At 45.9% G+C, this 142340-nt stretch overlaps 4 protein-coding genes and 2 long non-coding RNA genes across 25 annotated transcripts; 1 reads left to right on the top strand and 5 right to left on the bottom strand.

Moving 5' to 3' along the window:
* Nucleotides 1-58339: 58339 nt before the first annotated feature.
* ZNF621 (zinc finger protein 621) lies at nucleotides 58340-73478 on the bottom strand. 12 transcript variants are annotated; one of them, XM_058729511.1, is made up of 5 exons: nucleotides 73376-73478; nucleotides 71734-71819; nucleotides 62530-62683; nucleotides 61848-61952; nucleotides 58340-60129 (listed from the first exon to the last, which is right to left on the bottom strand). In XM_058729511.1, the coding sequence occupies exons 1-5, from the start codon at nucleotides 73386-73388 to the stop codon at nucleotides 59069-59071; spliced, it is 1419 nt and encodes a 472-aa protein (XP_058585494.1). In that variant the 5' UTR covers nucleotides 73389-73478; the 3' UTR covers nucleotides 58340-59068. The 12 variants fall into 12 exon arrangements, with proteins under 12 accessions (XP_058585494.1, XP_058585498.1, XP_058585496.1 ...); XM_058729515.1 differs by having other exon boundaries at nucleotides 73274-73389; XM_058729513.1 differs by lacking the exon at nucleotides 73376-73478 and adding an exon at nucleotides 72527-72640.
* A 4740-nt stretch (nucleotides 73479-78218) lies between these two features.
* On the bottom strand, nucleotides 78219-90167 carry ZNF620 (zinc finger protein 620). 3 transcript variants are annotated; one of them, XM_058729507.1, is made up of 5 exons: nucleotides 89785-90163; nucleotides 84120-84257; nucleotides 83775-83948; nucleotides 83182-83295; nucleotides 78219-81054 (listed from the first exon to the last, which is right to left on the bottom strand). In XM_058729507.1, exons 3-5 carry the CDS (start codon nucleotides 83806-83808, stop codon nucleotides 80048-80050), a joined length of 1155 nt encoding a protein of 384 aa, XP_058585490.1. In that variant the 5' UTR covers nucleotides 83809-83948; nucleotides 84120-84257; nucleotides 89785-90163; the 3' UTR covers nucleotides 78219-80047. The 3 variants fall into 3 exon arrangements, with proteins under 3 accessions (XP_058585490.1, XP_058585489.1, XP_058585491.1); XM_058729506.1 differs by lacking the exon at nucleotides 84120-84257 and having other exon boundaries at nucleotides 83775-83928; nucleotides 89785-90167; XM_058729508.1 differs by lacking the exon at nucleotides 84120-84257.
* Nucleotides 90168-94194: 4027 nt separating this feature from the next.
* On the bottom strand, nucleotides 94195-107639 carry LOC131511643 (uncharacterized). The gene is made up of 2 exons (XR_009261636.1): nucleotides 106429-107639; nucleotides 94195-98218 (listed from the first exon to the last, which is right to left on the bottom strand). It is a non-coding gene; the product is annotated as an uncharacterized LOC131511643 (long non-coding RNA).
* Nucleotides 107640-107674: 35 nt separating this feature from the next.
* On the bottom strand, nucleotides 107675-119299 carry LOC131511641 (zinc finger protein 619-like). 6 transcript variants are annotated; one of them, XM_058729503.1, is made up of 6 exons: nucleotides 119000-119299; nucleotides 118577-118667; nucleotides 118370-118447; nucleotides 113421-113547; nucleotides 112728-112844; nucleotides 107675-109508 (listed from the first exon to the last, which is right to left on the bottom strand). In XM_058729503.1, the coding sequence occupies exons 3-6, from the start codon at nucleotides 118391-118393 to the stop codon at nucleotides 108133-108135; spliced, it is 1644 nt and encodes a 547-aa protein (XP_058585486.1). In that variant the 5' UTR covers nucleotides 118394-118447; nucleotides 118577-118667; nucleotides 119000-119299; the 3' UTR covers nucleotides 107675-108132. The 6 variants fall into 6 exon arrangements, with proteins under 6 accessions (XP_058585486.1, XP_058585484.1, XP_058585485.1 ...); XM_058729501.1 differs by having other exon boundaries at nucleotides 118370-118455; nucleotides 119000-119298; XM_058729502.1 differs by having other exon boundaries at nucleotides 118577-119298.
* A 3778-nt stretch (nucleotides 119300-123077) lies between these two features.
* RPL14 (ribosomal protein L14) lies at nucleotides 123078-128435 on the bottom strand. Of its 2 annotated transcripts, XM_058729498.1 has the most exons (7): nucleotides 128414-128435; nucleotides 126447-126700; nucleotides 125830-125931; nucleotides 125300-125394; nucleotides 123965-124064; nucleotides 123817-123870; nucleotides 123078-123393 (listed from the first exon to the last, which is right to left on the bottom strand). In XM_058729498.1, the coding sequence occupies exons 1-7, from the start codon at nucleotides 128418-128420 to the stop codon at nucleotides 123130-123132; spliced, it is 876 nt and encodes a 291-aa protein (XP_058585481.1). In that variant the 5' UTR covers nucleotides 128421-128435; the 3' UTR covers nucleotides 123078-123129. The 2 variants fall into 2 exon arrangements, with proteins under 2 accessions (XP_058585481.1, XP_058585480.1); XM_058729497.1 differs by lacking the exon at nucleotides 128414-128435 and having other exon boundaries at nucleotides 126447-126773.
* LOC131511640 (uncharacterized) lies at nucleotides 126594-130412 on the top strand. Its single transcript, XR_009261635.1, has 3 exons — nucleotides 126594-126658; nucleotides 128922-128963; nucleotides 129837-130412. It is a non-coding gene; the product is annotated as an uncharacterized LOC131511640 (long non-coding RNA).
* Nucleotides 130413-142340: the final 11928 nt, after the last annotated feature.

Raw genomic sequence — 142340 nt, 5'->3', positions numbered from 1 at the left:
CTCGGACGCCTAACTGACTGAGCCACCTAGGCACCCCAAGAAGGCTTTTAATACGCCACCTGGAATCCAAGATCCTCTGCTTTTTTTTTTTCTTCTCTGAATTTAGCTTCATCACACATGCTGAGTTCTATGGGGAAACTCGGACTCTTTGAGGGTCACTGGCATTCACCAAACTCAGAATTCTCATCCAGTACATTTTGCCATAGATTCAACCCAAGCCCTTCAGAGTTCATGTCCAGCACCCTTTCATTCTCAGTAACAGCCCATCCAATAGGGTCTTAATGCAGAAGTGGTCATTGGGAGACACCATCCAACAGGGAATGCTGTGAAACTCTCTCCGTCGCCCCACAATCCTACCGCCCAACACAGGACTTCTCCAACAGCAGGCTCTCCCCAGCCTCAGGTCACCTCTGGTACAGGGACGGCGGCCTGGTTGGATGACACTTTAGCTCTCAGCAGACTGATCCTAGGTACCTGGCCATCAGTAGCCCCCACTGTTGCTCTTTTTTTAAAGTTTCATTTATTTAGGTAATCTCTATATGCCACATGGGGCTTGAACTCACACCCCCTAGATCAAGAGCCAACCAGGCTCCCCCCAGTGTTGCCCTTTTTGAGCAGGGCAAACATAGAGAGCAGGTCTCGGTCAGATGGGTATTTCGGGGACTGTCAGGAATGACCTATTGCCATGCTGTATGCTCCCCATAGCATGGGATCTTTATCCTTTCAATGCTCTGATTCTTGATACCAAAGGTAAGGAACATTCATTTATCTTTCCTTATCTAAAATCTTCAGTTCTTCTCAATCTTGCCCAATATAAAACCTTATGAGATTTTGGCCTTTTTCTTAACACCCCGACATGACCCAGAACGTTCCAAGGCACAGTTATAAATAATCACCTAACATTTCAATGTGGATGGTCAGTTCTTACTCACCTTCAAAATATATCACAATTCTGGGGTACCTGGGTGGCTCAATCAGTTAAGCGTCCAACCTCAGCTCAGGTCATGATCTTGCAGTTCTTGGGTTCAAGTCCCACATTGGGCTCTGTACTGACAGCTGCCTGGAGCTTGCTTAGATTCTGTGTCTCCCTCTCTCTCTCTCTCTGTCCCTCCCCCGCTCTCTCTCTCTCAGAAATAAACATTAAAAAAAACTTTGAAAACATATCACAATTCTAATTTCAACCAGAACACAAATATTACAATAAACTGAGGCATATACAAAAAGTAAGAAAACCAAGATCACCTAACTCATATGAGGAAACTAAGGCTCAGAGCAGGTAAGTAATTTAGTCCAGATCCCAGGCCCAGGACACAAACTCAGGCCACCTGTACCCAAATATGTTAGCTTTGCTGGTATGCCAGGTTGCTGTCTCACATTGGGTAGCTCACTTCTTGGACATAACTCCACCTTATGAGGAAAGATGGCCCTGATATAAACCTCACAGATAGTATGGAAAGGCCAAGATTTTCCATGATGCCATAGCTGGAATCAGCACCAAGTTTATCAAAACAACAGAGAGATTAAAGAGAAAGAGACAGAGACAGAGAAGAGACTCTTTGTGAAGTGATTACTGTCTTTGATTCGTTTTTTACTTTTCAGACCTCCTATTAATCTGATTTAGGGAACACACACACACACACACACACACACACACACACACTTGAATAACCTAAGAGAAATGTGACGTAAGAAGGCCGGAGAAGTCTCTCTAAACGGAGACGCAGCGTCTCCAGGGGTGCGGTGCTCTGTCCTGAAGGGAGTGCAGGAGAGACACAAGACAGAAGACAGCCAGGTGAGGACTCTGTCCAGATAAACCCATGGCCCAGATAAGCAGAGGTCAGATAAACAAGCCTGTCCTGCGATCAGCTGCCTCTCCTGAGCAAGGTGGCCAGGGGTCAAAGAAGAAAATACATACCTGTCCCCAGGGCAGGTTTGGTTTCTCCAATCATTCAGGCAATGGTTTATCAAGAATCTGGCCCTTTATTATTTTTTTAAAGTTTATTTATTTATTTTGAGAGATTTATTATTTAAATTTATTTATTTATTTTGTGGGGTAGGGGTGGAGAGAGGGAGAGGGAGAGGGAGAGAGAGAGGGAGAGGGAGAGGGAGAGGGAGAGAGAGAGAGAGAGAGAGAGAGAGAGAGAGAGAATTCCAAGCAAGCTCTGCACTCAGAGCCTGATGCGGGACTTGAACTGACAAACTGGGGGATCATGACCTGAGCTGAAGTCAGACACTTAACCGACTAAGCGACCCAGGTGCCTCAAGAAGCTGACCCTTTAGTTAGACTGAACCATGGACCAATTCAGCTCTCAGCCCCACCCTGCCACTGACTCAGGGACCCTCATGGAAGGCAGAAGTGGCTGCCCGTCAGCTTTCCTTGGTGTCGCAACCATACGTACGGTAAAAACAAAAGCAACGACAGCTAGCATTTATGAAGACTTAGTATGTGCCATATTCTTCATATACACGATCTTGACCTGCCCACAACTCTGAGGTAGTTATTGCTGTCATCGTACACTATGGAAACTAAGGGTCAAGGCATGAGATGACCTACCTCTAGTCACGTGGCTCGGACTCGAACCAAGGAGGGGCCGGCTCAGACGCCTCCGTGTCACGGCGGCTCACTTTGGCTGTCACCTTCCTTGTGCCGGCTTCTTTTCCCAAAGAAGAGCAGTGGCTCCACTGGGAGACTGGCATTACCACTTTCTTCTTCCTTCTCTCTCCTGCCGCCATTCACCCCCCTGCACACTTGGCTTTTGCCGGTGGAATCCAGGGAGTGAGACCCAAATGTGGAGAGTCAAGCCCATCAGTCTCTCATTCACCCATTGTGGGTTTAGGATACCAGGTGATTATTTACTTTTCAGATGATGCCCCTGTTCTCTGCGGAAGCACAGACTGAAAAGGGTTCCTAAGAAGATTCTCAGAGTGTGTGTTTGTTATGCATTTTGTTGTTTCCACAGCATGCAGAATTTATGAGCATTGAAGAAATCAGCCCCCCGCTGCAGGGTTCCTTCAGTTCTTCCATCCGCCAGTTCCTCATGATGCAGAGGTGTCTCTGCCAAATCAAAGGATATTTAGAACAAACACTCCATGGAATATTTGTAAAATAATGTGATAGGAAGACGAAAATCCCAGCCTCAACTGCTGTGAAAACACCAGAGTTTAGATTGCCTGACACACCAGCAGGCTGATATCCCCTCTCACTTCCTCTCCTTTTCCAAGTCTGGCTACTGAGATCTTTCTTCCATGCTCTCAGGGATCCTCAAGGGCGAGTCAAGATCTATATGTCAGTGATGCCATTTGTACAAAACTTGGCATCTCTAGGACACACAGAATCTTCCACTTCTGAGTCCCAAATTGAGTGTAAATTCTGCTAGATTAAATGAGACAAAATGGCTCAAAATATTCTTGTGTCTACATCATCCCCATTCCTAGGTTTGGCCTGAAACAAACCAGTCTCAGAGCCCAGAACAGTTTCCCAGAATACATGGTGCTTAGGGAAGGTCTAAATCTTTGGGGGGGGGGGGGGGGGGGAGAGGGGGGTTGCATAACCACAAACACTCTCTAAAGGTTGTGGCAGGTAAGCAGACTTCTTTTCACCCTGGTCCTTCTACCCCTTCACCACCCCTATAACCCACCATTGCAGGAGAAAAACCTAGAGCTTACAGAACACTTATCTGGAGCTGGGACCGTTCAATGTCAATTAATACCAGAAATCTTTATGGTGCAACTTAGAATCAGAAGGGAATTGAACCCTGAGAATAAAGTTATGATCAACAAGGAGTAAAGTCAGAATTTTGTGTATGTAGGGAATAGTCATCTTTTTTTATAACATTGAAGGAAATAAATTCTCACAGTGGTGAGATATATTTAATTTTGTTACTTTAGAAGAAAACAAGCAACAACCCAGGTTGGAAACCCTTCCCCTGCCAACATTCTGTATCAGGGTTCTCCATAGAAACAGAACCAACAGAGTGTGTGTGTGTGTGTGTGTGTGTGTGTGTGTGTGTGTCACAGGTATGTATGTAAACAGAGAGAGAGAGAGAGAGAGAGAGAGAGAGAGAGAGAGAGAGGAGAGAGAGAGAGAGAGAGACTTTAAGGAATTGGTTCACACAATTGTGGAGGCTTGGCAAGTCCAAAATCTGCAGGGTTAGGCCAGCAGGCTGGGGACCCAGGGAAGAGTTGCAATTCGAGTCTATATGTGACTTCCCAGAATTCCCCCTTCTCCTGGGAAGCTCAGTCTTTTCTCTATTAAGGCCAACATTGCTACTTACATTTCTCACTTCCACCACATCGTTCAGGAAGAACCAGAGTACATTCTCATCTTTGACAGAGCTGAAGGACCTACCCTTACTGATACTGAGCCTATGCCCAAAACTAGAGTGCAGGAAACGTGGTAAAGGGAAGGGGGAAGAAATCGGCATTAGAAAGGTCTTATTAGAGGAACAATAGGATGTATGGGTGTCAGTAGGACACAGGCCCCAACCCTGAACCTGTTGTTCAGGTGAGGGCTTATGCCATGAGCTAGACATGCTGGACAAGAAGCATGCAATCCAATGCATACTAAGTTGTATGTATATCAGATCACATTTTCCAATGGCTCTGTAACTGTATCTAGATCAGCTGATAGCTAACTAAACCCCAGACACGTGAATGAGCCCAGCTAACATTGTAGAGCCTACTTGCCAACCACCGCACAATAGCAATCGCAATAAATGCTCAGCGTCATATGTCACCGCCATTTTGTGATTGTTACGCAGCATTTCTGTGGCAATAGCTAACTGATACACTGACTCTCCAAGTCAAAGAATGGGCTGACAAATTCAAATGTTGACAGGGAAAGGCAGGTAATATAGTCCTGCAAAGAGGCAAAGTGGAATCTCTATTAAACTGGAACATAAATGCCCATTCGAAGAGGACAGCTGGTACTCAGTTCAATCAGTCATGCCACGCGGGAATGTCTATTCAGTGCTATTGCATTAATGTTTCAAGAGAGATGGAGACTCAGGTGTTTGTATGAAATGTATTATCTTATATGTTTTCAATACATTTTCTTTTCCTCAAAAAACCGGGCAAGAGTAACAAAAATGCAAATTAAACCTCAACTGAGATGCAATTTCTCTTTCTATCCAAAAGATTAGCAAAAATCTGGAAGTTCAACAATATACTCTGTTGGGGAAGCTTTGGGAAAACAGGCACTTTCATATATTGCTAGAAGGAAAGCAAAGCGCTCTAACCCCTATGGAGGAGAATTTGGAGATATTTAATAAAATTACATATCCATTTACCCTTTGATCCAATAATCATACTTCTCCGGAATTTATCCCAAACATATACTGCCAAAACTACAAAAGAGATGTATGCATGAGGCCGCTAATTGTGGCACCACATATAATAGCTAAGGCAGAAAACAACCAAATGCCACAATCAGGGACTGGTTGAATAAATCATGATACATCCATATGACAGAATAGTCTATAACTATAATAAGGAATGAGAAATATCTCCATCTTCTACTAAGGAGTAAGTTCCAAGTTACACTGCTAAAATGATTTAAAAAAAAAAAAACAAGGTGTGGAAAAATGCGCATCTTATTCTATTTCTTTTTTTAATGTTTACTTATTTATTCTGAGAGAGAGAGAATCCCAAGCAGGCTCTGAGCTGTCAGCACAAAGACTGACATAGGGATCGATGTCACAAACCGTGAGATCATGACCTGAGCTGAGATCAAGAGTCGGATGCTTACTTGACTGAGCCACCTACGTGCCCCCATATTCTATTTCTGTAAAAAAGGAGGAGATATATACAAAAATATATATACATATTGATTCAATTTTTCAATGGAAGAGTAAGCCATACAAACATTTTAAACGGGTTTTTATAGAGGAAAGGAAAGTATAGGGTAGGTGAGGCAGAAATAGAAGCTAGACTTATTTGAATATATTTTGGTTCTTAGATATATCTTTAATGCTATGTATTTTTATAAATAATTTTAAGACACAATTACATTTTAAAATATTAATCCCCAAATATGAAAAAAATAAAATGAAATAAGTGAACCTAACAGTGCATCCATTGTGGTGGCAAAGCAACACAGAAGTGGGGCACCTGGGTGGCTCAGTCAGTCAAGCATCCAACTTCAGCTCAGGTCATGATCTCACTGTTCACGGGGTTGAGCCCCGCATCGGGCTCTGTGCTGTCAGCTCGGAGCCTGGAGCCTGCTTTGGATTTTGTGTCTCCCTCTCTCTGCCCCTCCCCTGCCGGTTCTCTCCCAAAAACAAATAAATATTTAAAAATAAACACGGAAGCTACAGCAGTTTGTACACTCTGAGTGGAATATTTACTAAGCACAAACAGAACTGTAAAAACAACAACTACAAAAAGTAACTGTTCAATAATATTGGTGGTGGAAGAAAGAAAAGGTAGATGATATTAAGGATAGATAGATAGATAGATAGATAGATAGATAGATAGATAGACAGACACTACCCATACTTCCTAGTTCCATTGCCAAGGCCAATAGCAATGAGTTCTCTTAGAGCTCATATTGCAATTTCTAGATAGCATTTCTCACTAAAAGGGACCAAATCTGCTTAGAGAAATAGCTAATCTCAGGTCTGCTCAGGAAATAAATGAAGAGCCTGAAACAACCAACTGTATCAGAAAACAAGAAAATTATCAAAGACTGATGGTGTTATCTCAACTTGCCAAAGTTCCCGCTGGCCAAAGATGGGGCAATCTGAGCATCAATAATAATAATGATAATCTTGGGGTGCCTGGGTGGCTCAGTCGGTTAAGCACCCAACCTTGGCCCAGGTCATGATTTCATGGTTCGTGGGTTCGAGCCTTGTGTCAGGCTCTGTGCTGACAGCTCAGAGCCTGGAACCTTGCTTTGAATTCCATATCTCCCTCTCTCCCTGTCCCTCCCCTGCTTGCATTCTGTCTCTCTCTCTCAAAAATAAATAAACATTTTTTAAAAATTGAAAATAATAATCTTTAAAAATAATAATAAAATTAATGCTAGTAATTATTGCGGTAAATTAAAACATGAAATATGTTTAAATTCATGGGTTCATATTTTTTTAAATAAGACAATTGGAAGAATGCAAACATTGACTAGATGTTCAATAATATTCAAGAACTTATGGGTAATAATGGTAATGGACGATATGTTTTTAAGAGTCCTTATGTTTTAGAGGTATATACTGTCAGTCCTAGTGATCCACTGTTTCTATATTTGTGGATTCCCCTCCTCACTAAAATTTATGTGTAACCCCCAGACCAACACTCTCAGCTTTTTTGCGGTCACTCACGGGCATGGACAGAGCGGCAAAAAATTTGAGCCACCCTGACGTGCACCTTCCCGGCTCAGGTTGGACAAGGGTGTGTTCTGCCTTCTTGTTTCAGTTCTCCTACTGTAAGCACATATTCTTTCTGTGGTCTATTTAATGTCACATTTTTGTGATTTTGCTGTTGTTGTTGTTAATCTCACCATTTAAAATGGTTAAGTGCTGAAAAACAATCCAGTGTTCCCAAGGGCAAAAAGGCTGTGATGTGCCTCATAGAGAAAATACAACTGTTAGAACAGCCTCATCCAGGCTTGAGGTATAGTGCTATGGGCCGTGAGTTCAATGTCAGTGAATCAACAATGCATATTAAATAAAGTGTCTTTAAACAAAAACACATGTAAAACGAGGTTATGTATCTATTGGTTGATGACATGTGGCCAGAGGCTCGCAGGAACCTCTTTTCACTGTGAGTAATAGTTCAGTATTTGCTAATTCAGTGTTCACAGACACTTTATAGAACATAAAGACACAATGTTGATGATGTCGAACATGAAGAAACAACAAATAACAAGAACCAACCTACTGAAATAGTTGGAGATTATCTAAGACAAAAATACTGTGCAAAGAGAATGAGATATACCTGCCGGACTGAAGTGGATTTACCGGGCCGTTTTAGCCTCTTGTCTATTTCATTCTCCTTTACTGCCGCACAGAACAGAATCTTTTCCATTTCAATCATTGCCCTATTGACAGACGTTTGAGTTGATTCCAGGTTTTCACTGCCAGGATCAGTGCTGCAGTAAACATCTGCACAGGTGTAAAAGTTTTTCTCGAGGAGACGTGGAGAAGTGTAATTGCTGAATCACCCGGGAGGCCCATTTTACATTTTAATAGGTGCCGCCTACTTGCCTTCAAAGTGGCTGTACCAACTGATACTCCCACCAACAGTGTGCACAAGTCTGGGTTTCCCACACTCTTGCCAACACTTAATTCCACAAGTATTTTTGGAATCTGGATCCTGTGTGAGGCACTAATGAGGTTATGGGGGGTGCAGAGGAAGCCACATGGAATATTCGCTACAGGAGACACGGTATCACAGCCCCAAAGACAAAATGCTTATCCTCTCCAGAGACTCACAGAACAGGGTGATGGAAATAGAAAGCAAGGAAAGGATGTTCAAATCTCATCCAGTGGCTCACAAAAATTACTTAATTAGCTTTGGAGTGCTAATTTGGGCCAAGATATGACAGATCGGTCTGGCCCAAGACTGTATCGAGGGCAAATCCCGTTTGCTTAATTTTACAAATAAATTGCTTTTTTCCTTATTACAGATGGATATATGTTTGGCTTCATGCATCCAAAAAATAAATAAGTAGACAACCCTTAAAATGTGCATGCTATTTAACCAAGCAATTATTTTTTGCATATATCTTAGGGAAATTAACCTGAAAAATTTACAAAAATGCAAATGCAAGAATATTCATTCACAGCATTAATATCCCCAGAAAATGGAAAACTACCCGACCATTCAAAAATAAGGAATTAAATAACAACGATTTTGAACAGTCAATTCAATAGAATGTTAAATAAATTAAATGATCAGGAAGTATTATGCAACCATCAGAAATGATTTATCTGTCATCATGGAAAGCCATTTGGAAAGTAGCGGGTAGAGTGTTAAAAAAAAAAAAAAAAGCAGGGCGCCTGAGTGGCTCAGTTGGTTAAGCGAACGACTCTTGATTTGGGCTCAGGTCATGATCTCACAGTTTATGAGATCAAACCCCACATCAGGCTCTGTGCTGACAGTGCGGACCCTGCTTGGGATTCTCTCTCTCCCTCTCCCTCTCTCTGCCCCTCCCCTGCTTGCACGCGAGCGAGCTCGCTTGCTCTCTCTCTCTCTCTCTCTCTCTCTCTCAAAATAAATAAACAAACTTAAAAGAAAAAAAAAGACCACCACCAAACATGTGCCGCGCACCCACTGTGCGCCAGTCACTGTGCAGAGAAAGTCCTAACAGCTGCAGGCAGTTTCCTTGCTTTCCGAGCTGAGCTGTTTTCAGCTTCTCTTGCCTGTCTTGTGGACGACATAGACAGGTTTCTCCAGCCTGGATCGGAGCAAACCACTCACTGTTTGCTACCAAGCTCCCTATGACTTCACAAGCACTGCTGGATTGCTTCTAATTCTTACACCGTGTACGACCATGCCCCACTTGGTTAAAGTTTCTGCTTTCCAACATCATAGGACGTTGTAGACCAGTGCAAAGAGAGTCCATCTTACCCACAGAACCAGCAGAGCTCTCTCTCCCAAAACCATTCTCTGAGGGAAGGCTTCTAGAACGCGGCCCAGGAATGTAAGGGGGCTGACTCAGCGTCCTTGTTTTGCTTTTTCCGCACCTGACTTAACATCATCTGGCTTCAGTGCACCCACCGGCAAGATGAACACCACAGCTTTGATGTGAAGTGAATCACAGCCATGCAGATGATGCCTGGTGCATAGTAACCACCTCCAGATATTAGTTCCTTTCCCCTCTTCTATTTTCGTGTCAAAGATCAGTTTCCTGGGGCGTCTGGATAGCTCAGTCGGTTAAACGTCCAACTTCGGCTCAGGTCACGATCTCTCAGTTCGTGAGTTCGAGCCCCGCATCAGGCTCTGTGCTGACAGCTCAGAGCCTGGAGCCTGCTTTGGATTCTGTGTCTCCCTCGCTCTCTGCCCCTCCACCGTTCATACTCTGCCTCTCTCTCTCTCTCTCTCTCTCTCTGTCTCTCTCCCTCCCTCCCTCTCTCTCAAAAATAAACAAACATTAAAAAAAAATCCGTTTCTTTGCAGAAGTCATTAGTATCAAAAGTAGACATGTGGTACTTTAGCTGGGGTGTTCATTTTCTTTTTATCTCCTAACTTTGAGGAAGAGTGGTCTGGCCTATCCAGAGATTCTCTGAAAATGTTCACCAATACGATCTGATGGTTAGCAGGTGATCAGATTCTAGAAGTACAGATAAATCAAGGCTCCTTGCTTCTTACAAATAAACAGACACCAGCACATGCACAAGGGCAAGGGTCTGCCTTACCTACTGCTGAAACTCAAAGCCCTTGTCTCTGCTCCTGGTCTCTCCAGCGTAGGCAGTGGAGTGGGTGGGAGACATAGGAAGGGGGGCACAGAAGAGAACCTGAAGGAAACCACAGGCATGTGACTCAGGATTGGTCAATCAGACCCTTCCACCCACCTGGCCTCAGTGATGACTCAGAGAGTAGGCAAGTCAGGCCAGTGGTTTGCCATTCTATGAATTTCTTGGAACGATTCACAAAAATAAGTTCTCTTCTTTCTGCTCAGGTAGTTCAGGTGGGAGAATATTAGCCTACATGTGTTGAGAGCCACTGTGTTGAGAAATTCTGCCTGGGGAGAAAGTCTAGCCGAGTGATGGGAAGAGAGAGACCACGTCCTAATGATATTGTATGAGTCTACTGGGTCTAACTTTACCCGAAGCCAAATCCATGTCTGGACTCCAGTTCTATGAGGCTAAATGAATATCTACAGTGCCCCCCTCTTCCTCTTTCAGTGGAGGCTCCCCCTAAAGAAGACCCTGAAATAAGCATTCATCTGCAATAAAAATTTATCTGAGAAGCAAGCCCAGAAAACACCAGCAGGGGAATGGGGAAAGAAGACAGGGGAGAGAAGGCACGTTATTGAGCAGATAGCAGCTAAAGGCCAACCTGGGCGGGGCGCCTGGGTGGCGCAGTCAGTTAAGCGTCCGACTTCAGCCAGGTCACGATCTCGCGGTCTGTGAGTTCGAGCCCCGAGTCAGGCTCTGGGCTGATGGCTCGGAGCCCGGAGCCTGTTTCCGATTCTGTGTCTCCCTCTCTCTCTGCCCCTCCCCCGCTCATGCTCTGTCTCTCTCTGTCCCAAAAATAAATAAAAAACGTTGAAAAAAAAAATAAAAAATAAAAAAACAAAGGCCAACCTGGGCTCAGTCCGACTCAGGAACTCCCAGACACTTTGTGGAGCACACGTTTCAGAGTCATCCTGCCCAAGGGGCAAGGGGGCTGGGGTATTGACCCACCTGTCCTGCCTAGGGCCATGTCAGGCTATTCCCTTGAGGAGTTGATAACCTTTCCCTTCCAATCTGTCCTGAGGATAAACAAAGCAGCCCCCACCCCGGAGGCAGCCACAGGGGGCTGGCAGTCTGCAAACCTGTGCACTGCACCAAGGGGCAACAAATGGGATACAGTTCTCTTGTATGTTTTCATTTTCTTTTTTTGCTGGGGTTACCAGGGTCGGGGGGGGGGGGGGAGGTTAAGCGAGGCTTCCTGCCGTTTGCAAAGGAAAAACATCCTGACTAATATATGTGTTACTTCCACCCAAGACAGAAGGTTATCCTAGAAAGTTCCTGGGATGGAGTAGTCCTGGATTCCGTCCTTGACCTAACCCCATCCCAGACGTGACGCCATCCTTGGTTACGGGAGGAACTCTCACCAGCGATAACGTTTACGACCTGCACCCACACTGACACGGCCACTGAGACACCGCGGAGTGGCAGACGTGGTCAGCCCTGAAGGTTTCCAGAGTCAGCAGGCGCAGCGGCCCCTTGGCAGCTGCCCAGAGCAGCCGTCATGAGCTTATGTCTTCAGTGTGCCTCCCACCCAGAGAGTCGGGGAAACTCCGGCCCCCAGCCCTCCCATGGCAGAGTCTGAAGGGTGGGGGCCCGGAATCCAAGCTACAGTCATCACAAGTCCCCCCCACCCCAACCCAGAGGGATGCCTGGGACGGAGAGGGGAGAGGGCAGCCCATATGTCTTCTATCAGTTTGCTTCAAGGTGATAAATACCTTTTGTTTCTATTGTGAACGAGATCTTTCTTTTCCATTATTTTTTCTAAGCGGTTACTGTTGGAAATAGGAAAGCTATTGATTTTTGTACATTTATTTTGTGACTGGCTGCCTTACTGAACCCTCATTATTTCTAATAGTTTCTCAGTTCAATTCTCCCAAAGGGCGGTTGGGGGGGTGGAAAAAGCAGGCGATGTGACAAAACTGACAAAAACATGTGAAATCGGCCACCATTCTATTTGTTCTGAGACGTGTGAAAAATCAAGACAGAAGCAAAATCCCACTCGTGCTGCATGAGTCCTGTGTTTCCAACCCACCCTCCCCCACCATTTCAGCGCCCTCTACCTCAACACCCCTGGGGAACGGCCACCCCCCATGTGGTGAAGATGGTCTTTGAAACTCAGACTCAGAAAAGTCCTTCGTTGGGGCAAACGGTCAGACCCCAAGCCTGCCTGGACTGTCGGCCAAGGGCAGATGTCCTGGTTGCCGGGAGAGGCCCGGGACAGGGCTGGCTCTCTTCAAAGCCTGACCCCAGGTTGTTGCCACTCACTCTGGCCCCTTGCCCGGCTCCCACTCAGCCCCCTGCGAGTGGCCCTCAAAACTAACTGAGCGACTACTGGGGTGCCCTGTCTGGGAATGTCAGCACACATGAGGTTCGGTCACCTTTTCAGTTCTTCCAAGCATAGAACGTTCTGGCAGATGTGCCAATTTTGTTTTACCAGATCGTTCGCGGGTACTCTTGGATATACATTTTGTTATTGACTCAGATTTGCCCTTCTGGGATGAGGCCACACAGCCAATGCCTGGCCAAGGTGCCCTGTGATCGCTTTTACGCTTGCTGTGCGGCCCTCCCTGGCTTCTGTGTGATCTGGCTTCTGGAGGACTGCCTTCAGGCGACCAGAGCTGCTTTGCCCACACCTGCAGAGACTGGAAATGCCTGGGACTTGACATTGCCTGTCAGCATAGCCAGTGCTGACAGGTGCGGTGTCTCAGGCTCCCAGCTGCCCTCTGGGGCCAGGAGGAAGCCGCCCCTGGGGGGCTGCACCTGAGCTCTGCCCTGCCCCTCGTGGACTCCCTGATGCCCTGACCACTGTGCCCCGCGGGGCTCGTCTTCAGAGCATCCCTTGCACACAGTCGTCCTCCCCGGTTTGTCCTGGGGGACCTGACCTAAGACACAGAATGAGCATCTAACCTCCCCGTGGCCTTAGTCTCCTCATCTGTCAGGCTGGCATAATTAGAAAGTCCCCTGAGAAGATGATTGGAATCTTGTCTTGGACCGAATTGTGCCCCCCCCCCCACCCCTGCCACCAAGGGGTCACGTGGGTGACTCAGTCGGTCAAGCACCCAACTCTTGGTTTCAGCTCAGGTCACGATCTATCTCATGGTTCGGTGGGTTCGGGCCCCACATCGGGCTCTGTGCTGACAGTGCAGAGCCTGCTTGGGATTCTCTCTCTCTCTCCTTCTCTCTCTGCCCCTCCCGCGCTCATGCTTTCTCTCTCCCTCTCATAATAAATAAAAATAAATTTTAAAAAAATGTTTAAAAATTCTTATGTTGAATCCCAACCCCAATGTATTTGAGACAGAGCCTCTGAAGAGGTAATCAGCCTTAAGCGAGGTCATATGAGTGGAGCCCTGATCCAATGGGATTAGTGTCCTTATTAAAAGAGACACCAGAGAGCTCACCCGCTCTCTGTCCGTCCTCCGTGCACTGAGGAAAGGCCATGTGAGGACACAGCAAGGTAGCAGCAAGCCAGGTGAGGAGGCCTCAGAATAAAACTGAATTTGCCAGCATCTTGATCATGGACTTTCAGCCTCCAGACCCGTGAGAAAATAAATACCTGCTGTTTACCTGTTGTTTAAATCAGCCAATCTATGGCATTTTGTTATGGTATCCCAGGCTGACTAATACAGGTTCCCTCACCTGCTGTCTGGCTGGGGTGCGGAACGGTCGCCTCTGCCTCATTCAAGTGACCTGTCACCGTGAAATACAATCACGATGGCTCTGGAAACGGCGCTGCCTCACTCCAGGGAAAATGAAATCATATTGAAGCCGCAGACCAGAGGCCGGCACATTTTTCCTGCAAAGGGCTAGATAGTAAATACCTTCGGCTTCACAAGCGATGCGATCCCACAACTACTCACTTCTGCTGTGTCAGTGCAAAAGCAGCCACAGACAGGACGTAAATAATAGGTGTGGCTGTGTGCCAATAAAACTTTATTTAGAAAACAGACCACTGAGGGGCTGGTTGCTGCCACCGGCTCTGTGAGCTGGGAGTTTAGCAAACCTCAGATCCAAGCCCGGTTTGCAAAGATGAGGACAGGAGTGCGTGGGTGGCTCCGTCAGTTAAGCATCTGACTTCCGCTCAGGTCATGATCTCACGGTTCGTGGGTTCGAGCCCCGTGTCGGGCTCTGTGCTGACAGCTCGGAGGCTGGAGCCTGCTTCGGATTCTGTGTCTCCCTCACTCTCTGCCCCTCCCCCACTTATGGTCTGTCTCTGTCTCTCAAAAACAAACGTTAAAAAATTAAAAAAAAAAAAAAAAAAAAAAGATGCGGACAAACACAGAGGGCTGTCCAAGGACTTGCCCCAATCCCACAAGAAGTTAGTGGCAGAGATGCCCCACTCCTCATTTCCTTTCCATTGTTCAGAATTGAGGCTCGCATGGCCGGGCTGAATCCCAAAGGTTTCTGTGAATGTTGGGAATAGAGGGTAACATGACCCCCAGGAGGAGAAGGGAAGGGCATATGCCGGCAGAAAGCCAGGAGCAGAGGCAGGCGACAGCATTCCCGCCTGTAGATCAGCCTCTGCGCCAGCCCCGTGAGGCACGGGGTCCCTGGACCAGTCTCTGGACCACTACAAGGCCACGACGGTGATGCTGAGCCACGGGCTCCCTTTGTTCTTCAAAGGAAGAAGAAAGCCAGGCCCTCTCATTGCCAAGACTAGGTCCCACTGGCCGAGCACTGAACAGCAAGGGGTGAAGAGAAACTCTGGATTCACACCACCCTGACTGGAATGCTCACCTGCCCCCATGTCCCTGGCTTCCCCCTCTCCCAGGCCTTTGCGTTAGGCAGGAAGCCACGGACCTATTTTGAGGCACCAGCTGCACCAACTCTGACCCATCACTTTACATTTCACAGGGACAGGGTAGGGTTGGAGCCTCACGAATTCCGGGGGAAGGTAATAGAGACTTGGCAGTTACCAGGATCTGTGGTCTCTTCTCTCTCTTCCTCCCTGTCTCCTCCTCTGTCTCACCTTCATTGCCACAGACCACTGAGCTCAGATGAGAGCATCTCAGCAGATGCAGGGACGGGAGCGGCTGGATCACAGCAATGACCTTCCCAGAGCCGCGAGATTCCCTGCAGACCCCCAGGGGTTCCTCAGGGCCCACTCAGCAGCCTCCTACCTTAACATCTCCAAGTCAAAGCTTCAAGTTTTAAAGAAAGAAAATTTCAGATTTGGAAACAGGAGGAAAAGGGGAGCATTTGGAGTCTCGCAGAGAACTGATCCTATTTGGGATTCTGTTCGCCCATCTCAACACCAAGGAAAAGTGAACCAAACATACCACTGGCACCCTAGAAACAAGATTTTTTAGCATCTTCCTATCAACAAGATTTTGGTCTTCAATCATCTCAAATTAAATAAAACCTAAGCAGTAGGAGTTATTGTAGATACACAGGGTAAAGAAAGAAGGGAAAGGGGGAAAAAAAAAAAGAGCCTTGTATCACGTGACTTTTATGCAGCAGAAACTTAATGAGAAACACACCACATTTCCAGAACCCTCTTTCTAGTCAGGGCTCCCGCTGAGATAAAAGGTCACAAGAAGAGAAGGAGGGAGAGAGGGCGGCTCAAAGCCTTGGAGCAGGGAGGCACTTTTACTGGAAAGATGGGCCCAAATTTCATACAAGCTCCTATCAGGCCGGAGAGTCTAGACTGATGATTTTCTTTGAATGCCAGATGTGAAGCGCTTTCATAAAGGAATCTCAGACATCACCCATTTAAAAACAAATCGACCCAAGCTGCATTCACTGATGCAAAGGAGAACTTTCTATCCCAGACTGCAGGGAAAGCCAGCTGGTCCGCCAGGGAGAGGCCTGGCCTCCCCTTCGCGTCCCGCTGCTGCCCCCTGCAGGCCGTGAGCTGAAGCGCTCCCGGGACGCCAGCCAAGGCTGGGTCCATGGGCTCAGCTGGGCCTCTGCCAGCCAGCCGGTGGGTGGAGGCTTTCTGTCCCTCTGGCCCAGGGTGGCAGGAGAACGGTCCACTGCGACGTGCCAGATCACAGCTGGAAAGACTGAGCTGGCCAGGGCCTCAGAGTTACACACAACTGTCTCATTCAATCTTTAACCCTGCAAGGTGGAGACTTTGACCCTTGCTACACATGAAAAATCACAGGTCCCAAGAGGCAGAGTGCTTTGCCCAGTGAATGCACCTGCTTTCTTCAGTATCAGTGTTAGATACCCAGTGCCCCTTCCGTGGCCCTGTGTGCTGTGGCCACCATTGCCACAATTCCTGTCTCGGGGAAGATGGAATAGTATTTCCAGACCAGACCAGCAAGAAGGAAGGGCCTGTGAGCCCGCAGGACCAAACTGGGGGTCTTCACATCCTGTGACCTCAGGCTGGGAGTGACCAGGATGGTACAACTGCCAAGAGGCTGGAGGGAGGCTCCCTAATTCCCACACCCCAGGCAGGGCTCAGGGCGGGTTTGCAGAGCAAGGAGTGTCCTGACGGCCCTGCATTTCGTCCCCTGTTGTAGCCGTCTTGGGCTGTGACCCCCTTAAACGGGGACTGAGTGTGTAAAATCACTCTGAGATGACCCCTAACCAGAGATGTCTTGCTTGGCTGCCAGTACAAATCGTAATGCCAGACGCTTGGGATCGGCGACCTTTAGAAGAGGCCAGGCGCGGCAAGGAGCCCCCAAGTGATTCATGTTTAATCTAGTGTGACAGGACCTCTGCCCCCACGGCTCAGGACAGCCCAGCCCCCTGGCCTGCCTGCTCCCTGCTGTCACAGGGAGCAGCCCGGTGCTCTGGGGAGCATTTGGTTCTCTGCACTTACGACCCTGTGGTGCACCCTTGGGCATTCCTTCCTTTTCTGGACTCTTCTAAAGGGGCCCACACACCTCTCTGACCCGATCTCTCCTCAGGGCCCCTGCTGGACCCAGAGAACAGAGCACCCCCATCCTGCTTCTCCAGTTTTCCCCTCAGCCCTCCTCCCCTCTTCCAGTACATCCCAGGAGGGAGGAATAGATGGGGGGTGAAGGACAGCCAAGCCCAAAGAGGAGCCCCAAGGCTGCAGGTGTGTCTAACAGAGGTGAGAACCACAGGGAAAGCACTTTTAAGCCTCCAGCTGGTAATAAATGAAAATATGGAAAATAACGCACATGGTTTTCCATTGCAGCAACGTGTCTTTGATCAAGACAGGCCACCTGGGGCCGTGGTGAGGGGGTAAGTTTTGAAGCCATAGCCTGGGTTTGAAGTTCCCCTCTGCCACTGACTAGCCTGGTGGGGATACAGAAGCACTGCCTTACGGGGCACAGGGAGATGTTTGAATGATGAAGCACTTTGAGCCTTGCCTGGCACATGACAAATGCTAGCCAGGAGCAGGAAGAGGAGAAAATAGCAAACAAAAATACGGTGCTAGGAGCAGAGAACTACAGTAAGCATATAGAGCACTTTACAGTTTGCAAAGCTCTCTTGGTTCTTTCATATGATGCTCATAGCGGCCCTAGGAGCTACAAGCCGTGATTATCCCCACATCACACGTGAGAAAACTGGGGTCTCAAAGTGTTCAAGAGGCTCGCTTGTCATCCACACAGATTTCCCAATGGATAACAAGACAGAACGCCACGGAATGGGTCTGATTGGGGCCGTTTGGAATTTCGCCATCAGAAAATCCGGAAGGATAGTCCTTGCTGATTTGCACCCAAGCTCGTGTCGTACACACGTGGGGGAGTCCAGCTGTTCGCGGTTCCCATCGGTGAGCCCAGACAGGGCAAGGATGAGAGTCCACTGCGCCTACTGCCGGCCCCCCGCCGGTTTCAGGGCATACAGACCTCGTGAGGTCTACAGGGACATTCAGCCCGGGGTTTGCGAATGAACTAAGGCAGATTTTGGCAAGCCAGCAAGGGGACGTTGTCACCCTGTGTGTGTGTCCGTCTCCCTGTCTCCTTCTGGTTTCTGTTACAGACACCCGCACATTCACCTACCCTAAGCTGCAAAACCCTCCAGTTTACGCCTGCATCCGAGCGCCACCTAGTGGCCGGTGTTGGGCATGGCGTCCAAGTGAGCATTTCCTTCCAAAGCCACCTTCTCACGTTTGGCCATTTAGCGTAAAAGGGGCACTATGCACTCAGCGCACTTGTGGCCCTCGTCCTCTGTGACCCTGTCCGTACAACCTGCTGTGTGCCAGTCCCTTCGATTTAACTATGCCAGGCAGCCAGAAGGCACGGATTGCCTAATTATAAACCTGACCCAAGACAGCTTGGAGCATCTTTCCTCTTGTTCTCAAAACCTACAAGGCTCTCTGCCGTCCCAAAGGCTTGGCCTAGCGGAAAGAATACAGGACTAGGCGTCCAAAGACCTGAGTTCTAATTCCTCCAGCCTCGCTGGAGCTCTAGGTGGCGTCTCGGGGAGCACTAGACTTGAACAAGCGACCCGAGGGCGCCAGGTCCACCTGTTCCCCATCTGTACAGCTACGATCGGACCCATCGTGGATGTTGCATCGCGTCATGGTGAATGTGCCAAACAAACAAGTGATATTTCTCTGCAAGAATCCGGCAAATAAGCCGAGAGAATTTCTCCGCACTTCGAAGAAATGGATAGCAATCCTCGTGCCATACAGTTCCCTGCCTCTGTAGATGCTGGTTTCTCTGCATGGGGTGCTCTTCCCCCCACCCCCGCCCCCCTGGCGACCTCCTCCTTCACACACCCCCTCCCCTACTCCAGACAGCTCGCTCTCCTCCCACCCTGGGCTGACCTGGGGCCCCCAGCTCTGGGCTCCCTCTGCTACGGCTCTCGTCACACTTTGTCATTGTGCCTTTTCTCCTCCCCCTGACTAAACTGTGTTCTTTGAGGGCAGGGACTCCGTCTTTTCACTCTCGCATCCCTGCTGCCCAGCAGAGTCCAGTATACAGTGTGCTCCCAATCCTGCTTTGTGTTGCATGACTAAGAACAAATGAACTAAATAAACAAATGCAACTCTAGGTCACAAGGGTGTTCTCCTCTGTATTCTCTCAGAGACCTTCTGAAAGCCACCTGGATTGTTGTGTACGTGTGAGGTAGAGGTAAAGAGAGACGTTTTTCCCCCCAGATTCATATGTAGTTGACCCAACAGTTTTATTAAAAAGACTGTCCCTGGGGCATGGGGGTGACTCACAGTTGAGCTGCCAACTCTTGATTTCAGCTCAGGTCATGATGTCACAGTTCGTGGGTTCGAGCCCTACATCAGGCTCTGTGCTGACAGTATGGAGCCTGCTTGGGATTCTCTGCCTCTCTCTCTCTCTCTCTCTCTCTCTGCCCCTCCCCCAGCTTGTGCATGCTCTCTCTCAAAATAAATAAATAAGTTTTCAAAAAAAAAAAAAAGTAAATAAATAAATAAATAGACGATCCTGTCCCCACTACACTGCAGAGTTACCTTTGTCATAAATCAGGTGACTGTATATGCATTGGTCAGTTTCTTGACTCTCTATTCTGTTCCATTGTTCAATTCATCTTCCAGCTTCCTGAGCCAAAGACCCTGTTCCAGACTTACTCTGTGCAAACAAAGAACCAAATTCAAGCCAGTGAGAACTTCAAACAGCACCACGCCCACTCGAGAGCCTGAGCAGTGAACAGGGCCGGAGGAAGTGGCCAGGCTGTGGGCTGAGGCTGCCATCGGGGAGCTGCAGGTGAGCGGGAATCCGGAACAGCCCTCTCAGGGAAGGGAAAGGCACAGCCAGCTCTGAGAGCCTGTGCATCTCGTGGGACCCAACAAGAGGTGGACTGTCCCTGTGACAAGCACAGAAGCAGAAAGGCAAGCCAGGGCACAAGTCAGGAGGAAGCCAGGTGCCGCCTGAAGTCCATGATAGGGACGAAGGGAATGTGGGCACCGCCCTGAGCTGAATTCACTGCTACCCACTGCTCTGGCGTCTGGCTCTTAGCCCTGCAGGCAACTCTTAGGGAAGCTTCCCTACCAAGCAGCTCGTGCATCCAGAGGCTTCTGACAGCTGGGGCTGGAAAGATGAGGAGAATCCAGGAGAAAGACATGTTGAGAAACGGCCCAGTTCCTCTTTGCCCTCAGTTAGGAAACTCAAAGACCACCTCTGGGGACAGTAGGGATCTGACACATGGCCCTCCCAAAGGGGGACCCACCACCCAGCCACGTGCTGCCACAGGGGAGTGGGGCCTGGGGTCTGCCAGCTCTTCTAGTTTTCCAGAAGCTGCAAATCCAAATTTGTATGCAAGATGTTTAAGTACTGGGGCGCCTGGGTGGCTCAGTTCAGTTGAGAGTCCAGCTTCGACTCAGGTCATGATCTCATGGTTCGTGGGTTCAAGCCCTGTGTCGGGCTCTGTGCTGACAGCTCAGAGCCTGGAGCCTGCTTTGGATTCTGCGTCTTCCTCTCTCTCTGCCCCTCCCCTGGGGCCCTCTCATTCTCTGTCTCTCTCTCTCAAAAATAAATACACTTTAAAAAAGATTTTTTAAAGAGATGTTTAAGTATTGGTGGTTAATTTTTTTAAGTTATACATAAGGTGAACCACATACAACACATCTACAGGCCACACCTGACCATATCTGATTGAGTATCTGATCGTTATCTGATTGGTATCTTTGGAGTCAACAGAGGAAGAAACCAATTATTTTACCCTGGAGTCCTGGGTATTGTTCAGATATTAGGAAGAGAGTGCGGAGGGGGGCATCCCCTATACACTGAGAAAATTTATTGTGAAAATGAGAAAATATAAACATGGCCCCCTGCTGGGTTACTTTTCCAAACCTAATTGCATTTTAATAATCTGGAGCTAATTCTGAAGGTAATAATTGTTTGGTTCTCACATCGGGTTTGTGTTGATTATTTTGGAAAATGTGTTGGAGCTTATTTTATTTTCCAATCTTGTACTACTTTAATGAAAATTCATTACCAACAGAGCTTTCTGAACTGGGAAGGAGGAAATTGAAAACACTCATCTGTATATAAATAAACAGGCATGCTAAATAAATTCTTCTTACATGAGATATCTGACCCATACTGATGAAATACAAATAAGGGAATATTTAAGGCTCAGAAATAGAGTAAAAAACCATGGAGCAGGTAAGTAAATGAAACAATAGTATTTCAAGGATCATTTGGGACACCATGGTGGGGGTGGGGAGGAGCGTTAGCTTTAGAATCATAAGATCTGGCCTAAATCCAGATTTGTCTCTTTCAGGTAATTTAACCTGTGGATAATGAGATTATATATCCCTGCCCTCCGAGTCATTCCTTCGGTCCGAAAAAAACAGAGAAGTGTGAATGTGTTACAAAATGAACTTGTTCTAGCTTTGTCGAGCTTTCGGTGACAGGCAACACCCCAGGTGGCGGGCACTTTGTCACCCAGAGTTCTGTAATGAAAACAACCAGGGTGCAGAGCAGAGTCACAGAGCAACCCGCCACGGACGTGCATATGAACAAGAAATAAGCCTTTATTGGGTGGCTGGGTGGCTCCGTCGGTTCAGCATCTGACTTTGGCTCAGGTCATGACCTCACAGTTCGTGGTTTGAGCCCCTCATCCGGCTCCACCACTGTCAGCGCAGAGCCCCTTTTGGATCCTCTGTCCCCCTCTTTCTCTGTCCCTCCCTTGCTCGTGCTCTCTCTTTCAAAAATGAGTGACAGGAAACCATCAAAACCCTAGAGGAGAAAGCAGGAAAAAACCTCTCTGACCTCAGCCGCAGCAATTTCTTACTTGACACATCCCCAAAGGCAAGGGAATTAAAGCAAAAATGAACTATTGGGACCTCATGAAGATAAAAAGCTTCTGCACTGCCAAGGAAACAATCAACAAAACTAAAAGGCAACCGACGGATTGGGAAAAGATATTTGCAAATGACATATCAAAGGGCTAGTATCCAAAAATCTATAAAGAGCTCACCAAACTCCACACCTGAAAACCAAATAATCCAGTGCAGAAATGGGCAGAAGACATGAATAGACCCTTCTCTAAAGAAGACATCCGGATGGCCAACTGACACATGAAACGATGCTCAGTGTCACTCCTCATCAGGGAAATAAAATCAAAACCACACTGAGATACCACCTCACGCCAGTCAGAGTGGCTAAAATGAACAAATCAGGAGACTATAGATGCTGGAGGGGATGTGGAGAAACGGGAACCCTCCTGCACTGCTGGTGGGAAGGCAAACTGGAATGCAAGCCGCTCTGGAAAAGAGTGTGAAGGTTCCTCAAAAAATTAAAAATAGATCTACCCTATGACCCAGCAATAGCACTGCTAGGAATTTACCCAAGGGATACAGGAGTGCTGATGCATAGGGGCACTTGTACCCCAATGTTTATAGCAGCACTCTCAACAATAGCCAAGTTATGGAAAGAGCGTAAATGTCCATCAACTGATGAATGGATAAAGAAATTGTGATTTATATACACAATGGAATACTATGTGGCAATGAGAAAGAATGAAATATGGCCTTTTGTAGCAATGTGGATGGAACTGGAGAGTGTTATGCTAAGTGAAATAAATCATACAGAGAAAGACAGATACCATATGTTTTCACTCTTATGTGGATCCTGAGAAACTTACAGAAAGTCCATGGGGGAGGGGAAGGAAAAAAAAAAGTTAGAGAGGGAGGGAGCCAAACCATAAGAGACTCTTAAATACTGAGAACAAACTGAGGGTTGATGGGGGGTGGGGGGGTGGGACGGGGATGATGGGCATTGAGGAGGGCACCTGTTGGGATGAGCCCTGGGTGTTGTATGGAAACGAATTTGACAACAAATTTCATATAAAAAAAAAATGAGTAGATATTTTTTTTAAGTTTAAAAAAAAAATTTTTTTTTAATGTTTATTTAGTTTTGAGAGAGAAACAGAGACAGAGTGTGAGCAGGGGAGGGGAGAGAGAGAGGGAGACACAGAATCCCCAGCAGGATCCAGGCTCTGAGCTGCCAGCACAGAGCCCAGCGTGGGGCTGGAACTCATGAGTCGCGAGACCATGACCTGAGCCGAAGTCAGACGTTGAACCTACTGAGCCATCCAGGCGCCCCAATGAATACATTTTTTTTTTTTTTAAGAGAAAGAAGGCTTTATTATTTTAAGCCACTGAAATATGGTGGGCTGCTTGTTTCTACAGCACAGCCTAGCCCATCTCAACTGATACCAGTCTGTAAGCCCAACTGCTTATCTTAAAATGAAATGTATGAGCACCTGCCTTAGAACATGTTGGTTCAGGTTGCCTCCCCAGCAACAAGTATACCGAATTACTCATTTTTCTACCTGTACCAGATAGATACCTCACATCCACTATTCCCCATTACATTTTATGCATAATTATATGTTGATGTTTTCATTATGAGTTTCCTGAAGATGGGAACCCTGTCTTTTCCTCTGTGTATCTCAGATAACAACAACAAACGGAGTCGACAAACAAGATGCATTTCTCTTGGAAGAAGAACAAAATTTGAATGTGGGGCTCAACTGGTTAAAACAGGTTTATTTGTCACTGGTCATCAACTAATACAAACTCGAACCACACGAAGGTGTAATTGCAAGCCCACTAGAATGCCAAGTCAAGGCCAGTGACACAAAATGTCGCCAAGGCTGTGGAGTAGGCAGGACTCACACCAGCTCGTGAGAGTGTCAGAGACACAACCGCTTGAAAACAGCGTGCAGTTTCTTCACAAGTTCAATGTTTCAATGTACACCCACCATGTGATCTAGGCCTTCCACTTACAGATATGTAACCGAGAGAAATAAGGACATAAGCCCACTCTGTTAGCTATCTATTGCTGTGTAATCCTAGCACCAACTTAGCTCAAACAGCACTGAGTTACTATCTCACAGTTTCTGTGGGTCAGGAGTCCAGCCACAGCTGGGTCCTCTGCTTTAACATCTAGCACAAAACTATCATCAAGGTGTCTTCCAAGGGCCGGGGTCTCATGTAAGGCTTGACTGGGGAAAGACCCACTTGCGAGTTCATGTGGTTGCCGCAGGATGCAGTTCCTTTCTTGCAGGCCCCCGGCCAAGGACCTCAACTTTCTTGCTGGTTATTGGCCAGAGGCTGCCCTCAGTTCTCTGCCGTGCGGGCCTCCTCATAGAGCACATACTTCATCAAAGCCAGCAAGAAAGTCAATCGAGTCTGCCAGCCAGATGGAAGATACGATCTTTTGAAAGGTAATCACAGAAGCAGCATCCCATCCCCTTTGCCACATTCTACGGGTTAGAAGCAAGTCATAGGTTCTGCCCACACCCGAGGGGTGGAGCCTGTGTAAGAGTGCGAATGCCGGGAGGTAAGGATCACTGGGAGCCAGCTTAGAGCCTACCACACTCTTGCAAAGACTCGTTCACGAATGTTCAGAGCAACTTTGTCCAAAATAGTCCCAACCACCCAACAACCCATCAACAGGAGAATGGAAAAACATTGTGTAAATATACGACAGACTACTATTCAGCCATTAAAGAGAACGGGCTATAGATAACACACAATATGAATGAATTGCAGAGACACGCTAAGAAGCGAAAAAGAGAGACACAAAAGGACACATAATGCATTTACACAATGGTCAACAACAGGCAAAACTAATCTATGGTGACAGAAATCGGGACAGTGGCTACATCTGGGCGCCAGGAATTGACTGGAAGGGGACAGACAGGAGTAATCCAGCAGACGGAAATGTTCGCGATCTTGTTTTGGTGGTGGTAGTAGGTAACTGTCAAAACTAATCAAATGCTTAGGATATCTGCGTTTTATTGGGCACTAATTATATTTCAGTAAAAGCTAGATTTAGTCTCTTACCAACATAAAATAGTATTTTTGTTTTTGTTTTTTAGCTTGAAGAACACTAACCCTGGTCATCAGCTGCAATTCTCAGTTTTAAATTTTCACTTCTACTGAGGGAAAAATGATACATGACAGCAAGTGGAAAAAAATGTTAGGAGAACAGAAAATTCACGAAGACATTTTGCAATATAATCGATAAACCTTTTTGAATATTATTGCAAAATAATGGCCACCAGAGAGGGCTCTGCTCAAAGATGGCCCGAAAATTATGTGGCTTTTTCTATCGTTATTATTATTATTAAATACAGAGCACAGACAGCATTGCAAGTTGGCATGGGCTTTTGCACTCAAAGCAAAATATATCAGCCAAGGCACCATAAAAGACATCCTAAGCTCATCCTCCTGCTACAGAAAGAGACAGCATTTGGCGGGGGCTGGAAAGAGTCCAATCGCTGAACAGTCCAACCGCAGTGCAGAACCACAGCCCAGCTTGCAGGGCCAGATGCGAAGGGTAGGCCAAAATGAAAGCTATCAACAGAATAAAAGAACACACGGGCAGGAAAACAGCAGGAGGGCAGCAGAAACAGAGGCAAGCACGGGGGAAATATATCAAGAACATGAAATGTGCTGTTACTGATTTGCATGTTGGATTGGGCTGATACACACCATTTTTGGAATAGGAAATTAAAATGGGCAAGAACCTGTTTTAATGAACAAGAAAAGACAGAATGTGGGCAGAGTCACGATAACCTGGGAGAAGAGACCAATCTCTTCTAGTCGAATTAAATTCCAACAAAAAAGAGGGGGTGGGTGTGTGAATGAGACTGATTTTAAACAAAGGGGGAACAAAGGTATTTGGGGTTGAGAGATAGTGTGTCCTAAGGCAAGCTATAACATAAATAATAAAGCTATATTTAACAAAAACACACTTAAAGGGAATAAATCCTTCTTTTTTTTGGGGGGGGGAGGTGCGTTAATAAATGCTTCTTATCATATATGGTTTGGCAGCTGGAAATCCAAAAAATAAAAGGCAGAAGGAGTAGAGAACAGGGTGTCTTGCTGTCCAAGGTCACAGATGTCATCACTGATTTACCCCCTATACATTTACCAAGCTCCCAGCCCCATAGCATTCCTGACCCAAACTGACCACAGGATTATATCATCCTCCTCCTCCCTTTTTCTGTGTGACCCTCCCTTCCCCAGCACCCCACCAGGGGTTCATAAATGCTTTCCTCCCACTCCATACTCCTCCACCATAGGCAAGCTCCCAACCCCCCATATTCCAGATCTAGCCTGGACTAAACCCTCAACATTCCTGCCAGACAGAGAATCAGAAATTATGTCAGAGAATGTGTGCCCATTTCTTTTACACATGATAATGTAGGGTCCTTTGAAACTACTTGCCTTTTAGAGTTACCAACTGAGATATTTATGCATGGAATCATATGATATCTTGAATTTGCTTCGAAATAACATTGGGAAATACTGCACAGCAATTAAAAACAATTACCACTAGATGGATGAATCTCACAGACAATGTTAAGTCAAGAAACTAGACCACACATGATCACATAGTTCATGAGTTCAAGTCCCACATCAGGTCACCTGGAGCCTCACTTAGGGTGAGCTCAAGCCCTGCTTCTCTCTCTCTCTCTCTCTCTCTGCCCTCACTCACTTGTGCCCTCCTCTCTCTCTCAATAGAAAGAAAGAAGAGAAAAGAGAAAAAAAGAAAAGAAAAGAAGCTAGACCACAAAAGAATATATGCTATATGATGCCATTTGTATAAAGATCAAAAACAGACAAAATGAACATTTTGAGACACAAGTTAGAATAATGGATACTTTGCAGGGAAAAGTTGTGATAAAAATCAGAATAGTGGCTGCCTCTGGGTATTCACTGGGCAGGGACAGGAGGGAACTTTCTGGGATGACTGAAATGTTCTTTGTCTTGGATTAGCGATGGAACACAGATGCATACAATTGCCAAAACTCAGCAAATGCTTAAGATATGTGCATTTCATTGCATACAAATTATATTTCAATAAAAAACTAGGTTTCATCTCTTGCCATCATAATAGCTATTTTTTTAGCCTGAGGAACATTTATTCTGGTCTTCAGTTTTCTTTATATGACTAATGCTATGGAGACTCCCCTTGTATGTAAATCTTTGTGCAAGCCCATAGGCATTAATTCTCCTTGCCAGTGAAGAAATGAATGAAAATAACTGTCCTGTTATTTAGCCGTGAGAATAATTCCAACCTCGAGCCACAGATACTTAGAAAAAACCAGCAGGACTTTGTCACTGACAAATCACCCAATTTGGGATCTTCTTTCTGAATCACCATTTTTGCATATGATGTATATCAAAGAGCCATACCACACATGACCAATGAATAATAAAACAAATGTTCTCATTAGAGAAGAGTAAATGCTCTGTATGCAGTGAGCCAAAGAAAACCCAAGCCCAGCTGTCCTGGTGAGTGAGGGACCTCTATGCCCTTCAATGCCAGGCACTGGAGGGATACAAATGTGGGTGTGATCAACATACATCCCTTACGGGTCTAAAGATTCTTCATGAAGAAATGAAACTTCTCCCTAGGAAAGAAACTCAGCCTTGGAAACTAAGCACATTTTTAAATAACCATTCAGTAAATCAACAGAGGGATAAAGGGTCCTGCCTGTCCCAAGAATAATGGCGGGTCATCTGGAGGGTCATCCTCGTCAAGGTGTCCCTGGCTCTGAGCAGCAGGAAAATCGCCACCTGAGGACTTAAGAGGTTTCGGTCTCAGCTAGAATTGATTCTTTCCTCCCCTGGTGTTGTTTACAGCTCTGTTTTAGCAATATCTGGCAGCTTTCACCTGATTGGCTTGTCAGTCTACTGAATAAATAGTCTGAAGTTTGCTTCAGAAATGGCATTCTGTAGCCATTTTACCTCCCAAGGATAATTTAGTAGAATTATAAAACTTGATTAAAGTCCTGTCTTATGCTCCACAGATTATACACGCAGGTATATAGCATCTATATTTAAAAATCAGGGTGATGATTCAAGCAAGAATAGGTACAAGTTTGATAAGGAGCAGGATATTTATATAAGTCCAAAATATCTCCCACAAAAGTACTTATCAACTACAACAGGAAAAATAGTCTACTTTAACAGTGGAAAAATCCAATGGAAATCACCTTAACAAATGATTGATGTTTGTTTCATCAAAAATGAAATCAACCCGCATTATATGCCTCATGATAAGGTGCACTGAGAAGGACACAATATCACTTCTGGGATATTCTGGCCAAAATGCATAATCTGAATCTAATAATGAGAAAACTTCAGAGAAAGCCAAGCTGTTAATGCCAACGTCATGAAAGACAAAGAAAAGCTGAGGAATTGTTCCAAATTTTAAAACCCTAGGGCGATATGAAAACCAAATGCAATGTATGATCCTGGACTAGAAATAAAAATATCTGTAAACAACTCTAATGAAATAATTGGTGAGATTGGAATGCAGACAATAAGTTAGAAAATAGTATTGGCTCTATGTTTGGTTTCCTGAATTTGACAACTATGTTGAGGTTACATTAAGAAAACGTTCTTGGGGCGCCTGGGTCGCTCAGTTGGTTAAGCGGCCAACTTCAGCTCAGGTCATTATCTCATGGTCCGTGAGTTCGAGCCCTGCGTCGGGCTCTGTGCTGACAGCTCAGAGCCTGGAGCCTGCTTCTGTTTCTGTGTCTCCCTCTCTCTCTGCCCCTCCCCCATTCACGCTCTGTCTCTCTCTGCCTTTCAAAAATGAATAAGTGTTAAAAAAAATTTTTTTTTTAAAAAGAATATGTTCTTGCTCTTGGATATATTCATGGAAGTATTTAGGGGTGAAGGGACATGATGTCTGCAACTTACCCTCAAATGGTTCAGGAAAAAAAAATACTGTGGGTGCACATATGTCTATCGAGGGAGAGAGAGAGAGAGAGAATAATAAACCACATATGGAAACTGTTAATAATTGGTGAATCTCTGTGGATCTTTTTTCAAGTAGAATAAAGATTAGAATGGAGATTTGAGCAGGACTCAATCCCCTCTCTAGATACTGGCATACCAGAAAAGTCAGACGACCTCTCAGTTGATCCTGACAACAACAAAATGAGACTATTTTCTGGTCTGTATGTGTCCAGCTGGATGAACTGAAATGACTCAAATCATCTTTGTTTTTTTGCCCTTTATTTCTAGAGCTAATGTCGTACTCACATGACAATACCTCTGAGTGCAGGTAAAATAAAGTTGTAAACAGTGCCCAATTTTACAGATGAACATAGCAGATGAGAAGGAAAAATAAGATAAAAACAGAGAGGGAGGTAAACCATAAGGGACTCTTAAATACAGAGAAAAAACTGAGAGTTGCTGGAGGTGGGTGGGAGGATGGGCTAGATGGGTGATGGGCATTAAGAAAAGTACTTATTGGGATGAGCACTGGGTATTATGTGTAAGTGATGAATCACTGGGTTCTACTCCTGAAACCAATACTATACTGTATGTTAACTAACTTGTATTAAAATAAAATTAAGAAGAAAAAACAATGCCTAACTTTGCCCCTTTTCTCACTGATAAGAATAAACTGGTTGCTTCTCACATTATTCATTTTCCCTTTGTTAATGACATTTATCTACCAATATATATTTCCTTAATGTTTTAAGATAATTTTTGCTCTGTGTCCTTAAAGTAATCCTATAATTATGGAAATATTCCCATTTGTTCAATTTATAAACAAAGTAGGCTCTGTAGATATCATTTATCTGTATTGTAATATGTAGTGAAGCCTGTTTTATAATTTATAGCTCATGAATCTCTGTATATTTACTGCTTAGTCTCCTGATGACATTAAGCTACAGCTTGAATTATGATGAAGGCAATAACTATTTATACAATGATGCTCTAGTAATTTATTTATTCAAAAATTATTTATTGAAAGCCTTCAACACGTGAGGCACTCTGTCAGTCATCTGGAATAAGAGAATTGTATGAATTAGACATGTCAGCTACTCAGAGACTGTTTACTCTTTTCTCATACCAAAAACAACAGTAACAGCAACAAAACATCATGATGGCTGTAAGTTCAAATGAGAACCAATAGTCAATGCCTCTTGATCACCATCTTTCAGCACCAAGATCATAGAGATCTACTCATCAATCAGTTTGGGTTTCCACACAAAGAGAAAGTCTGAAAGCCAGATAAAAGTCCAACAGCCCCACACCCATGAACTAGACTAAACATATCAAATGCCAACTTTGCACCATCCATGTTCAAGATAACACAAAACATCTAATTCCCAGCTCTTGGTTTCTAGATACCATTCCCAACACTAAGACTACTTGGAAAATAGTTGATTTCCAGGCTGGGGCTGGGAAGTAAGCATGGACATCATGTTGGGCCAGAAAGCACAAAAATGTTCAAAGACTAAGGGGGACATGGCCACAGGACACAGGAGCCAGGCTGAGAGGGCTCCCCGTGGCCAAATGGGGGACAATTTAATAAGAAGAAGAAGGACTGAAATTGACTGTAACACACTGAGTAATACTTTTTTAAAGATGTGAGTCCACAGTGATAAAGTGGAAGGAGATAAAAAGATCTTTACCGGAGAATGCCAGAAAATAAACGCAGACGAAATGATAGAATTGGAAAAGAACTCTCTTGCAATCCCCAGTGATCAATTCAGGCAAAAGTCATTAATGGACACTAAAACCATTAGAACAAAAGGTTGTTGGAGAGTAAGAAATTAGCATGATGCTAAAGAATCATGCCATAAATTACAAAGTAACTTCAAAGAGAAAAATGTACCTTTACAATAAAAAAGATCTGACAGTCACCACCCTAACCAAATGATCAAACTTAGCATCATCTTGACATTAAGTGCCTCCTGGAACACAGTATGAAACATAATAACAACACCATGAAGTGTTTTGTTTTTGTTTTTGTTGTTGTTGTTGTTGTTGTTAAGTAAACTCCACACCATACATGGGGCTCAAGAGTCGCATGCTGAACCCAGGTGCCCAACCATGAAATGTTTTTGCCAGAAATGTTACCAGAACCTGATCAAACCTCTAGACAAACTTCCAGGATACAGGAAATACAGAGAAGGAAGGAAAAGGTTAATACCCTGGGGAAGTAACCATGCAAATCAACACTGGGGGACATTTTACAAGACAACTTTTTTGGGAAAGGGGGATTAACTACCCTTTTCTTAGTGTAAAACATCATTTCACAATGTATATAAAGTCATCATGCTGTATGCCTTAAACTTATAAAGTGATATATGTCAATTTTTTCTCAAAACTGGAAAAAATTAAATTAAGAAAAAAACAAATAAAACACTAACACAGCAACCCCAGAGCCCTAGAATAAATTGAGGCACACTGCAAGCAAGGGGTGATTTTCCCAGGCCCAGGTAGTGAGTCTGGGACCTATGTGCCCCAAATTCCCTGAGCAAACCCCCAAGGGAGCTGGAGATAGATGGTTCTGGAGGGGTTTTCCCTTGGGATGAAAGATACGGAGTGTGACATGTGTCCTAGGAGGGACTCCTGCAGGCACAAGCATAGGCCACGCTGTTTGAAGATGTTAATTGTAAACCACGAAGAAAATAATTCCAAAATATATAGTTTAAAAAAAACAAAGAAATGTAAACAGTACACTAAAAAATATTTATATTGGGGCGCCTGGGTGGCTTGGTCGGTTAAGCATCCAACTTCGGCTCAGGTCACGATCTCGCGGTCCGTGAGTTCGAGCCCCGCGTCGGGCTCTGTGCCAACCGCTCAGAGCCTGGAGCCTGTTTCGGATTCTGTGTCTCCCTCTCTCTGTGACCCTCCCCCGTTCATGCTCTGTCTCTCTCTGTCTCAAAAATAAATAAACGTTAAAAAAAAAAAATTAAATAAAAAAAATTAAATAAAATAAAATAAAAAATAGTTATATGACATAAAAGAAGAACAGAGTTGAAGTAGCTCTAGAATGTCAGACAGAATAGACTTCTAGACAAAAAAAAAGTTACTTGTGACAAAAAGATATTTTATCATGATAAAAAGCTTAATTCAGCAGAGACATAACAATTATAAATATATATGTACCTAATAACAGAGTCCCAAAACTAAAACTGACAGAACTGAAAGAAAAAGATACAATTCAACCATAACCACTGGAAACTTCAATATTCCAGTCTCAATAACTGACAAAAAAACACACAAAAAATTAGCAAAGACATACAAGAACTGAACAACACTACGAACCAAGTTGATCTAAAGACGTCTATCCAACAGTCCACTCGACAAAAGCATAAATCACACTTGTTTAAACATTCTCCATGATGGACCATATGGTTGGTCACAAAATAAGTCTTAATGGATTTAATGTCATTTAAATCATACCGAGTTTGTTCCCCAACCATAGTGGAGTTAAATTAGAAATCAACAATAAGACGGAATTTTGGAAAAGCAAAAATATTTTAAAATTAATGAACACTTTTCTAAATAACCCATGGGTTAAAGAAGAAATTAGGAAGTCTTTTGATCTGAATGAAAATAAAAACACAACATATGAAAACGTATGGCATGCAGCAAAAGTGGTGCTTAAAATGAAATAGTTTTACATGCCTATATTAGAAAAGAAAAAAGAGAATATCAGTTTTTGAGGGGGCCAAGATGACAGAACAGCATGGAAGTTCTCTGCCCCTCTGGTCCCTGAAATGCAGCTAGATCAGCACCAAACCATTTTGCGCAGCTAGAAAATTGATCTGAGGACTAAGACAACAATCTGTATAACTTGAGCCACAGAACTCAGCAGGTTCGCAGCATGGAGAGGTGAACTGGGGGAGAGAGAAACCACGGAGGGCAGGAAGCTATTTTTGTTTTCGGAGATAGGACAGAGACAGGGGGACAATACAGGACCAGTGCTCCCTGCGAAAGCAGCTGGAGAGAGAGGGAAAGAGTGGAAACACCTATAAGGGACTGAACAAGAAAGGGAGAAAGGAGAAAGGAGAAAGGAGAAGGTTTTAATACCATTACGACTCTATCAACAAGAGAGCGTAGAGTCCGAAACACCACAGCCCAGTACCCGGTGGAGCTCTGGTGGGAAGGGCGAATCCCCAGGAGTAGACGGCAAGGTCCCAGAGGTCCTCAGGCCACAAAGGGAGAGGCGGCTCCCCTGCCAGGAGGACATTTGGTAGAGGCGTGAAGCCGCCCCACAGGCAAAGGTCCCAGTGGACCCTGGAGAACAGCCATGTTTGCCGGTGTTGGAACAAGGACGCTGGAGTGCGGTGAAGCCTGGCACCAGATGTGTGTTGCAATTTACCACAGTCCCTGAACCGCTGCTGCTACACAATTGCACGAAATTTTTCTGGGGTGGGCTGGCACCCGGCCATGCTGGCACCCAGTCTCTGTGCCTCTGCAGCAGCATGGTTGCGTGAGGGTTCCTGGGGCAGGCTGGCACCCTGGCCTTTGCTGGGCAAGACGCTCCCCCAGAAGGTCAGAACAGGTTCAAGCCGCAGGGCCCACAGAAGTGAGCGGTTTGGAAACACAGCCCCGTCTGAGATAAAATTCAGGAGGGAGGTGCTGCCCGACAGGCTGAAGGCTGGCTCACAGACAGCGCAGAAGCGGGGAGCGAACGGAGGCTGGAGACGGAGGAGGGGTGCTTAATTGCCGGTTGATGAGAGCACAGAGAATGATGCCAGAGACTCGGAAGCTGGTTGATGCCATTTTCATCCGTCCTGCTCCTGTGCATACACGTGTACCCGGGCCACAACCATGGACCCCAGTAAGCTAAGCAATGCCACCTAGTGGAGAACAGAGCCGTTACACCAAGCCCTGTCCAACTGCGCCAACCAAGCCCCAGAGGAGGACCATGAGCCTCTCCACCTGCTTATTGTATGGACTATAAAGTGCTTCATAGTTTGACTTCTAGGGGAAACTGGATGTAATTTCATTCAGATTTCATTCTGTTCACTGGTCCATCTTTTTTTTTTTTTCTTTTCTTATTCGTGGATACAGAAGAGAAGAAAATTATTTTTATTTTCCATTTTTATAAAAAAGATTTTTCTTTAATTTTTTCTATATTTTTTATTATGTTTTTGGAAATTTTTCTAGTCTACTTTCTTCATTTCATTTTATTCTATTTTATTGTATACTTTTTTAAATTTTTAAACACTTTCTTACTTTTTTTTTGGTTTTCTTTTCTATCCCTTTTTTCTCTGTTCTATCAAGCTTCTTTCAATAACCAGACCAAAACACACACCCATTTGATTTTTTGTGTGTTTTTAATTTTTTTAACTTATTTTAAATTTTATTAATTCCTTCCCTTCCTCCAAAATGACAAAATGGAGGAATTCATCCCAAAAGAAAGACCAGGAAGAAATGACAGCCAGGGACTCAATCAACACAGATATAAGCAAGATGTCTGAACTAGAATTTAGACTGACAATAAAAATACTAGCTGGGATTGAAAAAAAGGATAGAATCCCTTTCTGCAGAGATAAAAGAAGTAAAATCTTTTCAGGATGAAATTAGAAATTATATAACTGAGATGCAATTTCCAGTGAATGCCACAGTGGCAAGCAGAGCAGCGAATCAGCGATATAAAAGACAAACTTATGGAGAAAAATGAAGCAGAAAAAAAGAAGGAAACGAAGGCAAAAGAGCACAATTTAAGAATTAGAGAAATCAGTGACTCATTAAAAAGGAGTATCATCCAAATCATAGGCATCCCGAAAGATGAAGAGAGAGAAAAAGAGGTAGAAGGTTTATGTGAGCAAATCATAGCAGAAAACTTTCCTAACCTGGGGAAAGACACAGACATCAAAATCCAGGAAGCACGGAGAACTCCCATTAGATTCAAAAAAACCGACCATCAACAAGGCATATCATAGTCAAATTCACAAAATACACAGACAAGGAAAGAATTAGGAAAGCAGCAGGGGAAAAAAAGTCCTTAACATATAAGGGAAGACAGATCAGGTTCTCAGCAGACCTATCCACAAAATCTTGGCAGGCCAGAAAGGAGTGGCAGGATATATTCAATGTGCTGAATTGGAAAAATATGCAGCCAAGAATTCTTTATCCAGCAAGGCAGCCATTCAAAATAGGAGAAATAAAGAGTTTCCCAGACAAACAAAAACTAAAGGAGTTTGTAATCACTAAACCAGCCCTACAAGATATTTTAAGGGGGACTCTCTGAGGGGAGAAAAGATGGAACAAAACAAAAAAGATCAAAAGCAGCAAAGACTAGAAAGGACCAGAGAACACCACCAGAAACTCCAACTCTATAGGCAACACAACGGCAATAAATGCATATCTTTCAGGACTCACTCTAAATGTCAATGGACTAAATGCTCCAATCAAAACACACAGGGTAACAGAATGGATAAGAAAACAAGATCCATCTATATGCTGTTTACAAGAGACCCACTTTAGACCTAAAGACCCCTTCAGATTGAAAGTAAAGGAATGGAGAGCCATCTATCATGGTAATGGTTGCTAAAAGAAAGGCAGAGTGGTGATACTTGTATCAGACAATCTAGATTTTAAAATAAAGACTGTAATAAGAGATGAAGAAGGGCATTATATCATAAATAAGGGGTCTATCCACTTAGAAGAACTAACAATTGTAAAAATGTATGCCACCAATGTGGAAGCGCCCAAGTATATAAATCAATTAATCACAAACATAAAGATCCTCATTGACAATAATACCATAATAGTAAGGAACTTCAACACCCCACTTACAGCAACAGACAGATCATCTAAGGAGAAAATCAACAGGGAAACAATGGCTTTGAATGACACACTGGACTGGATGGAATTAACACATATATTCAGAACATTTCACCCTAAAGCAGTGGAATACACATTCTTCTCAAGTACACATGGAACATTACCCAGAACAGACCACTTACTGGGACACAAATCAGCCCTCAATAAGTACAAAAAGATCGAGATCATACCATGCATATTTTCAGATCACAACACTATGAAACTCAAAATCAACCACAAGAAAAAATTTGGAAAGACAACAAATACTTGGAGACTACAGAACATTCTACTAAGGAATGAATGGGTTAACCAAGAAGTTAAAGAAGAAATTAGAAAGTACACGGAAGCCAATGAAAATGATAACACCACAGCCCAAAACCTCTGGGACACAGCAAAGGTGGCCATAAGAGGGAAGTATGTAGCAATCCAGGCCTTCCTAAAGAAGGAAGAAAGGTCTCAGATACACAACCTAATCTTACACCTTAAAGAGCTGGAAAAAGATCAGCAAATGAAACCCAAAACAAGCAGACGATGGGAATTAATATTAGAGCAGAAATCAAAGCTATTGAAAAAAAAAAAAAAAGTAGAACAGATCAATGAAATCAGAAGCTCGTTCTTTGAAAGGATTAACAAAATTGATAAACCACTGGCCAGTTTGATCAAAAAGAAAAAGGAAAGGACCCAAATAAATAAAATCAAGAATGAAAGAGGAGAGATCACAACCAACACCACAGAAATACAAACAATAATAAGAGAATAAATTGGGCAATCTGGAAGAAATGGAAAAATTCCTAGAAACATATACACTACCAAAATTGAAACAGGAAGAAATAGAAAATTTGAACAGACCCATAGCCAGTAAAGAAATCGAATTAGTAATCAAAAATCTGCCAAAAAACAAGAGTCCAGGGCTGGATGGCTTTCCAGGGGAATTCTACAAAACGTTTAAGGAAATGTTAACACCTATTCTTTTGAAACTGTTCTAAAAAATAGAAATGGAAGGAAAACTTCCAAACTCATTCTATGAGGCCAGCATTACCTTGATTCCAAAACCAGACAGAGACCCCACTAAAAAGGAGAACTACAGACCTGATTACATAGTTGTAAAAAACAGTACAAAACAAAAAAAACAAAAACAAAAACAAAAAAACTTAGTTCTAATAGAGAAGACTCAGTTAAAAAAAAATTAGTCTGGACTATACTAGACTTAAATAGACCAAAATAGTATAAAATCTGTCATAAATGCATAACTCTTTTTTTGTTTTTGTTTTTAAGTGAAATCTATCCCCTTTTCCTTTCAGAGGTGTCTCTCCCAGAGTACACTGTGTGGGTTTTGAAACCATGGTCCTTCTGTGCACCCTTCATAATAGGCAATATGGCAGATTATTTTCTCTCCAGTTAGGCTTATGACAGAATATGTCTTTAAAGATCACAGAACACCAGAAAACAGTATGGAAGTTCCTCAAAAAATTAAAAATAGAACTACCCTATGACCCAGCAGTTGTACTACTAGGCAGTTATCCAAGGGATACAGGTGTGCTGTTTCGAAGGGGCACATGCACCCCCATGTTTATGGCAGCATTATCAATGTTTTTTTTGTTTTTGTTTTTGTTTTGTTTCTTTTATTTATTTTTGGGACAGAGAGAGACAGAGCATGAACGGGGGAGGGGCAGACAGAGAGGGAGACACAGAATCGGAAACAGGCTCCAGGCTCCGAGCCATCAGCCCAGAGCCTGACGCGGGGCTCGAACTCACGGACCGCGAGATCGTGACCTGGCTGAAGTCGGACGCTTAACCGACTGCGCCACCCAGGCGCTCCTATGGCAGCATTATCGACAATAGCCAAAGTATGGAAAGAGCCCAAATGTCCATCGAAGGATGAATGGATAAAGAAGATGTGGTATATATATATACAATGGAGTATTGCTCGGCAATCAAAAAGAATGAAATCTTGCCATTTGCAACTACGTGAATGGAACTGGAGGGTATTATGCTAAGCGAAATTAGTCAGAGAAAGACAAATATCGTATGTCTTCATTCACATGTGAATTTTTTTTTTAAACGTTTATTTATTTTTGGGACAGACAGAGACAGAGCATGAACAGGGGAGGGGCAGAGAGAGAGGGAGACACAGAATCTGAAACAGGCTCCAGGCTCTGAGCCGTCAGCACGGAGCCCGACGCGGGGCTCGAACTCACGGACCGCGAGATCATGACCTGAGCCAAAGTTGGACACTTAGCCAACCAAGCCACCCAGGCGCCCCTATTCACATATGAAATTTAAGGTACAAAACAGATGAACATAGAGGAAGGGAAGCAAAAATAATATAAAAACAGGTAGGGGGGCAAAACATAAGAGACTCTTAAATACAGAGAACAAACTGAGAGTTGCTGGAGCAGTTGTGGGTGGGGGATGGCTAAATGGGTAAGGGGACTTAAGGGAGACACTTGTTGGCATGAGCACTAGGTGTTATAATAGGGCATGAATCACTGGAATCTATTCCTGAAAACATTATTGCACTATATGCTAACTAAATTGGATGTAAATTTAAAAAGAAAAAGAAAACAAGAAAATGCCTATATTAGAGAAGAAGATCTCAAATAAATGATCTAGTCTTTCATTTTAAAAATCTAGAAAAAGAGCAAATAGAAACTGAAGGTGAGCCTAAGGAAGAAAGTAATAAATATTACAGCAGAACTAAATAGAAAACAAAAAACAGAGAAAATTAATGAAACCAACATTGATTCTTTGAAAAGACCAACGAAATTGACAAATCCTTACTTGTCTTAAGAAAGTGAGATGATACAGATCACAAAAATTAGTAATGAAAGAAGGGACATTACCACTGACCCCTCAGAAATTAAAGAGAATGCACAAACAACTTAATTCTTACAAATTAGATAACTTGGGAGAAATTTATCCAAATCCCTAAGAAATCACAAAATACAAAAACTGGTTCAAGAAAAAACAGAACATCTGAATAGACCTATAACAAGTGAATTAGCCATTCAAAATCTTTCTACACACACACAAAAATCCCAGATGACTTTCACTGATGACATTCATATCGATATTCCACAAATTCAGAAAACGAAGGATAAAGGAACACTTACTAATTCATTCTGATGAGGCTAGGATCATTCTGATACCAAAATCAGACAAAGACATCACAAGAAAACTCTAAGCCACCATCCTTCATGAATATAGATATAAAAATTCTCAAGAAAATATTAGCAAACTGAATCTACCAATGTATATGAAATTATATACATAACCAAGTGGGATTTATCCCATGAATGCAGGGTCAGTTTAACATCCAAACATCAATATTAATAACACCATAGTATATGTTTTATATTACTATATAACATAGTATACTATATTTATATTACTATATAACATAGTATATGTTATAATTAACACCATAGTAATAAAACAAAGGACGAAAAACACAGCATCTCAATGGATACAGAAAAAAATACTTGACAAAATCAAACACCTATTCTTGATAAGAACTCTTAACAAACTAAGAAGGGAAGGGAGCTTCCTCAACCTGATAAAAAGCAGCCACACAAAACCTACAATGACTTTACTCAGATTACCTAAAAATGGACCATTGACTTAAATGTAAGAGCTAAAACAGTAAAACTTGTTGAAGAAAACCTAGGAGTAAATTTTCAAGGTTAGTAAAAAAATGGTTCAGGAAAAGATTTCATGGATATGACACCGAAGTCACAATCACACAAGAAAAAAAATGATAAATTATACCTCACCGAAATTCAAAGCACTTTAAAGGATACCATTAAGAAAGTGAAAGAGCAAGCAACAAACAGGGAGAAAAGATTTGCAAAACATGTACCCAATAATAGACTTGTATCCAGAATATACAAAGAACTCTTACAACTCAAGAAGGCCCACGACCCAGTCAAAAAATGAGCAAAAGATATGAACAGACACTTCGCCGAAGTAGATATACAAGTGACGAATGACCTCAGGAAGAGATGTTTAATATCAGTTGTTAGAGAAATACAAATTAAACTCACAGGTGAGTTATGAAATGCTAGAAATGGCTAGAACGAAACAAATAACAAATGCTGTCAAGGATGTGGCAAATGGGAATTCCCAGACATTAATGGTACAAGTGTTAGTTGGTGCAGCCACTTTGGGAAAGAATTGGGCAGTTTCTAAACATTAAGCATAAAACTACCATAAGATCTAGCAATTCTCCTCCTAAGGATTTATTCAAGAGAAAGGAAAATATACAACCACACAAAGACTTGCACGTGCAGTTTTATTAATAATAGCCCCAAACTGGAAACAACCCAAATGTCCATCAACTAGTGAATGGGCAAACTTGGTATATCCACACAATGGAATATTAATTCAGCAATAAAAATAAGTGAAACTGACAGATCCTACATCATGGATAAACATGACGCTTAGTGAAAGAAGTCAGATATAAGAGATCACATAGTATATTCTACTTACAGGAAGTGTTCATAAGAAGCAAATTTTACAGAGAGAGAAAGTAGATTAGTGGTTGCTTGGGCATGAGGGATCTTAATGGGAGGAGGAAAATATTGTTAAACTGATTTGTGGTCATGTTTTCACCACTCCATAAAGTTTCTAAAAATCACTGAACTGTATAGTTGAAATGGGTGAATTATATATATGTAAAATATACCTCAATAAAGCAGTCTTTAAAAAATCAGTATTTGCTTGAGAGCCTGGGTGGCTCAGTTGGCTGAGTATCCAACTTTTGATTTTGGCTCAGGTCATGATCCCAGGATCATGGGATCGAGCACCACCTCAGGCTCTGCACTGATCATCAAGTCTGCTTAATATTCTCTCTTCCCCCCTGCCCTCTCTCCCTCTCTCCCCCTCTGCCCTTCTCCCCTGCTTGCTCTCTAAAATAAAAAATAAAATAAAAATAAAAAATAAATAAATCAGTATTTGTTGAATCACTGTATTGTACACCTAGAAATAATATAACACTGTATGTGAAATATACTGGAATTTTATTTATTTTTTTTTAACGTTTATTTATTTTTGGGACAGAGAGAGACAGAGCATGAATGGGGGAGGGGCAGAGAGAGAGGGAGACACAGAATCCGAAGCAGGCTCCAGGCTCTGAGCTATCAGCCCAGAGCCCGACGAGGGGCTCGAACTCACGGACCGTGAGATCGTGACCTGAGCCGAAGTCGGACGCTCAACCGACTGAGCCACCCAGGCGCCCCTGGAATTTTAAATAAAATAAAAAGTAAAAGTAAAAAAAAGTTGATATTACTTTTTTTTTTTTTTTTTTTTAAGCAGAAGACTATTCTAAAAGAGAAATAACCACTAAGTCCATGGAAAAACCTAATTAGGTCCTGGACTGGGAAAAAAAAACAAAACAAAAAAACAAAAACAAAAACAAAACACTTCTGGGGAAATTAGAAGATATTTTTCAGTGGACATCTAATTTTACAATTGGATGACACTATCAAACTGTTGGTACATTTTCTTGGGTATGAGAATGGTTTGTGTTTATGTAGAATGATCTTAAATTCTCAGGGGATACAGTTGAAGAAGTTAGGGGTGAAACATGATGTCTACAACTTACTTTCAAATGATTTAAGAAGACATACATACACACATATGAAGATAGACAATACGAATGTGAAAAAAATGTTAACAATTGTTGAATCTATGTGGAGAGTATATAGGTATTCATTGTACCATTCTTTCAACTTCTCTAGAGCTTTAACAATTTTCAAAATGAGATGTGTGGATGAAAATAGTCCAAGGACCACACTTATTTGCTTTAGGATAGACCTTTAAAAAATCTCTACTTAATAAGCAAACTGTACTAGGGATGCCTGGGTGGCTCGGTTGGTTGAGCATCTGATTTTTGATTCCAGCTCAGATCATGATCTCATGGTCTTGAGATCAAGCCCTGCTTTGGGCTCCGCGCTGAGCATGGGAGCCTGCTTAGGATTCTCTCTCTCCCTCTTCTCTATGCCATTCCTCCACTTGCTCTCCCTCAAAATAAATTTTAAAAAACATTTTTTAAATAAGCAAATCGCACTAGTAAAATGACGCTATACTTTTTATTTTCTCCATCCCTCACTTATTACCCAGTCACATTAGATTTCCTTCAGTATTTCAAATGAATTTGAATTTCACGTGCCTTCCTATCTCAGGCCCTTCCCTTCCCTGGCTTCTACCTTTCCTTCAAATGCTTGCCAGGGGCACCTGGCTGGCTCAGTGGGTTAAGCGTCCAACTTCAGCTCAGGTCATGATCTCACAGTCTGTGAGTTCGAGCCCCGGGTCGGGCTCCGTGCTGACAGCTCAGAGCCTGGAGCCTGCTTCCGATTCCGTGTCTCCCTCTCTCTCTGCCCCTCCCCCACTTGTGCTCCGTCTCTTTCTCTGTCTCAGAAATAAGCCTTAAAAATTTTTTTTAACGTTTTTTTTTTCAAATGCTTGCCAAAATTAATAATTTGTTCAATTATCTATCCCACTATCTGCCTCCCACAAAGGACTGTAACATTCAGGAGGGTGAGGGTTTGTTTACCATCGTGTCTCCAGTCCCGGTGCAGGGCTTAGTACATAGTGGGCGCCCGATAAAATTTTTAAGAGAATGAAAGAATGAATGTAATAAGTCAACCAATGTGTCAACCGCTGTCATGAATGTCACCAGTGTTAGGGAAGCACCACTGCATCTTAGAACAGGTCGGTCTCTAAGGAACGGTTATCATTTTAGATCCAGTTCTGTTGATACTCCCTGGAGTATCTCGCTATCTCCATAATGGACCTCCACTTGGGAGTGGATAGAAAATCAAACAGACCGAGCACGCAGTCATTTAGGGGGGAAAGATGTTGTAAAGAACACGGTACATCAGTCAAGGACAAGGCAGGAAGCATTGCTCAAAGGCTCCTCCAATAACATGCTAGAGCTTGCTGCCGCATCGGGCATGTCGTGGATGTGGCGGGCTGATTAAGCAAGTGGCTTGTGATTTGTTTCCTTGGTTTTGCTGCTGTCAGTCATCAAGGAGTGAACATTTTTTCTTCCTCTCCCAGGAGAGTAGCTAGATGTATTGGATACTAAAATCAGAATTTTTCTGTCCCTGTGGGGGCAGTTAATAAGCACTTGTTTCTTATAAAAAAAAAAAAAAAGACACAGCAATTTGGAGTCTAGTGCCATGACAATACCTTTGTTTAGAAGCAGACATTTGCTATTAAAAGTGTAAGTTTATTGAGACGCTAACTAGACTGGGGAGAGGATGAAAGGCAGGCTTTGTGTTTTTCTGGATGGGGCAGGGGGATCCAGAAGGAAGACAGCTGTTCCCCTAGGAATAGGAAGAGAAGTGGCAGGGATGGGGACATGAGTCATGCATATTCAGAGGGTCCCAGGTGGCAGAACTCCAGGTGACTTGTCCACTAGTATTTAGGAGGACTAAGTTTTAGTCCCTGCGGTGTGCCGATCTCTGATAGCAGCTAGGAAATCTGTGTTTAAGTAGTCCTCCAGACCCCCAAATCAAAGAATCCAATTAAAAAATGTTAAAAAAAAAAAAATGGGCAGAAGACCTGAACAGACATTTCTCCAAAGAAGACATCCAGATGGCCAGCGGACACAAGAAAAGATGCTCAACATCTCTCATTATCAGGGAAATGCAGATCAAGAGCACAAAGACATGTCACTTCACTCCTGGCAGAATGGCTAAAATCAGCAACACAGGAAACAACAGGTGTGGGGATGTGGGGACAAAGGAACCTTCATGCACTATCAGTGGGAACGCAAACTGGTGCCGCTATTGTGGAAAACAGTATGGAGATTCCTCGAAAAGTTAAAAATAGAACTACCCTATGATACGGCAATTGCACTACTAGGCATTTACCCAAAGAAAACAAAGACACTAATTCAAAGGGATACATGCACCCCGATGTTTAGAGCATCATCAACGATAGCCAAGTCATGGGAGGAGCCCAAATGTCCATTGACTGGTGAATGGATATAGATGTAGTGTACAATGGAATATTACTCAGCCATAAAAAAAAACACTGAAATGTTTCCACTTTCAATGACATGAATGGAGCCAGAGAATATAAGGCTAAATGAAATAAGTCAGTCAGAGAAAGGCAAATACCATATGAATTCACTCATATGTGGCACTTAAGAAACAAAACAAATGAGGAAAAGGAAAAAAGAATGAGAGGGAAACTAAGAAACAGACTCTTAATGATAGGGAACAAACTGATGGCTACCAGAGGGGTGGTGGGTGGGAGGATGGGTGAAATAGGGATTGAGCACCAGGTGATTAAAATAAAAACTTAAAAAAAAAAAAGAAGCTCCTCCAGATAATTCTTAAGCACGCTCCAATGTGAGAAGCATTGATCTATAGAATGATCCCATTGGGGTTTTAAAAAATTGTATGTGTATATGTGTATATACACATTCGTGCATACATTTTAAAAAATCGTATATTGGCAAACAAATCCAACAATACATTAAAAGAATTATTCACCAGGAGCAGAGGGAGCCAAGATGACAGAACAGCATGAAAGTCTTTTTTGCGTCTCGTGTCCATGACATACAGCCAGAGCAACACTAAACCATCCTGCACGCCTAGAAACTGATTTGAGGATGAACACAACAGTCTGCACAACCTGAACCACAGAACTCAGCAGGTGCGTGGCGCGGAGAGGTGAACTGGGGGAAAGAAGGCGCAGAGGGCAGGGAGCCGTTTTTGCTCGTGAAGAGAGGATGGAGATGGGGGGGGGGGGGAATATGGAAAAACCACTCCCCCCCCCCCCCAAAAGCAGCTGGAGACAAAGTGGAAAAGTGGAAAGAGCCGCAGGGACAGAACTAAAAAGGGAGAAAGGAGAGGCTTTACATTCCACTAAGACTCTATAAACAGGGGGAGCACAGATGAAAGTCCGCAGCTCGATACCTGGCGGTGCTCTGCTGGGAAGGGCGAGTCCCCGGGAGCAGAGCGGAGTCCGGGGTCTTCGGGCCACGCAGGAGAGGCGGTTCCCCTGGGAGAGGCGGTTCCCCTGGGAGAGGCGGTTCCCCTGCTGGGAGGACGTTAGGTAGAGGCGGTGCAGCCCCTCCAACAGGCAAAGGTGTCAGCGGACCCCGGAGAACAACCACACCCGCTGGTGCTGGAACAAGGCCACTGGGGGTGAAGCCTGGCGCCAGATGTGTGTTGTGATTTTCCGGAATCCCTGAGGCGCTGCTGCCGCACGATCGTGTCAACTTTTTCCGGGGCGGGCTGGCACCCGGCTGCAGTCTCTGGGCAGCAGCGGCAGCCTGGTGGCACGGACGCTTCTGGGTGTGGCTGGCTCGGGCCGCCGCTCCGTGAGACCCTCCCGCAGAGGGGCGGAGCGGGTCAAAGCCGCAGTCCCTCAGAAGTAAGTGCTCGGGAAAAACGGCCGCATCTGAGATAAACTCAAGATGGAAGTGCCCCCTGGCAACCGGAGGGCTTGCTCAGGGACGGTGTAAAAGTGGGGAGAGGGCGGAAGCCGAAGACAAAGGACGGGTGCGCGATTGCTGATCGGGGAGAACAGAGTTCTGACTCTAGAGACCAGGAAGCTGGCTGACGCCATTTTTAACGCTTCCGCGCATGCGCACACACACCTACAAGCGCCCAACCATCCACCCTAGTAAGCTGAGCAGCGCCATCCAGTGGAGAACGGAGCTGTTACACTAAACCCTGCCCAACTGGGCCAACCTTGCTCTTCAGGAACACAAATCTCTCCGCCTGCTTAGTTTATGGACTATAAAGCATAATATGGACTTCCTAGTTTGACTTCTAGGGGAAAATGAAGTAAATTCAATCCTATTTCAGTCCATTCGCTGGTCCATCTATTCAATTTTCTCTTATTTTCCTTTTTTTTTTTTCTCTTTTTCATTTCTTTTCTCTTTCTTGAATACAGAAAAAATTTATTTTTATTTTCAATTTTTATTACAAACATTTTTCTATAATTTTTTCTACCATATTTTTTACTTTTGCGTCAATTTTTTTCATTCTATTTTACTTCCATCATTTCATTTTATTCTACTTCAGTGTATCCATTCCTTCAAATTTTCAAACGATTTCTTTTTTTTCTTTCCCCTTTTTTCTCTAATCTATCAAACACCTTTCAACACCCAGACCAAAACACACCTAGGATATAGCATCATTTATTTCATTTTGTCTTGTGTGTGTGTGTTTTTAATTTTTTAATTTTGATTTTTTTAATTTTGATTTTTAATTTTAATTTTAATTTTTGACCTCAATAATTCCTATTCTCCCTTCAACATGACAAAACGAAGGAATTCACCCCAAAAGAAAGAGCAGGAAGAAACGACAGCCAGGGACTTAACCAACACAGATACAAGCAAGATGTCTGAACCACAATTTAGAATTATGATAATAAGAATACTAGCTAGAGTCGAAAATAGATTAGAATCCCTTTCTGTGGAGATAAAAGAAGTAAAAGCTAGTCAGGATGAAATAAAAAAATGCTATAACAGAGCTGCAATCTCAAATGGATGCTGCAGCGACAAGGATGGATGAGGCAGACCAGAGAATGAGCGATATAGAAGACAAACTTATGGAGAATAATGAAGCAGAAAAATAGAGGGAAACTAAGGCAAAAGAGCACAATTTAAGAATTAGAGAAATCGGTAACTCATTAAAAAGGAACATCAGAATGAAAGGGATCCAAGAGGAAGAGACAGAAAAAGGGGTGGAAGGGTTACATGAGCAAATCATAGTGGAAAACTTTCCTAACCTGGGGAAACACACAGACATCAAAATCCAGGAAGCACGGAGAACTCCCATTAGATTCAACAAAAACCGACCATCAACAAGGCATATCATAGTCAAATTCACAAAACACTCAGGCAAGGAGAGAATCATGAAAGCAGCAAGGGGAAAAAAGTCCTTAACATATAAGGGAAGACAGATCAGGTTCACAGCAAACCTATCCACAGAAATTTGGCAGGCCAGAAAAGAGTGGCAGGACATATTCAATGTGCTGAATTGCAAAAATAAGCAGCCAAAAATTCTTTATCCAGTAAGGCAGTCATTCAAAATAGAAGGAGAGATTAAAGGTTTCCCAGACAAATAAAAAGTAAAGGAGTTTGTGACCACTAAACCAGCCCTGCAAGAAATTTTAAGGGGGACTCTCTGAGGGGAGAAAAGATGAAAAAATAAATAAATAAATAAATAAATAAAGACCAAAAGCAGCAAAGACTAGAAAGGACCAGAGAACATCACCAGAAACTCCAACTCCACAAGCAACATAATGGCAATAAATTCATATTTTTAAGTACTCACTAAACGTCAATGGACTAAATGCTCCAATCAAAATGCATAGAGTAGGGGCGCCTGGGTGGCTCAGTCGGTTGGGCGTCTGACTTCCGCTCAGGTCACGATCTCGCAGTCCGTGAGTTCGAGCCCCGCTCGGGCTCCGTGCTGACAGCTCAGAGCCTGGAGCCTGCTTCGGATTCTGTGTCTCCCTCTCTCTCTGACCCTCCCCCGTTCATGCTCTGTCTCTGTCTCAAAAATAAATAAACGTTAAAAAAAAAAATTAAAAAAAAAAAACAACACAAAACGCATAGAGTAACAGAATGGGTAAGAAAACAAGATCCATCTATATGCTGTTTACAAGAGACCCACTTTAGATCTAAAGACACCTTCAGATTGAAAGTAAGGGGATGGAGAACCATCTATCATGCTAACGGTCAACAAAAGAAAGCCAGAGTAGCCATACTTACATCAGACAATCTAGACTTTAAAATAAAGACTCTAATAAGAAACGAAGAAGGGGTCATAATTAAGGGGTCTATCCACCAAGAAGACCTAACAATTGTAAACATTTATGTGCCAAATGTGAGAGCACCTAAATATATAAATCAATCACAAACATAAAGAAACTCATTGATAATAATACCATAATAGTAGGGGACTTCAACCCTCCACTTACAGCAATAGACAGATCATCTAATCAAAAAATCAACCAGGAAACAATGGCTTTGATTGACACACTGGACCAGATGGACTTAACAGATATATTCAGAACATTTCATCCTAAAGCATCAGAATACACTTTCTTCTCCAGTGCACATGGAACATTCTCCAGAATAGACCACATACTGGGACACAAATCAGCCCTAAGAAGTACAAAAAGATCGAGATCATACTTGCATACTTTCAGACCACAACACTATGAAACTCGAAATCAACCACAAGAAAAAATTTGGAAAGGTAACAAAACTTGGAGACTAAAGAACAGCCTACTAAAGAATGAATGGGCTAACCAAGAAGTTAAAGAGGAAATTAAAAAGTACATGGAAGCCAATGAAAATGGTAACTCCACAGCCCTTTTAGGCCTTCCTAAAGAAGGAAGAGAGATCTCAGATACACAACCTAACCTTACACCTTAAAGATCTGGGAAAAGAACAGTAAATAAAACCCAATACCAGCAGAAGACAGGAAATAATAAAGATTAGAGCAGAAACCAATGGTATTGAAACCAAAAAGCAGTAGAACAGACCAATAAAACCAGAAGCTGGTTTTTGAAAGAATTAACAAAATTGATAAACCACAGGCCAGTTTGATCTAAAAGAAAAAGGAAAAGACTCAAATAAATAAAATCAAGAATGAAAGAGGAGAGATCACAACCAACACAGCAGAAATACAAACAACAAGAAGATATTATGAGCAATTATACACCAATAAAATGGGTAATCTGGAAGAAATGGAAAAATTCCTACAAACATATACATTACCAAAACTGAAATAGGAAGAAATAGAAAATTTGAACAGACCCATAACCAGTAAAGAAATCGAATTAGTAATCAAAAATCTCCCAAAAAACAAGAGTCCAGGGCCAGATGGCTTTCCAGGGGAATTCTACCAAACATTTAAGGAAGCGTCGACACCTATTCTCTTGAAGCTGTTCCAAAAAATAGCAATGGAAGGAAAACTTCCAAACTCTTTCTATGAAGCCAGCATTACCTTGATTCCAAAACCATACAGAGACCCCACTAAAAAGGAGAACTATAGACCAATATCCCTGATGAACATGGATGCAAAAATCCTCAACAAGATATTAGCCAACCGGATCCAAAAACACATTAAAAAATTATTCACCACAACCAAGTGGGATTTATATCTGGGATGAAGGGCTGATTCAATATCCACAAAACAATCAGTGTGATTCATCATATCAATAAAATAAAGGATGAAAACCATATGATCCTCTCAATAGATGCAGAGAAAGCATTTGACTAAATACAGCATCCTTTCTTGATAAAAACCCTCAAGAAAGTAGGGATAGAAGGATCATACCTCGAGATCATAAAAGCCATATATGAAAGACCCAATGCAAATATCATCCTCAATGGGGAAAAACTGAGAGCCCTCCCCCTAAGGTCAGGAATAAGACAGGGATGTCCACTCTCACCACTGTTATTCAACACAGTATTGGAAGTCTTAGCCTCTGCAATCAAACACAAAGAAATAAAAGGCATCCAAATCAGCCAGGAGGACATCAAACTTTCACTCTTCTCAGATGATATGATATTCTATATAGAAAGCCCAAAAGATTCCACCAAAAAACTGCTAGAACTGATTCATGCATTCAGCAAAGTCACAGGATATAAAGTCAATGCACAGAAATCGGTTGCATTCCTATAGACCAACAATGAAGCAACAGAAAGAAAAATCAAGGAATCAGTCCCATTTATAATTGCACCAAAAACCATACAATGCCTAGGAATAAATGTAACAAAGAGGTGAAAAATCTATACACTGAAGACTATAGAAAACTTATGAAATAAAGTGAAGAAGACACAAAAAAATGGAAAAAGATTCCATGCTCCTGAATAGGAAGAACAAATGTTAAAATGTCAATATTACCCAAAGCAATCTACATATTCAATGCAATCCCTATCAAAATAACACCAGCATTCTTCACAGAGCTAGAATAAACAATCCTAAAATTTGTATAGAACCAGAAAAGACCCCGAATAGCCAAAGCAATCTTGAAAAAGACAAAGCAGGAAGCATCACAATCCCTGACTTCAAGCTATACTACAAAGCTGTAATCATCAAGACAGAATGGTACTGGCACAAAAACAGACACTCAGATCAATGGAACAGAATAGAGAACCCGGAAATTGACCCACAAACGTATGGCCAACTAATCTTTGACAAAGCAAGAAAGAATATCCAATGGAATAAAGATAGTCTTTTCAGCAAGTGGTGCTGGGAAAACTGGACAGCGACATGCAGAGGAATGAACCTGGACCACTTTCTTACACCATACACAAAAATAAACTCAAAACGGATGAAAGACCTAAATGTAAGACAGGAAGCCATCAAAATCCTTGAGAAGAAAGCAGGCAAAAACCTCTTTGATCTTGGCCGCAGCAACTTCTTACTCAACATGTCTCCGGAGGCAAGGGAAACAAAAGCAAAAATGAACTACTGGGACCTCATCAAAATAAAAAGCTTCTGCACAGTGAAGGAAACAATCAGCAAAACTAAAACTCAACTGACAGAATGGGAGAGGATATTTGCAAATGACATATCAGATAAAAGGTTAGTATCCAAAATCTATAAAGAACTTATCAAACTCAACACCCAAAAAACAAATAATCCAGTGAAGAAATGGGCAAAAGACATGAATAGACACTTCTCCAAGGAAGACATCCAGATGGCCAACTGACACATGAAAAAATGCTCAACATCACTCATCATCAGGGAAATACAAATCAAAACCACCATGAGATACCACCTCACACCTGTCAGAATGGCTAACATTAACAACTCAGACAACAACAGATGTTGGCAAGGATGCAGAGAAAGAGGATCTCTTTTGCATTGTTGGTAGCAATGCAAACTGGTGCAGCCACTCTGGAAAACAATATGGAGGTTCCTCAAAAAAACTAAAAATAGAACTACACTACGAACCAGCAATTGCACTGCTGGGTATTTATCCAAGGGGTACAGGTGTGCTGTTTTGAAGGGACACATGCACCCCCATGTTTATAGCAGCACTATCAATAATAGCCAAAGTATGGAAAGAGCCCAAATGTCCATCGATGGATGAATGGATAAAGAAGATGTATATATATAGATATACACACACACAATGGAGTATTACTCAGCAATCAAAAAGAATGAAATCTTGCCATTTGCAACTACGTGGATGGAACTGGAGGGTATTATGCTAATCAAAGTTAAAGCAAGACAAAAATCATATGACTTCACTCATATGAGGACTTTAAGACACAGAACAGATGAACGTGAGGGAAGGGAAGCAAAAACAATATAAAAACAGGGAGGGGGACAAAACAGAGGAGACTCTTCAATATGGAGAACAAACAGAGGGTTACTGGAGGGGATGTGGGAGGGGGGAATGGGCTAAATGGGTAAGGGGCACTAAGGAATCTACTCCTGAAATCATTGTTGTACTATATGCTAACTATATGGATGTAAATATAAAAAAATAATAAATTAAAATTAAAAAATAAATTAACTAATTTTAAAATAAAGTGGACAATCTATTCAAATGATGGAGACACCTCAGTGTTTACAAAAAAAAAACTAGGCATCTCGTTTATGGGGAGATAAGAAGACCTGAGAAGTACAAGGAAATTGCCCTATTCCCAGAACAGAGCACCTGTAAAGAGAATCGCCCTTCTCAGAAAAAGGCACAGGGGCGCCTGGGTGGCTCAGTCGGTTGAGCGTCCGACTTCAGCTCAGGTCACGATCTCACGGTCCGTGAGTTCGAGCCCCGCGTCGGGCTCTGGGCTGATGGCTCGGAGCCTGGAGCCTGCTTCTGATTCTGTGTCTCCCTCTCTCTCTGCCCCTCCCCCGTTCAAGCTCTGTCTCTCTCTGTCTCAAAAATAAATAAATGTTAAAAAAAAAAAGAAAAAGAAAAAAGAAAAAGGCACAGTGTGGCTTCATATTTCTGCTGCCTATACTGTTAAGATTCATTATTTACACTTTTACAGTCTAATGGACATCACTCCTGCCATAATTAACCAATATGCTAGTAGTCACTGAAGAATAAATTATAGCAAAACTTCTAAGACTGCCTGCAAAATGAGGGCAAGTAAAAAAAAAAGTCTCTGCCACACCAGTAATTATTTGATACACTGAAATCTGCTATACTTGCGGCTGTTTTTCTTAGAAAGTTAATGTCAAGAGCTAAAAGTGTGCATCACAACATTTCATTTCTGTCCCCAACCACTGTGACCTTGAGAAAGGTCGTTTACCATCTCTGGAGTTTCCTGGTATACAAACCAGAGATAGGAAGTCTCTCATGCAATGTACTGTGCTTAAATATCAAGTGGCAAACCAGAAAAGTATCTATTTTTATCATTATTAACCTCCAAGGTATCCTTGTTAGAGGCAGCAAAAAGAAGGAGACTGAAACTTTGAGGCCAATTAAAATTTCCTGAAGCACCATAAATTCATTGTAATTAGCAAGTGGATCAGCAGAAATAAAATTGTACCACTGATTATGGCTTCCTTTAAGGGTAAGACATGAGCCAATCTTGTAATTGGGCTCCATGTAATAAAACTGGCAATGCTTTCTTTAAGCAATACATTCAAGCACCTAGCTTCTTTTTTTTTTTTTTTTAATTTTTTTAATGTTTATTTATTTTTGAGAGAGAGACAGAGACAGAGCTCCAGGGACAGAGCAGCAAAGAGAAAGAGACAGAATCAAAGCAACTCCAGGTTCTGAGCTGTCAGCACAGAGCCCGACGTGGGCCTCGAACTCACGAACCGCGAGATCATGACCTGAGCCGAAGTCGGACGCCTATCCGACTGAGCCACCCAGGCGCCCCATCAAGCACCTAGCTTCTAACATTATGATTTTTAGATTAAAGCAAGTTACGTAACTTCTGGACGGTCACGAAGACACTGGCACTGGTCTACTTACAGGGAGGTTGAGAGACCACCTTTTCTACGCCAACAATCATTAAGTCAAGATATTTTAGAAAATATCGAACTTGTTTTGAGAAAAGAAGGAGGTGGCAACAGTGAAGGGTGGTGGGCAACTGGCGAGCAACATTTGGGATTGGGTTCCTGGCGTTTGGGTCAAAACGAGAAAAGTAGTAGGAGAGGAATGAAGAAGGCAGGTGACAGACAGGAATGTCTTTTCTATTTTCTCAGCCTATGCCGCTGATGCTTGCTTTCATTTCTCTATGATTTTGTATTTTGCACGTGTATCATTTTGTATATGATGCGTATAGTATAAAATAGTATATTGTTGGTTTCGATTTTTTAAATTATGCAAATCACATCACAGTGTATCTATTTTTATACGATTTTTGGGGTTTTGCTTTGCTCTGTTTTCAATGATCGTTATGTTTAATATCTAGAACAAAATCTCCCACTTTGCTCTTCCAAGTTGTGGTAGCTATCCTTCGCTCTTTGGTCTCCTAAATATAAATTTGAGCATCAGTTTGTCAGGCACCGTACACAGTCTTCCTTTGCAATCCTGCTTGAAACTGCTTTTAACTTTATAAATTCATTTGGCAAAAGTTGAAATCTTGATGGTACTGATCCTCCCCAGCCACGACTATGGTGGCCCTTCGGTCATTTCGGCCGTCTTCTGTGCCTCTAGTGAGGGTATCTGATATTTGATGGCTGCCCCCAAATATTTTGAAAACCCTTTCCCCATTTTAGGACTTCTCCCCCTTGTAAACCTCACTTTCCCAGGTGGAATCCAAAAGGGATTTCCTGGAAGCCCTTGCTCCTCCGATGTGCACATATAATCGGCTTCAGTGGCAGGTACGTCCTTGAAGACAGAAGATCACGGTGCCCTGCAGTCTCCTACCACAACGGCCGCTCGGGTACTTGCTTTTCTCCACCTCCTGGTGGTCCCGCTCTCCAGCGGGGTTACGTGACATCCAGTTACAGACACCAGCAGCGGCTGGGTTCCCGCTAAACCCCTGGGTGCTGCCGTTGTCAGTTACTCTTCTCGGCTTCTGCCACTGTGGCATCCTCCCTTGGCTCCCTTTTGGAAATCCCGCACGTTAACCACTAATACGTTAACAAATCTCTTTTCGCTTAACAGCGGTTAAGGGGGATCTGCAGTCAGCACCTGAACACAAGAGTTAGGAACCAGAAGCGGATTGCTGTGCGGGTGAACCTTAGAGGTGGACGTGCCTTAGCGGAAGCGATTGCGAATACGGTGGTGGAAGACCAGATACCCCCAAGCCGGAAAGGTGGCGCGCCAAGGTGGCCGCCGCCAGTTCTGAGCCCGGCGTGGCTCCACGTGTCCTCGCGGGTCACCCAGGCTCCCTGGAGCTCACTGTTCTCCCGGCGGAGGGCAGAGATGATCAGCGGCTGAGCCCGAGGACGGAGAGGGACGCACTGCCGAATCCAGAAGACAGAAGCTCCAGAATAGTGGTCGAGGGAAGTGGGGGACGGACGTGGACCCCAGAAATACAGTATGACGGTCAGGAAGCATCACGGGCCTACTTGCAGTTACTGGCCACGAACTTACGCGAAAACGATTGAGCACGGCAGTTTTCCCCGCTCACTTTTGGTATGTAGGTGCAGGCACGAGGAAGGCAAAAAAGCTGCGTTTAGTCACAGGTGGGGTTTTACCAAGTGCACACGGCTAAGCAAGAGGACAGGGAGTTCAGGGAGACTGTGAAGGAATGTCCTAACAGGTGAGCATGGAATTCAAGCTGGGCGAAGGAGAAAGGACAGGCACGAAGGAAGTGAAGGACAGTCCGCATCAGGATTCTTTTTTTTTTTTTTCTAATTGTTTTTAACATTTATTTATTTTTGAGACAGAGAGAGAGAGAGAGAGAGAGAGCATGAACAAGGGAGGGTCAGAGGAAGAGGGAGACAGAATCCGAAGCAGGCTCCAGGCTCCGAGCTGTCAGCACAGAGCCCGATGCGGGGCTCCAACCCACAGACCGCGAGCTCATGACCTGAGCCGAAGTCGGACGCCTAACCGACCAATCCACCCAGGCGCCCCCCGCATCAGGATTCTTAAGGGAATACACCGGAAGGAGGTGGCACCGGCAGGATATTTACAGTGCTGAGGGCACCGTAAGATGTGCGGTGTTCGGTAGCAACAAGGTCTAGGATCTGATCAGAGGAGTGGCTGAGGTAAAATGGAGGACCAGAAAGGAAAGGAGAGGGTGAGGTACTGAAAAGATCAGCTATTGCAATCACCAGGAATTAAGAATAATGTTGAACAGGGGCGCCTGGGTGGCTCAGTCAGTTAAGCGTCTGCCTCTTGATTTCGGCTCAGGCCGTGGTCTCACAGTTCATGGGATTGAGCCCCACACCCCACACCAGGCTCCAAGCTGAGAACGAAGAGCCTGCTTGGGATTCTCTACCTCTCCCTCCCTCTCTCAAAATAAACTTGAAGAAAAAAAAGAAGAAGAACATTGAAGAGAATGACAGCAGGCCAGCAGCTAAAAGCTTCCAGGAATAATGGCATGGGACCCAGAAGCCCAGCAGTACAGCCTAATGACATGAGACTCAAAGGTGGTTTTTAGGAGAGCAGAGGGGCGAAGAATGGTCTGGAATGGGCAAAGAGAAACAAAGAGGATCCAGGGTATCTGGTATCAGCAGCGTCAAAGAAAAGGGGCCACCCTGTCGGGTTGGGGAAGCAGAATCCTCAAGAACAGGCAGGTTTGGATCAGAGCACAAAGATACAGACAATGTTCTGAGAGGCTGAGCATACGGGACATTTTGCTACCAGTGGATGGGCCGTTTCAGGGAACAGAACAAAGGAAGGTTTCAGGAGTTGAAGAGATGAAGACAACAGGGGGAATGCACAGAGGCCTAGAGGACTAAATTTGCAAGAAGCGGCACTATCCTGGGAGTTCAGGGCTCCTAGCAGCGACTGGGGGAAGCCTGTGGTGTGTGCGGAGACGGCCCCCGGGCTCAGGACTAGAAGGCTGGGGAACCGGAGGTTGGGGTATGGGTCTGGAGTCCTTCCTCGTTCCTGCCAGGGGAGGCATGGAGGCCTGAGGCTGGGTAACCTTACTCCAAGTACCTGGTGCTCCCCCTTAACATGTGCTGATGAAGGCATGGAACCCTAGGCTTCAGTTCCGGGAAATCTTCCAGAAGCATTTCTTGCAGAATTTGTTTCTCTCTTCCTCTCTTAGCGCCTGCCAGGTCACCTACACTGCACCCCTCTTTGTGCTTTCACCTCTTTTTTGCTACGCTTCCCTGGGTGATTTCCTTGACTGTATTTTCCAGTGCTTATTCTCAGTCTCATTTCTGGTATCAACGGTTAGTTTTCAAGAGGTCTTTTTCCGTTCTCTCAATTTCCCTTTTTTGGAGCAAAAAGGTTTGCATCTGTTTCATAGATGCAAACCTCTTCTCTAAGCTTAGAATAAATTTGCTTCTTCCCACACAGTCTGTTCCAAGTGGGCTTTCTTTTTCCTTGCCCCGGCCTCTTTCACATCCTTGGCTATTTGTTTATATCTAAGAACGGAGCAATAAAAAGCTGGCTGGGGGGGCTGGGCACGGGGAACCTGGCTAAGAAGCTCTATGTGCACAGCTGGAATGTCTAAAGAGCCGTTTCACTGAGGAATCGGATATGTCAGGATCGTCGCTCTTTCCTCTCCCAAAGAAAGTTCTTCTGATTTCCAGCTGACAAGGTACACAAGTCCAATGGGCAGCATTCTGGATGGAAGTGGGGCAGAAGGCTAGAAGGGAGGGAGAAGCATTTGACATTCGGCATCGTACCCATGACCTCCAAAACTGTTTTACTGCTCCAGAGAATAGAGGGATGGGGTGACCTGAGAATCTTAGTGCTTTGCAAAGACTTAGCAAATTCTCCTGTTCTTGTAGCCCCACCAGCACCCTCCACCTCCACAGAAACGTGAATCTTCAGTTCCCAAGTCGCTGTGGGAAATCTGCCACATAGGATGGCTGCTCGGCATCCCCCAGTGCGGCTGTTCAAAGTCACAACTCTTCACCCGCCTTCCAGCCTCCAAACTGTTGGCATCATATTTTCAACGTCCTTGTAAGTTTGTGCCTTTTCATTGTTAACCATTTACCATTTTACTGGGGTTTCAGGAGGCCATGGATGCTAACATGTCCAACTACCATTTTCACTAAAAACTCTGCTGTGGATTTGATTTTTGCCAACTTTGATTTGGGTTTTCTGGGTCTGTTTTTCTTGTCTTTAGTTTTTGCTTAATTTGTTTCCCACCACCAAACACCATCCCCAGCTTTCTGATTTCAAGGCCTCAAACTCGTTTGCTAAAGAACGCATCCAAGCCTGCAAACACTGCTCTGAGCACCACCTTTTGTCACATCCCAGACCCTGTTGTATACTGTTCTTACCATTGTTCAGTTCCTGATCGTTCCCAGCAGCCAGTTTGTGCTACCTTGAACCCAAGAGCTCCTCGGAGGGGAATTAACTTATAATACGAACATATTTCTACATTACTTCAGCCAAGAAGCAAACAGCAAAAGGTAGCCAATGTCAACCCCTGCAAGCCTCTGGCAGGGGAGACTTCTAGAACGCCTCAAAGCCACCTCAGACATCTTTGCCTTTCTTTCTTTCTTTCTTTCTTTCTTTCTTTCTTTCTTTCTTTCTTTCTTTCTTTCTTTCTTTTCTTTTCTTTCTTTCTTTCTTTTTCTTTCTTTTCTTCCTCTCTTTTCTTCCTCTCTTTCTCTATTTCTTTCTTTCTTTCTCTCTCTCTTTCTCTATTTCTCTTTCTTTCTTTCCCTCTTTCTTTCTCTCCCTACTGGCCATATTTCAGTTGCTTTTCTCTCTTCTTCTAAACCAACACCACCTGCCCTGCTTTTAGAGGTCTCTCTGTCTCTCTCTCGAAGATCCACTGTGAAATCAGGCAGTCTCCCCCAAACCCTGTATCAACATATCAACCTCCAAACAGCCCACAGCCATTTTCTGCTTAGAGCATCTCTCTCAATGTATGTCTAGGCATCAGCTCAGATATCCAAAATTAGAACTTCTGGGAGTTAGGCTAGAAAATTACTCTTTTTACACCAGGTCATTCAGACACACGGTGAAGTTCAAGAGCCACTAATTTAAAGGTTTTTCTGTTAACTGCTGTGGAGAAACATCTAGGTAGCAAGAGCAACAGAAAAGAATAAAATGTATGACTGCTTCCATCAATGTTTAAAGAGTTACTTTAAATTAATGCTGATAATGCAGGACTCAAATTCTTTCTCCAGAAACTGCTTCATACAGGCCTTTGCAGCGTTGTAAAAGATCCCCATCAAGGCCAAAACTAAGAGCAATCCAAAATCCTGCTTCACTGACCTATCACATAAGCCTAGCCACTGACCCATCACACAGCTCCCTCCATGTCTAACACATAACTTTAGAGGCTTATTCAGATTTCCCCCAAGTTGGCTTTACACCGATGCTACTGCTTTCATAATTCGTCAAATTCATATTTACAATTCATGCTATCTGGAGCACACAGATCGCAGAAGCCAAAGCTTGCAAACAGAAAACCAGAATGCCCACCGGGAAAAATCGACACAACACATGGAACGAAGACGAATACCTTGGTGTATATTTACTTAGGAAAAGTTAAAAAGAAACATCTAGATCTCCAGAGCAAAACTACAGGGAAAAAAAAAAAAAACTGTTTCGTGTTTAAAGACATGATTGCTCTCAGTCACATAAATGATCGCTATTACTGCACACACACCGTTGTTTTCCACTGGTTATTACACATGACCTTTTGCACAGACACAGGAGACGCTCAATGACCCGCGCGGAGGGCAACATAATCTCAATTCTGTTAATGGACCACCTTAGCCCTCTGAGCAATCTGCATTAATTCCCGAGTCCGCTGCTGGAAGCAGATCCCAGCGCTCTTCCCAGCCTGCCCCAAGTTCCTGGCAGCCTCCTGGCTTCCCCGGAGCTGCCTGGCTCCAATCACAATGACCTAGCCAGGGGCGGGGGGTGCGGGGGAGGGGCTCTCTCCCAGACACTAATGCAACAAAGTGTCCTACCAGCACTTCCAACATCAGCACCCTCACAGTGCAGATCCAGCCATTACTGTGAAAGCCTGAAAGAGACCAGTGCAAAAGCCAAGTGGTTACACTTTCTACCCGAGGAAAGATCTACAAACATAGTCTTTCAATATATATAGATTACAATGGAGTTTATGCCGAAACAACTGTAATGCATGTAAACAGAGAAAAAAAATACAAACAAAACAAGCGAGGCTGAAGATGTGCTGGGCCTAAGAGCCTCAAGGGTGCCGAGATAAAGCTCACGAGGGGTGTGGGGAAGGGGTCAGAATAACTGGGGAAGGCTTCACAGGGGGAGGAAGGCCTTGGAAGACACGCACTATTTGGACAGGTGAGGAAGGCATTCCGGATGCGGGCAGTAGCATGAACAAAGGCCCAGAGGTAGGGACGAGCACAGCATGTGGAAAGGTCAGTGAAGGCATGGCCACGGCTGGAGCAGAACATGGGCCCTGGAGAGGAACAGCAGATAAGGCTGAAGGGGGGCACTGGGGACTCCTCAGGGATGGCCCAAGAACCTTGACGGCCTTCTTCTCCACGGGGTGCAATTTCTGGTGCTGAACAAAACTGCCATACCATTTGAACGCTTTCCCACACACCTTGCATTCATAGGGCTTCTCTCCGGTGTGGACCCTCTGATGCTGGATGGAAGCTATCTTCTGAGTGAAGGCCTTGCCACACTCCTTACACTGGTAGGGCTTCTCCCCTGTGTGAATCCTCTGGTGGACGATAAAGAGTGACCTACAGCCGAAAGCTTTCCAACACTCTTTGCATTTATAGAGTTTCTCCCCAGTGTGCAATCTCTGATGCTGGAGATACGCTGCGCTCCTGCGGAAGGCCTTTCCACACTCCTTGCACTCGTACGGCTTCTCTCCGGTGTGGATCCTCTGATGCTGTGTCAAGGCCGTGTTGGAACTCAAACCTTTGCCGCACTCCTTGCATTCGTAGGGCCCCTCTCCGATGTGGTTTTTCTCATGGACAATACAGTCATAGCTGGACTTGAAGGCTTTGCCGCATTCCTTACATTTGAAGGGCTTCTCCCCGGTGTGACTCATCTGGTGCCGAATCAGCTTTGAGTTGTACCTGAAGATTTTCCCACATTCTTTACACTCATAGAACTTCATTCCCCCCCGAAGTATCAGATTCGGATTCAGGCTGAAAGTCTGCCATGTCGCCTTGCTTTTAAAGTCAAAGTGCTGGGAAACGTTTCTGAGAAGCCCTCCTCCTGGCATTCTGTGCCACTCTGCCTCTTCAGAGGCTTCCCGCTTTCCAGCCGGCTCTTCGTTCTTGATCCGGGACTCGCCACCTGCCCAAAGAAACCACAGGTGTTCCTGGTTACCACACCGGAAGGGGAACAGGATCCAGGGCTCCCCGTGTTCTCTTGTGGAACGTGATTTTAAAAAATATTCTCACGAAATGGCTACAAGCACTCACACGGGAGGACAAGAGAGAAAAAGGAAAACAACAATGTATGGCTGGAGAAGCGATGACCCTGGAAACGGACCAGGATGTGCCTCCTGTGAGGAAGGCTGGGAAGTGGCCTGAGGCAGGTGAAAGGGGCACGATGAGGGCTTCCAGAATGGACAGGAAGAAGGCAGCAGGTGGGAAAAGAGAAGAAACAGAATGGGAGAGGTAAGAGAGATCAGCAAGAAATGGAAATGTTTCAAAAGAGAAAGGGAGAGAGGGAGAGATGCCGAAGAGAGAAGGAAGTCAGGGCTCCCAGGGAGAGACGACGGCAGCTCCCGCACGACCAGAGGGCCAGCAGGCTGCAAACCAAACTCAAAAACACTGGAGCTCAACGTCCCACCTGGAAGCCAGGAAGCCACCCTAAATTCCAAATACTGGCCCAGTGATTTTTAAATATTCCACATAATATTCTGGGACAAAAGACTCTTTCAGAAAGTGCACTGGGACACAAATTGAACTGGAGAGCTGTAGGCCACAGGGGCATTTCTGCTAGAAGAACCACTGTTTACAAAATCACAGCATAGGGGCGCCTGGGTGGCTCGGTCGGTTAAGCGTCCGACTTCGGCTCAGGTCACGATCTCGCGGTCCGTGAGTTCGAGCCCCGCGTCGGGTTCTGTGCTGACAGCTCAGAGCCTGGAGCCTGTTTCAGATTCTGTGTGTCCCTCTCTCTCTGCCCCTCCCCTGTTCATGCTCTGTCTCTTGTCTCAAAAATAAACGTTAAAAAAAAAAAAATTAAAAAAAAACAAAAACAAAATCACAACATAGATGAGAGAAGGGAGGCGTGGAAACTTCCTTCCAAAACAAAGAAAATCCAAGTAATCGAGAACTCCCAGGACCAGCGAGCGGTCTCAGGTAAATTTTAGTCTGTATGTGTTGCGTGGGGGTGTGTGGGTGTGGGTGTGTGTGTGTTGGGTGCAGTGGTTGGGAGCAGTCGTTGCCTTTCCCTCTACAGCTGTATGTGAGACAAATATAATGCAGACCTAACGATCATGACCTACACAAATTACAGGTGATTTAAATACTAAAAAGGAAAGTTAAGGCATTTTTTTTTTCATTGCTGAAGGCCTAAAAACAGAAGTCACAGCTGTGGCACAAATAATTCAGTTTGACCCACAGAATCATACTTTCCTTAAAGTATGGCTGAAATCTACTTCTTGGCATAAAATTGGCATACAATTAAGTATTTCCATTGGTAAGTGAGAAAAGAAGTGGTTTAGGAGCTACTGGGTCACGGATTTTCTGTGGCAGGTCAGTGGCCATGCACTCCCAGGGACTGGTTTTCCCAGGTTGGGGCTGGAAACTGGGCAGAGGTCAGAGAGTGCGTGGAGCAGTGCCTTATAAAGAACAGGGAGCCATGTTCTCTGCTGCAGAAGAACCATTTCCAATAAACTGGGAAGGCAGGGGTGCCCGGTTGGCTCAGTCCGTGGAGCCTCTGACTCTTGATCCTAGGGTCATGAGTTTAAGTCCCACGTTGGGTGTGGAGCCTACTTAAAACAAATAAAAAATGTAAAATAAACTGGGAAGGCAAAACCGAAACTGCTAGGTTCTCTTACTCACCTGGACAGATGCCTCTCAAAACCTCTGCTTCCCAGGGATCTGGGCCCCATGGCGCTTCCCCTCTCTCCAGGTGGGAGACCAGAACAGGTTTGGGGAATGGAAATGCTACTCCAGCAAGAAAAAGGACAAACAGGTTGAGAGTCGAAGGGAGACTTCCAGAGTTTTCCTGAGATCTCTCTTGGCCCACCCTACAACAGGCTGGGGGGGGTGGGGGTGGGGGCAGGGGGAGAAGAATGAAATGCCCAGTGAGCTACCCGGGGGTTCTGCGGAAGGGCTCCACACTGTGCTCCAAGGTAAGGCCGAGGAGACAGCAATTCTCCTCAGGGAGAAACTGCAATCTCGCCCTGACCTAAACAAAGAGATGCCTTCAGGAAGAACACAGGCGCTGATATCCTGGGAGACTCCCCCACAGGCAGAAAACCGACATCCCCAGAACACTGGCAGCATGGAGGGACCAAGGGCTCACCTAGGACACAAGAGTCCCTTCGCTCAGGGCCCAGAACCACACCCTGCCCTGGGACATATAGGGAAGTCTGATTGCAACATGTGAGGGGACCAGGGATTTCTTCACCCGACATGTGCAGAAGCTCGTGACTGCAGAATTAACCTCAGGAGTTCAAAGCCCCAAAACATCGGAGGAAGATGTTGAAATATCACAAAGGACCACGGAGAGGGGCCTTACCCAGGGAAGCCATGTTCGTATAATTCTCCAGCATCACCTCGCGGTACAGGGCCCTCTGCATGGGGTCCAGGCTGGCCCACTGATTCTGGGTGAAGTACACGGCCACGTCTTCAAAGGTCACTGGCTCCTGAAACAACGTGGCCCCGGTCAAGCTCTAAGTGGGGGCAGAAGAGGGACCTGGGCTGCAGGGAGGCGGTGGACCTCCCAGGATCTGCAACTCTGAGCCGCATGGGAGGTCTGCTCTACCGAGAACAGCACCCGGCACCCCACAGGGGCAAGCCCTCAGCCACCGCTCCACTTCCAAAGGGAGCACCCCAACACTCTCCCCTCCGCACGGCTCTGGGGGCCCAAACTGTCCTCCCAATCTCGCAGCCTGGCAGTGGGGGCTCCCCGCCTGCTTACGGCATCAACCCCCACATTCCTGACTCCGTCCCTCTGTACCTTCCACCCTCTTGTATCCACAATCCTGCCACCCGCTTCTGTACACACCGGCCCCTGCCGCCCGCTGCCACTCACCCTGTCTCCACCCACCCAAACAAGCGCAGCCCACTTTTGTTCCCTGCACCCAGCGTCTCCTCAGCCTTCCCTGCCTTCCCGACTAGTGCCGAGAGGAGGCACACCTTAAAGCTATTTCCAGCATGTTATATACCCCCTTGGCTGGTCAGAAAGCTCTCTCGAAGGCAACCTGCAGCCTGCCTGTTCCGGCCTCTTCTCTGAACGCCCCCGTCTCCAGAGAAGGTCAGCAGTGCCCCCTCTCTGAGAAAGATTCATCCCCCAGTCTCGAGCTCCATCCCCATCTGCCAAGACGGCCGCTCTCTGCCTCCCCCTGCAGCCCCCCGCCATCTCCCCAAAGATGAGGGGCATCAATTCTTGTTGATGAAGACCCTAGGCACCAGGCTCTTAGGTGGGTATTTTCAAAACATGTATTTCACTTCATCTGAAAACATCTATGTGAGGCAGGATTTATTAAGCCCATTTTCACATGATGAGACGAAGGCTGAGAAAGATCAATGACTCTGCCCAACACCACACAGCCAGGAACTGGTTGAGCTGGGATTTCAGCCCAGATCGGACGGTCAAACAGCAAACCTGGGCTCTTCCCACACACCGAGCTGCCTCCCGTACTGGGCTCACCCCTGCTCCTCAGCGTTACGGGTGCTGCCCCATCTTTGGAGAACAGCTTCTCAAACTCCTCACTCCCAACAGCGCCTGTCTACCCATTTCTACCATGCTCCCACCAAGCCACGGGGACTCCCTCCCCCAGTGTGGACGGAGGGGTCGGCTATTTCCAAACCCCACACGCCACCCTGCGAGCCAGAGCCTCTGAATCTCCCACACAGCCCGAGGGCGGCCCCTGATGGTGGCCACTGGCTCCTTTCTCTGCTTCCACAGTCGGGGTGGAGGGACCACAGAAACCAGACTCCCACGTTGGAGGAGGTTTCGTGACTTCTGTGCCCTCTCGCCTCGAATCCACCTCCAGGGGGACATGCGGGGCCCTATGCAGTCAGCTTTGCTCTTTCAGCCACCAAAAACAGGAACACCTCCCCCGGGCGGCTCAGCAAAGCCCCTCTCTGTGCACCACCGTCTCTCCGGGCAGCAGCCTTGCACTGGCATCAGGGCCAGGGAGAAGGGAAGGAGCCCTAACTGCTCTTGGAGGAAGTGGGAGGAAACGGATCCCAAGGATAAATGCTGGCCCTCTTGCTTTGGTGGCCACTCTACGCTGGGTCCTTATGAGGGTGTCCTTTTAAAACAACCAGAAGGAGGGAACCTGGTTCAAAAGGAGACACTGGAAGAACAACAAATGTGGACATTCTTCAAAGCAAGAGCTGGCCTTTAAACTGGGCGAGGACGAGGTCCGAAGGGCCCCCCAAATCCAAGCCCCAAATCCCCCCACTAGGCAGAACCATGATGGCCTGAAGTAGTCACGCTCACCGAGGCGGGAAGGCTTCTGAGGACAGCAAGCACAGGCTCGCAGGTGAACCGAAGTTCACCTCCGCTTACGGCAAGTCAAACCTCACCTCCTAACGCCTCCAGGGCTGGTCCCACAACTTCCTCCTCCCAGCCTGGCACCACCAATCTCTTCCTCCCCCACTGTCCTCTCCAGCTCCTACCACATAATCCCAGGGTTCCAGAATATGGGTTGGGGGGGGGGGGGGGGGCGGGGGGGGGGAACATGCCTAGAATTAGAGGAAAACATACTGCTTTAAGGTAGCTGGGTTACATATACGTTTTTTCTTCCTCCTGTGGATGGCCCCTATGTACCTCACCTTATTTTTCTCCACAGCCTTTCTCATCACCCAACAAACTATATTGTTCATGATCGATCCCTCTCCAGCGGAACGGAGGTCCATGAGGCAAGGACTCTGTTTTGCTCATCACCGGCTCGCTAATACACAGCACAGTGCCTGGCAGATACTGGATGCTTAATATGAATTTGCTAAAAGAATTTCAAAAATGGTTTGACCGTAAATAAAATTTTTTAAACTTATGAAGAGGGTCAGGAAACAGCAGCAAATACCACCATAAGTAAAATGCCAGAGCATATCCTGTAAAGTGGACGGATACCTTACCATGAGCTGCCCACAAACTGCGAGATCGTGACCTGAGCCAAAGTTGGAGGCTTAACCGACTGAGCCAACCAGGTGCCCCACAAATGGTAAATATTTAGAACTGACAAAATAACTCATTAAGTTATCTAGGGATAGGATAAGTAAACCAGAATCACTGGTTTTCCTAAATACCTTAGCAATTAGAAGATAAAACGGTGGGCAGCTGGCTGGCTCAGTCAGCGGAGCATGCGACTCTTGATCTCAGGGCTGTGAGTTCAAGCCCCGTGATGGATATACAGATTATTTAAAAATAAAATCCTTAGGAAAAAAAAAAAAAAAGAAGATTAAAATGGAAGAACATAAGATGCCATTCATATACAAATGGCTAAGATTAGACCTAACAAAAATGTGCAAGACCAAGATAAAGAGAACTGAAAGTAAATAAAGCAGAAACAGTGTTTCCAAAGGGGAAGAATCAAATTTATGAACAAGTCAATTATGTCCAATAATTAATTAATTGGACAGTTATGTCCAATTGTGCCTAGGAATTCAATAACATCCACTCTCCCACCAAAAAAAAAAATCAGTGACATCTGTGCAGAGAAAAGAGGTCATTTAAAGTCATCTGAGGGACACCTATCTGGCACAGTTCATAGAGCGTGTGACTCTTGACCTCAGGGCTGTGAGTTCAAGCCCCATGTTGGGTGTAGAGCCTAATTTTAAAAATAATAATAGGGACACCTGGGTGGCTTGGTGAGTTGGGCATCCAACTTCGGCTCAGGTCATGATCTCCCGGTCCGTGGGTTCGGGCCCCGCATTGGGCTCTGTGCTGACAGCACGGAGCCTGGAGCCTGGAGCCTGCTTCGGATTCTGTGTCTCCCTCTCTCTCTGCCCCTCCTCCTGTTCATTCTCTGTCTCTCTCTGTCTCTCAAAAATAAATAATGTTAAAAAAAATTTTTTTTAATAATAGTAAGAAGAATAAAGTCATCTGGAAAAGTAAATGTAGAAGACTACCCAAAACATTTTGAAGAAAAGAAGTTTCAAAGGAAAAGATGAGCAGGAATTAAACCTTACGTTAAAAAGCCAATACCTCAGATTTACGCTTCCTCTTTCGAAGCCAAACATTCATCAAAGAACAGCTGAGTTCAACTATCACTGTTCAACAATTTTCAGCTTTTCTCAGCTGCACTGTAGGATGTACATAAGCAGTAAGTGTATTTAGGTTAATACAGTCAACTTCTTTTTTTTTTTTTTTTTTAATTTTTTTTCAACGTTTTTTATTTATTTTTGGGACAGAGAGAGACAGAGCATGAACGGGGGAGGGGCAGAGAGAGAGGGAGACACAGAATCGGAAACAGGCTCCGGGCTCCGAGCCATCGGCCCAGAGCCCGACGCGGGGCTCGAACTCACGGACCGCGAGATCGCGACCTGGCTGAAGTCGGCCGCTTAACCGACTGTGCCACCCAGGCGCCCCAGTCAACTTCTATTCAATGTTGCTTTTTTACCACATTACACTGAACACTGGATACCCATTTAAAGACGTGGTTTTTTCGGTAAAACTCAATATGGGAGCTGTGTCTACAGTTAAAAGGGAAGCATTTGGCATGTTTGTTAACTCTAGTTTCATGTAATGACTTCTTAGGCATGTAAATTTAAGTTTTTAAATTAATGGGGAAAATCTGAGATGCAATACCGATACTTTTGGATTTCTGTCTTAGTGTTTATACGAAATTCTGAGACCTTGATTTAGATCTTTTATTGTACTGTGATTTCCTTTTCTTTTTTTTTTTTTTCAAGTTTGTTTATTTATTTCGAGAGAGACAGCATGAGCGGGGCAGCGGGGTGGGGGGGCGAGGAGAGAGAGAGAGAATCCCAAGCAGGCTCCACACTGTTAGTGCAGAGCCTGACACGGGGCTTGAACTCACAAAACTTTAAGATCATGACCTGAGCCCAAACCGAGAGTTGGGCGCTTAACCAACTGAGCCACCCAGGCACCCAAATCTTCCTTTTAAACACTGAAAGAAACGGGCACCTGAGTGGCTCAGTCGGTTAAGCATCCGACTCTTGATTTCAGCTCAGGTCATGATCTCACGGTTCTTGGATTGAGCAGCGTGTCAGGCTCTGCCTTGACAAGTGTGAGCCTACTTGGGATTCTCTCGCTCTCCCTCTGCCCCTCCCCAACTCACACACTCTCTCCTTCTCCCTCCCAAAATAGATAAACTTTAGAAAGATAAAAAAAAAGTAAATGAAAGAAAAAATAGGGTAATACTATAAGAAAGTGAGAAAATAGGCCGACAGGGAGAAAACAGCTGAAAAGGCCAAAAGTATACAAACAACTCTTAAATCTCAAAGGTTAACAAACAACCCCATTACAAAATGTGCAAGAGACCAGAAGAGACACCTCGCAGAGATATACAGATGGCACAGAGGTATATGAAGAGATGCTCTACCTCATATGTCAACAGGAAAATGTGCATTAAAACACGGAGATACCATTAGACACCTAGAGCAACGGCCAAAATCTAGAACACTGAAAACACCAAATGCTGGAGAGGACGGGGAGCAAAAGGAACTCTCATTCACGGCTGGTGGGAGTGCAAAATGGTACAGACGCTTTGGAAGGCAGTTTGGCAGTTTCTTACAAAACTAAACATGCTCTTGCCATATGATCCAGCAATCATGCTCCTGGGGATCTTCCCAAATGAGTTGAAAACTTCTATCTGCACACAGACGTTTACAGCAGCTTTAGTCACAACTGTCAAAACTTGGAAGCAACCAAGATGTCCTTCAGTAGGCAAATGGATAAAACGTACTACATCCAGGCTATGGGATGTTATTCAGCACTAAAAAGAATAGTGCTATCAAGCCATGAAAAGTCATAGAAGAAACTTAAACGCATATAACGAAGTGAAAGAAACCAATCTGTGAAAGCTACATACTGTAGGATTCCAACTACATAACATTCTGGCAAAGACAAAACTATGGAGACAGTAAAAAGATCAATGGTTGCCAGGGAGATAGGGATGAACAGGTACAGCACAGAGGATTCTTAGAACCTTGAAACTAACCTGTATGATACTATAATGATGGATACATGTCATACATTTTTAACCCATGGAATGTTCTGCACCAAGAGTGAACCCTAATGTAAACTGTGGACTTTGGGTGACTGTGATGTGTCAAGGTATGTTCATCATTGTAACAAAAGTACCACTCTGGTGGGGCAATGTTGATTATGAGGAGGCTAAGAATAGCCAAAGCAATCCTGAGAAAGAAAAACAAACCTGAAGGTATCACAATTCCAGATTTCAAGATACACTACAAAGTTGTAGTAATCAAAACAGTATGGTACTGGTACAAAACAGACACATAGACCAATGGAGAATAGAGTCCAGAAATAAATCCACAGTTATATTAATTAATCTGTAACAAAGGAGGCAACAGTATACAATGGTGAAAAGATAGTATCTTCAATGAATTCAGGCTGGATTAGAGACCTAAATGAGAGACCTGAAACCATAAAAGCCCTTGAAGAGAACACAGGCAGTAATTTCTCTGACATCAGCCACAGCAACTTTCTAGATGTGTCTTCTAAGGGAAACAAAAACAAAAATAAACTACTGGGACTACACCAAAATAAAAAGCTCTTGCACAGCAAAGAAAACGATCAACAAAACAAAAAGACGACCTATTGAACGGGAGAAGATATTTACAAATGATATATCCATTAAAAGGTTAATATCCAAAATATATAAAGAACTTACACAACTCAACACCAAAAAAGAACAACAACAAAAAAAAATCTGATTAAAAAATGGGCAGAGGACCTGAATAGACATTTCTCCAAAGACCACCTACAGAGAGCCAACAGACACATGAAAAGATGCTCAACATTACTCATCAGGGGCGCCTGGGTGGCTCCCTCGGTTGAGCGTCCAACTTCAGCTCAGGTCATGATCTCATGGTTCATGGGTTCAAGCCCCGCGTTGGGCTCTGTGCTGACAGCTCAGAGCCTGGAGCCTGCTTCGGATTCTGTGTCTCCCTCTCTCTCTGCCCCTCCCCTGTTCGTGCTTTGTCTCTCTCTCAAAAATAAATAAAAATTAAAAATTAAAAAACAAAAAACAAAAAACAAAAACATTACTCATCATCAGGATCTGCAAATCGAAACCACAATGAGATATCACCTTACATGTGTGAGAATGGCTAAAACCAAAAGGATAAGAAATAACAAGTGTTGGCGAGGATATGGAGAAAAAGGAACTCTTGTGCACTGGGTGCAGCCACTGTGGAAAACAATATGGAAGTTCCTCAAAAAATAAACATAGAATACCATATGATCCAATGATTTCAGTACTGAGTATTTACCCAAAGGAAACAGTAACACTAATTCAAAAAAAAATTGGGGAACCCCTATGTTACGGCAGCATTATTTAAATACCCACAATATGGAAGCAACCTAAGTGTCCATCAATAGACAAACAGATAAGGAAGATGTGAGATACACACACACACACGTACGCACACTGAAATATTATGCAGACATAAAAACAGATGAGATTGTGCCATCTGAAACAACATGAATGGAGACAGAGGGTATTATGCTAAGTGAAATAAATCAGACTGAGAAAGACAAATGCTATACGATTTCACTCATGTGGAATCTAAAAAAATGATAAACAAAAAGAATCAGATCTATAAATACAGAGAACTAATGATTGCAGAGGTGGGGAGTTGGACAAAGTGGGTGAGGGGAGAGTGGGAGACACAGTCTTGCATTTATGGAATGAATAAGTCACAGGAATAAGAGATACAGCATAATGAATACAGTGAATGACATTGTAACAATGTTACATGGTGACAGATGGTAATTACGCTTGTGGTGGGCATAGCATAATGTATCAACTTGTCAAATCACTGTGTTGTACACTTCAATTAAGGTGATACTGTGTGTCAATTTACACTCAAAAAAATTTCTTAAGGGAGCCTAGCTGGCTCAGTCGGTAGAGCATGCAACTCTTGATCTTGAGGTCATGAGTTTGAGCCCCACATTGGGGGCAGAGTTTACTTTAAGCAATCAATCAATCTATCTATCTATCTATCTATCTATATACATGTTTAAAGATAACGAGCTATCCTATGCATCTATGGAGGCAAGGGGTATATAGAAACTCTCTGTGCTTTCTAGTCCATTTTACTATAAACCCAAAACTTCTCTAAAAATAAAGTCTATTTAAAAAAAAAAAAAAGACAATATTTATCTCTTATCTGGACAATATGCTTTTTTTTTTTTTTTTAATTTTGAAAGAGAGAGAGACAGAGCATGAGCAGGGGAGGGGCAGAGAGAGAAAGGGAGAGAGAGAATCCCAAGCAGGCTCTGCACTGTCAGGGCAGAGCCCGATGCAGGCTTGATCTCACAAACCAGGGGATCATGAGCTAAGCAGAAACCAAGAGTCGGACGCTTAACTGACCGAGCCACCCAGGCGTCCCAGACTACAGTATGCTTCTAACTGATTCATACCCTTCTACAACCAACTCACCAATAGTACTGGGGAAAAAAAAAATTTTTTTTTTTAAGTAATCAACATGGGGTTTTGAACTCACAACCCTGAAAATCAAGGGTTGCATGCTCAACTGACTGAGCCAGCCAACTGCCCCTGGAAAATCTTTTTAATAAATAAATCCAACCATCTCACCTACCCTGCTTAAAAATCCTTTAGTGCCTTCCCACTGAACTCAGAATAAAAACCAAAGTCTTTACAGATGAGCCTACCTCTCCAGCCTCACAGTGAACTACCTTCTCTGGTCTCTCCCCGTTTCTAGAGTACACCCAGCTTTCTCCCTGACTTCAGGGCCTTTGCCATCCTTTTCTCCAGAAAGCTCCTCTTTAGCTGTCTCCTCAGTAGTTTCCAAAACTGTTTCCATCTCATCCTTGAGATCTCAACCTCATGTTACCTCCTCCATGAGGGCTTCCCTGACTATTACCTTGAGAGGGAGGTTCTTTGGGGCTCCTCAAACTAGAAAAGGCAAGTGCATAGGAATCACCTGAAGAGCTTGTTACAACAGATTCCTGGCCCCACTCACCCTCCTCCCCAGTCTGATCCTGGGTCTAGGGCAGGGGCGTGAGAATTTGCGATTCTAATGACTTCCCAGGTGATGCAGACTACACTTTCGAAGCACCGTACTTTAGCCACATGTAATTACTGATTTAAAGACTGTCTATTTTGCCAGCAGTATCTTCTGAGAAAAGGAAACTTGTCTGTGTTACCCAGTATTGTGTCCCTAGCATTTATAAAGTGCCTGTGGAAGGAACAATGCTGGTTTCTCTGGGATACCTCTACGGTCTGTGGGACAATCTTTTCAATAGAGAATTTCTTGGATGTCAGCAGGCAAGTTATACGTGCACCACATGACCTGTTTTTCCACCTTCAGAGAGAACTTCTTACCTTGGGTGCCTCTTTTCCCACTTAACCCTACACAATCCAAACTCATCACTCATACACAAAACTCTGATTTCCTCCACCACTATTTACAGCCAGAGCGGTGGAGATAAATTTGAGGAGGAAATCATAGCGTGGCCAAGTCGGACCTTCTCGGTCCCTCCCTGATTACCGGACAGCTAATGTGATTTTAAAAGACTGAAAGAAGCTCAGCTCACCTGAGGCCAAGTTGTTTGGTGCATGGCTGATGTCCCCTGGTTTCGAGCACTGTCTTCTTGATTTGGAAAAGCAAGAACCTTAGGAGCTAAGAGAAGAAGAGCCATGAGTGCAATGGACCCTGTCCTGCAACACCCACAGCGGCCTATAGCCTTCCCAGTCTCCTTTCCAGCACTGGTAGGAGACTCTATCAGACCCCCTGTGGCCGATGGCCTCAACAACCTCATGAATTGCTCTGGTCCTCAGGACAATTCTTCTCCATCTGCCTGCTCAGTCCATGAACGTTCCTGAGACCATTCACACGAAATGGACTGAGGGATCCAAGACGAATCCTATCCCTACGGTGTTCGGTCTGAACAAACCTAAAAGCGCGCTTACAGGAACCATGACGTTGCCCCTAAAGCGGAGCCGATGGAGAGGAGAAGGGACAGAGATGGCAAGATGCGGATTAACAGTAAAATAAATACTCGGTGTTCCAGTGGCTGATGCTGACCGGAGACCCGAGCGGGATCTCCGCCCAGGGAGTCAGAGACCCCCAAACAGAAACGCCAGTAGAGGGCGCGGGAGGCTGTTGGGCCGAATTCTTTGGGACAGAAAAGAGGATCACGCTTCGGTGAGCAGGGGGCTGGACCAGGGCTCTAGAAGGCCGCGCAGCCACCTCGGGCGGCTTCTGCGAGGCCCGGACGCCGGAGCTCCGCGTCAGGGAGCGGGGTGAGCCGACACCGGGCCCGACTTTAGGGGAGGGGGGCGCTGACGAGCCGCCAGGAAAAGCGATTAAGCCGGGGCCGGGCGGACCTGGCACGTAGAACTCGCCGGAGCCCACGCTCTCCCCCTCGGAACACCGAAAAGCTGGCAGCTGCAAGCCGACGCGGAAGTGGGCGCGAGCGCCCAGGGCCGCTCTAGGCTTCGCGGAGGCAGCCCATCTCGGTGGTCTCCGCGGCCCGGCCCACGTGACTCACCCCGCCCCGCCCCGCGGAAGAGGCGGAGCTGCGGGCTGGCCCCGGCCGGAGAGTTCTTTGCCTGGGTCTTACTCCCGCCGCAGCCGCGTTAACGTCCTCCTGGCTCGTGGGCCGCGCGGCTCCGGTGCCGCCTCTCGGCCCACGTGGGGTCCCAGTTAACGGAATGCCCGGCAGTTGTCGGCCGGCTTTACTCCGAGGCTCACCTGGGCCGTGATGGTATGGGGAGGCTGGCTCCGGGTGTCCCCTCTTAAAGGCCCAAGCTGGGCCGCCCTTAGGCAGACTTTGGTTTCCATCCGCCCGTTTAAAGCCCTCTCTCTTCCTGGGCCTGCACGTGTGGGGGTACCTTTTAGGACAGACTCATTTAACTACCAAAATAATGGTGACTAAGGTTGCCAGGCATCCTCTGTATACAGGGCATGTCCTATATTAAATGATGTTCTTCTGTGTTGGCTTAAATGCCTTCTGCTTAGCTTCTCCAAATTTACCAACACATCTGGAGTTTAGAGCTATTTTTATCACCCAGTAACTGGCACTTGCATAATTTCAATGTAAACATTGGCTGAAAAAAAAAAAAAAATTATACCTTCCACAAATAGTCTCTCCTGCAGGTTTGGCTTAGTGAAGCTAAAAAAAAGAACTGAGAATTAACAGATTAAAATTACGTTTTTCATATTCAAGTAATTACCGTTAATCTGCATAACTTTGGTTCAGTGCACAGGCTCTGCAAATCATCCAATGACCGCCTCACTTGGGTGGTTCCCCGTTGCTGCTGAAAGTTAGCAAATCAATGGCAGCCCAAGCTTCTAACCATGAGCCAATCGGTGGCAAACACCCGTGAACGTCGGCCAATCAGTGCCCTTAATACAATGACCAAGCTTTTGAAATCACTGGGTAGCCGTACTCCAGTGACCACTACGGTTCCCAAAGTCAACAGACCTTTACTTTGATGTTTCTGTTGAACACATTTTCTGACACGCGCCGCCTCCCACTGGCGGGAGTTGGCCTCCCACTGCTAGGAAATAGAAGGATCCTGGATGTCTGGCTCTATCACAGGACTTTCTACTCCTTTTGTTACCAAACCCAAGCTTTGGCTGCCTGTTGTCTGGAGGAAAGGAATGTGAGCTTTTTTTCAGAAAACCCGCAATCTGGGAAGAAGGCAGGCTTTTGTCCCCAGACCCAGGTTTCTGCCTGGCCCAGGGGGTCTTTAAGAGGTTTGGGGTAGTTAATCAGTGAAGGGAGTGCAGTGGCCTCTAGCATTTCTTGATAACGTGCTGACTTGAAGATGCCAGCTACAAACATTTTCAGTGCTCAAGGGTTGTGCGTGGGGGTCTGGTTCTTGTTTCAAGATGCGCTGGAGTGCTCTATTCTTTCCGCAAAGGAGGGCAAGGTCCACAGATACAAAGGGAGGTTGGTAAAATCATTTGTGTGACCTAAAAAAAAATTGCTGGACTCCTCAGAAAGCCGAGGTGGCTTCAAACAGAGTTGCTGGCCTCTGGGGCCTGGGCAGGTTTGGTTCTTCACTCCTCAGGGCCAGTGGTCTGCAAATCTCGAAGTAAATTAGCTCTGTTACAGACCAAGGGCCTGAGGTCAGCAAGGAAGGAGTGTTAACTTGAAGCAAGTTAACCCTTAAGGCCGGCTGAGTGCTGTCACACTTCCACAGGAATTAGGCTGTTACTGACCAACTATAGCATCAGGAAGTGCCGGCCCGGAGAGTACAATAGGTATCTACCCCCCAAAACTCTGTGGCTGAAAGCCATACACAGTATTTCTCAAAGTCTCTGTGCACCAGGAATTCAGGAGTGGTTTGGCTGGAAGGTAACAGCTTGGGATCTCTCATAAAGTTCCATTCGGGGGTCACTTGGGGCTGCACTCACCTGAAAGTTTGACTGAGCCTGGAGGCTCTGCCTCCAAGATGACTCCCTTACATGACTGGCAGATTGATACCGGCTCTTGGTATGAAGCTTCAGTCCCTTCCCACATAGGCTTCTGCACTCAGCTGGGTGTCCTCACCACATGGCTGCAAGGTTCCACCTAAGGTACACAGTCCAAAAGGCCAAGGCCAGAGGCACCTGGCTGGCTCAGTCGGTGGATGGAGCACGCAACTCTTGATCTCAGGGTCGTAAGTTTGAGCCCCAACACTAGGTGTAGTGTTTACTTAAAAAAAAAAAATATATATATATATATATTTTTTTTTTTTTTTTAAATAAAATTAAAAATAAACAAGGCCAAGGCCAGCTAGTGTTATGACCTCACTTTGGAAGTCATCACCTCAATATACTACCAATACAGGCCAGTCATAATACATTATTAGATGAGATGCACAAGGGCATGGATGCAAGGATTAGAATCACTGGGGACCACATGGAGGCTGCCTAACCCTGAGATTTGGCCCATCAAAGAAACCACGTATTTTACAAAACTTACGGTATTTTTATTGTAAAGCTTATGTACAACTGTTTTAAATTAATTGGGTTTCCGGGAACAATAGCACGAGGGCTTCTATTTTCATACTGTCCCTTCTCTAAACCTACCAAAATGAACATCGACCATGAATCTAGAGATGGGTACACATATATAGGTGCATACACACGCGCACACACACACACACACACAACCTACATCACAGACCCTTAAAAAGTATTAGCCAGTTACTACAATTGGATCTAGCTTGGGGCACTTGGGTGGCTCAGCCAGTTAGGCATCCAGCTTCGGCTCAGGTCATGATCTCACGGTTCACGGGTTCGAGCCCTGCGTCGGGTTCTTTGCTGACAGCTCAGAGCCTGGATCCTGCTTTGGATTCTGTGTCTTCCTCTCTCAAAAATAAACATTAAAACATTTTTAAAAAAAATTAGATCTAGCTTGAACGGGGACAATATTGGACATGGAGTTCCTGGTATTACTGGTATTACGGTATAGGGAGAATAATGAGGAAGCTTCGGTAGACCCAAATAAAATTCCCCAAGTTGTGAGAATAACTGGAATCCTGGGCAACCAGAGAAGAAAACTGGGAGCAAGCAACAAGGGTCCCATTCTTTCCCAGAACAGCCTTACCAGAGGGACGGAGTACAGGCAGTGCTGACATGCCGGCAGCTAGGCAGCAAGGGGAACCAGGAGAGATGGGACACTTGGGCCCTTACAGCTATCAGGGAGTCTGCTCATGCCTCAGCAAAGTTAAAAGTCTGGAGCTGGATGTCCCTCACCTGGCCAATGCCACAGGGACTGGTTCTACCTAAACACACTATCCCCAGCCACTAGCCAGAGCAATAAGGCAAGAAGAAAAAGAAACCCAGAATTGGAAAAAAGCAAAATGGTTATTTATGAATATGATTTTCAATGTTAGAAAATCCTACAGAATTTTTAAAAAAATGTTATCAGAATAAGTGAGTCGTGCAGGGTGGCATGATACAAGGTCAAAACACAAAAATCAGTTAGATCTCTCTATACCATCAATGAACATTTGGAAATTTACTATCGTAATAGCATCAAAAAATGATAGACAAATCTGAAAAAGGTGTGAAAAACCTATATAGTAAAAATTACAAAACACTGCTGAAATAAAGATCCAAATAAATGGAGAGATTTACCATGTTTTTGAGTCAAAAGACTATATAAAGATGAGAATTCTCCCCCACAATTGATTTATAGATTCCATACAATCTCAATCAAAATCCCAGGATATGTTTTGTAGAAACTGACAAACATTCTAAAATCCATGAAAAGCAAAGGACCTAGAATGGCCAAAACAACTTTGGCAAAATACAAATAGGAGGGCTGACACTGTATGACTTTGACACTTGGAACACCTACAGTAATAGGGGCACTTGGGTGGCTCAGTTAAGTATCCAACTCTTGATTTTGGCTTAGATTGTGATCCCAGGGTCATGGGATTGAGCCCTGCTTAAGGTTCTCTCCCTCTGCTCTCTCCCCTGCTCGTGCCACTGTCCTAGAAAAAAAAATTTTTTTTAATAAAATTTTTGAAGATAGAGCTAAACATAAAACCTAAAATTATGATGTTTCTAGAAGGAAGGGCACCTGGGTGGCTCAGTTAAGCATCCAACTCTTGATTTCGGCTCATGTCAGGATTGCACAGTTTGCAGGATCAAGCCCTGCCCTGCACCATGCTCCATGATGACAGGAAGGAGCCTGCTTGGGATTATCTCTCTGTCTCTCTCTGTCCTTCACACACACACACACACACACACACACACACACACACACACACTCTTTTAAATAAACTAAAAATAAATATATAGAACTTCTAGAAGGAAAATAGGGGGGAATCTTTGTAAACTTGGGTAAGGCAAAGATTTCTTAAATATGACACTAAAAGCATAATCCATAAAAGAACAAACTAATATATTGGACCTCATCAATATTAAACTCTTCTGCTCTTCAAAAGATTTAAGAGAATCAAAAGATAAGCCACATGCTGGGAGAAAACGTTTAGAAATCACGTATCTGAAAAAGGACTTATATCCACAATCTATAAAGACCTTTCCTCTCCAAAAAAAGATCTCCCAAAAATCAATAAAAACAACCCAGGGGTGTGTGGGTGGCTCAGTCAGTTAAGCCTCTGACTCTTGATTTCGACTCAGGTCACGATCTCACATTCGTGGGATTGAGCTCCAAGGCAGGCTCTGCACTGAGTGAAGAACCTGCCTGGGATTCTCTCTCCCTTTCTCTGCCCTTCCCCTGCTAACACTTTTTCTCTCCATGAAAATAAACAAACAAAAAAACGAAGAATTTTTGAGGGGCATCTGGATTAAGCGATTAAGCAATTAAACATCAGACTCTTGATTTCAGCTCAGGTCATGATCTCAGGATTCGTGAGATTGAGCTCCACATCAGGGTCCGTGTTGACAGCACGGAGCCTGCTTGGGATTCTCTCTCTTCCTCTCTGCTCCTCCCCTGCTTGGGTGCTCATTCTCTCTCAAAATAAATAAACGTTAGAAAGGAAGGAAGGAAGGAAGGAAGGAAGGAAGGAAGGAAGGAAGGAAGGAAGGAAGGAAGGAGGGAGGGAGGGAGGGAGGGAGGGAGGGAGGGAGGGAGGGAGGGAGGGAAGGAAGGAAGGAAGGAAGGAAGGAAGGAAGGAAGGAAGGAAGAGAAAGAAAGAAAGAAAGAAAGAAAGAAAGAAAGAAAGAAAGAAAGAAAGAAAGAAAGAAAGAAAGAAAAAGAAAGAAAGAAAACAAACAACCCAATAATAAAAACACAAGCAAAAGATATGGACACTGGACCTAAGACATAATGGAAGGCAAATAAGCACATGTAAATATTAGAATAGCTAAATTATAGCTATATTAGAATAGCTAAAATTAAAAAAAAAAAAAAAAGGCACTACCGAGCATAGCCAAAGATGGACTGGAAATATAAGTCTCATACAATGCTGGCAGGGATATAAAATGATACATCTTCTTTGCACAACAGTTTTGAAGATGCTTAAAATGTAACTATATACTTACCTTATGACCCAGGCATTCCACTACTCTTACTTACCCAAGAGAAATAAAAGCATGTGTCATTACAAAGACTTAAAACACACATGTTCATAGCAGCTTTATTTATAATAACCCAAAACTGGAAACAGCCCAAATGGTCATCAAGAGATAAATGGACAAATTTTTGTATATCTATAGTGTAATACTGCCAGGAAGGAAGGAAGGAAGGAAGGAAGGAAGGAAGGAAGGAAGGAAGGAAGGAAGGCAGGCAGGCAGGAAGGGGGAGGGAGGGAGAGGGGGAGAGATAAAGAGGGAAAGAGAGAGGGAAAGAGAAAAAGACAGAAAAGTAAAGAAAGAGAGAAAGAAAGAAAGAAAGAAAGAAAGAAAGAAAGAAAGAAAGAAAGAAAGAAAGAAAGAAAGAAAAGAAAGAAAGAGAAAGAAAGAAAGAAAGAAAGAAAAAAAGAAAGGAAGAAAGAAAGAAAGAAAAAGAAAGAAAGGAAGAAATAAAAAGAAAAAGGAAAGAAAGAAAGAAAATAACCACTGATATAACACATATGCAACATGGGTGACTCTCAAAATAATTATGCTGAGTGAAAGACACCAGGCCAAAAGTAAGAGTACATACAATATGTTGTTTATATAAAATCCTAGAGAAGCAAAACTCATCCAAAGTGACAGCGGATCAGCAACTGCTGTGGAAGCTACGAGAGGGGCATCAGCAATGTTTGGGGGGTTATGGCTGTTTATTATCCTGACTATGGTGACTGCTTCACTGGTGCACACGGACGGCAAAGCTCGGCAATGGTATCATGATCATAAATAACACTTTTGTTCATTACGTTCGAGTCCTTGTTCTAAGCACTCCGACATGTATTAATGCAATGAATCCTCGACACAAACCTCTGAGGTAGACTGTCAGCAGATTTTACTAAGGAAACTAGCTGGGTCTGTTCTGTAACTTCACCAAGACTCAGAACAAAGCCGGCCCGTCTCGGTGTCGTTACCCACTACTCTGCTTCCCGCATCGGGTAAAGTCAAGGGCTTGCAAAAGAGGGACGCTACAACAGAACACATGGACACCTCACCTTGTTTCCACACGTAACACAAAACAATGGTCACTTTTTCCATGATACAGAACAGCAATGAGATAGATGAGTTTATGATAAATAGGGCCTTGCATCTGACTCAAAGGGTACATACACCCCAACTTTTGCAAAGGCACAGGCTGCAACTGAGTAGTGAGAAGTAACTGACGAGTAAGCAGTGTGGGTGGGCCTGCACCCGAGGTAGGTCTCTGAAAATGTGCACCCTACTAGGAATGTCCTCCACCGTGCACATGGTTCCACAGGGACAAGGGCCCTCTGTTTCTGAGTTTAGGGGACTCCTAATATAAAGACACTGACAGGGTGTCCATTTCTTTTCTGAGTGACCCCTTGTTTGCTGTCGCACACCTGAGAAGGGATGCATGGGACATAAACGTTCCAAATCTAAAAGGTCTGAAATACCTTATACCAAACTCACACTTGGGGATACTGAATTCTGGGTGGAAGTTATTTTCCCTTTGAATTTTGAAGGCCTACACCGTGGTCCTCTAACTTTCAAGACTGCTGTTATGAAATCCAATGCATTCACATTCCCGGTCTTTTGTTTTCTCTAGAAACTTTTTGCCGTCTCCTCTTTAAGCCTGGACTCTTGATAATTCACAGTGGTGTTCTCTGATGGAGGTCCTCCCACACCTCCCTCATCCATCTCGCGGGACACTCAGTGACACCACTAACCCCGCGAGGTACCAGCCAGTTACACGTCCTCGTACACTCGTGACTTAGCGGTTTGTTTCTTTTCTCGCTGTCAAGAGCGTACTGACGAAGAGCATGAGAGCGGGGAGAAACAAGGAGGCACGGCGCCCACAGCTGCGGACAGCCCTACTCTTGCACGGGTACCTTCTGCGTGTGTAGTTTCCGATGCAGGGTGAATCGCCCGCACCAGCTGAAGGTTTTCCCACACACCTCGCACTCGTACGGTTTCTCACCAGTGTGAACCCGCTCATGCTGGACCAGGGTGATTTTCTGACTGAAGGCCTTCCCACACTCCTTACATTCGAAAGGTTTCTCCCCGGTGTGAATGCGCTGATGCTGAGTCAAGGCTGTGGGGGAACTCAATCGTTTCCCACACTCTTTACATTCGTAGTGTCTCTCCCCGGTGTGCACTCGCTGGTGGACGATAAAGCTGGAGCTACAACTGAAAGTCTTCCAACATTCGTGACATTCATAGAGCTTCTCCCCCGTGTGGAACCTCTGGTGCTGGAGGAAGACGGAGCTGCTGATGAAGGCCTTGCCACACTCCTTACATTCATAGGGCTTTTCTCCAGTGTGGATTCTCTGATGCTGAATCAAGGCCGTGTCCGAACTTAAGCCTTTCCCACATTCTTTACATTTAAATGGTTTCTTTCCAGTGTGAATTACCTGATGCCGAATAAGTAATGAGTTATATCTGAAGGCTTTTCCACATTCCTTGCATTTAAAAGACCTTTCGTCAGCGTGACATCCCTGAAAATCCGCCACTCGACTGAAATACCTGCCACATCTTCTACATTCGTATGATACCTGACCACTGGGAACAGTCTGATCTGTAGAGACTCGTGTGCTGACACTAACGTCTTCCCCAGACTTCTCACACTTCTCCCCACTCTCCACGGCGTAGGCCTCGCGACAGCTGGTTGGCCCATCTGTGAAAGCTCTCCTCTTGGACTTTGTCTTCTTGGCTATGCAGTGACCAGGCTGCTGCTCTAGGCTGCTCCCCAAGTCCAGGTGCTGGGGAACGTTCCCTGGTAGCCCTCCTAACGTCAGTCTGTGGGACTCCGTTTCTTCGGGAATGTGTTCCTTTGGGCTCGACTCTTCCTTGTCAGCTCTGGTCTCAGAGCTACAGAGCTCTGTATCACAAAACAAAAACAAAAACACACAAGTGTCAGCCTCTGATATTGCAAAAAGAAACTACATGTGCCGAAGGGGAAAACGGGGCCAAGTGGTTCTAATCTACCCTGTGTGGCCATTTTCTAACATGCACACAAAATGGCTACCGAACATCAGCACACAGCAGAGCGCCACAGGTGAAATGAAGACTCCACGGGTGGAGGCAAGCAAGGCCGGGAGGCACTCCCATAAAGAGGACAAAGACTAGAGAACAGCAAAGACTGTGACCTAGCGGGGCAGGAAGACCAATGGTGTTCTCCCAAGTGAACAGGTTAGGTCAGAGGGCAGACACAGAGAAGGGATGACTAGAGACCCCGAGGTCAGAGGAAATCCACCAGATCAAAGAAAGGACAGGCCAAGCACCTCAAACTGCAAAGGGTCCCACAACTGAAATTCCTGAAGGGCTGCTCATCTTTTACAACACTGTCCATGTCCTAATCTTTGAGAAGAGAGTGGTCTCTGTCACCAAGTTGGCTCTAGCAAGGCAGCAGGCTCCCACGGTGCGACTGAGGGGACCGGGTCCAGCTAACCCCACGGCAGCTGGGAGGACGGGAGAGGTGGAGCCTTGCCTCTAAAACGGTCGAGTGCTGTGCATGTGAAGAACCCTTCTAAGGATGGACAGGACCCGGTGATGACTCTTGTGCTCTCCCTAAAATGCTGCACGGGCTGTATGTAGGGTTTAATACGACAGTAGGAACGTGAAATCCTAAAACCAACCAGACGGAGAAAACCAAAGGCTACTTTCCCTCTGCCGCTAAGGCCTTCTGCAGGCTAACATGGCCTTCAGCACTGGGCCAGGGCAAACTCACGCGTCAAGAAGCCAACAGTTTAGAAAACACTGTTTACCCAGAGAGCCTGAAGTCCTGGGATCACACCCAAAGGGCACAACCTTAACACAAGGCTGAGGGCAGCTGGGGAGCTGGGCATTATTAATGGTCACTCCCTGTGAAGTCTGAAGAGCCCCCCAATGTCAATAGGCGGAGGAGGGGTGAAACGGAGTATCAGAGGCAAAAATATACGGTGTGTTGTTACTTTTAATTCCTGGGTCAACACCTTTTGAAAGGAGGAAGTCGTCCACCGTTCTTCTGTAACAAGTTTTGCTTCGAGAGTTCAGCTATTAAAATAAAAGTCTTTCTAAGTGCAGGGAAGGTGACGTACTCCGGGTGGCCGCTGACGCAAGGGAAACGGGGGGAGTGTCGTGAAAATTCCCATTAGGAAAACGAATTTTTCTTTATCTTCCAATAACTTTTTCAATGATACAATTTTATTTTTTCTTTTTACTTACGTCGGTGTTTGGGAACCCGTAATTTCGTTTTCCATAGAGGAGTGCCTGGTTGGCTCAGTCGGCGGAGCACGCAACCATTGCTCTCGGGGTTGCGAGTTTGAGCCCCAAGCTGGGTGCGGAGTTTACTTTAAAAACATGTGGGGCGCCTGGGTGGCTCAGTCCGTTGAGCGCCTACCTCTTGGTTTCGGCTCAGGTCATGATCTCGCGGTTCGTGGCTTCAAGCCCCACACTGGGCTCTGTGCTGACAGTGCAAAGCCTGCTTGGGATTCTATCTCCCTCTCTTCTGCCCCTCCCCTGCTGGCTCGCGCTTGCTCTCTCTCTCTCTCCTCTCTCGCAAAAATAAATAAACATTAAAAAAAACTTTTCCCATAGAAATAATATATTCTGAAGCTGCAGATGGCCAGATAGGCCCCAGAAGCCTATTTTCCCTCCAAGGTGGTTGACATTCTCATCTCCGCAAAAACAAACTGGTGGAAAAGTTAACTGTTTCCACCAGACAGGACCCCAAAGGGCTGTCATGGTTCAACAGCTGCTGAGCCAGATGCTATCCCTTGGCAGGCGGTGAGGCGGAGAGGCAAAGACAAACACGCAAAGGCATCCCGCAGCCATACCTTCCTTGGAAGAGACTGGCCCTTCCTCGTCTGGCGGGGGGCGGCTACCACTATGAACACAGAATCCCATGTAATGATTCCAGAGGAAAGAAAACAGTCGCGCAAGAGAAGAAACACTCTGCACACACTGAAATGGGAAAATAAGCAAGCAGCCTAAGCAAAATGGGCAGCTGGTAGGTTCTCAGGCTCACCTGGACAGATGCCTCCGAGGACTTCCCTGCCCGCAGGTTCCCAGGGTTCCAGGCCCCATGGCAGTTCCCCTCGCTCTAGCTGGGAGACCAGAACAGGTCTGGTGAATAGAAAAGCTGCCCAGGAGAAAGAAACAGGAACAAAAGGTGAAGGGAATCAGAGAGCAGCATCCCCTCCCGGCTGTCTTTACCTTTCTTCGTTCGCCGAGCCAGGGAGGGAAACGAAGAGAAGTCAGTCTACACCATCTTAGAGGACAGAAAATTCCCACAAAGGGGGGCAGAGTCCTGGAATAACCCCCCACTCACATGAAGGAGTCCCAGATCTTCGTCAGAGAACTTGGAAGATGGAGGCCCAGGGGCCCTGCTGAGCTCTCCCTTCCCTCCATGCATGGGACAGAGCCCCTTCCCAGGGTCAGAGGGACAGTGGATTCCAAAACCTGAGAATCCAAAACTCTCCTCGCCACGAGCCCCCGGGAAAGCTCAGCCTTCGTAGCAACTCCCCGTGAGGGTCAGAGAGGCCGTGATGTCTAAGGAGGAAAGAAAGCAGACGCACAAAGGGCAGAGGGTGAAAACAGCAAGGAGAAGAGACGCCTTACCCAGGGAAGCCACATTTGCATAATTCTCCAGCATCACCTCCCGGTACAGAGCCCTCTGTGAAGGGTCCAGGATGACCCATTCGTTCTGCGTGAAGTACACGGCCACGTCCTCAAAGGTCACTGGCTCCTGAGACAGCAGGTTCCTGCTGAAGCCCTGTGTGAGGGCCGAGGAGCCTAAGTATCGGGGCAGAGACCCACGGGGTAGGTGGCATTGCCAAGGACAGCTCTCGGGGGCCCCCTCCCCCCCGCGGGGGGCAGCCGGCGGCCAGCACTGCCCTCAGCCACAGGCCAGCCCAGGACTCCCTGCCGTCCTCCCCACCAACAGCCCTTCCTTCACCTGCTCACCTCTGTGCTGACTCTGCCGGGCCAGGGTCTACGTGCCTGTCGGCCCCTGCCGCTCCCTTCCAGGGGTTTTGCGTGTCCGTGCACAGGGGACAGCGGTATAAACACAGCCCACAGCACTTCACTCCCTCCCGAATCTCACTAAAGTGACGGCCCAGCAGGAGAAGAGTCAGACAGACTAGGCGCATGAACAGAATTTCACAAGGATGAATAGCAACTAAATTAGAGGAGCAGAGAAAGCTGAACCTTAACCGCCGGCAGAGGGGGAAGCAAACAAAACCAGAGATGAGCTCAGGATTTTTAAAGTGGGCTCTGCTTTTTAAAACTTGATAAAATATTCTATCCATTTAAAAACACCAGGGAGGAGTGAGGAGCCACAGAGTACTTAAGGCAGTAAATGAAAAATACCTACACAGAGGCGTATCACTGAGCAGTCGCGGAAAAATGAGACCATTAAAGCAAAACAAAACAAAACAAAACAAAACAAACCAACCTAGGGGTGCCTGGGCGGTTCAGTCGGTTAAGCGTCCCACTTACAATTTCAGCTCAGGTCCTGATCTCGAGGTTCATGAGTTTGAGCCCCGCACTGGGCTCCATGCGGACAGTGCAAAACCTGCCTGGGATTCTGTCTCCCTCTCTCTCTGCCCCTCCCCTGCTCGCTCTGTACCTCTCTCTCTCTCTCTCTCTCTCTCAAAATAAACAGACATTAAAAAAAAACAAAAAACAAAACAAAACAAAACAAAAGGCTTCCAGAGCAGGAAAAACAACACACACAAGAGGACTGGGGAGTCGCGATGGCAACAGACTACTCGGCGAAAACAAACGGGGAAACGTTTTCTTTTGTTTTGTTTTAAGTCTTTGTTTATTTTTTAAATATATATATATTTTTAAGTAATCCCTACACCCAGCGTGGGGCTTGAACTGACAACCCCAAGATCAAGTCACACGCTCTACCGACTGAGCCAGCCGGGCGCCCCAAATGGGAAAATGTTTTTAAAAATGCTGAGCGAAAACTTCTGCTTCCTGTCCAGATGGAGTCAAAGGGATCGGGTTCATCCTGCCTAAACCGAGACAAGACAAATTACGTCAAACAGGTTCCCAGGTTACTGACATCTGATGGCAATGAAGGACAACATTCCCCAAGAGATGGGAGATAAAGAGGTGAGAGCCCTAAGATTCCTCAAGCTTGTCTCGGAAGGGTTTCCAGGCTGCATCACAGGCAGGGGAAACGAGGCAAAGCCCAGCAGCTTCCCTGGTAGATTCTGAGGAGACCAAGACTGTGGGAGTTTAGAGGACAGGACACCACGGAGAGAGCTGCACAGAGAAGCAAACCCAGCGGGGTTACGGGCAGGGGTTCCCCAGAGTATTCAACAGAACAATGACCAGGGCCCTTTTCATCCGAAAAGACTGAAGGGCACAAAGCCTGATGTTCACACAGGGCCAGTAAAAGTGCCTATTTCCACTGGGAAAAAATCCATAATTCATGGGCTATTGAATAGAGCTCTCAGGAAACTCTTGCCTCAGTCGTGGCGAATAATTATTCCTAGGCCATGCACCGCTCCAGATCCTACTACCGAATCATAAAAATCAAGACCAAAAAGGATCAAGTGTATTCCTAAGTAATTGAACTTTATTCCAGAAAACACTCAAGGGTATTTTGGGGGGGAGCACCTAGCAGGCTCAGTCAGCCGAGCACGTGACTCTGGATCCCAGGGTTGTAAGTTCGAGTGCCACATTGGGTGTAGAGATTACTTAAAAATAAAATCTTAAAAACAAATTTTTTTTAAAGAATATTTTGGGGAAGTAAGGGCACCTGGGTGGTTCGGTCAGTTGAGCATCCAACTTCAGCTCAGGTCATGGTCTCAGTTCGTGGGTTCGAGCCCCGCGTCGGGCTCCGGGCTGACAGCTCGGAGCCTGGGGCCCGCTTCCGATTCTGTCTCTCGTTCTCTCTCTGCCCCTCCCCCACTCGTGCTCTGTCTCTCTGTGTCTCTCAAAAATAAATAAAAGTAAAAAAAAAAAAAAAAAAAAATTAAAAAAAAAAAGAAGGTGGGAAAAGAGGAGTAAAGGGAACAAAGAACAGATGGGACAATTAGAACACAAATATGAAGGTGACAGACTCAAATCCAACCACATCATAAATAATCTAAACATCCCAACAGCCAAACATTATAAAGTCAGCCTACTACACGCTGACTTTAAGAAATGCATATTACATATAAAGACGGGAGTAAGTTAAAAGCAAAAAGATGGGAAAAAATACACTAGCCAAAAAAAGCGGAAGTGGCTATATTAATTTAAGGTAATGTAGATTTCAGAGCAAAGAATATTAAGAGATAAAGATATGGTTCATAATCATAAAGGAATCAGGGCATCTAACAATCCTACATGCCGGGGCTCCTGGCTCGCTCAGTCCCGGGAGCATGCGACTCTTGATCTCGGGGTTGTGACTTCAAGCCCCAGGTTGGCCATAGAGACTCCCTAAATAAATAAAATTTAAAAAACAAAAACATAAACAAAAACCCCCACAATCCTACATGTTTATACAGTTAGCAACAGAGCGTCGAAATACATGAAGCAAAAAACTGATGACACTGCAAGAGAAATAGACAAATCCATAATTGTAACTGGAAATTTCAATAACCCCTCTCAACGAGGATATAGAAAACATGAACAATACTATTATCCAACTTGACTTAATGGACATTTACAGAATGCCCCATCCACAACAGCAGAATACACATTCTTTCCAGGTGTCCAAGGAACCTTTTGTAAGGTAGACCATACTCTGGGCTATAAAGAAGAAATCAAAAGGATCAAGTCATACAAAGAGTGTTCACTAACCACAACAGAATTAAATTAGAAATAACAGAGGGGCGCCTGGGTGCCTCAGTCAGTTGAGCGTCCAACTTCAGCTCGGGTCATGATCTCACAGTTCAGTTTGTGAGTTCAAGCCCGTCCTAGGCTCTGTGCTGACAGCTCAGACCCTGGAGCCTGCTCTGGATCCTGTGTGTCCCTCTCTCTCTGCCCCTCCCCTGCTCACCTCTGTCTCTCTCTCAAAAATAAATAAACATTAAAAATTTTTTAAAGAGATAAATAAATAAACTAGAAATAACAGAGACGCAAGGAAAATTGCCAAACATTTATGAACTACATAACACACGTCTAAATAACACATAGATCAAAGAATAAAACAAAAGAACTCAGAAAGTATTCCGAGCTGAATGAAAATGAAAACACAATGTACCGAAATGAAGGCTGGTGCTAACACAGTACTTAGGAAGAAACTTATAGTATTAAATGCCTGTGTTACAAAATTTAAAAAGAAAAAAGGTCTTGAGCCAGGGACCTTTAGAATCTAGAGAAAGGTGACCTTCACCTTTAGAATTGAGAGAAAAAACAAATTTAACACAAACTTAGCAGAACAAACAAAATAAAGATCCAAGTGGAAATCAGTGACATAAAACAGAAAAATAGAGAAAATCAGCAAAACCAAAAGTAGTTCTTTGTGAAGATCAATGCAACTTCTAAATCTCTGGTCAGATGAATCAGAAAAAAAAGAGAAGAAATAAATTAGCAATATTAGTTATAAAAAAGGTGACCACTACAGATAATAAAAGGATAGTAATTATTATGAACAACTTTATGCCATTAATGTCCACAACGTAAAACGGACAAAATCCTTGAAAGACACAAATTACCAACACTCATTCAAGGAGAAACAGAATAGCCCTATACCTACAAAGGAACTGAAACTGTATTTTAAATTTTTTTGTAACATTTTATTTATTTTTGAGAGAGACAGAGACAGAATGCGAGCGGGTTAGGGGCAGAAAGAGAGGGAGACACAGAATCCCAAGCAGGCTCCAGGCTCTGAGCTGTCAGCACAGAGCCCGACGTGGGGCTTGAACTCACAAGCTGTGAGATCATTCCCTGAGCCGAAGTCGGACGCTCAACCGACGGAGCCACCCAGGCGCCCCCTGAAACTGTATTTTAAAACTTATCAGAAAGAAAACTCCACATATAGATGATTTCACTGGTTACTAAACACATAAGGAAGAAATGTAATCAGTTCTATGCAAATTCTTCCAAAATATTGACAAGGATGGAATACTTCCCATTCTATGGGACAAGGACATTACAAGAAAACTGGAGATCAATACCTCTTACAAACATAGATGCAAAAATTCTACCCAAAAATTTAACAAAATAGAATCCAAAATATAGTCAAAGAATAATACATCAAGACCAAGTAGTTTTTATCCAAGGAGTGCAAGGTTGGTTGAATATATGAAAAAAAAAAAAATCAATGTAATTTGCCACATTAAGAAACTAAAACAGAAAAATCATATAATCCTCTAAACCAACATAGGAAAAGCATGTGTCAAAATTCAACATCCATTCCTGCAGCAAGCTAGGCATAGAAGAGAACTTTCTCAATCTGATAAAGGGCATTTACAGAAAACAAAACAAAACAAACCCTATGGTGAGGATCATTCTTAATAGTGAAATACTGAATGCTTTCACCCTAAGGTCAAGAATAGGACAAAGATGCCTGCTCTCACCACCTCTACTCAACATTGAAATGGAGGTTCTAGCTAGTGCAGTTAGGCAAGAAAAAGGAATAAAAGGTATCCAGACAGGAAATAAGGAAAGGCAATTATCTTCATTTGTAGATGGCATGTCTATGTAAACATCCAGCGGAATCTACCAAAAAGTAATGACAATACTAGAATTACTTTATCCATGGAAGGACTTCAATTTGTGGACAGAGGTGAAAAGGGTCCTCACTGTATGCAATGATGCAAATTTCCCGTTTAATGAATTTCTACTTTTCAGCCTCGATTGCCAAACCTATCCCAATCAATCCCCTACACTTGTTTTTCCATCCTGATCATGTCTTCGTTTGGGCCTTCTCATCTGTCTGTCCCTCTCAACTCATCCTCCCCTGTCCAAACACACCCGATGGTGACAGATGCAAATGAAAGATACAAGCCTGCGAAACAGTAAGGAACCTTGGGAACAAGCCCCATGTGCACCTGTGAAACTCCCCGCCGCCTGCCGGCTGTCAGCGCTTTTCTTGCAGAACTCCCTACTAGCTATTTTTACTTTGCTGGCAGAGCAAAGCACCAGCTAAGGAGCAAACCCAGCCAGGTCCAAACCAGTGTGCTCCGAGAGCCACCCCCACCCCCACCCCCAGTGCCGAACTTCCACGATTTTCCCCTCATTATAATACTAAAAATCATGCCCAGGGGCCCAGATTCAACACGATCATTACGCACGCGATGCATGAAGAAACATGACCTTGAAGTGCGCAGGTGCTAATAAATCCCTGCCTCTACATGCGTAGACAGCCCCCTCTTCCCACCGAAGTACCTTTAAAAAACTCTCCCAGACCTCTCCTCGGAGAGTCAGCCTGAGGATTCTTCCCTTTGTGCTGCTCTTCTGCGCTCGAGCATAAGCCCCAATAAAGCCTTTCTTGGGACTTTACATTTTGGGTCCCGTCCCGTTTCTACCAACGCTGGGTCCAAGGACCCCAGTCCCGGAACACCTGCACAACTCAGGCTCCGGATGCAGGCTGACAGCTGCTCTCTTGACATCAGAGGGTGGGAGGGCCGGTTACGGGAGGGGAGAGGGGGGAGCGACAGAGGCGGAGAGGAGGCTCGCTCACCTGGTGCCACGTGATCTGGAGCATGGCTGGGGTCCCCGTTTCACACGCCCTCGGGGTTCGAGGTGAGACAGAAGAGAAAATCAAGGACGGGCAGGACAGCTGCTGCCGGGCACCCCGCAAACGCCGTCTGTCCGCCGGGGGCTCCCTGCGTCCTGGAACCCCCCTCACCACAGAGGCACAGGGATCGGAGAACCGAGCATTGAAGAACTCCGCGGGGATGCGACCCCGTTAGCCCGTTCCCGGGACGCGGAGCCCAGGCGACCGCTGACGCCGCGCGCCCCGGACGCAGGGAACGCGCGAGAAGGCGGTCGGCCAGGGCTCCCGGGAAAGCTTAGGACCCGCGCCGCCGGAAGCGCGTAGGGCCGTTTCCCCTCCTCTCTAGGAAGCTGCAAACTTCCCGGTCTCCGTGGTTCCCCAGCCCGGCGGCAACCGCCACGGTCTCTACTCCGGGAAACGTCGAGCCAGAGTTACCGGCTCCAGGCTCGGGTCCTGCAGCGCCCCCTCGCGGCAGCTCCTCCGGAAGATGTCGTCTAGCCAGCTCGGGCCACAGACCAGTTGCACAGGCCACAGACAGACAATCACCCAGGGTTCCTTGGCGTTTGCCGCTTCTGGCAGCCCTTCCAGCTATTGAAGGGACCATTGCTCCACCTGTGCCAAAGCCTGCCTGGGTTCTGTGGCTGCGCTGCAGTGGGGGGAAGAGTGGGACCCATCACTCAACAGCCAACTGGGTGTTGGTTGAGAGCACTGACTACCTAGGTCCACGAACCTGGCTGTACCACTTCTTAGCTGTGGGAGGAGCAGCAAATTTCTTTACCTGTTTCCTTATCTGCGAAATGGGTATAATAGTGATACCGACTTCAAAGGGCCTTTGAGGTTTAATAATTAAGTGAGTTAGTGGGTTGGCAAAGTATTTATAGTAGTTCCTGGCACACGGTAAGTGCTTGTGAGTTGTTTGGTTTTCTAATTGTGTTTTTGCTTTTGAAGATACAAGTGCTGCTGGGACTGCCAATATGTGGCACCGTTTAGGGAAAAACCTATTAACATTTAGCCTTAGACCCCTTTCCCACCCTATCCCTGGATGTATGTTCCAGGCCCCGCCTGGAAACAGATTTCAGTTGATGGCTCAGCAGCCTTCCCTGTGAATACTGTGTCCCTCATATTAAGTTAAATGTTTTATATAGCTCGTCCCCTGCCAGTCTTCAAAGACTTGTCAGGGTACCCCACTGCACAGATAGACCTGCCAATGGGAGAGCCTCGGTGATCGGTCTTCATTACATATTTGCAATCCAAGCAAATGTCTCCACCCTATCTCAAGAAGCTCTTCTTGGAGGCTGTCCGTGGGTTTTGTCAGTGGGTGAGAGGCCGAAGCTGGTCTGTTTGGGACCCCAGGAGCCAGGTGATCTTCAGCCTTGGCTACACTCCCTGTTTTCCAAGATTAGAAGGAATGATTTGAGCATTCTGGAAGCTGAGCAAGGAGAGGAGCCTAGAGATTCAGTATGCATCCTTTGACAATCCCCGTTTCCTAGAACTGGGTGGATCATTCCTGCCCCTTCAGCTTTGCATGGTGTCCCTGAAAGAAGGACATCTATGGTTCACCAGTTTGAGAAAACGCACTTCCAGATTTCTGCCTGGGTCGGGGGAAGGAGAATCACATGGCTACATGGAATCAGGGAAAGGATCTGGGATCAGGCTGAGACAGGGAAACTAAAGAGACCCCGTGAAAGCTGCTTTTTCACTCCTTTTCCTGCTTCTATTCTTGTTAGAACCTACATCCCTCCCTTATTGCAGGCGTTATAGAACAATGTACGTCCTCCTTGTAAAGGTCAAGGATTTAATTTCTCTGGCGTCTTCCAACACAACAGATAACATCTAAGAACCAAGTGGAGTCATGTGAAAGTCTTCCAGGACCAATGACTCATCAAGAGCCCTGGCTGCAGGGCGTAAGTGAATTAGGGAGGACACTTAAATACTCGTCTTTGTTCCTGGATTACTAAGAAGACAGGTATAGGAGACAACTGTCTTCGATAAAAACCCCAGGCTCCAAGCAAAGCCAAGACTCATTTTCCTTCCCTTTCCTTTTGGAGTCACCCAGACACTCTGTATGTATCTATACTCTCTCTCTGTGGTCCTCAATAAACTCTGCTCTCATTTCTCTTGGCTCACATTTGATTTCTATTCTGGGTGAAGCCAAGGACCCTCTTGGCTGGTCCCGTGGGACCCCTGCTGGGTCCTTGGACCCAGCCAGGCTGCATTATGGACTTTTAAACAAGAGCAGGGACGGCTGGGTGGCTCTGTCAGTTAACATCTGGCTTGATGTCAACTAAGCATTCGGCTCAGGTCATGATCCCACGGTTCGTGAGTTCGAGCGCTGCATCAGGCTCTGTGCTGACAGCACGGAGGCTGCTTGGGAATTCGGTCTCCCTTTCTGCCCCTCCCCTGCTTGCTCTCTCTCTCTCAAAATAAATAAAAATAAACTTAAAAAAAAAAAAACCACAAGAGCATCTTCCCTATGAGGGCAATGTGTTTAAAAACAAAAAGACTTGGGGCGCCTGGGTGGCGCAGTCGGTTAAGCGTCCGACTTCAGCCAGGTCACGATCTCGCGGTCCGTGAGTTCGAGCCCCGCGTCAGGCTCTGGGCTGATGGCTCGGAGCCTGGAGCCTGTTTCCGATTCTGTGTCTCCCTCTCTCTCTGCCCCTCCCCCATTCATGCTCTGTCTCTCTCTCTGTCCCAAAAATAAATAAAAAACGTTGAAAAAAAAATTTAAAAAAAAAAAAAAAAAAAAAAAGACTTAAGGCACTTATTGTAAGTCAATTAAACTATCACGCTATTAATCTCCACGGGAAAGATTTTATACATTTCTAAGCTCTATTATAAATTATGCCAGAACACAAATTTTATTGAGATAAACACAATTATTTCAACATTTGATGTAACACAAAAAGTCATTTTTTTCATTAATAACTCTGCAAAATGGCTGTGTGAACATCTTCATTTAGCATTTTCTTAGGAAAGCGTTACATACAACACACTTAAGACTTTACAAGGAGCACGTGGATGGCTCAGTCGGTTAAGTGTCTGACTTAGGCTCAGGTCATGATCTCACAGTTCGTGAGATCGAGCCCTGCATTGGGCTCTCTGGAGCCTGCTTCACATTCTGTGTGTGTGTGTGTGTGTGTGTGTGTGTGTGTGTCTTTCTCCCTCTGCCCCTCCCTTACTTGTGGACCAGGCCTCCCTCTTTCTTTCAAAAATAAATAAACATAAAAAAAATATTTTAAAAAAGATTTTACAAAGCGTATGTAGAATATTTAATCTGAACATTTATCTGAACATTTATACCAAAAAAAGTAAAGACAAAAGAAATCTGAAACTGATGGAAACGATGTCAAATTATCACTGCTATAAGCTAGCAAATGACAAATGCCCTGAGAAAACTTCATGCAACATTTACATATGGTTAGGGAAGATTTAACTAACGAAGTTTTACAAAATCCTATTGGAAATAAGGTAACCACAGAAAGCAGAAGGTACAGCACAGCTCAGCAGAGCCTTACGGGGTCCTGGTATACCAGGTGAACTTGGCATATACCCAGTGTATCAGACAGATGTGGCTCAAGTTACACATAGAGGATCCTCAAGTGGGTCCTTCTGTGTTGGAGGAACTCATCTTTTGTGAGCCATGCTTTTATACTCAAGGTAAGCTAATCAGAATTTACACACAAATGGGGCGCCTGGGTGGCGCAGTCGGTTAAGCGTCCGACTTCAGCCAGGTCACGATCTCGCGGTCCGTGAGTTCGAGCCCCGCGTCGGGCTCTGGGCTGATGGCTCGGAGCCTGGAGCCTGTTTCCGATTCTGTGTCTCCCTCTCTCTCTGCCCCTCCCCCGTTCACGCTCTGTCTCTCTCTGTCCCAAAAATAAACAAAAAACGTTGAAAAAAAAATTTTTTTAAAAAAGAATTTACACACAAATGTGTGCACTTCTATGTCAAGGAATGTTTACACATTCTGGGCCCTCTTGGTCCCTGCAACACAGCCAGAATCTGTCAGGTGGCAATAATGATTGCAGTGCCCAGATGTCACCCAACGATATCTCTATCTCATTCCAGCAACTCAGAAAGACCTTTTCCCTATGCCATGTAAACAGTGCTCGCTGCAGAGCCAAATGGTATACAAAGATTATATTTCTTATATTGCACAACTTTTTCAAAATTCCTAGTTGCTTTTCTATTTTTCACTGCTTCGACTTTATGATAGCCTAGGTTTTCCACAAACCCTCCTTGGTATTGTTGCCTGGTGAACTGGGGAGACCCCGGGCCCTGGGGCCTTGACCCAGCCAGACCCGAAAGAGTTGCTGACAGTTCTTGGTCTTGTCATGAGAATGAATTCAAAGACAGACACACAGCACAGTAGACAAGTGACACAAGTGGAAAAGTTTATTAAAGCGAAAAGTACACTCAAGATATGAGAGTGGGTGAGAGAAAGAGAGAGAGGGAGAGTTGCATGCCCAGGGGATTCAGTTTCTATCTTTGATTGACAGTTGTTAACTAGGGGTGTAATATTCATTACTTGGGGAAGAAGCAGTGTTTAGAGCTTTTTCTTCTAATTTGATCAGGAGTTTCCTGTCATGGCATCTGCCATCTTGGGTCTGTCTGGTTTGATCTGGCTTGTGGTGGAGTGGTGCCAGGACAGGCCTCTGACCTTCCCAATAGCTGGCCATGACTTCCTTGGGGCTGGCCTCCAAGTATCCTGTTAGAACCTAACTAACTGCCCACTCTAACAGTATGAGGACACAAGTTTCAGTCCTGCTGCACAACTGTCATAGTGAGTCTTCACAATTTCCCCACAGTGGACCCATGCTTTTCTGGACACTATGTCCTCCTCATTCTTCCTTCTGTCGCTGAGCACATGCTCCAATAATGATGTTTAGTCACATCTTCAGGGCCAGTTTATATACATATATATTATACATTACATACATTATACATATATATATACACACATTTTGTATACACACATTTTATATATATGTATGAATTCCCTGCTCCCTTTTATATCTGCCTGGCCTGGCTTTTATGGACTTGAACTTTCTTCTAAGGAAATTCCTTTTCTTCCTGCTCAGTTAGCTTATCTTCTTTCATTTTGCTACCATTTACCCAATGTCCCTGTTCTGACTATAAGCTTAAATCCTATTTCCAAAATTAATTCCATTAGTCCTTGAGTACCTGAAAAAAAATCGTTTTCGGTCAAGTGCTGAAGAGGCAATCATTTACATTTTTTTCCTTATCTGTACAGTTTTTCTGTACAGTTTTTCTCTCCATCAAAGATGTTATCTTTCCCGTATAGTATCTAACGCATTATTCTAGATGGGCTCTTATTCTATTTCATCTTGTCATTGATGAAGAACCACTAACTCACTGCAGAATAGGTTTCTGAAATTTACTCCCACAATCAAGTTCTTTATAAATAAACCATCGGCCCACGAAGGACTAGTACAAACAATTCAAGGCACAGAGTCTCAGCCTTCCCAGTATTCCTGTCCCCGTATGATGGGCCATGAGCAGGGCAAATTCCTGTCCACCAAACAGGACCCCAGAGATCCCATATTTTTCTCTCCTGCTCTAAATGGCTACAACACAATGGTTCTTCAGGGGTTCCTCTCTCCTACAGACTGTGAAAAAACATGGTGCGTCCCTAGCTTCCCTGGAACCCTACTTGCTGCACCAAAGATCCTCTCTACTTAGAAGTTCTCTTCCTGGGGCACCTGGGTGGCACAGTCAAGTGACCACCAACTCTTGGTCTCAGCTCAGGTCACAACCTCACAGTTTGAGTTTGAGCCCTGCATAGGGCTCTGCGCTGACGGTGTAGAGCCTGCTTGGGATTCTGTCTCTCCTCTCTCTGAGCCTCCCCTGCTTGTGCGCTCTCTCTCTCTCTCTCTCTCTCTCTCTCAAAATAAATAAATAAATAAACTTAAAAAAAAGTTTTCTTCCTAATCACTACAGGAAAACACAGCTAATAAATATAATTTCCAGAAATCAAAATCATTGTCTCTTTTCCTACAGTTTAATGGGTTTTCTTAGAGGTGATCTGGGATTGACTCAAACTACATCTGGACGCACTAAGCTTGAATTCTGATTTTTCTCTTGAATTCTACCTATTGCATACCCATTATAAACAAGTGGAAGAAAAGCCCCCTGAATCCCCCCGTGAAGGTCATTAACAGGCTACATAGAAACCCAAAAAGAGAATTCACAGTAGATGCAGGGAAGTTTTCTCACCAAAATAGTCTTAAGTCCTTCCTAGAATGGGGCCCTTCCTGAGAAGGCACTGCTTCAAGGTAACAGTAGGGCTGAATTAGAAGGAGAAATGCCATATGAAAACTGTATCATTTGAAAAATTGGAATAGACTGACAAGACTAGGAAAGGCCACAAAATACTCTCTGGATTTTTAACGAATCTTTCTTAATGGACTTCTTTCAAATGAAGAAAGCTAATTTCCATCCCAGTTATGACCATGAATGCCTCAAAACGTTCACTTTTAGGTCAACGTTTAGAAACCTTACATGTTCTCATAGAAACAATGAATGATAACGTTATGTATGTTCCCCCAGGCTAGTTCATGGAACACTATATTTCTCTAATTGTAATTAAAATACATCTTTGTGTGGAAAAGAGTAGAACATTAACATATCCCATTACATGAAAAAAACGTATGGGGGGGCAGAGGGGGGGAGGGTAACACAAATATGTGGCAGAATGTGCAGAACTCTCACACGCATGCATCCCCGGGGACTGTCCTGTCCAGTTCAGGGCTGGTGCTCCAGTGAGCCTTTGCCAAGTGTTCTACAACACTTCTGTGTTTTGTTTTGTTTTTTTTTAAATGTTTTTATTTATTTTTGAGACAGAGACAGACAGAGCATGAGCAGGGGAGGGGCAGAGAGAGAGGGAGACACAGAATCTGAAGCAGGCTCCGGGCTCTGAGCTGTCAGTGCAGCTACAACACTTCTGTTTAAGAGTGACCATTTTTGGGGCGCCTGGGTGGCTCAGTCAGTTAAGCGTCTGGCTTAGGCTCAGGTCATGATCTCATAGTTTGTGAGTTCGAGCCCCGCATCGAGCTCTGCACTAACAGTAAAGATCCTCCTTGGGATTCTCTCTCTCTCCCTCTTTCTCTGCCCCTCCCCGCTCGTACTCTTTCTCTGTCTCTAAATAAATAAACTTAAAAAAAAAAAAAAAAAGAGTAACCATTTTCATCCCCCACAGCAGCCATTTGAGAAAGAAAACCCCTCTGGGTGATAAATGATTAAAACAAAGGGAGAGACTGAGTAGGGAGGGCAGCTCACAGGTCCTCCTACCCACCCGCACTGACATCTCTCAGGACCCTTCTGCCAGCCTGTGCCTAGAGATCCGGGCCTGTGGTACTTCTCCGTGCCCCCGCAGGGCTATCAGAACAGGAGGGGGCTGGGAATCAGACCTGACTCTGGAACTCCTTCTAGCCCCTCCTCTGCTTTTAGCAAGTGGAAAGGGAACTGACCACCCAGGAGAACAAGGTAGGTGGGCCTTAGGGAAAGAGGAGCCTTCTAAAGAAGGAGCCCAACAGGGGCACCTGGGTGGCTCAGTCAGTCGAGCACCCGACTTCAGCTCAGGTCATGATCTCGCAGTTTGCAAGTTCAAGTCTCACATCAGGCTCTCTGCTGTCGGCGTGGAACCCACTTTGGATCCTGTTCCCCCGTCTCTGCTCCTCCCCTGCTCACTTTCTCTGTCTCTCTCAAAATAAATAAACTTTTAAAACAAGCAAGAGCCCAACTGTCTTACTAAGGAAGAAACTGAACTTATGAGGCCCTATCTGAGTGTGTGCTAAAATAGAGGAGTAGCAGTGGAGGACCAAGATGGTCCTCTCAAGAAAACAAGGATGAGGTTTAAGGAGGGCATCAGAAAACTTTTCGTTTCCCATTTTTCCCAGAGCAGAGCCTCTAATAGGGAGTTGGGGACGTCTGTTTTAATACTAAAGAGAACCAATGCGCCTAGGTGGCTCAGTTGGTTGGGCATCCAACTTCTGTTCAAGTCATGATCTCATGGTTTGTGGGTTTAAGCCCCATGTTGGGCTCTGTGCTGACAGCTCAGGGCCCGGAGCCTGCTTTGGATTCCGTGTCTCCCTCTCTCTCTGGCCCTCTTTGCTTGCACTCTGTCTCTCTCTCTCAAAAATAAAGAAACATTAAAACAACAACGGTAACAACTGAGGAGAGACACCTCAGCGCACAAGAGGAATGGAACCAGGAAACTCCAGAGACTGAGTCCTAGAGGAAAGAGAGGCCTTACCTAGAGAGGTTACGGTCCCATAAATCTCCAACATCAAATCTCAGGCAGGGGCTTCCGAGCAGGCATCAGGCTGGCCCATCGCTTCTGGATGAAGTACACCACCCTGTCCTTCAAGGTCACTGGTTCCTGAAACAAAAGCTTCCTACTCAAGCCCTGAGCTAGGCACAGAGGGAGGAATGAGCTGTCAAAATTGGATGGTCAGGGGCACCTGGGTGGCTCAGTCAGTTGGGGGGCCGACTTCGGCTCAGGTCATGATCTCACAGTTCGTGAGCTCGAGCCCCGTGTCGGGCTCTGTGCTGACAGCTCAGAGCCTGGAGCTGCTTTGGATTCTGTGTCTCCCTCTCTCTCTTCCCCTCCCCTGCTCACACTCTGTCTCTCTCTCTCTCTCTCTCTCTCTCTCAAAAATAAACATTAAAAAATTTTTTTAAAAAAGAGAAAAATCAATACTATATTGGGGCACCTGGGTGGCTCAGTCAGTTGAGTGTCTGACTTTAGCTCAGGTCACGATCTCACGGTTCGTGAGTACGAGCCCTGCATTGCGCCCTCTGTTGCACAGGGCCCACTTGGGATCCTCTGTCCCTCTTTTTCTCTGCCCCTCCCCCACCCATGCTCTGTCCCTCAAAAATAAATAAAACATTAAAAAAGAAAAGAAAAGAAAAGAAAAAGGAATACTATATCCCCCCCCAATCAATTAGAAACCGGACAAGAGCTATAGCTTACACACACACATACCCCTTCACTGAAGAACATAAAAGACCTGAATAAATGATTAAAAAAAAAATGTTCCTGGGGCGCCTGGGTGGCTCAGTCGGTTAAGCGTCCGACTTCGGCTCAGGTCACGATCTCACGGTCCGTGAGTTCGAGCCCCGCGTCGGGCTCTGTGCTCACGGCTCAGAGCCTGGAGCCTGTTTCAGATTCTGTGTCTCCCTCTCTCTGACCCTCCCCCGTTCATGCTCTGTCTCTCTCTGTCTCAAAAAAAAAAATAAATAAATAAATAAATAAATAAACGTTAAAAAGAATTAAAAAAAAAATGTTCCTGAATTAGAAGCATTAATTTTATGAAACTGTCATTTCTCAAATTGATCCATAAATCAGGGCAATCCCGATGGAAATCACCTTTATTCCAAAGTCCTAAAGAATCTGGATTTTGATATATGAGGCTCTTACATACGGAGAACAAACAGAGGGCTGCTGGAGGGGCAGACTAAATGGGTAGTGTGGGAGGATGGGCTACATGGCTAAGGGGCGTTACGAAATCTACTCCTGAAATCATTGTTACACTACATGCTAACTAACTTGGATGTAAATTAAACAATAAATCGATTAATTACTTTTAAAAAAAGAATCGGGATTTTGAAATTTATACGGAGGGATAGATGAAAAGACCAGCTAAAACTATTCTGAGAAAATAAGAAAGGGACTTTGCTGGACCCAGATAGCAATACATCCTGTAACAAGGGAGCAACCATTTCCTGAAGAGTCTCCTGCAATAGTCTAACTAGCCTCTTAAACCTCAACGGACTTTCTTTTTTTTTTTTTTTTTTTTTAAGGTTTTATTTATTTTTAAGAGTCAGCATGAGCTGCGGAGGGGCAGAGAGAGAATCCCAAGCAGGCACCACACTGTCAGTGCAGAGCCTGATGCGGGGCTCGAACTCAGAAACCGTGATATCATGACCTGAAGTCAAAGTGAAGAGTTGGAGGCTTAACTGACTGAGCCACGCAGGTGCCCCCAGGAGCCCAAGCAATCTCATAAAATCTTCATGAAACACTCAAAAACCTTCCAATGGCCAACCGTTGCTCGTATGATGAAATCCAAAGTCTTTCCCATGAGCTAAGGTCCTACAGATCTGGCCTCTGCATTTCTACAACTTCAGCCAGCGCGACACTCTTCCTGGGTTCTGTGTCTGGTCACCTGGCTTCCTTTCTCTCCTCCACACAAATCTAACTCTCTCCCACCTCACGGCTTCTGTGTCTGCTCTCCTACCAGCCTGGCGGTCTCTCCCCTGGTCCTTCCTTTTCCATAGATCTCTGAGCAGACATCACCTGTTCAGTGAGACCTTCCTTTACAACTCTGGGTGCAGGAGGCCATGCCCAAGGACACAATATCAAAGCCACACGAGAAGTGGCTCGCCTCTCTCCCTCTGTCCCTTTCCCTCTCTGTCCTTCTCTTCTTCTCATCTCATCTCTAGCTACCCTGCCTCGCTCATTGCACTTATGAAATACTTGCCTTCTTGCTGTTGCTTAAAAACTCAAATAGTTTGAGAGGTCACACCTTTGGACCCTGATGTTCCCTCTCCTGGTTTGCTCCCTCACGTTATTCTGCTCAAATAGCATGGCCCTTCACTCAATGCACTATTGTCACTTTCTGCCCCCTTCCTTACCTTTCCATTGTAACGTGGATCGCTCCCTGATAGCATATTATACGCTCACAGATATGTTGTCTGTGTCCCCCAGTAGAACCTAGAGCTCCAAGAAGGCAGTTTTGAGGGCCATTGGCACAAAGTAGGAACTCCATAAATGTTGGTTAAATGAATGAATCTATCAAAGTAAGAGCCCAGTCAGTACGTTATGTAACTATTAGTATTGTTCTCCTGGTACTCCCAAAGCCTATTTCATGGCATTGCACACAGGGTGCTCAGTATATATCTGGTGAATGAACAGAGAGGTCTTAACTTTTGCTATTCTACGTAAACAATTTACAGAGCGAACGTCATCCCCTAAAAGGGTTTTCCTGACTGTTGGTAGATTCATTTGTTGAAAGTGACATGGATTATGGGGTGCCTGGTGCCTCGGCTGGTTAAACATTTAACCGGCTCAGGTCAAGATCTCACGGTTCATGAGTTTAAGCCCGATGGGGCTCCCTGCTATCAGCACAGGGCCTGCTTCAAATCCTCCTTCTCCTTCTCTGTCTGCCCCTTCCCAGCTCGCATGTGTGCGTGCCCTCAAAAATAAAAAATAAACGTTAAAAAAAAAGTGATATGAATTTATAGCTCCCAGAAATTTCTACTGGCAGGTGCTTCCACCTTACACATTTAAATGGATCTTCTGAACATCATATCCTCTCTCTAATCAAAGGTATTTCCCTGGATAATCTCATCTCACCTCAAACTGCTTTCCCCAAACAAACACACCCTCCTGTGAACAGACACACATATGCACCTTCCAGAACTACGTAGCAAGGGGAAAGCCATGTCAGGCCTGAGTCCTGTACTGACTTCTCTGAGAGCTGATCCAAGAAAGGCTATCAGGATCACCTAAGACCACATTCTCTGGAGCATGGCTGCTGACTCCCAGCTTCCGGCACAGCTCTCTGCCTCTGGAAAAAGCAGAGCCTCAGATCTAAGACAGCAGAAGCCCTCCAAGTGAGACTGCCCCCATCTTGCAGCCCATAAGTGCACTACTCGCCCATCTCTCCCCACCATCCCTGGACTCCTGGGCTCTTAGAACAATGACTGTCCTACCACTCCAGGGGAGCCTGGCCCCTACCCTCACCCACAGTTACAACTGCTCCTTCAGTTTATTTTCCATCCACTTGCTGGCAAGGCACAAGGCTTCTCAAAATTAACTGCTATACCCCACTCTCCAGAACCAAGTGGAGGAAAATCCTGGCTTAAGTGACTACCTGAGTTGGAGTAGAAAATAGTTTTGTTTTTTTTTTTTAATTTTTTTTAATGTTTATTTATTTTTGAGACAGAGAGAGACAGAGCATGAATGGGAGAGAGGCAGAGAGAGAGGGAGACACAGAATCGGAAGCAGGCTCCAGGCTCTGAGCCATCAGCCCAGAGCCTGACGTGGGGCTCGAACTCACAAACCGTGAGATCGTGACCTGAGCTGAAGTCGGATGCTTAACTGACTGAGCCACCCAGGCGCCCCGAAAATAGTTTTTACTGAACGTGTTCAGTGACCCTGACCATTGACAAAGATTCTGTCCTTGACCAAACTCTAGCCAGGCTCCCCGAGCCCTTTCTCTACTAAGCCTATAAAGACCAACAAAAAATAGTCTCTAACAGCTCAAGGTCACATCCCAAGGATGACCCTGGCCCCTCTTAGACTGAGAAAATTTAAGGCTGCCAAAAGAATGTACTGTTTGTTCCAGCCAACACTTGAAGATAGGGCCCCTGTCTCCCAGGCTCTGTGGGAGTGCTGGAACCAAACTTCTCTGAGCCGGGTGGGCAAGCCCTCATGGGCTCCACATGACATCCTTGACGCCATACTAAGCCACCCCATCCCGCCCCCTCCGCCACCATTCTCCTTTTAAAAGGTCCGGTCACTTCCGTACCAAGGCCGAGTTCAAGTCACCCTGGGCTCTCTTCTCTCCTGCGATACTTATTACTGGTTAAAACCTGTCCGGCTTTGTTCATCTTTGACACCACGACCAAGAGGCGCAGCCTCTGGACAGAAAGAAGGCAGAGGGCGCCTGGACCGAGAAGGGCTACAGGACGAAATGCAGGTGGCGGCGAGGCCACGGGTCAATGCAGGAAAAAGATGCTCAAGCGCGCAGCTGGGTGGCAGTGGGCGCTGACAGGGTCGGTCCCCCGGGAAGCTGGAGACGCCAACACCCAGGCGCAACAGGGAACGGGCCGCGGCAGGTGCTCCCGGGGACGAAGGAGGCCCCTCCGCGGGCCGGGGCGCAGGTAAGGGGCCTCCTCGGCCAGGCACTTCCAGGTCAAGGCTGGCCAGCCCAGACCACCGAGGGCCGAGGGGCCTCGAATCAGTGAATCGGCTCCCTGAGTCCCGCCGCGCCCGCACTCGAGCTCACCTGCCGCGGGGGGAGCGCGGGGTCTCCAGGAACCAGCGAGGAGCCGAAAGCACCGCGGGAACCCTCCTTCCCCTCTAGGAAGTCTGCACGTTTCCGTCCGTGTGGTGCGCGGGTCCTGGACGCCCCCGCGCCCCGTTTGCACAGCGGCGCCCTCTCGCTGCAGGTGGCAGCGTTGCAGAGGTCTAGCGGCGGTCTTGAAGTCTTGTTGCCACCCCGCCTGCACAGGCCTCAGCGGCTGGCTACAGATGGGGCCGCAGCAAGGCCGGGAACGACCTCGCAAATGTTTGGGGGTCCCACGTGCAACTGGGATCGAAAAGCCAGACACTGCCCCGCAGTGTGCGTCATAGAGGGAAACGGCCGTTTGGGTCTCTTAAGCCCTATTTCTGGAACCCAGTCCAGGGCCTGGACCGGTCAAGATTAATGAACAGTGTGTAGTCTGTGCTCTGTCCCCTCTGTTCCCTCTAACCTCTGAGGTCTTGTTAACAGGGCAACACTTGACATGCTTGAGTACTAACCTGAGGAGAAGGCCAGAAACTAGAGAATTAGCCCGACCTCACACTTTAAAGCTGAGGACAGTCCAGTACGTTGCAATTCGCACTGGACTGACCGGACTGCAGGAGGAGGTCCGCCCACACCATGCCCGATCTCTGTGAGGGTAAAGGATACAGGGAATGTACAGAACGTGATCTCTCCGAAGGTGCTACTTAGAAATCTCCGGTTCAGCGGGCAGTTAAGGCAGATGCAAGGGAGAACCTGCCAGAAGTCTATTCCTTGTGGAGGCCCGGCAGTGGTAGCTAAAGGAGAAACCGGGCAGCCACATTGGTTTTATCAGCAGCCAGCTTCCATGTTGGAGTGGCTGTGGAAAGACCAGGAAAACCAACAGCTACAACCAGAGTCGAACCAGACAAGAGCTCCAACCAGGGCACCAGGCTTGTGGTTGCTGAGTGGGCTACACACACTCCAGGCCCCAGAGGAAAAAGCCCATGAGCCATAGCGATTCAGCCTCACTCAGCCCAGGGCCAGAAGTGCCTGTTGATCCCAAACGCACAGAGTGTAGGGAAACCAGAGGGGGCCACAACCTCACTTCCTGTAACCCCACCAGCTCTTCCACCCCGAGACTAGCCAGTCACAAGCCATTCACAAAAGATCTGAAGGGACGCCTGGGTGGCTCAGTCGGTTAAGCGTTGGACTTTGGCTCAGGTCACGTTATCAGGGTTTGTGAGCTCGAGCCCCGCGTCAGGCTCTGTGCTGACAGCTCCGAGCCTGGAGCCTGGCTCTGGATTCTGTGTCTCCCTTTCTCTCTGTCCCTCCCCTGCTCTTGCTGTCGCTGTCTCCCTCTCTCTCTCTCTCTCTCTCTCGAAAATAAACACTTTTTAAAAATTTAAAAGAAAAAAAAGATCTGAATGCACAGACTGAGAGTGCACTGTGAACCAAGAAACATTAGTGGAGGATGATCAACACCTCCCATAAGGGGGCTGGCAAAGCTAAATTCCTAAAAGCTTCCAGGCATTGGGAAAAAAATATCCGGAAGCTTCTCCTCAGTTATCTTAGTTGCCGGGAGACCCGGAACAATGGAAACAAGTTGTGATCTCAGAAGTCAGCAAGCTATCTTTCTGGTGTCTGATTAGCCCAGTTAACTCCCCCTTACCAGAGTGGGACCCCAGCAGCCTCATCCACACTATGTGACCTAATCTCTTGGCCAGAGAAGAGTAGTGAACACACCTAAACTGGGCAAATCAGATTCTCTCTCCCAGGGATTTGTCACAGTCTGGGAAATTGTTTGGGCTACTCCCAGGATAGAGCTGTAAACATGAAGTCTGGGGCAACCTCTGCCGTGTGCCTGGGGATAGAGACAGCAGAGCTGAAGAGGGGAGAAGGGATCAGACGTGAAGAAAGAGTGGGGACTGCCTGTTGCTCCTGCTTGGGTTTTCCAGGGTCCAAATCTCCTGCTGCATTCTTGCCTTTGGTGCCAGGATACATTTAGGAATCCTTATAATTAAGTGTACTGACACTAATTGAAATACGTTTGTTTGTTTGTTTGTTTGTTTGTTTGTTTGTTTGAGAGAGAGAGAGAGAGCAGGGGAGGGGGAGAGAGAGAGAGAGAGAGAGAGATAGAGAGAGAGTGGGAGAGAGAGAATCCCAAGCAGGCTCCACACTGTCAGCGGAAAGCCTGATGCAGGGCTTGAACTCACAAACCATGAGATCATGACCTGAGCTGAAATCAAGAGTCAGAGCCATCCAGGCGCTCCAGGTTTCTGTTAATTTTAAAGAGTCCTAAATAACATAGCCAACTCACTGATAAAGGTAAAAGTCTCAAAACTAAATGATTCAGGTAATATGACACCCATATCCCTTTCCTAAAGAAAGTGGGCAGTCCTCAGGCTCATGTTATAACATAATAAGTTTGGGGGGGTGGGGGGAGTCAGTATGTTTAGACATAGTCAATTCACCTTCAGAGAAAACAAAACTCTTGGAAGAACCGTATGTTGGAATTTAAGTGATGTGAGTTTATTTTTACATATCTGTCCTTTCAGTGAGCTACACATGGCCCTTGTCAAAAAACAAGTACCCACCGGAGCACCTGGGTGGCTCAGTCGGTTAAGTGTTCGACTCTGATTTCAGCTCAGATCATCATCTCACGGTCTGTGAGATTGAGCCCTGAGTTCAAGTCCCACGTTGGGTGTACAGGTTACTCGAAAATAAAATCTTAAAACAAAACAAGTGCCTACTAAGTGCCAGACAACCTGGCAACACTGTTCCCAGCATTAAAAAGAATGGCACGTTATTCATCTTTTGGCCCCTAGTAAGTGCTATGGAAGCTGTATAGTAACATTTGTGCAACAATGGGGGAGACCCTAAATGCCTGTTGAATTCATGAACAAGGGAAGAAACAGACGAGAGAACAACAGTCATCCCCATCAGAAACCCGTAACTCTATTAGCTGTGAGGAATCAAAAGTCATTTTTCAACCCAGAGCTGATACTGATTTTCCCTACACTCCTTGCTTTCTTCTCATCTTATAACGTCTATAATCTTTTACCGTCCACCCTTCCAAACTATATTTAGAAGTTATGTTTTTCTGAAATTTGGCTAGTTTTGAGATCTCTCACCCCCACCCTTCCATGCTATAATCTTCCGAGAAGCCATGAGGCCCTGTTTAATGGTGTTTGTGGGAAATAGAATGGATGTTATATATATTATATTTACCATAAATTAAATATTAATAACATATATACTATAAATTAAAAAGATATATATATATATATATATATAATTTTGTGTGTAGGAGAGAGAAATATGGCAAAGAAACCAGTAATTATCATTTTCCTACATTTTGACTGCTTTTCTTAATGGTGATTCTAGGTGAGGGATCTTTGCATATTCTGGAATCTCTAACTACAGCTGTGAAGATACGTTTGGTTTCTGCCTTTTCTTCTCCTGACTTCTGTGTATTGCACAAAGGAAGAAAATAAATATCTCCAACATCCCACAAACATTTAAATTTCTCCCTGTGCTGAGGGTGATGGAAATTTTTTTTATCTTGGTTACACAACTGTATTCATTTGTCAAAACTCACCAAACTGTATACTTGAAAAGGGTAAAGGCGGGGCACCTGGGTGGCTCAGTCGGTTGGGCATCCCGCTTCAGCTCAGGTCATGATCTCACAGACCACGAGTTCGAGCCCCACGTCGGGCTCTGTGCTGGCAGCTCAGAGCCTGGAGCCTGCTTCAGACTCTGTGTCTCCCTCTCTCTCTGCCCCTCCCCTGCTCATGCTCTGTCTCTCTCTGTCTCAAAAAGAAATAAAAACATTAAAAAAAATTAAAATTAAAAAAAAAGAAAAGGGTAAAGGCTATAAAGTATATCTCAATAAAACTAACCAAAACCAAAACGGTGCTTTATGCTCTCCCTTGCAGACATCATTTTATGGTGTTATAATAACAGTGTATATATCATTTACTTAGTGTCGTATTCCTGCTTAGTTAATTAAAGTACCTTTCCATGTTGCTACGTCGTCCTGAAACAATGATTCTGAGAAGGACCATGCCACTAGACAGGAAGTATAGCCACACCGGTGGCACCATACCATCTGGTAACATTTGTGTCCATAAACCCTTCTTGGTGCTCTCAAAATAGTTCATCATAAAATTAACTTAAAATCAAAAACTCAGATTGTATCACAGAGAATGTGGAGTAAGTGTGAGAACACATCAGAGTATGTGTATGGTTAGGAATAAACTCTCCTTTGAGGCAGGAGCTACAGCAGGTCAGGGTTAGGTCTCTCTCCTTCCCTCTGAGGCTCCACACTGTGTTGCCAACAAGTTCACTCCATGTATAATTGAGAGATGGCTACACCCAGGCATCTGCTCTCAATGCACAGGCCCTAATCACTTTCCGTACCTACGTATTTGAGTGGGCACTGAAGAAAAGGATAGAAAAGGAACCCAAGAGAAAAGCCACATCCCCTTCCAATCAAGTCTAGGAACGTAATTTTACATTATTGCCATCAATGCTGACTCATCACTTCCTATTTTTACTGGTTATCTCCTCGGTCTATTGCTTAGTTACGCAGGATCCTCATAATGGTCATTATCAAGGTAACAAAAAGTCCCAGGCTCAGATGCCACACAGTGAGCCTTGCTACTTCCCCACCAAATGGCCCTCCTTAATTCCTGAAAGCAATCACTGGATACCTCCTTCGATTACCTCCCATGGGCTTTGCATCCCACCCCGTTTTTTTAATGTTTATTTTTGAGGGAGGGAGGGAGGGAGGGAGAGATAACGAGTGGGGAGGGGCGGAGAGGGGCGGAGGGGAGAGGGGCGGGACAGAGGACCCAAAGCAGGCTCTGTGCTGATAGCAGAGAGCCCTGCGCGGGGCTGGAACAGAGGAGATCATGACCTGAGCCCAAGTCCCATGCTTAACCTACCGAGCCATCCAGGTGCCCCTCCCCAATTTCTTGAACTACAGCAGGCCATGTCATTGGCATGCCGCGCCCCTAAACCCCCCAGATCGTCTGTAAACTCCTCCAAATCCAGCAGAGAAGGCAGGTGCAGCCCGAGGCTACCGGCCCATCCCGAACACCGCAAGTGACAGCCGCCACCATTTCCTACCCCGGGGACGGAAGCGGGGAATCCAACACGGTCCTTAAGGGTGAGACCAGACGTGGAACTGGGAAAGCAACGACGACTCACACGAGCCCAGGAGAGCAACGACAGAGACGCGGGGCCGGGGCAACAGGCCTCTGGGCGGGCGGGCGGGCGGGCGGTGGAGAGCGTGAGGGGCTCACCGGGCGTGGGGCGAGGGGTTCGGGCTCCCGGGGGAAGTGAGGTCCCGAAGGCCGTGCGCCATTCGCCCGGGCGAAGGGCCGGCCGCCGCGGCCCGGGGGCGCAGCACGAAGCCAGGCGCGGGCGGGGGCCGCGGCGCGGGGTGTGGGGCAGGCGGGGCGGCCCCCGGCAGCGCGGGGGCGGGTAGCGCGGGGCGGCGGGGCCCGGGCCCCGGCGCCGCCCCCCGGCGCGCGTGCAGCTTGCGGTGCTGGACGAAGCTGGCGCTCCACTTGAAGGCTTTGCCGCACGCGGCGCACTCGTAGGGCCTCTCGCCGGTGTGCAGCCGCCGGTGCTGGACCAGCGTGACCTTCTGGCTGAAGGCCTTGCCGCACTCCTGGCAGCCGTAGGGCCTCTCCCCGGTGTGCACCCGCCGGTGCACGGCCAAGCGCGAGCTGCAGCTGAAGGTCTTCCAGCACTCGGTGCACTTGAACAGCTTCTCGCCCGTGTGCAGCCGCCGGTGCTGGAGGAAGGCGGAGCTGCGGCCGAAGGCCTTCCCGCACTCCTCGCACGCGTACGGCTTCTCCCCGGTGTGGGTTCGCTGGTGCTGGCCGAGCACCGACGCGGAGCTGAAGCTCTTCCCGCACGCCTGGCACGCGTACGGCTTCTCCCCGGTGTGGATTCGCTCGTGGACGAGGCGGTCGTAGCTGCACCGGAAAGCCTTGCCGCAGGCCTCGCACCGGAAGGGCTTCTCCCCCGTGTGGACCCGCCGGTGGCGGCGGAGTTTGGAGTTGTAGCTGAAGGTTTTCCCGCAGTCCTGACACTCGTAGGGCTTGTCGCCGCCGTGCAGTTTCCCATGCTGCCGGAGGTGGGAATTCTGGCCGAAGGCCTGCCCGCACTCCTGGCACGAGTAAGGCCTCTCCCCGGTGTGGCTCTTCTGGTGCCGGGCCAGTTTGGAGCAGTACCTGAAGGCCTTCCCGCACTCCTTGCATCTGAAGGGCCTGTCATCCGTGTGGACGCTCTGATGCCGCTGCAGGTCTGAAGGCAGGCCGAAACACCGGCCGCGCTCGCCGCGCGCGTAAACCGCCGGTCCGCGGCGCAGGCCCGGCTTCGTCAGGACACGGACACCGGCGCTTCCCTGCGGTGTGCTGGCTGGCTCCTCCCTTTCCCTGGTGGAGGGTCTGTACCCCTGCACCGGCCAGCCCGTGAAACCCCCTCCGTGTGAGCCCGTGTCCGCCCCCAGGTCACACAGCGGTGGCTCCTCCAAGCTGGCTTTAAGGTGAGGCTGCTGGGGACCGTCCGGGAGCAGCCCCTCCACCGCCAGTCTCTGGGCCGCCGATGCTCCAGAAACGTCCGGCCTTGGGGTTTGCTCCTCCTTCGCAGTCTTGTTTTTACCACCTGGCATGAGAAAAAAAGGAAACAGAGGAGGCACTTACTAAGGCTACAAGGGGAAAGGGATTAGGCGGTAATAGTATTGTTGCGAGAGAGACAGGGCTACCCGAGGATGCCCCGAAGGGAGAGAAAAGTCCTGGGGGCGGAGAAGGCGAGCCAGGCCATTTGGACAAGAAAAGCCGCGCACGCGGGCGGCAGAAGCTATCCACCCAGAGGAGTGAAGAATAACTAACGGGGAGCGGGGTGGAGAAGGTGCTGGAAGGGGAAGCGGTGAAGAAAGAGGGAGGTGACGGGGAGAAGGAGATCTCTAAGCCGGAGAAGAGAGCTGGGTGAGCAGCCCCAGGCCACCCAGCGCCCGGGGCTGGGAGTCGCAGCGAGCAACAGTGTACCCCAAGGCCCAGGCGTGGGATGGGGCCTGACCAAATGCTCCAAACCGTTCTGTGACCTTTAAAGAGGATTCTGTCCTAAGCCCGGCTGGAGAGAAAACAATGGGCCATACTGCCGATCATGAAGGGTCCACAGGAGGACCATGATTTCAAAACCCACACGTGTACTCTGAGACACTACCTCTAAAAGGAAAAGGGTGTAGATTTTATGTCAAAAAAAAAAAAAAAAAAAAGAGTGATGCAGGTATGACAGATTTTATACTCTTTTGGTCTATTTAAGTCTAATATAGTCCAGACTAATTTTTTTTTTTTTACGTTTTTATTTTATTTTTGAGAGAGAGACAGCGTGCGAGCAGGGGAGGAGCAGAGAGAGGGGGAGACACAGAACCCGAAGAGGGCTCCAGGCTCCGAGCCATCAGCACGGGGCCCGACGTGGGGCTCGAACTCACCCACTGTGAGATCAGGACCTGAGCTGAAGTCAGAGGCTTAACCGACTGAGCCACCCAGGTGCCCCCAGACGAATTTGTTTTTAAAGGAGTCTTCTCTATTAGAATAACTAGGGTTTTTTTACAACTATGTAATTTTTCAAATCTTTTAAATTAAGTAATTAATTAATCTATTTCAAGTAATCTCTACATGCAACATGGGGCTCAAACTCACGACCCTGAGATCAAGAGTCACATGCTCAGGGTGCCTGGATGGCTCAGTTGGTTAAGTTTCCGGTTCTTGAGTTTGGCTCAGGTCATGATCGCCAGCCCCACATCAGGCTCTGCACTGGCAGCTCAAAGCCTGCTTACGATTCTCCCCCTCTTTCTGCCACTCCCCTGCTCACAGTCTCTCTGTCTCTCTCAAAATAAATAAATAAACTTAACAAAAAAAAAAGAGAGTCACATGACCTACCACCAACTGAGCCAACCAGGCACCCCCGACCCCAACTTCCAGGGTAATTTTTAAATGCTAAGCACAACTCAGTGATGAGATGCAACCCAGAGTTTAAATGATATGGTTTGAGGGGCACCTGGGTGGCTGAGTCAGTTAAGCATCTTTTTTTTTTTTTTAACATTTATTTTTTGAGAGACAGAGAGAGACAGAGCACAAGTGGAGGAGGGGCAGAGAGAGAGAGAATGGGACACAGAATCCAAAGCAGGCTCCAGGCTCTGAGCTGTCAGCACAGAGCCCAACGTGGGGCCTGAACTCACAAGCGGTGAGATCATCACCTGAGCGGAAGTCAGATGTCCAACCGACTAAGCCACCCAGGCGCCCCTCTGGCTTTTTTTTTTTTTTTTAAGTTTATTTATTTATTTTGAGAGAAGGAGTGCAGGGAAGGGGCAGAGAGAGAGAGAGAGAGAGAGGAGAGAGAGAGGAGAGAGATGGAGAGACAATCCCAAGGAGGCTCTGCACCGCCAGCATAGAGCCCAATACGGGGTTCAATTCCATGACCATGAAGTCATGACCTGAGCCGAAATCAAGGGTCAGTTGGGGAACCAGGCGCCCCAAGCATCCGACTCTCGATTTTGGCTCAGGTCATGACTTCATGGTCATGGAATTGAGCCCCGTATTGGGCTCTATGCTGGCGGTGCAGAGCCTGCTTGGGATTCTCTCTGTCCCTCTCTCTCTGCCCCTCCCCTGCTTGTGCTCTCTCACTCGCTCTCTTCTCTCTCTCAAAATAAATAAATAAGCTTTAAAAAAAAAAAAAAAGATACGGTTTGAGATTCTCAAGGGCAGTAGTCTTGAAGGTGTGGTCCCTGGACCACCATCACCTGGGAACCTGTCAGTAATGCAAATTCCTGGGCCCCACCCTAGTCCTGCTGAATCAGAACCTCTAGAGCTGGTCTCCAGCAAGTCCACACTCTAACAAGCCCTGCATGAGATTCGGATGCTCACTGGAGTTTGAAACCACTGATCCCGAAGCTAAAAAGGCAGGGGGAGGCTGTTCCTGTAATTGTTTTAAGCTGCACTGTGCATAAGGAAGTCTCTAGACGCCCGTGGCTACTTAACTTTAATTGAAACGGAGCCAAATTTAAAATCCAGTTCCTCATTCGCACTGGAAGGGCTACCAGATCGGGTAGCACAGATGCAGGACATTTCTGTTCCACAGTGTTCTATCTGACCGTGCTGGGTTCAAGCCGTTGGGAGACTAGGCAGACGACGTGTAGCTGTGGCAGAGGCAAACACTGAACTGCAGGCAGACCGCCTGGGAGAGGTTTCTAATCAAGACGACGGCACGTGCTGAGTCAACCCAAAGGCCCCGACGAAGGCCGAAGTGGGGCTGAATCAGGAAGGGGCATTTGGTTTATAAGACTTGCAATAGCATATGGGATGGAGGGAGTATGTGGACAGGGCCAACTGAGTGAGAAAGGCTGAACACCCAATCTCTGGATGGTTCTCATGGTATCTTTCAAAAAGGGAATCCATTCATTCCCAATAAATACACAGGCTTTCTTTCGAAAGCTCATCTGTGGGGTTTAGGAGTTCCTAATAATTCTATTCTCGTGTACAGTTTCATACACACTCATACCTACCACGTTCTTACAGAAACAAGTTCTTACTGTATTGCATTTACATTCCTAAATTGACCCCCCCCAAAAAAGCCTATTTTCACCACATATTTTTGAAACCCTGTGGTTTTACAAGGAAAAATAACAGCAAATGAAATGTTTGGACAGGTCTTTTCGAGTTTGGGGCTGAAGGCTAGCAAGGGGCACTTTTCTGAATGAGAATGACCATTGCCACGCCCACAAGAGCTGGTATGACAGAAGCCAAACCTTCTTCCGGTTGAATCATTAACGGACAGGAGGAGGCCAAGCAGAAGAGGACAGTGGCAGGCTCTCCTGCTTACCTTTGTGGACATCTCCCGGGGCCTCTCTCCTCGTGGGTGTCCAGGGATCCAGGCCCCGCGGTGCCTCTCCTCGCTCCAGCTGGAGTATCAGCTCTGGTTTGGGGAATGGAAATGCTCCTGAAGGAGAAGGAAAAGGAACAGGAAGCTGAGGAGAGTCCCTGCTGACCCTTCTCCGTCCACCTTCTGCTTTGCCAGGTGAAAAAGTCCCAGGACACCAAGGGAGGTCAGTGTTGAGACAATCTTGAGATCTAAGGGACACTCAAATTGTTTTGCTCAGGGGTGGGGGTGGGGGTCTCACTCTGGCTCCATCGGAGAGGACATAAAGCTCTGTCGTTACAGCGTGTACAGGGGGTCCTAGGAGACTCTCACACAGGGGAGACGGGGCCCAGGACTCCAGGGCACTGGAAGAGTGAAGCAATGAAAATGGGGCCACCAGGAACCTTCTCAGCTGTCTGCGCCCAGAGCAAAAACCCCTTTCAGGAGAGTCCCCATCAGGAAACAGGGAAGAGGCAAGTCCTGCTGAAAACCAAAGTGATCCCAGATCGCTCTCCATTAGCTACTCCCAAAACTAGGGATTAGGGAGCTCGGCTCACGGAAGCATCAGTCCTGGGGGTATGGGAGACCCCAGATCCACCAAGGAGGAAGCCAAGGGCCTTGAGGGCAGAGCTGGTTCAGACGGAAGGGAGGACTTACCCAAGGAAGTTATATTTGCATAATTCTCCAGCATCACCTCCCGGTACAAGGCCCTCTGCATGGGGTCCAGGCTAGTCCATTGATTCCGGGTGAAGTACACTGCCACGTCCTCAAAGGTCACTGGCTCCTGAAACAACAGGCCCCTGCTCAAGCCCTGTGTGAGGGTCCAGGAGGGGTCTGAGCTCCAGGGTAGCCCTGATTCTACTGGAGTCCATGGCTCTGAGCCCCATGTACTTGTTCATGCACAGCACCTGCTTGCTGGCAAGGAGCTCCACAACAGCACCCCAGCCAGGGACAGCCCTCAGCACATTTTCAATGTGCAACCGCTGGGGCCCCAATCCAAGCACACCCTCCAGCACCTGCTGCTGCCTGCCTGGTGGTCACATCAACCCCACGTCTGGTTCCATGAGCTGGGTCAATCTTCCCGGCATGTTTTCTAAAATGACCATAGCAGGCATCTGTCTTTTACCCTGACTCCATCCATCCTGGAGCCCCTGTTAGGGCCCTCCACTCAGGTTCTCTCTGGTCTTTCCCAGTCATGTCTTTGTGTAGACAGAGGAACAATTCCAAGGGCACAGAGTTCCCTTCACTCTGGTGGTTCTCCCTCCTTCTGCCATCTTGCCTTACTGTCTCTTGAAGGCGACGTGCAGTGTTATCTCCTCCTCTCCTAACATACCTGAGTCCAGAGACAGGGCGCCAGCCTCCATCCCTGAGCGGGGACCTGCTTCCAGATCACCCAAGCTCTGTCCGACCTGGCAACACTGTCCTCTGCACCAGGTGCCTCTCGCTGTGTCCCCTGGGGCCATTTCCACCTTCTCCGGGGAGAGGGAAACCTTCACAGGTCGTTCAGGCCTTTGTGCCTTGTCCTCGGTCAACTACTTTTACATCAATTCACTCAATCGTCAGAACGCATGTATGAAGGAAGAGTTATTCTCTATCGCAGATGATGGGAATCAGTGATATTAAGCACTTGGAAATAGACAAAAGGGGGCCCTCTTTCTTTGAGCACTTAATACAAGGTCGAATGAGGAGGCAAACATTTCAAAATGAACTGACCACTTAGACAAAAGAGTGGCACTATAACGTCTCTTCCTTGACTTACACTCGACTCTGCCCCAGTCTGTCACGTCAACAACCTCTCTGCGTGTAGCATCTGCTGGGTGGAAGAGACAGAGCTCGTAAGTACTACAGGACTGCAGCCATCGTGGTAAAGATTGGTTCGGACCAGAATCGTTAATGGATGCTAAATCTAGGAGGAAATTTTGACGATGAACAGGATAGTTGCGTGGTCTCAAACGTCGCCCCATAGATTTTTTTTTTTTAACGTTTATTTGTTTCTTGAGACAGAGACAGAGCATGAACGGGGGAGGGAGAGAGAGAGAGGGAGACACAGAATCGGAAGCAGGCTCCAGGCTCTGAGCCGTCAGCCCAGAGCCCGACGCGGGGCTCGAACTCACGGACCGCGAGATCGTGACCTGGCTGAAGTCGGACGCTTAACCGACTGCGCCACCCAGGCGCCCCAATAGATTTCTTATTAGTTGCAAGGGAAAGATAATTATCTATATGCTGAAGAAACCAGGTATCACCTTGATCAGAAAGTTTAAATGTGGCTAGTGTGACTGAGGAACTGAATTTCTCATTTTAGTCAGTTGAATTTTATTTTTGTCTATTTATTTATTTTAAATATTTATTTATTCATTTTCAGAGAGAGAGTGCATGTGAGCAGGGGAGGGGCAGAGAGAGAGAGGAAGAGAGAGAATCCCAAGCAGGCTCGGCACTGTCAGCACACAGCCCAACTCCGGGCTCGATTCCATGAAACGTGAGATCATGACCTGAGCTGAAATCAAGAGTTGGATGCTCAACCGACTGAGCCGCCCAGGCACCCCTCATTTAAAAAATGTTTTTAATTGTTTTTATTCTTTTTTCATTTTGTTTTTGGAGAGACACTGAGACAGAGCGCGAGCAGGGGAGGAGCAAAGAGAGAGGGAGACACAGAACCCAAAGCAGGCTCCAGGCTCTGAGCTGTCGGCACAGAGCCCGACACGCGGCTTGAGCCCGTGAACCATGAGATCATGACCCGAGCCGAAATCGAACGCCCAAGCGACTGAGCCACCCATGTGCACCCCTCATTTTAATTAACCTAAACAGGCACATATAGCTACCTTAGTGGACAGTGCAGAATAGATAGTTCACTGACCCCAAACGGAACTAACCTCCTGTCTTCATCTCCTTCAGAGTCAACAGCTGGGAACGTGGCCCTGACCTTCTTTCCTCACATCATGCTTCTACCCCTCCACACCTCTGAGACCCCTCTCTAGCGATCAGCGCATTCTTTCTTCCTTTGTTTTCTTTTTTTTTTTTTTTTTTTTTTGACATAAGTTGTTTCTTTTTAATTTTTTTTTTCAACATTTTTTTTTTTTTTTTTTTTTTATTTTTGGGACAGAGAGAGACAGAGCATGAACGGGGGAGGGGCAGAGAGAGAGGGAGACACAGAATCGGAAACAGGCTCCAGGCTCCGAGCCATCAGCCCAGAGCCCGACGCGGGGCTCGAACTCACGGACCGCGAGATCGTGACCTGGCTGAAGTCGGACGCTTAACCGACTGCGCCACCCAGGCGCCCCTCTTCCTTTGTTTTCGACAGCACTCGGCTTCTCAGCATCCCGTTCCGTCTCTGATCGCTCTGCTTCTGTCCCTTGCTAGTACTTACTCCTTGTCCAGGATGAAGCGGGGCTGGTGACTCCCCGGCACGGGAAGTAGGTCCCGAGGCGGCACAGCACCGTGCAAACAGCACAGGCTTCGGAGCCGCGCTTCTCAATGGGGACATGCCCGCCACGGGAGATATGGCGCTGCGTGTCTGGAGACGGTTCTCGTTGTTCCGACCATGGCGTGGTGTGGGTGCTGCTGGCACCTCGTGGGCAGAGGCCGGGGATTCTGCCCATCATCCTGCAGTGCACAGGCCAGCTCCCCACGACGAAGAATTATCTGGCCCAAGATGTCAACAGCGCTGAGGCTGACACACTCAGATCCTAGAGCCAGACTCCCTGGGTTCAAATCTCACCTCTGCAAGCCATCAGCTGTGTGACCCTGGAGGAGATACTCAAATTTTTTTTTGCCTCGGTTTTCCCGCAAGGCTCTTGTAAGAGGGGAGTGAGTTAATACGTGTAAAGAACTGAGATATCATCTGGCAAATGGCATTACAGAAACCTGAGCATTTACAACAACTACAGATGAGATTAGGGGAACATTTTTCATGGAGCCTGTAGATAAGACTGGCAGTTGTCTAAACGTGTGTGTGTGTGTGTGTGTGTGTGTGTGTGTGTGGTCTATTTTTTCTCCTCCCTTTCTTTTTTTATAATGGAATCTTTAATTTCACCTGGGGCTGCTCCCTGCTCCGGCAACTATAAGGGAGGCCAGTGAAAAACACAAGTATAAAAACTGGTGGGAACTCTCAGGGAAGGTTCCTGAAAGAGCGCAAACTGCTGAGCGGGTTGCCTTTTTTGTCATCTCTTCTATCTGGAACTCACACATGATAGCTGGAGATCAAGCAGCCACTTTGGACCATGAAGCAGCCTTGAGCACGAAAGCCAGTGCTAGGATGACGAAGCAGAAACAGATAAAGAGCCTGGGTGTGTGACAATAGTACCAGTGTCACAAAATCCCTGGACTGCCTCCCTCCAACTTCTTTTGCGTGGGAGAGAAGCTCTATCTCGTTTAAGCCGCTGTCACTTAGGGTTTCCTTACTGGAACCCAACCCTGAGTGACTACTGTGCACCACGTAAAGCACCAAGAGAGAAGAGACTGCCCCCCACAGATGCTTAAACATTTCCTGACTTGGAACTGATTTTGGCTCACGTGCTGACACTTAAGTAGAACTGAAGAAGATGGCCAGTGCCCCCCCCCCCCAGAAAAAGAGCCACGCACACATTATTCTTATTATTCTAATGACACGACCCATCCGTGACATGAGACACCCAGCTTTCACATTACGTGATCTAGGATGCTGGAGAAAACTTGGATGCAATCATCCTCTAGGGCCAAGAACACCCTGGAAGAACAGCTTCCAGTGCTGCATGAATTTGTGCCAACCAAGGATTCAGGCTCTCCTAGAGGTTAAGCTGTAGTCTTTGCTGGAGGCAAATGGGCTGGAGGCACTGGCTTCATTGCCACACTCAGCATTCCTCCAAGAATCCACCTCCCTCGTCAATCCACACCCTCCACAGTCTCCCAGCGGTGGTTTCACTGTACCCAGATTTTGCGATGTGCACGGCAAACTCCCCCTGTGGGAGCACCTGTTTAAACACAGGAGGTGACCTTCCTCTGTATGGTGGGATGCACACGAGCACGCCCCAAATTTTAACTTGCCCATTCGTTCCCCAGGTATTGTACAAATGTAGATTCTGATCCAGGAGATCTGGGTTGGGGCCTGAGATGGAGCCTTTCTAGCATGCCCCTTGGTAGCTGCTCATCTGTGAACCGTACTTGCAAGCTCCGTATTTGCATGGATGCAGATTCTCACTCCTAGGAGAATTTTTTTTTTTTTAACGCGTATTTATTTTTGAGAGAGAGGGGAGGGGCAGAGAGAGAGGAGGCACAGAATCCAAAGCAGGCTCCAGGCTCTGAGCTGTCAGCACAGAGCCTGACGTGGGGTTGAACTCCCGAACCGTTGAGATCATAACCTGAGCCGAAGTCCAGTGCTCAACCGACTGAGCCACCCAGGCACCCCTCTAGGAGAATTTCTTGTCTGGTGCCTCCCTCTTTCCCAACCAACTTGATCCTCCCAAGTTTACCTGCTCACCCTCATCACCTCCCTACCACATCCTCTTCTGCCCTACTCAATTGATGGATGCAAAGCTAAGCATGGGACTAACCAGGTCAGGCTGCTTACTGTTCCTGTAGTGACTGTTCTTATCTATTCTGGATGTGGAAAGCTGGAAGAAAGCTCAGCTCACCTGGGACCACAGAGTCTGGAGCATGGCTGATGACCCCTGGCTTCATGCACTGCCCTCTCTGTTTGGAAAAGCAAACACCTGCGGAGCTAAGAGAGAGAATCACAATGAGGCTGACCACGCCTCGTTCCCCACCTCTTCCCCCTCAGTCTCCTTGCCTCTCTCCTTGGAAACGATATTTCCAGGACACTCTGGGTATTCTCAACGCACCTCCTCCAGTGGTTCGTGGGGTGCTGAATCTGCTTCCTGTGTAAATTCGACAAAGCTGCCTGGTGAGGCTGAAGATTCCTCGAAAGAATGTCTGAGAAGCGAGAGTCAAGAGCTGCCGTGGATTTGTGGCTTTCAAGAAAAATCCCTGGCCCACGATGAATGAATTACCAGTGAGTTTGTACCGAATGATTCTAGCGATGGTGGCAAAGATCCCAAATGAGCATTGAGAGAAAAGGTAGGATAACCGGGCCCTGGACCAACCACGGGCTGCACGGCAAAATCCAAGTGGTGATCTGGCCCCCGGGGAAAGGGGGCGCCGCTCAAGGTCCCAGGGGCGATGCTGACCGGAGACCCGACGCGAATCTGAACACTCCACCGCGGGAAGTGGGCGACCCCACGCGTCACCGCCCCCACCCCGGGTACCGCGAGCCGGGGGACGTCAGGCCAGCTCTTCGGGGCAGGAGGGTTGGTGGCGCCTCGGCAGGCAAGGGCCCCTTGGGCGATGTCTGTGGGCCCTGACGCCCGACCTCCGGGACAGGGGCTGGGGGCGGGCCACCGCACGGCGCGGGGCCGCCGAAGACCCGGTCGCCCCCGCCGACCGCCGCCGAGGCGGAAGCGCGGGCGGAGGCGTTCCCCAGCGCAGCGCCGCTCTAGGACGGCCGGAGGCTGGTCTTCTCCATGGTCCCGAGCCAGACCCGCCACCCGCGCGCCCGGGTGCCGGCTGTCCTCCCGCCCGGACTCCGCGGCTCCGCGCCCCAGCGGGCGACCAGCTCCTCGGGGACGCCGAGTCCGCACCGCACTCCGCGTGGGTCTGCGAGCGGGTTGTGACGCTGGCCGGCAGTAATTAACCTCCTACTGAATTCCTGGCCCCATTCTCCGCCCATCGGCTACCGGACTGCGCCCTGAGACCTCCAAGCCCGGCTCTGACTGTCCCCGTTCTGATCCCGGCGCCACCACCTATATCCACTGAATGGCCTGTGCGAGGTACTGAAACTCTGTGCCTCCGTTTCTCAATTGAGAATGGCAGTAGTTTCGAACTCATAAACTCAGCGCATTGAGTGTGTCAACTCATGCAACTTCTGGTTCTCACGGTCAGTCCGAGTAAGCGCTTGCACTGTTGTTGATGGCATTATTATTATTCCTGCCTATTGTTGCCACTTTTCCTAGAACACACGCCCATATCTCTCCAGTCCAGATTGAATAATAGTCACAGCAGCAGCCCTTCCTATCGGCCAGGCATCATGCAGGTAGTTTTGGGCTGGAGTTCTGTGTATCAACCTGCCTACCGTTTCTTTCTACTTGGCTAATCCACAAGCACCTAAAATCCAAAATGTTCCAGACTGATCTTGTCATCCTTCCCTCACCCTCCTGTCCCACCTTCCAGGGGTGCCCTGTCCCTTTCGCCCCACAAACTGCACTGTAACCGAACTAAGATGAGTTCATTCCTTGGTGAGTTACAGGTAGAGACTATACCAGGTGGGTTTGTCACACAAAGGCAACTTTATTTGCGGCAAAAAAAGGAGATTACGGGGGAAGAACTTTTCACACATTGGATTGGCAAATTGTAAGATTATCAGGAATTCAAGATTGTCAGGCAGGAATGCCCGCACTCACTCTTGATAGAAGTCAAAATTGACAGAGCAAGTCTGAATTGGTAGAACCTCCAGGAAGAGTGATTCAAAAACACTTGCATTCTTCAACTCCGCAAGCGCACTGACTGGTAATGTGCCCCAAATAAACAATGACATGGACAGAAGGACGTGCGTACAAGGATAGTCACAGAAGTACTACTTATAACAGAAAAAAATTGGCACCATTCTTAAGGTCTATCAATAGAGATCAAATAAACCTCCGCAATGAACTTCAATAGGTCACACGAACATTCACACCAGGAACTATTATGCAGAAGATAACTAGGTAGATTAATAGGGGCTGAGTAGATAAGATCTCCAGACGTATGAAGGGGAAAAACTTGCAGAATATGCAGTGTAAGATCTGTGTTTGAAACATGAAAACTATATCATGTAGATTATAAATGCATGGAAAATGTCTGCAAGGACATACACAGTGGTTCCTTTGCAAGATACCATAGTTGTTAGTGGAGATAATCAAAGGGCCCTTTCAATTCTAATGTAAATGTCTTAATGGTGTAATGTATTCATGGTTTATTCTGGACACACACACACACACAAAATTCAGCTAGCTGGCGGACCTACAGGTAACCTTAATAACTTGGGCACTAAAAGATACACAGAATTTCATCCAAGAGCTGAGAGGTAAAGAAACATGTGAATTAGAGAAAATAGAGCTCAAGACAAATTCCTGTGGGTTGTCACAGTTGGGAGATGCTAACTGCCTAGAAACTGGAGGCTGTAGGGGGCAGAGGCTCTCTGAAAAGCAAACTATCCAACTGCCTTACTTTACCTAGAGGACCGGGTTACATCTGTCTCATTTGATCCTTGCCACGGTGTTGTATAAAGCAGGTTATCAGGGTCCCTGTTTTTCAGATGAGGCTCATGGGAAGTACAAGAATGGGCTAGGGCTGCATGACAAGATTTAAGCTTGGATCGGACTCTGAAATCAATATTCTCTCTGAATGCCATCCTCCCTAATAAGGTTAACTGGACAAGTGTGCAATTCTCTATCATCAGAGTGGACTATTATGTACCTGTGTATTTTAGTAACTTCCTGATCTCCCCTTCCATCCTGCTCTCCCTCTCCCTCTCTTCCTCTGGAGTCTGGACTAGGCTGCCAGATGGATTTTCCCAAGGATTACAACCTAAAAAATATTATGTGCACACCTCCACCCACCCCCGCTCCCCATTGTACTTTCCTACTCCTTTTCAAGTGCCTTATACCTCAGTCACTTCCCTGCAGGTTCCCTAGACTGAATTTCCAAGTTCTGCTGTTCCCTATTGCACTCTTTTCTAGGTGCAGCTCAAAACCGCCTCCACCCTGAAGCGTTCTCAACCTCTCAGCCTTAAACTCATCCTCTGAGCACCTCATGGATTGGAGGTGAAGGGCCATCCAAATCAAGGTCTATCTGACAGAAGCACTCTCCCCTCTCCTCCATGGACAATTTCAAACCTGCATTCTCTGCAAATCTACATTCCCTTATCCCTTTCTGCGCATGTCACCTTGCTTTCAAACTCCAGAGAAATTCAGAGATCAGAGACACCCTTGATTTCCTGACAGCAAAACTACAGATTTAGCTCCTAAATCCATTTTCTTTTTCCTCTTCAAAGGATGTATAACTTCTTAATCCCTCCTCCTTTAGGCTCCGTTCTGTCTTTTCTCAAAAACCGATTCCTTTCCAACTAGCTGCTTTTCCAGAAGCATCCAAACGTGTCCATCACTCCAACTACAAAATCAAAACCTCCAAACTCTGTGTAACATTTCTTCACTCACTGCCCTCTCCCTCTCACGTTGACAATCCCAACATTCTGTGGCTTCCACGTCCCCTTCCTGGCTTCCCACCTCTGATCATTCCTTCCCCATCTTTCTCTATTCGTCTCCTTCCCGAGGGCATCTTGAGTGACTGCTTACATACCCACGAACCCCAAATCTGTCCTTAAGAGCTCTGTCATTAACTACCACCGCTCCTATGAACCAGTCACTAGGCTGTCCAATCACCATTTACTTCCCTACTCCATGAAGCACACCGCATAGGAGGTAACTGGGCTTGATAAGGAACATGCCTGAACCACAAAGCACTTAAGTGACAGAGCCAGGATCTGAATGCAGGTTGTCAGCATCCTGGTTTTATCTACCAGACTATCAGGTTAAGTCTGTGTAGAACCTACCCTGTGAATAACCTTGCTCCAGCTTTTTCTTCCACAGGCAATGAGCCAAGTACAAACCAGAAAACCTTAGCACATTTGGCTCTTACTTTCCTTCCAGCCCAATCCATGAAGGCCTCCTACATGGCACTACAGCTACTTGGTTTGTACCAGTCAAGGTGAGGAATACTGCCACATCTGTACCACACCTTTGACCTTCCCAGTAAACGTTCCGTTAAGATTCAGTCCAACGTGACCTAAATCTGAGGGATCACTCCATTGGAAAACACTCAATGGCCTGTTGCACTCCTCATGGATCAAACGCTAAGCTGCCATTTTGTTCTGGGGTCTTTAGCCAGTCCACCACATTCTTGACTTTCCTACCACCCTTCTTATACCAGCTTTCTTTCAGGTTCCAGCTGAAGATCCCCACTTACCTAGATAACTCCCCACCCCTCAGGGAAGGACAGGTAACCCTAAACTGCCTGTATTTCCCTTATCTACTCTGCACCATTTGCCTATTAGTATCACCAAACAAAGAAGAGTTTTGTCCTCATTAATCCCAGCGAGGCTCCAAAGCCAGCTTCTGGTTAGAACATGATAGGGAACCAGAGAAACTTTAACCATCATCCCTTGAATGGTGACATCGACAATCCTATCAATCTGCGCCATAATCCTGACCCTAGCAACAGACTTTTATGTCACAGATCAAGTGCACTTGCCAGCGTGTCAAAAAGAACCTTTATTACGGATTTATAATAGCCTCTTATGCTTTTATGCTTTCTTGCCCGATGCCTTCGGAGCAGGTGCCTTCTGGGCTGGAGCTCTCTGACCCTTCTGAGCCTTCGGAGGTGCTGCCTTCTGGCCTGCAGCTTTTGGGGCAGGAACCTTCTGGGCTGGAGCCTTCTTGCCCGCAGCGGCCATCTTTTTTGCTGGAACGTTTGCAGCAGCTGCTGCAGCAGGTGCCTTTTTGGGAGAAGCTTTCAGGAGAGCTGCTTTCTGTAGCTTCCTAACTTCAAGCTTGATTATTCTGTTCCTCTGAAAAATTTCGACATAAACTATTTACCACACATGCACACAAGACCCATTTTTTCCATCCTGTATATATAGGACGTATACGCACAGAAAGCAAGCCTTATGTCTAAGACCCCTATGAATTCAGCTCTGGTCTACCCAGCTTGGGCAACCTCAATTACCGACTTTAGGGTTAGAATATAAAAATCTCGGGCGCCTGGGTGGCCCAGTCGGTTAAGCGGCCGACTTCGGCTCAGGTCACGATCTCCCGGTTTGAGAGTTCAAGCTCCGCGTCGGGCTCTGTGCTGAGAGCTCAGAGCCTGGAGCCTGCTTCGGATTGTGTCTCCCCCTCTCTCCGCCCCTCCCATGCTCATGTTCTCTCAATAATAAAGAAATGTTAAAAAAAATTTTAGAATACAAAAATCTGATAACAATTTCAAAACTTACCATTTTCTTTGCCTTCATGACTTTGTAACGGTCAAAATCTGTCATCTTGGCTTTCTGTAAAAAAGGAAGTAAATAGATGACCGCTCACACCACCCACCACTCCTCCATAAAAGAAAAGGTCACAATTCAAGTAACCCTAAGTCATTACCCTTTCTCTGGCTTCAATCTTCTTGGCCCATCTTGTGGCTGCCCATTTCGTATTGATATCTGCCTTCTGCCAGGCTTGTCGGACATATTTCTGGCGAGCACTACAAAGAGCCAAGACCAGATTAAGGAATCAACTCTGAAGCCACACAGACCCAAAGACAGCTCTGAGCCTTCTGAATGCACAATTTATACCCTGTTAAGTTAAACAGCATAAGCAAAACAAGCCAAAAGCACCCTTCCCACTCATTCATCACACTTCCAGCTGTAGTTGTCTCCAAAGACCACATACCACTTGGCACACTAGGTCTTTTACTCACTTGAATGTTGTCCACTAAACCAGGATGTCCTATTTATTTTTAAAGTAAGCTCTAGTCCAACATGGGGCTTGGGCTCACAACTCCAAAATCAAGAGGTCCCATGCTCTACTGAGCCAGCCAGGTACCCCTCAAACATACAATTTTCATAATAATAATTAAAAAAGCAAACCAATCTTTCTGGATATAAAATTACCTCTGATCTTGTATATACCATCACTCTGGTGCAGTGGACGTATAGAAAGCAATTTCCTTTTCATAAAGAATGATAAAGCTAATCCTTAGGCCTAATGTTTATTCTGTACAATAATGCTTAAAGACAGGCGGCCAAACAACAAAAAATCTAATTATAATAATTTTGAGGTTTTGTTCAAATACTTGAAGTATCAAAACCCTGCATGCTTAATAAACCAGCAGTACACGTGACAGCACACGTTCCATGCAATCAACCGTCACTGCAGTCGAAATAACTTTAGAGTAACACATCAGTGTTTTAACTTCCATAATCTATATCATGTCAAGAAAAAAAAATCACTATTGATATCTTCTATTTCCTCTAAGTAGCTGGAAACAGAATCGCTTTAGTGGCTGTCAAAAAGAAATGATGTAGGTTAAATACTTAATAATTGGCACACACTAAAAGCTGAACTAATGACAGCTAGTACTGGAAGAGACAAAAATTAGTTTTTGCTTTTTAAGCTAAAGGTGACTACAATATGTCTGGGAGACCAGAATTCACCAGGGCGGTATTTGTTGTGTAAATCCTGAAAGGAAGCAAGAAAAAGATGGCAAACCTGGATAAAGACAAAGCCAGAGAACGAGCAGGGTGGAAAAAAAATCAAAAAGGAAACAACGGCCATTCCTTTCTATACTGAAAACCCCTCTTCTGAATTGTTCTTTCTCTTCAACACTGTATGCTACATTCTCAAGAAAACAAAATGGCAAAATGTTTTCTGAATTAGATGAAGCTTTTACTAGTATAAACAAACTTGGGAGAGTGGTGTTGACTGGCATGTAGTTACCTGTGAGGAAACTTGAGGATGAAGTCAGTGAGCTGCATGCATTTGAAAGGCATCGCCTGCCTCCTTACCTGAGTGCAAGGTCCGTCAACCAAAGCCTAGAACACATAAGATCAAAAATCTCAGTGCAAAACATAATAGTACCCCAAACAAGGATTCGCAAACTTTGGTCACTTAGTTCATGGTTCTCAAATACCAAAAGCATACAAGGGCTTTCCGTGTGCCTGGCTCTGTTCTACACCCACTTTACGCATAGGAACTCCTTTAAACCTCACCAACTGTTTCAGCCCACAATCAGTCAAAAGGTCTGGCCAGTTTAAGTGGCAGAGTAATACTCAAACCCAAGAACATCTGGCCAATCCAAGCCTGTGCATGAAACCCCCACTTGGCACTGCGTGTTTCCTCAATGGTAAATTAAAGCTACAGCCTGTCCCATTCCTATCTCCAGAGGGCCATTGGGAAAATTACCATTGCCATCATACTGCAGATCAGTCACTGGCATGTGAAGTTGTGCTACTTTTCCTTACACTTACCCTGTTTTGATCAATAACATCTACAATCGCTACCAGCTTCCCGGCATGAGGCCCAAAGGAGACGTAGGCCACCCGGCCAACCTCCACGAAACGCCTGAACACCTAAAATCGAGGGGGAGGGAGATGGAAAGACTTACTGAAATTGAAAATACTCGTCAGTTTAGAAGGCTTTGCAATCCAAAAGCAATAGAAGTAAGGCAAAAAAGAAGGTTTGGGGAACACGCCCAAGTGCCATAAGACGACCTGATGAATGGACAAAACACGCAGAGGCGGCGGCGCCAAAGTCCGGTTCCCGCGGGCTGGAGCTCCAAGCACATGGGGTCTGCACAGCCCTAGGCCGGCTGGGCCCCGGCAGACCCCGGGCCGCTCCAGCTTTCCAGCTCTGGCGGCTACCGCGCGCACGCGAGGCCCGGGCGTGCCGGGCCTGCAAGGCCTTCCACGCGCTCTTCGACCGGGAGCCTCGCAAGCTCCGAAACTCCGTGCCCCACCCGCCTCGGGACCCTCACCCCAGGCTACCTAAGTCCCGCTGGACATCGTCCCACGCCTTCCTTCCCCCTCCGAGGCGGAGGTGGAGCGGCATGGCCGCCACACCGGGAGGCCGCAACAGCAATACTCACCATGTTGGCGGCGTTCAGCGAGAAGGAAGAAGGGCCGCCCGACCGGGCGGATGTGTAGAAGGCCGCCCCGCCCCTGCGATTAACGAGCCGCCGACGCGAGCACTGATTGGTTAGGGTCGTACGTGCATACGCGCACGCATGCTCGCTGGGAAAACATGGCGGAGCTGGTTCGAGCCTTCTTGCATTTTGGCTGACCGGAGCAGTGGTGTATGGTGAGGCAGCCTGGTTAGTGGCAGGACGGTCATCTAGTAGGACTTTAGAATGAAGAGCACAGAAGCTGTGACTTTCATTATAATTGTGTCCGCATTCCATTTGGCTTCTTTTAACATTCTTCCATTTTTCTTCCGTTTCTCCTAAGTACCCCGGATTTTTGTCTAAATGTTGTTACTCATGGCTTAGTACTAGTTTTGTTTTGTTGTTTTTTTTTTTTTCCCTCTAAGTGATCCCAGCAATTCTGTTACCTTTTGTTTGTTTGTTTGTTTTTTAAGTAGGCTCCATGGTGGAGCTTAGATTCACAATCCTGAGATCAAGAGGCACATGCTTTACTGACTGAGCCAGCCAGGCGTCCCTTAACCTTTTATTTTAAAGTAATTCAGGCTTAACAGGAAAGTTGCAAAACAGTACAAATAATTCCCCAAACAGCTTCACTTACGCTCCCCAAATGTTAACATTATATGTTTGCTTTACTGTTCTGTCATTTACTTCTAAACCCATTTGAGAGGATGTTAGACATGATGTACCTATTAGACATGATGTACTATTTCCTAAAAAACGAAGACATTATCTTACATAATCAGTGCAGTCAAACTTAGGAAAATAATATTAAGTCTATCGTTTATTCTGCAGTCCCTATTAAAGTGCTACCAGTCGTCCCACTTATGTCCTTTAGAGCAAATAAATTTTATTTTTCCTGGTTCATGATCTAATGGAAGATCACAAGTTGGAAGCTGTCACGTTTAGTGTTTTAAAATCTGTAATAGTTCTAAGCCTGTCTTTCATAATATATTTTAATATACAGGCCAGGGGCGCCTGGGTGACTCAGTCAGTCGAACTTCAGACTCCGATCTCGGCTCAGGTCATGATCTCATGTTGGTGGGATCAAACCCAGCTTCAGGCTGTGCACCTCCACCGCAGAGCCTGCTTGGGATTCTCTCCTCTCTCTGCCCCTTCCCACCCTCTCTCGAGCACTCGCAGCACCGCCCCCCCCCCCCGCCCAAATAAATAAATCAACATTTTAAAAAAAGGTCTTCAGGGGCACCTGGGTGGCTCAGTCAGTTAAGCATCCAACTCTTGGTTTTGGTCCAGGTCATGATCTCACAGTTGTCGAGTTGGAGCCCCACATCAGGCTCTGTGCTGACAGTATGGAGTCGGCTTGGAATTTTCTCTCCTCTCTCTGCTCCTCCCCAACTCTCATATGCTCTCTCTCACTCTCTCAAAATAAATAAATAAACTTTATTATTTTATTTTTATTTACATTTAAGTTAGTTAACATACAGTGTAGTCTTGGCTTCAGGAGTAGAACCCAGTGATTCATCTCTTACATGACACCCAGTGCTCATCCTTCCTTAAAGTGCCCTTCTTGGGGCGCCTGGGTGGCTCAGTCGGTTAAGCGGCCGACTTCGGCTCAGGTCATGATCTCGCGGTCCGTGAGTTTGAGCCCCGCGTCGGGCTCTGTGCTGACAGCTCAGAGCCTGGAGCCTGTTTCAGATTCTGTGTCTCCCTCTCTCTGACCTTCCCCCGTTCATGCTTTGTCTCTCTCTGTCTCAAAAATAAATAAACGTTAAAAAAAAATTTTTTTTTTTTTTTAAATCTTTAAAATACAGGCTAGTTGTTTTGGAGAATGTCTCTCAATATGGACTTGTAGTCAGATTCCGATCATGCATTTTTGGCAGAAATGCTGTGCCACTTGATGCAGAATGTCAGAATACATGCATAGGATATCTCTTTGTCTAAATATGCAGTGTTACCTTTCATTGCTGGATTAAGGTGGTCATTGTACTGGCAATTCCCAAATATCTTTCAGTCCTTTCCTCTAAACTCTATGCCAGTATCTTCCAGGACTGCACTACCAGCCTAAGTGACCTGCTTTCTCCATTGCCTCCCTTAATCTATTCTCTGCTCATCAGTCAGAGGGATCCTTAAAAAAAAATAAAAAATTAAAAAAAAAAACTTAAGATTATATCACTTCGTTGTTAAAACATTTCAGTGGCTTGGCTTTCTATAGTATTTAAAATAAAACCTAAACTCCTTACTCTAGCCTACAAGGTCCCACATCATATGCGCCTATATTCAAACACACCTGTGCCAACCTTCCTTTCCCATCTTCATTGTGTTTCAGCTGCGCTGGTCTTAACAGGCCAAGTTCTCTCCTGGTCTGTGAGTTTTGCACATAGTGACTCCCTGCCAGGGATGCTCTTCCCTCTGTTCCCACTCATTGCATGGCAGTGCCAACTCATCTCTTGTATTTCTTTCTAGATGGTTCTTCTGAGAGACTAAACCTATCACATAAAAAGACAGGTTAGTGCCCTTCCTCTTTTTCTAGCTCAATTTTATGTTTTCCTCAGAACCATTATCACAATTGCAATTGTTGACTTATTTTTCTGTCCATGTAGGTTGTAGTTTTGCACCAGGTGCGATAAGTTCCAAGAGAGCAGGACTGTGGCCATTTTTTTCTTTGTACAGTAGGCTCAATAAATGGGTAGTGAATCAATTAGTCTTTAGGCCTTGGTAATTTGCTTTATAATTTACAAAGCAAAAGGCATGAGTAAGAAAGTTCATAGCACATTTTTTTTAGTAGCCCCAAACTGGAAACTATTGAAAGGTCATAAATAAGAGAATGGATCAAAGTTGCTAGCAATGGACAGCAACTACAAGAACAATATGGATGAATTTACATATGGCACCAAGTGAAATAAGGTGGATACAAAGAGTGTATGGTATATGATTTAATTTATATACAATTCAAAATAGTAAACAGGCAATCTATTGTTGTCGGAAGTAATGATCATGTTTACCCTTGGTGCAGGCAGTAGTGACTGGGGATGGGGAGGGGAAGAGAGGCTTCTGAGCTGTGGGTGATGTTTCTTCATCTGGGTGTTGGTTACACCAGTGTGTTCAGCTTGTGAAAACTCAAATCTTATGACTTGTGCATTTATTTTCCCCAAATGTATGTTCCCTGGCTCTACAACTAGAGAATCTGATTTGCGGGCCTAGCGAGGGGTAAGAACCTGCATTTAAAAACGAGCTCCCCAACGGGTGCACTGAAACACGCCTGGAGAAACACTTTAGTTTTCTCTACAGTTACTGAATTATTTTCCTAATTTCATTATCTGATTATGTCACTCCTGTTTAAAGTGCTTCCAACGTTTCTTTTTATCCCCTATTCTGCAGGATGAAGTCCAAACTCCCTAACCTGGCATTCACGGCCTCCCACAATCTCACCCCAACCCCTTCCTAGCTTCTTCCCTCTGGCAATTCTGCGTCCCTCACCCCAAATCCCATTGTAGCTACAAGTCTGGCGGCCATTCATGCAGCTGTGCCCCCTCTTCCTGGAATAGGATTCCCACTCTCCCTTAAGAACGACAGCACGTCCTTAAAGAAAGCATCTCAATGAGTAGAGAAAGGGTTAACAGTAGGCAGGGATACATAGGTACCCTCCAGAGGTTGATTGCAGCGGTCCTACTCCTTGCGTCCACCGTACCCCCAGCCCCTGGCTGCAGATGCGAGTGGGAGGCTATAACTGCGGACGGGTTTTGGGGGGGGGGGGGGCGGGTGGGAAGATAAACGATTCCAGACCTGCCCATGCTAGGTGCCATGAATAGAGTTTCACAGACTTTTATCCAGTTCCTGGTAAGGTCCCAATAAAAAGTCAGAGACAAAAGTCCTTGGCGGCAACCCAACTGGGACCCCTCTCCTTCTCAAGAGCTTTGTACTTTCGCTCAATAAATTCTATCGCTTTGCTCAACTCTCTCCTGTCCGGGAGATTCTTTCTTCTACTCTGTGAGACAAGGACCAGGGTCTCTCTCACCCACCTGTAACGTCAAGATCCCTTCCCAAGCAACCCCAAGGCGGTTTTCAGATTTCTTCGAAGCTCCATTAGAATGCGTAGGCAACTCTCCAAGCAAACTGTGTACCTCGCCGGGTCACGAGCGTCCTGGGAGGAGGAAGATCTTTAACAGCCGAGACTTCAGAAACCAAATTACCAAATCAAACACACGTGCGGGGTGGCTGGCCACGCCCCTTCCGGGACACCTAACAGGCTCGTCCAATCACCGGGAGGAAGGGCAACTCCTGGACCACGCCAGGGATGCGCTCAGTAGTTCCTTTGGCTCCTCCCTGCGGGGCCACGCTCCCCGCCGTACGCCGTCCTGCCCGTCCAATCACCGAGAGGAAGGGCGAGCCGCAGCCCGCACCGGTAACACACGTGGCAGTCCGCGGGCACTCTTGGCTGGTGTTTCGCGTGGGATGTGTGGGAAGCTGTGTCCGCTTCAAGCTGTGCCTTGCGCTTGCTTGTGGGAAGAGGTCAATGTGAGGGGCAGGGCAGGCGCCCTTCGGGTGCCTGCAGGGGAGCACCGAGCATGGGAGTAGCGCTTGGTCCCAGCTTCGGCTGGGAGACGAGGGGGACGGCAGCAGCACGCCGACTTCCCCTTAGAGTCCCTGCGGGTGTCGGCACGGCCAGCTGTCCACCTGTAACCAGCTGCTCCCCAGAGTGCCTGTCAGCTTCAGCTGAGTAGGTGTGTCTCGTTTGTTTCTTTCAGTCACGGGGGATGGAAGCGTCAGTTCAGCCAAGTTTGTCGATGTCCCCAAAGAGAAATCTAAGCCTGTTCAAGATGTGAACCAAAAGCTACCCAGAACCGGGTAACCTTTCCGAGATGTGAACCGATCCCAGTTACGACCAAACCGTCACGGTAGTCATGTGTATGCCTGCCTGGCATAATATATTTAGGAGTGGAAAAAAAAAAAAAAAGCGCACGTTACAACTGTTATCAAAATTTTCATGTTAGGAGCCCCGAAGCTGAGCAAGACAGTGTCTCAGCCCAATCAACCAAAACCCACCGAGAATAAACCTGTAGTCCTACAAAATCAGGTATGTTGATTCATTGTAATGAGGGAGACTGCACACCACAAACATCATGGGGCATTTAACCAAATGAAGTTACAGGATTGGAGGGAGATGTGAAGTTTAGATGAATGGCAATGGAACACTGTTTTGATAGACTCAAAGCAAAGCAGGACTGTGTTAAGGGAACAATATCAGTCCTAGACAGCAAAATGGACCCAAGGTCCTGTTTCTTTGAGAGTGTTGTCCAGAAACCCCTTTTCTGTGGCTTTGCACCTGGATGGCAAATTGAAGCTTATTTCATTCTTGCTGATAAAACTTCAAACACCGAAGTTTCTGAGAGTCTTTGATTTTAGAGAACAAAGTTTCTCCGTAAGTAAGAAAGCAGCAATCAGTCAAAGAAGGTTATTGGGGCGCCCGGGGGGCTCAGTTGGTTAAGCATCCGACTTTGCCTCAGGTTGTGATCTCACTGTTCTGGTGGTGGAGCCCCTCATGGGGCTCTGTGCTGACAGCTGGGAGCCTGGAGACTGCTTTGGATTTGGTGTCTCCTCTCTCTGCCTCCCCCCTGCTCAAGCTCTGTCTCTGTCTCTGTATCTCAAAAATAAACATTAAAAAGAAGAAGGTTATTATGACACTTTATGGATGTAGCATTGGTTGCAGAAATATTGTTTCTTTTTAACTTTATAGCTGTTTTTTGTTTTTTGTTTTTTTTTAAGTAGTCTCTGTGCCCAGTGTGAAGGCCAACATGGGGCTTAAACTCGCAGGCCTGAGATCGAGAACTGAGCTGGGATCAACAGTCGGACACTTAACCAACTGAGCCATCCAGGCACCCCTAGCTGTCTTTATTTGTATCTGCTTTTTCTGCCCGAAGGAAGAGCCATGCAGGTTTTACTTCCTCACTCAGAGCTAATTTTTTTTTTTTTTTTTTTTTTTGGATTGTGAGCGGGGAAGGGGCAGAGAGAAGGCGGGGGATAGAGGATCTGAAGCGGGCTCTCTGAGAGCCCAATTCAGGGCTCAAACTCAAAAACCATGAGATCATGACCTGGTCTGAAGCTGGATGCTTAACTGACTGCACCACCCAGGCTCCCCAGTCAGAGCTAATTTTTACTTCACAGAAATGCTGATGATAGCTATAGGAGGAAAGAACTTTGAAGGTTTTTATCAATGGGGAAGTTTTAGATCTTTTATGTTGTAAAGCAGGAGGTACACTCACAAACCACATATTCTGGGATGAGAAAGATGTCCATAAGGAGGAAGACAATGGTCTATTAAATCCTGGGGACCGGAGTAAGAGCAAATGAAGGTTATTTTAGCAACCCATTGGTTGCTCACTTCCAGCTTCAAGTTCCCTAAGAGATGATGGACCCTGGAATGGATCGGACTCTTGGGCTGTAGCACCCAGCTCCTTCAGCAGTCCAGGTTTGTCCAATACTCCAAAGGCCTGGATCGAGTATTTTGTGGTCTGTTTTTTGTATTTAGCAACCAAAGAGGTAGTGTTGGTTTCTGTGCTTTTCAAAGATTGGTCCAAGAAAATGCTTGGGAAACGTAGCAGATGTAAGGAACACAGCAAGGCCACAGCAAAGGTGGAGGCTTCTGTTGCCTTTGAGTATAAGAAGCTGTTGACAGAAAGAAGTTGTCATGCCCTAAAGTAGATCATTAAACTCTTTGTTCTCAGTGGAAGACAGAATATTCCACTGCATGGAGGGCTCACTAACACCAAGATTATATATGCATTCTCATATTATATTACCGAACTGGACCCAATGTTAAAAGAAGATGTTACCTGTGCACTCTGGGAACTGCTGAACAAATGCAGAGTGAACTGGTCAAGCTAATAGGCCCCTAAATCCAGAACAAGTTCCAGGAACAGGGAAAAGCAGCTACCTTCCTCAGTGTAATCATAGATGAGAGCACCGGTATTTCTTTCAAAGAAGTCTCCCCTTCTTGGTGTGCTATTTTCACCAGGGTGCAGAAGTTAAGGTGGAACTTTGTGAAGATCGAATTGATTTTGTAGAGGCTGTTGACATGTGGTGCAGACGACAGCAGTCTGGGGTTTATCAGAGGAACTCCTGTGGGGTTTCATTTGCCAGAGGGTGATCATCCCATCAATGGCCAGCTGGCGACGGTTTGTGACAGCTCTCCCACGGTCTTTTTCTTACCTCTTAAGATGAGGGAGTTGGTTTCGCTATTATTTGGTCCTGTGCAGTGGAACCAGTTACCAAGGTTCTAGATACTGTGGGCAAAGTCACAGATGGCTAAAGGCATTCTCGGAGCACTTCACCACTAGGTTGGGTCTGCGGCAGACATTCCTGAATGAGTAGGGGGAATCCCTGGGAGGAGGAGAAGGAGGAGGAGGAGGGAGAGAGAAGCATCAGAGAAAAATGCCAGATGGAGCAGACTGAGCATCTGAGCCTTTTCACAGCTAAGTGTACAATCACCATCAAAGTTTCTTTGGAAATAGGCACCTACAGGGGTGCTGAAAGACCTTTTTTATTCTTTTTTTTAAATGTTTACTTATTTTTGAGAGAGAGCACAGTGCAGGGGGCGGGGGGGAGGTGGGGGAAGGCAGAGAAAGAGGGAGACAGAGGATCCGAAGCAGGCTCTGTGCTGACAGCAGAGAGCCCGATGCAGGGCTCACACTCACGAACTGTCAGGTCACAACCTGAGCTGAAGTCTGTGGGGTCGAGACCTGAGCCGGACTGAGCCACCCAGGTGGTCCAAGACTTTTTTTTTTATTCTATCAGCACGTTCAACTTAACGGTGATGACACTGTGTGTTGAGTACATCCTTTCATATACCGAGTCCTTGCCTCAGGACATTCAGCAGGCTGATACTGCACGTAACATTTGAACCTCATTTCCTACCCCTGTATCAGTACAGCTGTCTCTATCCTGGCCGCTATGCCTCTTCATGTACACCCTGCAGCAGAAGAGAATCTGAACCATACAAGGCACTCTGGCAGGGAGCAAAGGCTTGCCTGGGTTGGCTCTGACATGAATTCCTCAGGACAGCCACTAGGCATCGGGTCTTGGATGACTTTGACGCATACACACACACAGACAAGAGTGGTTGGGATGCTATCTGAGTTTCTGAGCTTATAACTGGTACTTGGAACTTGGCCCAGGGAAAATGCATCTGCTGAACATAATTTTGGGTTTTGCTATTTGATTTATATGATTGTTTTTAAAAGGCTTTCCAGTGTAATGGACCTTGTACTAGAGGAGGTGAATCTTGTGAACCTTTAATGCAGTCAGGTTGAGGGACAATTTCATAAGAGGCAAGCAGGGGTGCTCAATATATTTAAATCTTAATCACTGTGGTTCAGTAAAGAAATTAGAATTCATGAGGAGTTCTTAAAGGCAAGTGGCTTTGTACATTTTCTTTCCCTGCTATTATTGGATTAAAACTTTGCAGAGAGGAGTGCCCGGGTGGCTTAGTTGGTTGAGCATCTGACTCTTGATTTTGGCTCAGGTCATGGTCTCAAAGTTCATGGGTTTGAGCCCTGGATTGGGCCCTGCGCTGATAATGCAGAGCCTGCTTGGGATTCTCTCTGTCTTTCTCTGCCCTCCCCTGTACATGCTCTCTCTCTCAATAAATAAATAAACATTAAAAAAACTTTGCAGAGAAATTCTGGGTAGAAACCCAAGTACACTTTTTTTTTTTTTTTTTTTTTTTTTTTGAGACAGAGAGAGAGAGAGAGAGAGACTGCATGTGACTGGGAGAGGGGCAGAGAGAGGGAGACAGAATCCCAAGCAGGCTCTGCACCACCATCACAGAGCCTGATGCAAGGCTGGAACTCACAAACCTCGAGATTATGACCCAAGCCTAACGCTCAACCAACTGAGCCACCCTGGCACCCCGCACATTTTTCTTTCTAAGCAACAATATCTACTATAGAATCATTAGTACAGTCAAGGAATCCTTTTATAGGACCCGAGGCAAGGGAAAGGGAGGAAAAGGGGACCTTCAGAGAGTGAAAAAAGACGTACTTGATGAGGAGTGTGCCTGGGTGCCTGGCAGAGCAGCAGTGGGGTTTGCGGGAAGAAACACGGGCTGTTGAGTCAGCCCTGGGTTCACATATCCCGTGTCCCTCTCTGGCTGTGTGATGTTGGTTGCATTACTTAACCTTTTAATCTCCTTTCCTGTCTGAAATCAAGGTGTTTTGTTGTTGTTGTTGTTCTTTATAAATAGACTCCACACCCAATCTGGGGCTTGCACTCATGACCCTGAGATTACGAGTCCCTCTACCAACTGAGGCAGCCAGGTGCCCCTGAAATCGAGGTTTAAAAGCTCTCTGGGGGCACCTGGGTGGCTCAGTCAGTTAAGCGTCCGACTTCAGCTCAGGTCATGATCTCACGGTCCGTGAGTTCGAGCCCCGCGTCGGGCTCTGTGCTGATGGCTCAGAGCCTGGAGCCTGCTTTGGATTCTGTGTCTCCCTCTCTCTCTGCTCCCCCCCACTCGTGCTCTGTCTCTCTCTGTCTCTCAAAAATGAATAAACATTAAAATTTTTTTTTTATTTTTTCATATATGAAATTTACTGTCAAATTGGTTTCCATACAACACCCAGTGCTCATCCCAAAAGGTGCCCTCCTCAATACCCATCACCCACCCTGCCCTCCCTCCCACCCCCCATCAACGCTCAGTTTGTTCTCAGTTTTTAACAGTCTCTTATGCTTTGGCTCTCTCCCACTCTAACCTCTTTTTTTTTTTTTTTTCCTTCCCCTCCCCCATGGGTTTCTGTTACGTTTCTCAGGATCCACATAAGAGTGAAACCATATGGTATCTGTCTTTCTCTGTATGACTTATTTCACTTAGCATCACACTCTCCAGTTCCATCCACGTTGCTACAAAAGGCCATATTTCATTTTTTCTCATTGCCACGTAGTATTCCATTGTGTATATAAACCACAATTTCTTTATCCATTCATCAGTTGATGGACATAAAAAATTTTTTTAAAAAAAGGAAAGAAAAAAAAATCTCTCTGTGTTTCCCTAAACATTGCTGGTAGTTTGAATTGGGATAGAAGTTGTGACAAATATCTTGTAAATTATAAGTTTGTATATGTGGTTAACTACCCTGGTGCTAAGAGATTTGTAGTGAGACTGTCATCCATTGATTCACTTATTTAGCAAACTAGCACATACACATAATGATTATAGCTCTCATTTGTTGATTACACAGCGCCAAGCCCTGTGCTAAGTAAGGCCCTGTGGTCAATAAGACAGCCTCTGCCCTCAAAGACCTGTAGCCTGGGACAGCTCTTCTCTCATGAAACTGCCCTCTCGCAGCTCAGTGCTGCAGGCTGGGATGAGTTCACCGGGCAGGACTGGGCTCCATAGCCTGGGGCAGCCTCTTTCTCAGAAGAGTTGGATCTGGTTTGTTCTCACCTCTGTGCTCCTTTGGGAACAGGGGAGGGCTCTTCCTCTGGGGGCACCGACGGAGCTCTGGAAGAATGGTACAGAAGCAGCACCCTCCGCGATGGCTGTGCTGGAACCCACTGATGCTCCTTTATCGCCTGTAGAATGAGTTTGCCTCAGGAAGGTCGGGCTGTCTGCTTGGGGAAAGGGTGGCGGAGACGTAGGAAGTTTGTGGGGAGAGCTGGCGGGTTGGTTGGGATCCCAGGGTGAGGTTGATGCTCCTGCACCAGTGGACAGAGTCATTTCTGAACGAGTAAAGGGACAGAGAAGATAGAATGGCCTTTAGCTCCAGGAAAAGTACTTATGGTGTCTTAGCTGGCTTGAGACTTGATACTTCAATGCTTTGGGTTTCTTTATCCTACTGTATCTCCTCACTGATGTTCCCAGGAGGTGGGGAAATGACAGGGAGGTGATGGTCAACTTTATGTGTGAACTTTGCTAGGCTACAGACCCTCGTTATTTATTAATCCAGGCGTTGCTATGAAGGTTTGCAGATGTGAGTAAAGCCCATAATCAGAGTTTTTAAGTGAAGGAGGTTATTCTAGATAATCTTGGTGAGCCTGACTAAATCAGTTGAAAGACCTTAAGAGCAGAGCCAGGCCTCCCTGAGCAAGAAGAAATTCCGCATGTAATCTTTGCACGTGCTATGTCCTGAGCTTAGAATGACCTTTCACCAGGTGTTCAGATGGCTGACTCCTTTACTTGTGGACGGAAGCGTTAGCTCAGGCCCTCGGGTTCCGGCCCGCCCTTCCTGACAGCCTGCCCCGTGGATTTCAGACTTACCTTCAGCCCCCGTGATCACACAAGCCAATTTCTTGGAAGAACTGTACCTTGACGTGTATCTCCTACTGGTTCTCTTTCTCTGCCTAAACCCTGAAGGATTCTTGAGACATACCCACAAATTCATTATCTCACCTAAACAAAAATGCAAAGCAGTTTCCTGATATCATCAAACGTTCAGAACTCCAATCGTCACATTCTTTTATAATACTAAAAATATTTTTGAATGAGTGATTTTTTTCAACATCTTTAGTTAGGGAGAGAAAAAGCAAACACCGTCTTGGAAGGATTTTCTCTGTGGCTCCAGCAGAGGGCCTCAGGTCTCATGTGTTTCCAAAGGAAAGAAGTTGGTCTGGCTTCTCCTATAACCTCAGTCACGCCGCAGCCCAGCCCTTAGCACAGAGTAGACTTTTAGAAAATTTATGATGAATGAATGAATGAATGAATGAATGAGTAAGTGGGCGAAACAGATACTTTTTAAACTTGAATTCATTGGCTATCCTCTGTGCCAGGCACTGGCTATGTGCTAAATTTTCTCTTTTCTTATAACCATCCCATGAGGTATAGGTATTATCCTTATTTTATATATGAAGGAATCAAGGCTCAAAGAAGTTTGAAGGCTTTATGAAGATCATAAAGGTAGAAAATCTTTGAGTTAACCTAGATTTACAATTTTTATTTTTTTAATGTCATGTAAGACAATAGAAAGTATATAAACGGCTGACGAGGCACCTGGGTGGCTCAGTCGGTTGAGCGTCTCTTTATTTTGGCTCAGGTCATGATCCCAGGGTCATGGGACTGAGCCCTGAGTCGGACTCTGTGCTGAGCATGGAGCCTGCTTACGATCCTCTCTCTCTTCCTCTGCCCCTCTCCCCAGCTCACGCTCTCTCTAAAATTAAGTAAATAAATAAGTAAATAAATGTATACAAATGGTTGAGTAAAGGTACTATGTGTAGCTACTAGCCAGTTATAGAACATCACCGTCACCCCAGAAGTCCCATTGTTATGGGCCAAATGTTTGTATCCCCCAATATTCAGATATTGAAGCCCTAACCCCAACCATGATGGCATCTGAAAATGCCTTTAAGAGGTAATGCCTTTAATACCTAAGAGGTAATGTCTTTAATACCTAAGAGGTAATGCCTTTAATGCCTAAAATACCTAAAATACCTTTAAGAGGTAATTAGGGTTAGATGAGGCTATGAGGGTGGGGCCCTCGTGATGGGATTGGTGCCCTTAAAATAAAAGATACCAGAGAGCTCAGTGTCTTTCTCCCCCCAACACAAGCACAGAGGAAAGGCCAAGTGTAGCCTCAGTAAGAAGATGGGCTGTCTACAAGCCAGAAAGTGGGCTCTCACCAGGAACTGAATTAGAAGGCACTTTGGTCTTGGGCTTCCTGGCTTCCAGAACTGTGAGAAAATAAATGTGTATTGTTTAAGCTACCTAGTCTCTGGTATTTTGTTATGGCGGCCCTAGCAGACTAAGACACTCATTTATCCCCTTCCAAAGTTAAGAGTAATAATTTCCTTGATTTCCTTGAGAGTTACCTTCTGTGTTTTTGTCTGCTTTTGAACTTTGTATAAATGGAATTATACTATATATGTATTTTTTTTGTGACTTGCTTTTGACCCTCAAAGTTATCTTAGCAAGATCCATCCATATATTTGCATATATTTGCAGTTCTTCTGTTTCCATGCTTTATGGTATTTTCTAGTACAGATACATCACAATATACCCTTCCATTTTATGGAATAGGCATCTTGGCCGCTGGTAAAAACATTCCTAGGCATGTAGCCTGGTGTACATTAGAACACATATGTCTAAGGTATATACCTTGCACTAGAATTTTTGGGTCATTCAGTACGCATATTTTCAACTTTAATAGACAATACCAGAATGGTTGCATTAAATCACATCCCCACCAGCCGTGCCTGAGAGTTCCAGTTGTTCCCCACTCACCAACATTTAGCATTGTCAGAGTTTTTAATTTTGTCAAACGATGGGTGTATTGTGTTAATTCATGGGAGTTTGTTTTAATGTTTATTGATTTATTTTGACAGAGAGAGAGGGAGAGAGAATGGGTGGGGAGGGGCAGAGAGAGAGGAGAGAAAGAATCCCAAGCAGGTTCTGCACTGTCAGCACAGAGCCCAACTCAGGCTTGATCTCACTGATCTCACAAACCTTGAGATCATGACCCGAGCCGAAATCAAGAGTTGGACGCTCAACTAACTGAGCCACCCAGGCGCCCCAGTTCATCATAGTTTTAATTTGCGTTGCCCTGATCTGTGCATGAGGTTGAGCACCTTTTCATATTTATTGGACAGTTAGATTTCTCCTTTTGTAAAATGGCTTTTCGAGCCTTTTGCCCATTCAGGAAAATTGGATCATTTGCCTTTTTTTCAGTGAAACTTAAGAATTCTCCATAAAATTTGGAAACTGGTCCTTTACCAGTTATATATGTTGCAAATAACTCTGTGCCTTGTCTTTTCACTTTTACAATGGTGTTTTTTGAGGGACAGAATTTCTTAATTTTAATGTGATCAAATGTATACATATCCTCTTACGGTTAATGCATTCTGTATAATGCTAAATAAACCCTTCACTTACTCAAGATCTTAAAAATTTTCTCGTTTCTGTTCTAAAACCTTTGTAAGTCAACCGTTCACACTTGGGTCTTTAACCAGCCTGCGAATAATTTTTGAAAATGGTATGAGGAAGGGGTCGAATTTCCTTTTCTCTGCATATGGAAATCCAATTGACTCCCATCTTTTTCACTGCTCTGCCATGACACCTCTGTCATAAGTCAAGTGTCTGTACGTGAATGAGTATGTTGGACTACAACATTCTAAAGTCAGACTCCTATCTGCCATGTGACGCTGCCTTTCCCTGTGACAGGAAATGTGGCAGAAATAATGGGTTTTAGACTCAACCAGACCAGAATCTCAACTCAGTCTCCACCTCCCAAAACACTTACTAGCTGCGTGATGTTGGATGTATTTTACCTCTGAGCCCATGCCTTTCCTACATGGTTATGCTAAAGAGTAGACACAATTTGTGATACCTAATCACTTTCAAATACATTTGGGGGCCCTTGGGTGGCTCAGTCGGTTAAGCGTCCGACTTCGGCTGAGGTCATTATCTCGCGGTCCGTGAGTTCGAGCCCTGCGTCGGGCTCTGTGCTGGCAGCTCAGAGCCTGGAGCCTGTTTCAGATTCTGTGTCTCCCTCTCTCTCTCTGCCCCTCCCCCGCTCACGCTCTGTCTGTCTCTGAGAAATGAATAAACCTTTAAAAAAATTTTTTAAAAAGTACATTTGAAATTTTCACTTGTTTTGGTTGGAGTCTTGGGGCCTGGGTTCTGTAGTATTAATTTTCTATTGCTGTGTCACGAATTTCCATAAACATAGTAGCCTCAAGCCACACCTATGTATTACCTCCTGGTTCCATAAGTCAAAAGTCACCTGGGTTCTCCTTTTAGGGCCCTCAAAAGGCTGAAATCGACGTGTCAATCTGGTGGAACTCTTAACTGGAAGTTCTGAGGAAATATCTAATTTCTAATACTATCTATCTAATTTCTATCTAATATCTAAAACTTCCAAGTCTATGCAGTTGCCGGTGGAACAGTTACTTGGAGTTGTAGGCCTGAGGCCCCTGCTTTCCTGCAGGCTGTCAGCCAAGGGTTGCTGTTAGTTTCCAGAGGCTGCTCTCGGGTTCTCTCACACCTGACCTCCTCTGTCTTCATGTCAGCAACAGCACATCAAATCCTTCTCATGCTTTGAATCTCTCTGACTTCTGGAGCAAATCCCCTGCCTTTAAAGAGTTCATGTGAGGAGAAAACGCCTACCTGGATAATCTCTCCGTTTTTAGGTTAACTGATTAGCGATTACATCTGCAAATCCCTTTGCCAGGTAACGACGTAATCTCCGGAGTACCACCAGAGGGCAAGGTGATGGGGGCCATGTGAGGCTTCTGCTTACCACAGTTCTTACTAGATAGGTTGTTACCTGTACTGCAGATTTCATGATGGTCCATCTGGTAAGAATTCTTTGATACATGTCAGAAAGCCCAAAACACCTCATCAGCGTGTTCCAAAGCCAGAAACATTGCTCTCATGAAACCTTGGCCCTCTTCCCTGCACAGACATATCTGTTTTTTTCTTGCAAAATCTTGGTGATTTGGATGCTATTTTCATCTGATGTCTCTAAACTTTATTGCCCACCCTTCAGTCGTTTATGGAAATGACATCAATCAACAAATATGTTGAGTATAGTACATCCTTGGCACGTATCTAAATCCAAGCTCACGCCTGGCAAGGTGTTAGGCCCATCGTCAGTGTTTTTTGGATGTGTGTTGAATGAAGGAGTGAGTGATAAAGGGTGGGATTTGCCGTTCCGTAGCCTACTGTCTATTTTAGAAATAAGCCATGTGCACACACAAGATCAAGAATATAAACATTCACCTAACTAGTTTTTAAAAGGTGATCCAGGAGACAGATCATGTGTGTGTGTGTGTGTGTGTGTGTGTGTGTGTGTGTGTGTAGAGAAAGCTTTGTGGAAGAAGCGGAGCTAGAATTAGGCCTTGAGAAATATGCATTATTTGGACAGTTGGGGAGATGAACCACAGGCCAGGTGGGGCAAAGGT

Source organism: Neofelis nebulosa, chromosome 5 (assembly GCF_028018385.1).
Source record: "Neofelis nebulosa isolate mNeoNeb1 chromosome 5, mNeoNeb1.pri, whole genome shotgun sequence".
NCBI classification, from domain to species: Eukaryota; Metazoa; Chordata; class Mammalia; order Carnivora; family Felidae; genus Neofelis; species Neofelis nebulosa.
Note: the sequence above shows the minus strand (reverse complement) of the source record. Positions and strands in the feature narration are given on the sequence as shown.

Excerpts from the sequence above, each read along its gene's own strand:
- ZNF620 (XM_058729506.1), bottom strand. The coding sequence starts at position 89,808 with ATGCTCCAGATCACGTGGCACCAG. Across the intron at positions 83,929-89,784 it reads TCCAGATCACGTGGCACCAG|GGCTTCAGCAGGAACCTGCT; the intron begins GTGAGCGAGCCT and ends GCCCTCACACAG. Across the intron at positions 81,055-83,181 it reads CCTCGGAGGCATCTGTCCAG|AGCTCTGTAGCTCTGAGACC; the intron begins GTGAGCCTGAGA and ends TTTGTGATACAG.
- RPL14 (XM_058729497.1), bottom strand. The coding sequence starts at position 126,758 with ATGGAATGCGGACACAATTATAATGAAAGTCACAGCTTCTGTGCTCTT. Across the intron at positions 125,932-126,446 it reads CGCTGAACGCCGCCAACATG|GTGTTCAGGCGTTTCGTGGA; the intron begins GTGAGTATTGCT and ends CCTCGATTTTAG. Across the intron at positions 125,395-125,829 it reads ATGTTATTGATCAAAACAGG|GCTTTGGTTGACGGACCTTG; the intron begins GTAAGTGTAAGG and ends TATGTGTTCTAG.
- LOC131511641 (XM_058729503.1), bottom strand. The coding sequence starts at position 118,393 with ATGCTCCAGACTCTGTGGTCCCAG. Across the intron at positions 113,548-118,369 it reads TCCAGACTCTGTGGTCCCAG|GAGCCAGTGACCTTTGAGGA; the intron begins GTGAGCTGAGCT and ends CTGTTGTTTCAG. Across the intron at positions 112,845-113,420 it reads TGCAAATATAACTTCCTTGG|GAGCATTTCCATTCCCCAAA; the intron begins GTAAGTCCTCCC and ends CTTCTCCTTCAG.
- ZNF621 (XM_058729510.1), bottom strand. The coding sequence starts at position 72,118 with ATGGTTCCTGTAAGCGCGCTTTTAG. Across the intron at positions 62,684-71,733 it reads ACCAAACAACTTGGCCTCAG|AGCTTGACCGGGGCCACGTT; the intron begins GTGAGCTGAGCT and ends GCCCCCACTTAG. Across the intron at positions 60,130-61,847 it reads TTTGAGAGGCATCTGTCCAG|GTGGCGAGTCCCGGATCAAG; the intron begins GTGAGTAAGAGA and ends TTCTTTGGGCAG.